At 46.6% G+C, this 105,182-nt stretch overlaps 8 protein-coding genes and 1 long non-coding RNA gene across 9 annotated transcripts; 6 read left to right on the top strand and 3 right to left on the bottom strand.

The window, feature by feature from the left end:
• Positions 1–38,739: 38,739 nt before the first annotated feature.
• COX6A1 (cytochrome c oxidase subunit 6A1) lies at positions 38,740–40,070 on the top strand. The gene is made up of 3 exons (XM_082065935.1): positions 38,740–38,901; positions 39,189–39,328; positions 39,822–40,070. The coding sequence occupies exons 1-3, from the start codon at positions 38,799–38,801 to the stop codon at positions 39,900–39,902; spliced, it is 324 nt and encodes a 107-aa protein (XP_081922061.1). The 5' UTR covers positions 38,740–38,798; the 3' UTR covers positions 39,903–40,070.
• A 1,045-nt stretch (positions 40,071–41,115) lies between these two features.
• TRIAP1 (TP53 regulated inhibitor of apoptosis 1) lies at positions 41,116–42,367 on the bottom strand. The gene is made up of 2 exons (XM_082065936.1): positions 42,158–42,367; positions 41,116–41,755 (listed from the first exon to the last, which is right to left on the bottom strand). Exons 1-2 carry the CDS (start codon positions 42,302–42,304, stop codon positions 41,672–41,674), a joined length of 231 nt encoding a protein of 76 aa, XP_081922062.1. The 5' UTR covers positions 42,305–42,367; the 3' UTR covers positions 41,116–41,671.
• GATC (glutamyl-tRNA amidotransferase subunit C) lies at positions 42,362–44,629 on the top strand. The gene is made up of 4 exons (XM_082065934.1): positions 42,362–42,525; positions 42,815–42,978; positions 43,389–43,492; positions 43,869–44,629. The coding sequence occupies exons 1-4, from the start codon at positions 42,403–42,405 to the stop codon at positions 43,922–43,924; spliced, it is 447 nt and encodes a 148-aa protein (XP_081922060.1). The 5' UTR covers positions 42,362–42,402; the 3' UTR covers positions 43,925–44,629.
• Positions 44,630–48,179: 3,550 nt separating this feature from the next.
• On the top strand, positions 48,180–50,470 carry LOC309446495 (dynein light chain 1, cytoplasmic). Its single transcript, XM_082066300.1, has 3 exons — positions 48,180–48,380; positions 48,663–48,800; positions 50,085–50,470. Exons 2-3 carry the CDS (start codon positions 48,669–48,671, stop codon positions 50,220–50,222), a joined length of 270 nt encoding a protein of 89 aa, XP_081922426.1. The 5' UTR covers positions 48,180–48,380; positions 48,663–48,668; the 3' UTR covers positions 50,223–50,470.
• Positions 50,471–50,945: 475 nt separating this feature from the next.
• COQ5 (coenzyme Q5, methyltransferase) lies at positions 50,946–56,057 on the bottom strand. Its single transcript, XM_082066299.1, has 7 exons — positions 55,848–56,057; positions 55,318–55,467; positions 54,633–54,857; positions 53,907–54,013; positions 52,238–52,326; positions 51,657–51,768; positions 50,946–51,545 (listed from the first exon to the last, which is right to left on the bottom strand). The coding sequence occupies exons 1-7, from the start codon at positions 55,999–56,001 to the stop codon at positions 51,444–51,446; spliced, it is 939 nt and encodes a 312-aa protein (XP_081922425.1). The 5' UTR covers positions 56,002–56,057; the 3' UTR covers positions 50,946–51,443.
• Positions 56,058–57,158: 1,101 nt separating this feature from the next.
• Positions 57,159–60,009, top strand: LOC309446476 (dynein light chain 1, cytoplasmic-like). The gene is made up of 3 exons (XM_082066279.1): positions 57,159–57,300; positions 57,944–58,081; positions 59,398–60,009. The coding sequence occupies exons 2-3, from the start codon at positions 57,950–57,952 to the stop codon at positions 59,533–59,535; spliced, it is 270 nt and encodes an 89-aa protein (XP_081922405.1). The 5' UTR covers positions 57,159–57,300; positions 57,944–57,949; the 3' UTR covers positions 59,536–60,009.
• Positions 60,010–60,257: 248 nt separating this feature from the next.
• Positions 60,258–62,477, top strand: LOC309446455. The gene is made up of 2 exons (XR_014185462.1): positions 60,258–60,440; positions 62,216–62,477. It is a non-coding gene; the product is annotated as an uncharacterized lncRNA (long non-coding RNA).
• Positions 62,478–63,668: 1,191 nt separating this feature from the next.
• RNF10 (ring finger protein 10) lies at positions 63,669–82,694 on the top strand. Its single transcript, XM_082066421.1, has 17 exons — positions 63,669–64,230; positions 68,880–69,082; positions 70,064–70,263; positions 71,253–71,343; positions 72,357–72,541; positions 72,621–72,757; positions 74,149–74,309; positions 74,870–74,998; positions 75,152–75,410; positions 75,638–75,771; positions 76,834–76,951; positions 77,281–77,382; positions 77,887–78,021; positions 78,782–78,879; positions 79,107–79,167; positions 79,326–79,484; positions 80,384–82,694. The coding sequence occupies exons 1-17, from the start codon at positions 64,068–64,070 to the stop codon at positions 80,458–80,460; spliced, it is 2,412 nt and encodes an 803-aa protein (XP_081922547.1). The 5' UTR covers positions 63,669–64,067; the 3' UTR covers positions 80,461–82,694.
• A 340-nt stretch (positions 82,695–83,034) lies between these two features.
• Positions 83,035–84,729, bottom strand: POP5 (POP5 homolog, ribonuclease P/MRP subunit). Its single transcript, XM_082066422.1, has 5 exons — positions 84,552–84,729; positions 84,339–84,481; positions 84,073–84,222; positions 83,479–83,562; positions 83,035–83,302 (listed from the first exon to the last, which is right to left on the bottom strand). Exons 1-5 carry the CDS (start codon positions 84,569–84,571, stop codon positions 83,199–83,201), a joined length of 501 nt encoding a protein of 166 aa, XP_081922548.1. The 5' UTR covers positions 84,572–84,729; the 3' UTR covers positions 83,035–83,198.
• Positions 84,730–105,182: the final 20,453 nt, after the last annotated feature.

The following is a 105,182-nucleotide window of genomic DNA, read 5'->3' as shown; positions in this document are numbered from 1 at the left end:
CAACCCATGTAAAGAGCTTTCCCTGCTGTCAGGAGGCTCTTCCCCAGCTCCTCCTGCCCTTCCCCTCCTCACCTGGGGGCTCTGAGCATCCTGTGGGGTGACACAGAAGGACCCATTTCCCCACCGTCAGAAAAGAGAAATGAGGGATGCAACAGAAACCCACCAGGTGTGCTAGACTGTTTTAAAGAAGACATTGATTAAAGTGTTCCTCATGGTCATTGGGGATAAGGCAATTAGCTCAGTTGGCACAGAAGGAGAAAAAGGTTAGATATTAGGAGAAACTTAACTGTTATGAGGATGGGAGAGGTTGGCCCAGGAAGGCCAAGGAATCCTCATCCATGAAGAGTTTTAAGAACAAGTTAAGCAAATGTCACTTCAGTGATTAAGTTCTATTTTGGCTTTGCCTATTGCAGAGGTTGCCTCTTGACAACATGTTCAGTCTTCAGTTTCTACGGTTTCTTCATCACATGAGTTGCAAGGACAGAAAGAGCTTGGAGTAAAGGAGGCAAAAGCAAGGGCTTGCCTGATGGAAAGGGGAGTTCTGACTGTGTCCCAATGCACAGATGGAGGCTAGAGAAGAGAGGAATAACAGGGAAATTTAAAGGCCATGGTCTGTGGGCACAAGGCAACGCAAGGAACAGCATGGGGCTGGGCTGCACCAAACAGCAGCAGAACTGGAGAGAAGGTCTGGGACTCAGCTGGATGAACAGGAGCCACAGAAAAAGGTCCGGATCAGGTTTGAGAGCATCAGCCAGTGCGATGTCTGCCAGATACCTTAGGCAAAAGGGGCTTCTGTTTTAACAGTTTTTAAAAGTATTAAAGTTCAGAACTGAAAATAAAATCCTGTATCCCAGTGGAGAAGAAAACAAACAAAACAAACCCACCAAATGCATCACCACACCAGACACGGCTTTTCCAGTGTCTCCCTGCAGTGACACTGCTGGTGACCTGCAGCCCAGCTCTGGGCCCCCAGTAACCATCTTCTCAGGCAGGGACCAGTGATGCTGCACTATCAGCTGATCTGCACATCCTCTGCAGGTCTGACGCACGTGTGAATTATTCATCCGGGGCTGAAGTCAGCACCATGTCAAGGACCTCTAAAATCTGCCTTAGAGACAGCGGAGTCCAAGGGAACATGGGAGCAAGGGGAGAGCCGGGCTTGGGGAAGGAGGACTGGATCCTCCGCGGAGATGCTTGCAGGAAGCATAAAATCTGGGTGCTGGCAGCGCTACAGAGCAGCACCAGAAGGAAGAGGCACTTATAGGAGCAGAGAACTTTTGGTTCAACACACGAACAGGAGCTGAGCAAGCAGAAGCTGCTTCTTCATCCTCGCTCTTTCAGGACATAATCGATTTCCTACCTCTGCCACAACACTCACACTGGCTTTTAACTCTCCCATTTCTTCAAGACTTATTTTCTAATCTAAACTGACGGGACCTTTGCTCCACAAATCCCAACAGCACTTCTCAGAAGACAACTTTATAGCATCCTGGCACTACGGTGGTGTAAAGTAACCAGGACTACACTGTTAAACTTAACAGCACAAAATCGAGAAGGTTTACAGATTATTTGGAGGAACGAACAGAAAAAAGCATCTTGAAAATCCAGGGTGCATGCTGGAGCTCCTGAGATGGGAAAGGCTCAGACCAAGGCAACTGTAGGGGACAGAAATACACACTGTAAATCTCCTTAAGCAGCTCAGCCTGTCCTGGTTCCTCAAGGTTTTGCCAAGGTATTTTGTTTGTACTTGTCACATGACTTACATCAGGCAGCACATCCTAATCAAGACGGACACCGGTGTCTTCCCAGGCAAAGCTCCCATCCTCAGGCCGCAGGAGCGGCTTAGCTGCTCCGTACACGTAACCCTGCCCGAGCCTCCCCCTGTGCAACGGGGGAGGCAGGAGAGGCTGCGAGGCTCCTGGGGCACTTGTAGTCATCTCTGCTTGTTCTCCTGTTTTTCCATAAAAGTCTAAGGCAAGGCACAAACTTGCCCAGTGGGTGTTGTACTTAGAAGAAATCCTGGTTTGCTGCAGAAGTGCACCAGGAACAGAGCGGTATCTCCTCCAGAGAGGGAGCGTATCCCCCAGGGCACAGCATCTTCACTCAGGCTTACAGGCTCCCAGTCCTTCCAGGAGAGGGAATGTGAAATGACACAGCTGTTACTAAAGATTCCAGCTGTAGCAATGTACAGTAGCTTTTAAACATGTTGAGTTTGGAACTGGAAAAGGCTCAAGATCCATTCTTTGGTCCCAAGACACAGCGATTCCCCCGTCCACAGACCCACTGAATTACCCTCTCACTGAAGACAAGCTCTGATTCTGCACTGCTCATAGTCTAGTGGGAAATACTTTGTTCCTGCTGCTACTTGTCCATTCTTGCCCTTGTATTTTTTGCTCACTTTTCACAGCCTTTAAGCATTTATCTTTTCACGCCTTTGCCTGCTCTGGATTTCCCTCAAGGCTGATTTTGCTATGTCAGGGTCCTTATGCCTTTTTTCTTTCGCCTTTTTGCTCCCAGGCAGAACTTTCCCACCTGCCTCATGCCCATGCAGTGCACAAGCTGAAGCAAACCCAGTGGCTGACCCTTTTCCCACCAGGCACGGGCTGATTCACAAACCATGTTCCTCGGAGCTCCCAGCTGGCTGGTGGCCAAGCCACTGCAACAGCGCAGGACCAGCTCCCTCCGAAATAGCTGTCCAAGGCATCCTGAAGCGCAAACCTGGGATGTAAACAACGTGGGGATACTCTGTCAAAAGGTGGGGGATGCAGAGGAGCAGCGGGAAACCCCTCAGACAGTGGAGGTACACAGTATTATATTGGAACATCCCTTTACCAGAAGTAGCAATGAAACAGTAACCCCTACAATTCAAAGTTTCTGTGGGATACATGTATCAAACTGTGGAACATTAATTTAAAACAAAACAAAACAAAACAAAACATACCTTCGGGCTCCTCCAAAAATTCAATCTAATGAAATGTTTTAAGATTTCAGTTCCATCTACGTGTCCCAACCCTGACCGATCAACGAGCAGGTTCTGCTCTCCTGTCTGCAGGAATGAGCAGTGCAGATCTGGACACACCAGAAGAGGGGACTCTCATGAGTTACACTGGAAATAGTGGGATCATTCTCAGGCTTGTGACATCCTGACTCACTGGACTTGTAATCTGATTACACGGGTGTTTTTGGAAGCCCTGTTTAGTATGTCCTGCCCGGCTCCAGCATTTCCCCTCTGGGGATCATCAAGTTTGCTGCTTCACAGACACCCCTGGGGTTTGGAAACTGCCCATTTGTGACGGATGGAAACAGTGAGGAGCGTTCTGAAACTTCCCATCCGTTTTGAGTGTCCGAGTCCAAAGCTGGAGATGCAGTACACATTCCTCTTTCCACTCAAGGTCTGGGGAGGCTCTGGGCACACGTCATTTTCTGCAAAACAAGCACATGGTGTCTCAAGGTGCACACTCAAGATCTGTGTTTCTCTATAAGCAATGACATAGCTGACTAGGTCAAAAGCATAACGCTCGGATAACCCATAACTTCTCCATGTTTTTAGCTGCAAAAGCACCCCATCCTCCATTTACTGGCACTCTAATAGACACCAAGAAAACCAGTACAAACATTTTCCTGTCTCAAAAGTTATAATGTTCCTGTGACATAACGTGCATTTAAAACAAATCACATTTCGGAGGCTGAATCTAAAGGAGCCCCTCTGGTGTCTGAAGAGCCCTGGGGACAGCAGAGACGTTTGCTGCAAGGGCCGTGCTGGAGCCAAGCAGGGGCTTGAAGTAGGAAAGCTCCTCTTACACGCTCCTGCTAGTCAGACAAAGTGTTCTCAAGTTCGTTGGTCATTCTGGAGCCTTGAAAGCAAAGCAGCGTCTGGTAAATTCATTCCCAGATGCTGGGGGAACAAGGGATTATGTGAGACAGCTCGAGATGGGGAGGGACTTACTGCAGAACAGAGAAAAAGCAAATCAATTAAAGTTTCTTCAGCCTTACTTCCCTTTTGAGTTTCTTTTTTAGTGAGCCTGCAGTAGGAGAAATTTGGGGATTTTATGCTTGTGTTGCTTTAAGGACAGGAATGCTGGAAACGGAGGTATTTGATACCTTTGCTGCTAATTACAGTGCAAGCTCCCAGTGTCCTGACAATGCCCTTGTCCCTGACCTGGAGGGGCCTCACTGTCTCAGGGTCAGCTGTAATTTAGTTTTAGGTCAGACCTGGGACTCGCCTGCCAAACGAACTGCACTTTGTTTTGAAGTAGAAACCATTTACTAGCAAGTCTGAGACCACCAAACTCATTTCACTAACGAGAAACAGGAACAAAGTGCAGAGCCCCGGAGACAAAGGTCAGTGTTCGACACAAGGAGAGCTCGGCTGCTGGCGAAGGACGGGGCCGCTCTGCCCGCCCAGCCGCCTCAGCTCACATCTCCTGCTCCCTTCAATTACGCGTATTTATTACAAAAACACCTGGGGACCAACTAAGCTGTGCCAGCCCCCACCTTAGAGAGTTCACACCGCGGCGGCTGCACTTTGCGGGAGGCTCGGGAAAGAGGAGCGAGCTCTGCAGTGAAGCGCACAAGTTGTCGGTGCTGCTCCTACCTCTTCTCACAGGTTGGCTGGGTGATTTGGGCCAAGAAACTCCATTTTTCCACTTGAAAACTTGGATTTGTCTTCCTTACCTCAGATAAAGAAATGCTTTGAGATCTTCAGAGAGAACACGCTGCAGAAAGCAGCCCAAAAGCTGCAAAGGGAAATACTCTTTAACTCCCTCCAAATAATCAGCACTCTCTAACTCACAGGCAATGAAGGATTTTTTCAAATCAACACATTTTGATCTGATCTTCTTACCCCCAGCATATTCATGAACAGAGATTATACTGTCATGATACTGCACAGCATTACCTGAAATTAACTTGTCATTTGAAGAACGGTTCTCTACCATTTGGGGGTTAGTCTGAGAGCCCGGCGCATTTTGCATATTTTCAGAGTCCCTGCTCTTCTGCATTTATGCAGATATAGGACTGGATTTGCTAAAGAAAACCTACCCAGAGCACAAATATTTTCAACTCCACATATCAGTGTGACGAGAGGCCAACTTGCACTTACAGGAGAAATGCTATATGAAAAATCTGTGCCAATTTACTGAACTGTAAAAGTCTCTTGACAGCAAAGGAGGGGTTTGTGTCCAAATCTATGAATGCAAGAATGAGACAGACGAGTCTAGACCCAAACATGATCTTTGGGAACACTAAAACATCTTCAGCTTTAGATGCTGCCCACAGTTGGGGTTGGTGATGAGATGCAAGAGACCACAGTTATAGTGAGAACATCTTAAGGGACGTTCAGGTCTTTCTTTCAGAGAAGATGACCAGAAGACTGCAACACACCCTGATGTGCGTTAACACTTATTCGCTGCCACGCTTGACAGCCGCACGGCAGCACGGAGGAAGAATTACCAGTCCTACAGACTTCCAGATGAGTTCAAAACGCAATACTCTCCTTGCCAAACACCACAGGTCCCCACGTACACATAAACCCACGTCTCTCACCATTCCTGCCTCCGCAAATATCAAACCAGCTTCCAAGAGCTCATCTTAATCACCAGAGCTCTTTGTGGGACAGGTCCCAGCTACCCAAGAGCTGGGTACCTCCCCGTGAGTCCCTGAGAAAGCCGCTTGTTTCGGGAGCGAAGCGACTGCCGTGTACCAGGAGAAGGCTCTGGAGCAGAGCAGATAGTTGCCTTGGCAGCTGGCCCACAGAGCTGGAGCTCGCTCCCGGGAGAGATTAGAGCAAGCAAAAACCTCATTGCCATCAGAGCAAAGCACTCAACCTGCTCCTACCAGAGATTTCTCACAAGAGCAAAAAAAATTAAAAAATCCAGAAGTGTTTCTACAAATAGGAGGCTGTGGGAACAGAAAAGATAACCCAGTTAACGTCCTGTGTCCAGCTTTGAGAACGTCGGGTAACGCTGAGCAGCGAAGGACAGGCAGAGGCTCTGGGCAGAGCCTGTTTGACACAGGGAAGATTATCTGACTAACACCTGGACACCGAATTGCCTCCCTTCACCCAAAACCCAAACCTGCAGCTGCAAAGCTTTCAAATGAGGTTTTTAAATTTGGAAGCTGAGTAGCATGAAGTGTATTTTATTTCCCAGATGACCTTATTCAAGTCCCTAGTTTTATTCTCAAGGCATGGTAGAGGACAGAAGCTACCCTCTGGTTCCCAGATAATGCAATTTATACCCCGAGGCTGATGAAAGTACAAAACACTCAGACTCTGTGTGCTTTTGGACTCCCCTGCTACTTCAGGTGTCACCACACCTGCATAACCCCCGCAGCAAAGAGGAAAGGAGAGGGTTTTCACTGCTTTCAGGGCTCTGCCTGTAGACAAGGTAATTTTCTGTCTCCACACCAAGGACTCTGCCCAGATGAGCTGTTTCCAAGGGCACAGCAGAGGCAGCTCCCAAGGCTGGAGCTCATTGCAGCAGGACATGACATGTGTCACCCCCCAGCCCAGCAGGCTCCTGGGGACAGGGACATTTGGCCACAGACTGCCCAGGTAGCTGCAGGGAGGTCATCTCCTGCCCTCCGCTCCACCGCCAAGGTCGGGCTTTACAAGGTGGAGCTCTGGGCAGGGCGGCAGCCCAGCCTGGGAACCCAGGAGCAGCAAGGAAGGAGAGGATGCTGGAGTGGAAGTGATTTGAATTAGAACAAACTGGCTGCTGAATAGAAGCTTTTATTCCAGCATGGAGAAGGCTTTGTTAGTCAAGCACATGTGATGCACAAAAGCCTCCACTTGAATTCATTGAGTTTTAATTGGTTCTCAGGTGGGGGAGGAGATGGGTGTTAGGAATTAGGGATTCCTTAAAGAGGCAATATCATTAATTCTTAACACCTCTTCCCTCTCACCCCCAGCTTCAGCTTAGGAGTCTGGCCTTATTCAGTTGTCTTATGTTAGAGAATCAGAAAAACTGAGGGAGAGAAAGGGTGGGAGGGGAGTCACTAATAAAGCCTAAAGGGAGATCAATGAAGGAGGAGGGTGAGGGGCAGGAGCAAGACTGAAAAAAGAAAGAGGCTGGTTGGGAGAAGAGGGAGGTCACATGCAGGCAGGGAAGGCAGGAGAACCTCAAAGGGATGAGGGAGAGAGAATGATGCCATTCCCGTCCAGCCTTTCTTTTCTCACTGCATTCCTTCTTTTATTGAATACCTAAAACTGCCCTTGGAGATCCTCTAGCTTGGCTCTGTGCTCCAAAATAAGAGTCGACCACTACAAAGCAGGAAGCAAATCCTGGGACGGGCACGGGGGTGCGTGTGCGTGGGGAACGGCAGCAGCGAGAGAAACCTCCTTGGAAGGAGCTGCTGCCTGTTTTGGCAGACACGGCACGTTTCAGACAGAAGTTTTGTTACTGGGAGTCTGCCACAGACGTAGCCGAGTCAAGGTCCCTGTGAGCGAAAATGAAAGGGAGGAACCGGGAGCTGAGATTTCCGTCAGTGCTGCAGGAGGTTCAGCTCACTGCCCCACTCACAGAAGGGACCCCGGGTACCTGCAAGCCAAACCCCGACATAAAACTGCTACGCTGTGATGGGGGACACACATCTCATAGATATGTCAGTCCAGTACATCATAGGAGAATGAATTAATGTTGTTTTACCTATTACATTTGTAATTTAGATAGATGAATGACATACCAGACACGCTGCCAGCAAACACCAACTCAAACACTTTTCTTTTAGATTTCCCAACAGAACACTTCTTCTATATTTAAGCCAGACAGTTTATCCTATATAAAGCCATACACGGCAGATACTCTTTGCAGGAAGCACTGCCTACTGTTTTACTATAATTCTTCATTACAACATTAAACTGCACAATTTCCACTTGCAGACTTCACCGTGACCCTCATCTCCCCTAAAACAGGCACTGCAACCCATCACTGCACAGACTCAATGGGAGGCCACAGAGCTCTGCTTGAGGACAGTGTGGGGTGATGAAAACAGCATTCCCATAGTGGCTTCTCCATAAGAGACGTCTGACCCACGTCACCAGTGTGGTGTGACACCTGAAGGAAACACAAGATCCTCCGCCGACGTGGTGGTACAGGGCAGCTCTCTCATACACGTGGGTTATTCATGTATTTCAGAGCACAGGAAAAAAAAGAGAGATCAGTGAATTCACCCATTGAAAGTGTCAGAGGATCCAGTTTTCCAAACTCCCGCCCTGAAACATGAGCCTAAGCATCATTTAGAAGTGACACAGAGACTGAAGTCTCCTTTGGTCCTTAACTCCAAGGAAAAGCAGACGTGGTCTCCACCTGGCAAAGGCATTGGTGAGCAGTGAGCCACGACAGAGCCTGGCACCAGCTACACAGGGAGCGTTTAACTGCTCTTGGAGAGGAGCTGACACTACTTGCCTTGATTTTTAATACGGCGAAGTCTGCACTCTGACTCTGCCAAGCTATTGTCACCACTTGACCAGTGACAACCCACAAGAGCCCTGCCCTGTGGGAACAGCAGGGCTTTCCCCAGCAAGGGAGTCTGCCCTGGAAGGCTCGTGTAAGAAAAACAAACAAAAAAACCCTGCAAAAATAAGGTTAGAGATGTTTTTTCCCCCTCTAAGCAATGTTTCTTGCTTGCTTGAGTTTCCCTCTTTTCATGCTACCTGTATTACAGGTAGCACACACATTGCAGATAGATTTATTTCATTATTTATGAGTTATTAATTAATATAAAGGCATCACTTCAAATGATATCTGACTCATTTGAAGCAACCGGCTGCTCTTCATCATTGACGGTAACATTTGCGAGTCCATCTTATTGCGCATAGTTCTGAACGCGGTCCCTGCCTCGCTGGAAAGTCACATCGCTCCGCAGAGGACTGAGAGGTTGTGCTGTTTCCCACAACCCTGCATTCAAGGTTAGAGACAGAGCAACTCCTTTGACTGTCTTCCCAGTAACAAAATGCAGAGAAAGGCTGTCGTGGTAAGGATGGGCAAGGTCATGCCTCCGAGATTGTTCCGAGTATGTATCCTAGACTTGTTGCCCTGGATGCATTTGCTCTCCTCCCAGCAGTTTTCTAGTAACAGCCTTTCCTGTAATTGTTCCTTTTTCTTTCAGATACATTCAGTTTATCTTTACACTTCAGTGTTGGAGTATTGGTTTTCCCAACACCACCTTGTTTCTCAACCGTCCCCTGTTCGTAGCTTCCAATAGGATCAGACCAAATGCTGTTTGTGCCTTTGGAAACAGAAGAAAACCCAAACAAACAAAACCCCACAAACAAAAGGCCACACCAAACCTCCCACTATACTCAAGTATCTTGTTGCTTTCCTATGGTTTTCTGTAGCCGCCTTCGGTACTCGGGCTCCTCTCACAACATTTTTCCAAGCAAGTAGCATTTCCACAGCCTTTTGGTATGCGACAGCAAGCACTTCTGAACTGCTTCGCTACACAAGCCACAGATTTGTCTGTCACAAACAGTGTCACTTACCACGGCATCAAATTTGCTGTGTGCAGCAGGTCTCCTTAAGACTGCCATGAACTGAAAATTGTTTTCCTACCTCTTCTCAATGCCTGACGGAACAGGTATCTCAGCAATCACAGTGGCTCTGGGGCAAAGCGTGACTGACACGTTTGTCTCAGCTATCCAGTCAGTTCTATTCCCGGCCTGTTTCGTTGCATTAAACCTCAAGATGCTCACCATATTTCCCACTTCCCAAGCAGGAGAGAAAGCAAAACTATCCTTTTGGCTCCAGAAGAAGTTTAGCTGTGGCTGCTCCACCAGTTAGAACCAAATAGAATCATTTTGATTGGAAGAGACCCTTGAGATTGAGTCCAACCATAACCTAAGTCTGCCACTAACCCACGTCCCTAAGAACCTCATCTCTGCATCTTTGAAACCCCTCCAGGGATGGTGACTCCACCACTGCCCTGGGCAGCCTGTTCCATGTGGCTGCCGACACAGTTTCAAGAGTTAGAACATGCAGACCACCTACAGCACAAGTCTTTACTATGCTCATCCAAATGCTAGTACAGAAACATGCTCTGCTCTTCTGGGAAATCACCTATTTCTTTTCCAGTGGACAAGAGCTTGCAAGGACATTGGGAATACCCATCCTCTGCTCCATCCTGGCCACACCAGCCTCCTACGCATAGCCCAAGGGTTTCCATAGCCCAAGGGTTTCCATAGCCCAAGGGTTTTCTGCCGCTCCCCTGGAGCAGGACAGCGAGCAGCCGAACCCACAGCCCCCGGCACACACCAGAGCCATAGTTGCCACAGGACTGGACAGCAGAGCACTCACAGGTTCTCTGGGCCCAAAGGCCATGTCCGAGTTTGCGCAGGAGGGCAGAGCTGGGCAGGACACGTTACAGAGACAGAATGAGGCTGGGATGACTAATGAGAGCAGCCAGCGCTGCAGAAGCTTTCCAGCCCAGAGCCCTCACAGGTTCCTGTGTGAAATGGTAACACTTTGCACATTTATTGGTGTAGTACTGCACACTTACTGTTCCTTAAACTTGCACAATCCCACAGCTTCATGGCCCTACTAGCCAGCAGACCTTGCTTGGAAAGAGCTTTTCAAATGCACATTGCTGCTGATAAACACCACACAAGTTACCACTGTGAACTTCATGGTACCAGTGAATTCTCTGCTACATCAGCCTGTTTGCCCATTGTACCTAAACATGTTATTTATCTGAATTATATCAGTGCTGTGTTTTGACAGGTAAGTGGACGAGGGGCACTGTGTCTTTAAGAAGGTCATTTCCACTGTCCTGCCGGTGTAATTAGGCTGCTAAAGAAAGGGCAGAGGCTGGAAATTGGATTGAGCAAACCAGGCTTTAGCCGCAGGATGAAGGCAGAGCCCCAGGATTGTTATGTTAATCACCTGAGCTCAGCAGTCCCTGCCCTTCAAACCAGTACAAACCCAGGACCCCTCTGCAGAGCAAACCCAGCTGCGCTCAGGCTCCAGCTGCCCTAGGACATCTCTCTGCCTCTCTGGGGGTGCAGGGGCCACCCATCACCGGGAGGGCAGCCCCTGCCCGGCCGTGGTCACACAGCTCCACTGATCCAGGGCACTGGCCACACTGCCGGCAGGTGAAGACTCAGCAGGGGTCACAGGTGACACCAAGAGCCAACAGGCCAGGGCTGCTTTACACCAGCTGAGGATCCAGCCCCGGCCATGCTGAGTCAATAAGTGCAGATCACTTACTGCTATTTCACTGAGGAAAAAATAGCATTAGAACAATAGGCCAGATTTGTATCGGGTGTAATAATGGCTGCCCAGGTCCCTGGGCAGCCAGCTTGTGCTCAAGTCCAGTGTCTCCAGTGCCAGAACGACCCCAAGTTAATCTCGGGGCAAGTCCTGGGGGCACAGCCACCCCTGCGCTCCCCCATGAAGTGCAGCCGTGCTCTGCACCAGAGCTGTCACCTGCACCAGCATCACCTCCAGCACCAGCTGGTGTGACACCACCAAACCAAGGGGAGCCGGTGGTGATGGCGAGCTTGGCCCAGGGTGCTGTGTTTGCTGGAGGGACACATTTGTGACACAGCCACCAAGAGCTGGCCATAAATGGCTACCAGCCCCAGCCAGCTGCCTTCTGTTGTGTCCTCGCCATCTCTCCCCTCCATGGGAAACAAGGCTGGGGTTCACCTCACTGCGCTTTACTAGCTTGTGTTCCCTGGAAACGTGCCTTTTGTCCCCTCTCTGCTCAGAAACTTTAGGCTTGCAGCCTCCACTGCTGCCACCACCACCCACCTTCTTCTTAAGGCAGCGACCCAGGCTGGCCATTGTCCCCTCCGCGCTGCTCCTATTTTCTGAGGGTGAGCCCGCTCCTCTCCCCCGCGTCGGGCCAGCTGGGGCTCCACGTTCCCTCCCTTGTTCTTTGGTGCATTTTTTCACTGCGCTGCCGGGGAGGGGGAGGGAGAGGAGGAGGACGGGAGGGCCGCGTCTGGCCCCGCATCCCGCACCGGATGGCATGGTTTTGGAGAGGCCTGGCTTAGTGAAGTTATTCAAGCCAACGGCAGCCTGGCAACCGGGCGGCCACAATGGGAGCGCAGGAGGAGGAATGTTTCCACATGCCTGATCAATGGGAGCAAGGGAGACAGCAAAGCAAACAGAAGCTGGGAAAGAGACACAAAGAGAAAGCAGCCTTTTCTCTGCTCAGTTCCTTTCATTTGTCACAGCTCTTTGTGCAGCTGATGACAACGGAGGCCCTTCGGAGGCTAGTTTTAGGGAGTTTGGTTTTTCTAATTAAATAAAACGCCATGTCCTTTTTCTTCACTTGTCACCTTCCCGCTCACTGGAAATACAAAAAGCCCCACAACCCAAGAGCAGCCCCATCCGCAGCCGAGCCCTCCGCTCCGTGCGCCTCCCGGGAGCCCCACGCACGTCTCCTCCCCGGGAAGGTGGGCAGGCACAGCACCCCGCGCTGGCTCAAAGCGGGTCCCGGGCTGGACGTGGCGGGGCCGGCAGCACATGGCACCCGCACCCCCCGGCTGCTCATTACGGGAATAAAGAGCCCAGCGAGGGACAACCTCTCTGGAGGTGGCGCGCTCCCCGCGGCAGCTGCTGACCAGACTAACGGGCAACTTTCTATGGGAACCAGGCAGCGTTCAAAACGGGGTTAGAGGACAGTTGCCTTGGAAACTTGGACTGTTTCTGCTGAGGAGCTTTGATTTCCCTCGATAGGTCCCAGGCAGGATTTACCTGGGGGCCGACTGTGGGTCAGAAGCTCCCACAATGTGCAGAGTGGCTCCGGGGGGATGGAGGTGAAGGAAGGTTCTGGGCAGAGCCACCAGCTTCGGGTGCTGGGCTGCATGGTGACAAGCAGCACCGAACCCAGCCCCATTGCGTAACCAGTGGCCGGAGCCCAAAGTTGTTTTCTCTAATTACTATGCAAGAGTTCACAGCAACAGGCCTCCTCTGTGCAGGAGTTTACAGGAAAGGTCCTCCCCGGCTCTAAGGCAACACCAAGCAAGCCAACAGGAGAGAGAGGTTGGGGGCAGCTTTCCTGCATTGAGGCCAGAGCAGAAATTAGTCTGTCTCTTTAAAAAAAGAATAGAATTCTACCTTGATGCGTGTAGCGCTGAAGAACAGAAAAACCTTCTGGCAGTTGAGGAATAGGAAACAGGGCACCTGCTTCCTCCACACCTCTACCAAAATGCAGTGGCTGGGGCTGCAGCTCAGCTCTAGACCTCTGGGCATCACATGTGCAGGAAGAGGATCAGTAATTCAACCTGCCCCTTAAGAGGAGAGAACTTTGGTTATGAAGATGGTGACATTTGGGATCCCACGGGAAGATTCAGGATGCGAGCAAACTCAAAGGGAGCTCCGGCACCATGAGTCCCATGAATGGCAGTGTGAGCTCAAGGAAACAGAACTAAACTTGGTTCTAATCACAGGTGTAGCACCTGCTCAATGGCACGGGATAATTCCCACCCACTTCCAACAGCCAAAGACACAAACAACATAAATACAGACTTCTCAGTCCTCATGGCCAGGTGCTCTGAGGTGAAGGTGACTTGCAGCCAGGCTCTCCAGGCAGACAGCAAGTTCTTCTTCCAGTACCTGTTTCTATTCCCAGGATTGCTGCTGAACCCTGGGATAATAACTACAATTACTGAAGGGCAGGATTCTACCATATCCCAAAGTCTCCTTAGCACCAAGTTGTTTACTGCCATATAATCAACAAACCTGCTCTTGGGAAGCATCTCCATTTCCCTATCGAGTGTTTCCCTGCCACCCCAGCCCTTCCTGGCTCCTCCACTGCCCCCAGACAGGTGCTGAGTGCCAGCCTGCAGCTTAATGAAGGTCAGGAGCCTTCCCTCCCCAACTTTGGAGTGAAAACTCACTCCACAAGCATGACCTACTGCTTCAAAACTGTTCCAGTGCTCCTCGAGCCTTCTCGTAAGGAAGGAGAAATCCACCCGCGCTCCTGCTCAAAGGATTGCTTTCATTGAGGCCTCTTTAGATTTGTGATGGCAAGTATTTGACCTGCTTCAAAAATATTCATGAGACTCTCACATGCATTCAGTAAGAGCAGATAAGCAAAATCCTCCTCATGTTCTCCCGGGGTCTTGGGGTGCTGATAGCAATATACATCCTAGTTACAATACATACCATATTGAGAGTGAGACCTTGTCAGCTCTGGCAAGACTTATTTGAATCAAAGAAATAATCTGGAAGTGATTGTGATTATTTCACAGTAGATCAGAAGAAAGTCTAACCACGTGTATTTTTAAGTAAGTGTCCTTTTCCCTGGCCTCAGTGAAAAGCTCCCAAGGCTTCCACGGGGAACATTTGAACTGGACAAGAATATTTAGACACTTCCAGAGCTCAGGTTGTACAGAACAGCAAAGTGTGCTGCTCCCGCACCGGGAGAAAACAAAACCACTCCTCAGGTATGAAAACTGCCAAGACGGTGGCATTATGGTATTCACTAAGCTCCAAAACAAAACACCTGCTTCTTTACAAACAGTGAATTTAGAGCATTACAGCATAACATGCACAGGGCAAAACCAGCAGGAAAAGCAGCACTGGCTCACCACAAACAAGCCCCACAGAATGCAAACCAGCTACTGCAGACTCCCCGAAATGCTGCAGAGCAGCGCAAAACACAACCCAAGTGGTCTCTTCGGGGAGCGAAAAGCAGAGTGTACTCCCTTTTAACACGACCCCTGCACGGCAAGCAGCTCTCACATAGCTGTGTGCTCCCTCCACCCCCGCACCTGCGGCGCAGACTCCGTCCCGATGGGCTCCGTGGCTCCCTGGGCTGCCTCGCTCAACAACACCCTTCTGTGCTGCCTATGGATTCATCTCCAGATAACATTCTTCGGCAGAAGGACAACCTGCTGACGGACATGTGCAATTAGTAGCCTGCTGACAGGGGCCCTTTCAGCCTCTCTGTGGCCCCTTTTACTCAGGTAGAGCTGGCAGAGTGATCCAGCCACCCATCCTTTGTTACAGCTCTGTAAAGTGGAGGAAATAACTCAAAAAGTCATAAGGGAACCTTGGGGTGGGAAAAGAAAACGTAATAGGTATTCCATAACTGAGGGAGAAGCAGCGTTTTATCACTGTTGAAGTGGCTTCTGCTAGGGAATCAATAAGTGCTTGAGCTTTTTATGATTCTCCTTAGCACAGGTAACACCACAACAAGGCAAAGAGCTACCACCTGCAAATATATAAGCAGGGAGAAGGGGTGGGCTGGAAAGAGCGCGTTTCTTTCAGGAACTACTGCATTAATCCCAACTGAAAGGGGAATACTTCTTCTAACATCCGTCCTTTCGGGCTCCTGGCAATGTCACCCCAATGCAAACAGTGCACAGGTGATGCAGACAGCACCCAGGGACTGGGACGGTGGTATCACCCCCTGCTTCAAGCCGGTGGTGTTCCGCGAGGTGCAGAGTGCACACGTAACCAGTGACCAGATCTCCAAGCAGCCTAATTAGGTGACCTTGCCACCTGGGTCAGCACCCAGGGCGGGAGGAAAGGAAATCCTTTCGGACGTGTCACGTCAGAGCTTCTTGGGATGCTTCCCACTTATGTCCCAGCCCCACACGTGGGCCACAGCCTCGTACGGCTGCTTTCTGAACAAAACTAGAAGTGATTCCAATCATTTTGGTATGGATCAAGTGAAACAGCATCACATGCTTACAGGACAGACTGCAAATACTTATTATATAACATCCTCTTCCATCCACAGCCATAGAACCCCGATGAAGAATCAGAGAAGCCACCCCCTTGGGTACAGCCAGTCCATGGTCACAGCACGTGCCAGTACCAGAGAAAAGCACAGAGCAGATCCAACCCTGTTCCCTTCACCACTTGAGACCATGACCCCAACCATCCCCTCACAGAGGATGTATATGGTGTTCAGAGATTGCTCCCCCCAGTGTTCAGGCTTTTTTCCCCTTGCTCACAGATACATTACACAAAACACAGCCCAAATTTACCACAAGTGGTACCTAATTGTGAAAGACAGCCATCCTTTTTGTGAAAACCCACCAGCCTCCCCTTGGCCCGCCACAGCCCACTCAGACCCTCCTGCAAAACCAGGGAAACTGGCTTTTCACCTGTTCTCATTTGCAGATCCATACAGGTTTCTCACCAGAAATATGGACCTACATGTAGTGAACTTGGCCTACTAAAAAAATACATTTCTCTTGTCAAAGCACCTAATAAGAATCCTTACAAGCTAGAGAAGCAGAAGTTGGGTCAACCAGGGTAACAAGAAAAAACTTACAATTCGTTATCTTTACCTAGGGGTGAAATGTTCCTTTAGCACAGTGACTTGCAGAGAGCTCAGGCACACCGACCCCTGCAGCACACCCCTCAATCTGCAGCGGTGAGCCAGGCTGGGCAGTACAAGGGAGAAATCTCTTCTGGTTTGCTATCTGACTTCACATGGGGCACCAAAGAGCAGACATCTAAGTGCTGCCCATAACCTCCACCAGAATTAAAAAGCCATCCACACAAAGCCATCAGTGACTCCTACACCCTGCCAAGGTCTCTGCCCAGGCACAGTGCCCTCCTGGCAGCTCTGCAAATCCCCTTTTAGGAAGGCTGCGGCAGCTGATCTCTGTTACACCACTTAGCACCTGATGAGCAGCAACTGGGAAGGGGATGTTCACAGGTGGCCACAGCAACGTGCTTCTCAACGCCAGGGACCCGTCAGTGGCAGAGTCCTGCACAGATCTGGGGGAAAGGGGATTTCATCACCCCGAAATCCCATTGGTGCGGCGGGTCAGCCCTCTTCTGCACCACCACTCTATCCTGCTGGTTGCAGACAGTTGGCTCTAACTCCAGGAGCAGCAGAAGCGACTGTCTCATTTCCTCTGTCATCTGTATTGCCTTAGCACTAAAAGCCATATGAATCCACAGGGGTAAATCCACCCACTGCTGCAATTCCAGAAGTGTGTGCATCCTTCTGTCATAATAAAACTAATGGCACCCAGCAGCAAGTCCTCCATCCTGCCTGTTTGCCATCTGAAAACAGCTCTTAGTGATTCTCTGCCATACTAGAAGGGTTTGTCAGCTTGTCTCACACCCAGTTCTGGGGATATTGGTGTATCCAAAAGGTATCTCACAACAGCCATCACAAAAGCAACCAAACAGCCGCAGGGCTGAGTACCGAAACTGGCCGTGGGACGTCTGCCCTCAGCTCCCAGAAGCTAATTTGAACCAGCCGATCTGTATGGACTCAATCATTAAGAAAGAATGTACCTGAAGCCAGTATATTAAGGGGTGAGAATGCATTTCAGGTCTAGAGAATTAAACCATTGTAATCAGAGAAGGAGAAAAAAAAAAATCGGAGGTAAAATCCTTGCACAGACCTTGACTATTCCCTTAGCAGGACAAACCTGATGACTAGTTGTTGTTTACAACGATAAGGTCAGAGGAAAGGCCATTTCCTCTCAACGATTGTCAGAAGGGATTAAAACCTGCATTCAGGCTTGCTTTGAACTGCAGGTACTCCCTTCCCGATGGTATCAGGATCCATTCCTCCCGGGCATGTCTCCAGAATGCCCCATTGTGGAAATATGCAGGGCTCCATCTTGCCGGAGCTTCACCCCTGTGGCCTGATGCCCAGGCCAGGAAGCAATCCTGCAATCACCGCTTAATTAGTCATTTCCCAAGTCTGCTGCTGCTTGCCGGCTCCTGGAGGAGGTTGGGAATCAGAAACATCCCCACCAGACCAGGAAAAGTTGCTCGCAGGGTTCGAGGCGGTTTGTTCGCAGCTCCACACGCCACGTTCTCCATTCCCACTTATTTTTTCCCCCCTAAGTAGAAGGATTTAAGCGGATGAAGGGGCCATTGCACCTTCTGCAAGTCAAGACAAAAGCTGATTTATAACAACAGCGCTTTCAGTTTTGTCGATTCGTTGTTACGGGCTGAGCTTTGGTTGGCTTGGGTTTGGTTTTGTTTTTTTTCCTTGAGAAATAGCATCTTTGCTGCACAGCACATGGTTCAGAAGGTCTGCTCCAGGAACCCCAGTTGCATCCTTTCCTTTGGGGAAGCTGGTGCTGAGCCCGAGGTTGGATACACGCAGCTCCGGCTTTTCCAAATGAGCTGCAAGAGGCACTTCTTACCGTGCAGGCACCAATTTGATAAGAGAGTTACGCAGTATTAAAATATCTGTCTAGATAATGAGTGTTTGTGTGTGGAGGAATGCTAAAGGAAAAATACATTGGTTGAGACCCAACTGTTTTGAAAAACACGGTGATTTTGCTGTTCGACAAAACAAATGAGGTATTTCAATAATGCCCAAAAGATCTACTTTGGCATTTTCAGTGTATTGGACATTGTTGAGAAAGGTTTTCAAAACAAACACACACACACAAAAATATAAAGAGTTACATAAAGCTTTATAAAATAACATTTTTTCAGTTTAAAGACACTGAAAACAGAGGAACTGCTCTGATCAAAACAAAACAATGTTTCCAGAGTTTCGTTTTGTAAGAAAGTTTGACTTCAAACATGATTCATTCTGGAATGGAAAAGATTTTGAAATCTCAGCATTGTGCAGTAAAATGAGAACTTGTGTCTTTCGCTCGCTCCAGCTTCCTTTGCTGTAATGAAATAATCGGAAAAGTGGTGTCTGTGCTGGTTTCCTTGTGAGAGTGGGACAGCCCTGCTCCTGATAAACCTGTGTGAAGTGGAAATCAGAAGAAAAACCCGAACAGATCAGTAATTCCACTGAGATTTACATATATTTCAAGAAACGATACTGGATACAGAAGACTGATATGGGGAAAACTGACCCCAATGGGGAGTAAAACTGGTGACACGAATTATTGGATCTATCATCTGAGAAATTCCTGCTCTCTCCCTGGGTTGAGCGCGTACCTTCTTATAACCGTGTTCAAATTACATCTGGTACCGCGCTGGGTCAGCCCTGCTGCGCTGGTGCACGGTGCTTCCAGCACCGCAGAGCGCGGGCAGGAAAAACATGTATTTGCTACAAAAGACTGTGCAAGTACGTCCTCAGAAGGGCTTTTTTCCTCTTTCTCCCACTAAGGGTTTACTAACCCTGGCGACAGCCAAATCCACATATAACATCACATGGGCATCCTTTCTCCTCCCTCTTTTTGGTGTCTCGAGGAGACAAGCGGCATCTTCTCCCTGCTCCTTTTGTCTGATTTCCTGCCCCTTTCCCTCTCTGCACCAGCGTATCTGGGGTTGCCCTCCGCTGTCTCCTGTTACGTGATCTCCCTCTCCAGCTGAGGTTTCTTGCAAAGTGCCAATACGCAATAAGAACAATTATTTTTCAGAGAGAAGGGTGCAGAAGGGAGCTGTGAAGAGAGCTCGGGACACCTGTGAGGTTGTCCTCTCCTTCCCCTCACCTGGGGGGACAAAAGCTCAGCATCCAGCATTACCACAGCACCAACAGCCATCAATAAATTGCTCTCGTAAGAAAAGAACAGATGTGACAAAGATCGTTCCAGGGTCTATAACAGACCACAGCCAAAGCACAAGAGTCTGAATGCGCTGGGCTGGGATGGCAAGGGAAGTCACAACTGGGTTCCATCTAGGGGGAATTATTCTTACACTCAATTCATCAATTTATGGGCAAGCGATTCCACAGGCAACATTGACTTGATTAAACAGGGCCATAATGACAGTGAGTGTAGGGAAGCATCCAGCCAAGTATGCAAACTAGCCTTCTCAGCCTGGAATAAAAGCTTCCTAACCAATAATTTCATGCTTTTATCTATACGATCATTAATACAGATACCAAACAATGCCAGCTCGACGTGGTGTCAAAGGCTCTGACAACCTCTAATTGATAATAAATAATTCAATTTCTGTCCCAATCCAAAACTGCTGAATCTTGGGACACGTTCCAAAGAAATGATTAAAAAGAACTTTGAATGTAATTATATCCAACACAATTGGGGATATTGCCCAGATGAAATTTACAGCAACTATTCAGAGCTACAAAATTTCAATGACACTGGCAACTCCTTACGCCTGCTAGAAAATGAAATGCTCTTTGCTGGGGCAATGGCAGGCGCTGTGGTTTCCACGGGCAGCTGTACGGCAGCCCAGCCGCGCTTCCACAGAGCTGCAGCCTTCCCAAAAGCACTCGAGAAGATTCGGGAACGGGGCTTTGCCACAGCCTCTATCGTTCTGTAATCGTTCTGTACACGCAGAACTGGGTCATCTTTCTGATACAGCTGATTCTTCCCCTCCCGCAAAACTGTTTACATGACAATTAACAAAAATTTCTTATGAAATTAACACTCATAGTTCCTGGAATGAAACTGGGGTGACGTGTTTCAGCAAGGACAGCGATGATCAGCACAACCCTGAAGTGGTGAATGCAGCATCCCAAAGGCACGATGCTTGTTCCGGTAATTCCCAAACGCCAAAGCCAGAAGGAACTCCAAACACTTATTAGTGGAAATACAAGACATGTATTTACAAGAGCGTCCTTATACAAGATTTGAGTCCTATTTTCCTCTCACTTGCGTAAATCCCTGCTGAAATCTTAGTTTCTGCATCTGTAAAACAGGATGATTACCTTCACGTTGATTTCTTTGGATGCACAAACGAGCCAAAGATCTCATATCTTCAAAGCCTTGATAATGGAATAGTGGAACAGGCACAAAAATACTGTAACATCAGAAATCACTGTGGAAGTTGATGGGAGGACTGGATTGGGCTCTGTGACCCTATAGCATTTTCAGCACCAGGTCACAGGTGCAGGGGTGTTTGTTCACAAAGTAACTTAACAATCATTAATACTTTGTCGTTAAGCCATGTAATCTATAGGAAATGTTCTCCAAACACTTTGTAATGCAATGTTCACGAAACAGGAGTTTGCAGCAGTTCATTCAGAAATTCCAGGAGGCTGAGTCCTTTTTGAAAGAGGAGAAGCCAGTGGCAATAACAGAGGATTCCAGTTAACATCCTGATTTCTCAGTGCACACCTGTGGGTTGGAAGGGGCGTGGGATGTTGGAACAGCTGTATGCTTCATCTCTGGAAAACCAGGCAACACATCCCTGCCAGCAGCTCTTCTGCTGAACAGAAGGGGCAGCACTGAAGACTTGATCTGCCCTCTCAAACGTTAAAAATAATTTCTCTACTAAAAAGCCCCTAAAAACAAAACATGAAGGAAAAGCTCCAAGAAGGGTCAGGAATAGGAAAAGACAGAAATGCAGAAGGTGTATTAAAAAGATGTCATCACCTCTGTCATGTGTTTTGTCTTGTCAGGTGTAAACATTCGTAGCTCCTCCATTTGTACAGGTGCAGAGGACGGGAAAAGGCCGAGCCTGCAGCACCAGCCGCACTCCGAGGGTGGGCACCCGGCTCCAGACACAGGGCGAGTGCTGCCGAGGTGAACTCAGCTTAACAGGCTGCTACTTACAGGCTTAGACTGATGTACAGGTGTTTGTCCTGAAATATGACCATCCGTGTCATCACTGCTAATCCTCTCCCACCTCAGAAATCCTCCCACTCCGACAGATAGCTATTTTTGGAGGAGAAAAACCACAAACACACCAAAAAGCAACAGTTCCCATTAAATCTCCTCCCACAGGAAGGGCAGCCTGACTATCACACACCCGACAAGTTGTCGAGTGCAGCGCAGCACCAAGCCCTCGGTTGCCTCTGTCACGGCGGGTGTCAGCCATCTGCGTGTGACAGTAATAACAGGGGTGTCACAGGGAGAGCGCGCACAGACCGCGCGTCCTCCTCCCTCGCAGCCTGGCAGAAAACCTCTCGTTGGCAACGCAAACCCTCGCAAGCGCGCTGGGCTGCACCCTGGGGAGCAGCGTTTTCCACTTTTCTCTGCTGAAGGCTTCTCTTCTGCTCACCCTCTCAAGCTTGTGACCCCTTGTCTGCAGCTGAGCTCCCATCCAGCTTGCAGCCGGTTTTGGGTCCCGCCGCAGCGCTGCAGACCCAGCCCCAGGGACCTCGAGCGCTGTGACGCTCTGTACCTGGTGGATCAGTTTTGATTCCCTGCACACGCTGCTCCAGCACTGCGGTAATGATTTGCAGACATACGTGAGGACAAGGTTCACGGTATAGGTAATCTAAACAAAAAAATTATCTTGGGATTGAAAGTAAATTTACAAAAGTAGATAACCTTCTTTTCCTTAAGTAATATATCATATAGGTAGTGACTGCATTGCATTCATCTGTCTCCTAGCTTAGCTTAGAGACAGCTGAGTACAGCTTCTAGAAATATACCACTTGCGGCAAAATACGACTTCTAGGAGCTCAAGGCCATGCCAAGTCTCACATACTGAGCATAAAACCCAATATTCTGGCTGTTATGCTTTGCTCTGTACCCACAGAACCTGCATTTTACCTGTTTTGAAGCATAGCATCTCAGTCCCTCTGTTGCCTTGGGATTTTATCATGGCAGATATGTTGGTTTCGTAGGTCACAGTGAGCTTCGTAGCCCTGTGGGAGAGGGGCCTCCCCCACGAACCACAACCATAAGTGCTGGTAGAAGGAACAGCCAAGTGTTGGGGGCCCTTTTCCATCACACCAGCCTGGTGGGAGACACACAAACCTATCACAGAGCCCAAATGATGACTCTGGGCATCAGGATCTCAGTCAACTCAGTGTATTCCATAACTTAGAGAATCAGATGCAAAGGCACAGATCTCCCATTTTTTTTAACTCTGGAAAAAGTCCAGAAAGCTCCTAGAAATTTTCACAGACTTTGCAAACAGCCAAGCAAACACTAAACACGAAGCCAAACTACAAAAATTAGAGACAGAGATAAAACGGGACGAAAGTCCACAGGGATTGCGAGTTTTGTATCTAAAATCGCAGAGAAAATTAATCTCTGTACTGCTGTAAATAAGTCACATTGGCGCCTACAACACCGCAGAAACAACCCCATCTAGGTCTGCTCGCTGCTTTGCAGTGCTGCAGAACCAACACCTCCATTCAAAGCTGATGGTGACTCCGAGTGCTGACGGTGCAGGGATCCCATTCCCTGCAGCACAGAGTGCAAGGGACTCCTCACACGCTTCAGGTTTCATCTCCACCTCTCCTGTTCTTGGCCTTAAAAGAACAACAATATTTTGAGTTAGCTGGGCACACGCCAACACACTGCAGCATTTGGCTTCTGTGGATGCCACCACGCTCCAAGTCTTCCTTGGGACAGACAGCTGCGTATTTGTATTTTCACCTGTTCAGTTTTCCCAATGGCTTCCTCTTTCTATCTCTTCCTGGCTTTCTGATATATCCTACTTCTGTTGTTCCCCTGCTATGTGTGCAGTTCTCTGTCCTCGCATCTTTTTGCTCTATCTCTGCCCAGCAGTTATTTGTTAGTTACTCAGGATCCCAATAATTTAGGTCAAAAACCCCGGTGAATCTGATGTGGTTTGTTTCGCGTAAAAAGAGTGAAATTGAAAACCACCTTATTCTTCTCAACTGAAATGCTGCATCCCTATTAATTCAGGTGTATAAATAACACTCTCTAACACTGCATCAAGAGCTCTGCTGTGTGATTAAACCTGCCTCCCTGACCTGTAATTAGAAACTTTGCCTCTGAAAGGCAGTTTGCAGAGAGAAAAGGAGAAAGAGAGAGAGAAGGAACCAGCTCTCAGACCCAACAATTTTGTTCTTAATAAATTATTCAGAGTTTTTGAAAGTTGAGCTGGATTTCCATCTGGTAGCATAAAGACCCAAAGGGAAGAATTGAAGGATTCTCACAGCAGAAACACAACAGTACAAGAGCATGGGGCTGGAAACAAGAAGCCAGACGAGAAGTTCACGGTGTCCTCTGCCTGTTCCTGTTCAGCTGCTGCCTTTGCACTCCTGGGCTTCCCACAGGTCCCAGAGCAACACGAGTGACCCTCTACCAGCACCCCACCAAGCTACAGCGTCATGTTTGGGATATAACATTAGAAGAAACCCCCAAAATTGCAGGAATGCTTTACACATGTCAGCAGAATCAGACAATGAACACACAAAATAGCGATAGTCATGAGTACAGAAACAATTTACAGAGCATGTTGCATGGTCCCACACAAGCAATATGATATATAACCTTTTCAAGACAAGTAATTTGAAGATGAATTTGTTAATGATTAAACTGATCTTCTGCTCCAGGGGCAGTTAGACAGTACAGACCATCACACTACTAGTGATGGTAGTCACAAGGGTACACCCGATGTTATAAGGTAACTTCTCACTTGGAAGTGTGGAGACAGTAAATATCTTTTTATCCTGGAGCCATAGTAAGAAAAATTATTGTTCCTTCAGCCAAATGTAGATGCATTTTAACAAAAAGACAAAATATTCCATCTTCTACTATGGGTGTCAGGAATCTTTCCACCTTCCATAAACCGGGACTAAAACAAGCTTTAGGGCACTGGGTAACACAAGAACTGGCCCCAGGATGAAGGTCTCTCAGTATTTGGCAGCTGTTTCCAGGGTTCTGCTTGATTTCAGACCAGAGAGATTTTGTGATGAATTCCTCCTCTGGTTACACCTATAATCTTTGTGGTAAGGGTGTGACTGACATCGGAGTTTCAGTCTTTCATGTTTTCAGACTCAGGTTTGCGAGGCCTCACACCGGAGGAATTGAGCGTCTGGTAATTTTCTGCATAATTGTCTTTTTCCTGGGAACTTCACAAGGTTGATCCAGGTTGTCAGGGAAGCCTTATGAATTGAGACATCAACTTTAAGGGGACTTACATGAGAGAGGAGAAACCCAGCATTTACCTCCCAAGGATCCTTTGGTCAAAATACCAGACCTCACTGAATTCTCCAGTGTTTTATGTGTTCTGCTCTGTTTTAGACATGCACAATTTTAACTCAAATAAGAATTTAAATCTACCAAAATATTAAATTGTCAGTAGTGGAAATGTCTTCATCCCAGGCTGCCTAAATTTGCAAATGTATGAGGTGCAGTGCCATGGAGACCACAACCCTGGTACGGGGTGCAGGACTCCATGAAACAAAAGAGTCCTTCAGATTCAATAACAACAACTTTAAGTAATCTTTTGTGTTTGTAATGTGGTAGAGTCCAAGTTTATCACGGAGCTGCCAGAACATAAATCTGATACAAACTACTTTGGATTAGATAGCACAGCAGCAGGAGCTTTACTGGGGTATTGTGACGAGTTTTATGAACTTCTTAAAGAAACAGAACTTGGAAATACTGCCAGTGCTGTGAAGTTATTGCCTTGCAGGCTTGAACGCTCAGCACTAAGAAGCGAAGAAGGAAAAAAGCTAACAAATTCAGAAAATAGAGCAGTACTTGAAACTTGTATTAAGGCACGTTTTTCAATCAGAGTTTTAAGTCAGTTTACTTAAAGCTGAGTCCTGTGACTCCAGCATGCTCTACCTCCCTCAAATGCAACCGCAGGCTATTCTCCCCTCCTTTCTTCCAAATCCGAGTCCCATATTGCCTCACTTCTCTTTCTTCAGGGTCCTTCTCATGATTTAACATTGGTATGCAAGTACATAAGCCAAAAGAGATAAAAAAAGCTAGGAACTTGCCATACATCAACTACCAGAGACTACCTGGTTCTGCACCGCACTTTCACACACCAGGACCGCCCAGCAGCCCCACGATGCCCCATCTCCGCACCAGCTCGGAGAGGAGCAGCAGGACGGGCAGTGCCAGCTCTGCAGGGACCAAGCTCATAGCCAATGCCGGCGCGGCTCTGCTCGGCGCTCTGCTCAGCCCTGCGCTCCACTCCAGCCTGCCGGAGTTACTAACCAGTTTCTCTGGTTTTCAGCAAGTCAGACATCAGCCAGAACCAGCCCACACGGTTTGAAAGCACCTTTCCCCTCTGCTGCCTTGGCCACCCTTGCTCTCAGCAGAGCTGCTCAGTGCCAGAGGCTGGCCTGCCCTCTAGTTCTCATTTCTCCGGGGCAGTTCACTATCTACAGCTGCCCCTTTGAAGATTTTCCTCTCTCATACAGGGATTTACTCCATAAGCTGTGCTCACCCCTGCACAAACGCCTCATATGCTGCGTTTCCAAACCTCCCAGCTCCCCTTGCAATGCCTGGCACAAGCTGGTGCCCCCAAGCAAACTGTGTATTGGTTGCTGTGATCCCAACATTCTCCTCTTCAGGAGCCCCCTGTTCTCTCCTACAGCAGCAACTTAATGTCCCATCTACCTCCTTTCCCTGAGTAAACAAGTCCTCTAAATGGCACTATCAGGGTTTCTGCACTCACCTACACTATGGCTGTACCAGGGTACCCTCAACTCCCTCATATCGGTGTTGCTGTGTGTCCCCTGTCCTTTTTCCTTCTACCTTTGGATCTTCATTCTCCTCCCGTTCTGCCGAGGTTGCATACAAGCCCTGTAATATTATTTATCTGGTGACAGATCTTGCAGTGTGCTCACATTATAACTTTTCTAGAGTGACAGACAGAGATGAGATAAAGATATTGGTATGCAAGTGCTATCACCCAGTTGCTTCGACTACAAATGCAGCGGTATCTAAATTACTGCTGCTCCCCTATTTTTCCCTTTTTATTTTTCTACTATTTTCACAAATTAGTGGTGTTCTTTTGCTCCCAGTAATAATGTAATAAATGGAGCATTTAGAAGTTGTCCTATCCTATGATGTCACAGAGAAATGATGTCAAGATGAGCATGTAGCCTCACAAGTTTAGACTTAAACATTTTGAAAATCAAAGGGATCCTTTCGTCACTCCAACCCTGAACTGAATGAAGAATACTCGAGAAAAAGAGGGTTTATGTGAGGTTTTCTTGGTGACATCCCAAGTGTCTCCCAAATCTCAGAATAAAAAGAAAGGTGGATCCAATGATTTGTGTTATTCCCAACAACCAGCCTGAAATACGGTACTACACTGAGAAATGACTCTCAAAAAAAGGAGGAATTGTTTTGTACTTATTATTATCCTCCAGTGACTCTGAAGCTCACCTTGTCTGTTCCTCAGTACAAATATTTTTCTAGCTTTCAGAATGCAGAGAGAGTTCTGAAAAATGGAGCCGTGTTTCTGTGCATCCACTGAGTCAGACGGTGCCATTTCTACACAGCAGCTTTGCAAATATGGTCAAAGCCTGAAGCACAATGCTGAGCTCCATGGGACATATCTGACCCACACGCTGCCTTTTCAACTCTGCTTTTTCCAAATCATGTACATTATGAGTGAACAGGAGGAAAATGTGTAAACAAGAACAGAAAAGGTTGTCGTGAGTTCATTAATTCTGATCACTTAATAAGCTGTAAATTGAAGTGCCTGAATTCCATTCTCTTGAACACCAGGATAAATTTGAAGAATCTCTATTGACTTAATTTACACTGATATGCATTAGAATAGTTTCTGGCACATTCAGAATCAAAATAATTATTACAGCAACATTCAAGACCAGAAGGTACCTAGTTCCCATTTAAATGACTAAATGAGGGCCAGACTTACAAAAGTAGAGAATTCGCCACAAATTTAAAAAAAATCTTAATTCTTTTTTACAGGCATTGCAGAGGCACAGCCGTGGGGCTCGGGATATGTAGGGCTGCAGGACTGACAGAAGAAGCAGGGTGATAGTTTGCACCCAACTAATGAGAAGACAGTGCTGTGCAGAAGAGTGACTGCTGTCCTCTGACCTCACAGAAGGCAAAGATGAACTGTATACAAGGAGGCAGAACTGCTTGAAAAACATTGTCAGGCCAACATTCAGAGCGGTACTGATACATTTCAGAGATTCTTTGCTGACAGGTCCCCTCAGAGGTCAGGAGGAATCCAGGAGGATATCGTTCTACGCAAAACAAGCATTGCTTTGGAATTCTTTACTCTGTGGCTAGGATGCTGGACATAAAATCTTACACTAACTTTCTTGGAAGATAAAACACTTGTCCCCTTCCAGGGACCAAAAAGAATCCCTAACATCTTCAGTAACACTCTAAGTTTCTGAAACAATGACAGAGAAAGACATTGTGGTGGGAAAAGGAAGGTGGGAAGTCTCCAGAAAGTAAAAATCACTAGAGCTGCTCAGCTGCAATAACTGCTTAGCTGCACAAAGTTACCTCTGTGTTCTGCTGCTGCTGGTTTGTCTGCAAGTCCCAAGAAAGCAGATCTAGTGATGCCCTTGAAACACGCAGCTATGACCGTCGCAATGTCTAGATGGCTCCTCCTGCCGGCTGTTTCTCAGCAGTCTGAGCTCTTGCCAATAGACCCCATTTTCGGTTTATCTTTTCAGGAAGCTGGAAACGAAGAGAGGCAAAGTTAACACCACATTTTTCTTATTTGTCACAGTAATAAACAAGCATGATCCCACAGCATCTCTTGTAGCAGTGCCCATTTATTCCCCAGCTCCTCAGGCAGGTGGAGATGCTGCGTCCAACAGGCTGCGGGCAGCGCCGGGAGCAGAGCTGAGAGGAGCTTGGGGAACGCGAGCAGCAAAGGCGAGCAGGTCAGGGTCAGGATCAGGAAGGTCCATAACCAGGCAGAGACACCTCTACAGCCGACCCCGGACGAGAGCCAAGGACCAGGGCAGCTCTGTGCTGTGGCTCTCAAGGGAAGCGAGGAGGCCCCAGCAGGATTCTCTCCGCTCTTTGGCACACGACTCTTTCCACAGCACTCTGGTCCCAGGTTACACTCCACTGTATCAGGGCAGACCATGAACACAGGCAGCCAAACCTGCAGGACAGTGGAAAGAGGTTGCAGAGTCAGCTGGTGGACCAGGGCCCTCACAACACACTGCCCAGCACAGCCAGTGAAGAACATAAATATTACTTGAAGTGCTGACAAAAGAACCTGGGTACAAACATGGCACAAGGGCTGGCAGTGTGAAAGATCAACAATCCGTACTCCAGCGGTTTCAGGCTCTGGTCAGGAATGACTTTTGCAGGGCAAGGGATGTGTGCTTTTGTTTTGCCAGTCTGTTGGGAAGCACTTATTTCTAAGCCAGAATAAAACTTCCACTGAGACACAACGACAAAGCCCCTCCAAGTTTTTCACCTATAACTTAAAACAGAAAAAAACAAATGTAAACTAATCTGGGCTTCTCATTAACACACCACATACTCCTCTGTGACATTTCAACTGCTCAGTTCTTTGGTCAAGCTATGTCCCAAAAGAGAAAAGCAAATGAGATGTACTGGCATCCCAGTTCCTGTCTCCGCACTGATGACATTTACCATAACCCTGCACTGTCTACATCTCGCAGGGATGTGCAGTCTGAACTCCCAACCCTGCCTGCACAAGGAGGAGGTAAAACTACCTGAGGCAACAAAGCTCAAGTGGCAGGTGAGAATGATCTTAAAAAAAGAGCTTGTCAAATCAACAGAGGGAAGACCAAGCCTTTGGAAAGGGTGACCACAATTACCTTACTGAGTTACAACAGGAAAAAAACAAAGGCACAAGTGAGCATCCCAATAGTGCTCCCAGCTGGATTGACACTGATACACCGCCTAGATAAAGCTGATCTGACCTGCAAAGGCTGCTTGGCTAGAGCAGAGAGCAATGGCCTACTAGAAAAAGAACATCCTTGATCAATATTGATAAAAACACATCTCCAGATAATATGAGTTATTTTGGAAGAAAGTCACATTTACAACAGGGACCCCTCATTTTGCTGAGATGCCCAGGGATATATGTTGTCTCCTTCTGTATAGGGTACTGAATGTATACAGGACTGTTCCTAAATGTAGTTCCTCTGCCAAGCAATTGTATTCCCATACTTTATATTTCCAGTGTGAAAGCTCCAATGGAACATTTTAAACCAAAGCCGTTTCCTTGGAGCTGCCTCTGACCTTCTTCTCCTCTCTCAGCCGAATCTCCCTGCCAGGATGAATTCAGACCTAACGTCTGCTCCTCCCACCAGGCTTTTGGATATGTGACAACATCCTTGTCACTGGGAGCCGTGCCTGCTGGTGTCCATTGTCCTGTGGCCAGTTTGGAAGAGGGCTTTTAAGGAAAAGCCCAGAATGAAATTTATGAAGAGTCAAATGATTTACAGGAATGGCCAACCACGTAGCTAGTTTCTGCATGCAGCTGTCAGCAACTTGTGAGGCCTTAGCAATTAATTCACAAGGCTCCAGCATGGGAATGCTTCAAGGCTCAAAAAGAGGATTTTAAAAGTTAAAAAAACCAAATGAAATGAGGGATCAATCTCAAAATATTGCAACCCTGTGCACCAGCTAGAGCTGTGGTAGGATACTGGGGGAAGTGTAGGGGACAGCCTAACAACCTGTCAGGCAGAGCCTGTTGCATTCCAGAGTCCGAACAGGAACAAAAGGAGATACACACCGACCATGTGTGGCTGCTGGCTGTGCTCTGTGGAACGCGGCTGCTCCATCAGTCCGGTGACGGGCACAGCGTGGACGTGCAGCCTGATCACAGCCACCGCTGGGCACAGCCAGGCAGCTACAGCATGACACTGAGGTCTCCGTGCAGAGAAGGGAGACAGCGCAAGGCCCAAGAGAGGCACAATGGGTACGGGAGATGCGGAGCAGGGTGCATTGCCCAGGGGAACAGGAGCGGGTCTGTGGGATGGGGTACAGACCATCAGATGCTACAGCAAAGCGCGGCTGGTGTAAGGCCCTGGATAATCCAGCAGCGATGCTCACAGTATGAGGGGTGCTAACAGAAGGAAAGCAAGTTGTAAGTCTTATTTGCAACCACTCATAATCTGTGGGGACATTACATGCCCATAGCCCATAGTGTCATCCATGTCTCATTTTCTGTGATATCACATGTATTGTCTGCCCTATATAGTTCAGGTACATGAACAAATACACACCTTGGTAGAAAGTAAAACCACTTTGTTAAAACCTGTAACCACACTGCAAACAGGGTGCAAAAACCTTTGCAGGTGTCTATCCAATTCCTGCATTAAATCAGTACATTACTTGACAAATGCTTTCATTTAAAGACCAGCTACCTGCTAGGAATTCACAACTAGGCTTGAGCCCTTTGTCTACAAACTCTTAACTTGTCTTCTTCTGCTCCCTGTCCCCCCTTCCATCAGTGTTCTGCAATTTGCCAGCCTCCTTTATGTCTCAGTTATGTCTTCACAATGTGAGGCAGGCAGACCCATGTGCCCACAAACAGAAAAGCTCCTCCAGCTCACAATAACTCAGCAGGCTTCTGTGATTTTCAGAGACTGCATTACCATGTGCCCATGTCTGCTGTCAAATCACCGCCTGGACGCAGGCTCCATGGTTAACCTCAGCCTTACCCCAAACACCAAACTGTCCCCGAGCCCTCAGGAACATCCATCTTCTCTTGCAGCTCTTCTTACAACATGCTGTGAACCTGGCTGATGCTTCTAGGAAATAAAGAACATGCCTAGCCCTCCAAAGACATATGATGATGTTATGTCCTTTTTCTGCAAACTACTGAGAGCGGCTGTGCATTTAAACCACATCAAAACAGATTTGAAGGGTGGACAGTCCTCCTGAGGTTTCCAAAGGAAAACTGAGATAAAAGCCATAAAAAAACAATCCTGCACACATAGCATATTGAAAAATAAAATCTAAACCTAAGTTCATTTTTCTCTTTAGTACAAGCTCTGGCAGTCCCAGGACTGTTCTAACTTCCAGCTGCTTGTCACGGCTGTAACATCACAGCAGTGAGGAAAAACCCTGAGCGCAGTTAGTCCAAGCTTAGCTGCCTTGCCCTTGAATCCCCCACCCTGCCCTGCTCTATCTGAGGCTGGGAAAAGAAAATAACAACAGGAAGCTGTTCCTAGAGCTCCTACAAGGGAAACAGTTATTTCCACGCCCTGCCTTATTTTAAATACCTGTAGATAGGGAAGATGGCATGGACAGATCACACACAAACCTGTAATTGAGGCAAGATTTTCTCAAGTGATAGATGTCATTGACTGTAATTGCTGTTGTCTGTTTCGACCTTCTCCTCGAGGTGTCTCCACCTCCCATTACAATGTCACAGCGAAAGAAGTTCCCTGGTGGTCTGCAAAGAAGCACATGGCAAGACAGAACTGACATTGTTTATATAACATAAAATGAATTCTAAATCAACAGTTCAGAGAAAGTAACATTCTTGCATAAAAAAGTAGACAAAAATAGTTATTTCACTGACAGATGGTGCTACTAACAGCAATATTTTGCGTCTATAAAGCACTCTGTACCCCAAATCCTCAAAATGTTTTGGAAAAAGGAATATACTACTATTCTTCAGTGTTTTAAAGAAAAAGTGAGACACAAGGCATTCACAGGGCTTTGTCAAAGTAATCAACGATTTACCACCAGAACGAAGAAGAGAATCCAGGCTTTTTAATCCCTTGTTACTCAGTTATAGACATTATTTTAATGTAGCCCTTGGATTTATTCATTTTAGTGTAGGGTGGGTAAAAAGGAGCACTAAAGCAGAAAGAAATGTATTCTCCATCTTAAACCAAGATTTTCCTTGTGGAATGGCAATAAGGATACCCTGCAGCCTGCGTTTTCTAAGCAGCCAGAAAGCCTTCATCCTCCGGACTGTGCTGGTAGCCGGGATAACCCCCAATCCATAATCTATGCCCAGTGCGTGCTGCGGGAGGCACAGATAACAAAGGCTGTGACAGAACTCCATCAGGGAAGTCCTTTCGGGCCCCATTTCCATCAGCTCATAAAAGGAACAGCCTGGACCCACATGCTGGGCTCTGCTAAGGCTGCTCCGGGCTGCAGCTCTTCATTTGCAAAAGAAATGACCCATTCATTCCGCTCTGACCTCTGCAGCCACTTCAGACTGCTGACCTCACCACCGATGGCCCCACCGCTACCGCGGCTCCTCAAACAGGTGCTCCCGGGTGAAAACCTCAGCCTTGCCAGGCGAGCTGGACCAACACAGCGTCCGGAGTCCTGTTTCAGGGGTCCCGGGGACTGTTCGTGCACAGGCGGGGAATGTTCAGCCCTCAAAGCATTTATTTCCCGTCCAGAAAAGCAGAGGCCAAATAAAAAAGAAGTGCAGATGAAAGGATGTAATTTTAACTGAGTCAACTGAAGTTAAAAAATATACTGATGTGTGTGTGCACTTGACAACACAGATCTCTTCCCTGCAATGACTGACAGCTGCACTTTGTCTTAGTGTGTGTTTGTCCAAGCAAGTCCTGATGTTCCTGTAGAGAACCGAGTGCCTTTAGACCGGGGTGTTCCCGTCCCTGCAGCAGGTCTCCAGATTCAGTTTTGTGTGGATGGATGGAAGGTGACAATGCTACTTCAGCAGGGGAATCCATGCGCATCCATTGCCTTCCAGGAAAAAGACACATCTCTCCGGCCACGCTCACCACCCACGTTTACCTCGGCATTCGCAGCCTTATTACCAGGAGCATCACGATCCATATTGACTTTTGGTTTTAACAGCCCCATTCTAGAGAGACAATTATGCCGTTTCACAGCCAGGCACAGGGTAGCGAGTCTCTTGTCAAAGGTCACTAAAGCATTTGGTGGCTGAACTGGGAAACTAGTGCTGGCTTTAAGTTGAAGTTCAGAGCCCTGCTCACTGGACTAATCTCCAGACAATAATATTTTTCTACTTGGCAGAGAGCTGGAAGCTTTCAAGTACATCTGGAAGAATACTAAGGCCCTCAGATAGAGTCACAGATATAAGCAGCACAGACTAACATAATTTTTCAATAGAAGTGGCATAAAAATAAAGCAAACTAGGTCAATTCTTCCACTGGTCTCCAAAGAACACCCAATTATCAGCATGAACATAACCATCTTTAATAAGCGAGCCCATTTGGAAGCTGAACTGTTTGTTCCAAGTGCCACATACACACCAGCTCTTGCTACTGGCAGAAGAGGCCTGTGAATCAGAGCCCGAAGTCTGATGCAAGAGAAACTTGGGCGTCTCAAGCTGCTTTCCCCGGCAGAGAACAACCCTATTATAATAGTTTGAGAAAGTCCCCTGCCTGCTTTCTCTCTGAGTAATTAAGAGTGAAATCCTCCTCTCAGTGACCCCAATGCTCTCAGCCTAGGCTGATTTACACATGAAAGGAACCCTCTGAGGGGCCTTCTCCCTTTCACATTCACAACCAGGCAGAACCTATAAATAAAACCTTTCTGAAAACGGGAGCTTTCAAAAAGGTCTGTGTATGTGTGCAAATGTATAGGAGAGAAAGGGAATGGATGTGTGCACTCGAGAGTGCCTGTGTGTTTGCATGCATACGTGAAGAGCGGGCGAGAAGAATGTGCATTCATACACCAGGACGCAAACAAGCTGCTCTACAGGGATGCGGGAGCGTGCACAGGTAGCTGGGAGCACTTACAGGAGCGAGAGAGCTTGTCCAGGCTGGTTTCCAGCTCACACGGTTGCAGGGGACGTTCGCCCAAGTCAGCCGAGTCACCCTAGAGTTACACACGAAAAAAATGAGAGCAGATTTAGGGCCAGTTGTGCACATGAGAGCAAGCTTGTGGTGCGCTTTCACTCCACAAAGCAGTAAAGTACTTGCAGAACAAAACACTTGTGTTTTATGTTGCTTTGAATATAACATGGGAGGCAACAGAATCAGGTCATGTGGCGTGTGTTCCGACAGCTTTGACAGAAAGTGAGGTTTTTAAAAGGTTGCATCTTCTCAGCAGCCAGGACAGAGAGCGAGTGTTGCATTTTCCAGGGCCATCACTGTTCACAAGTAATTTTTACAGTTTGTGGGAACACAAAGCTCCTAAAAGTTTGAAAAACAAACAATGGGACTGATGCCATGAAAATTAAGTTCAGAAAATCAAAAAAGACTATGACTGCCTTTGCAGTAGCTTATAAACATAAAAATGCATAGATATGAACCTGTACTCTCCCGCTGCCCTGTTCACCCCTGTGTCTACGCAGTCAGGACATTTTCCCTTCCAGGAGGCCTAAGAAGAACCAACACAGCTTCCAGGGAGCTGGCAGTCGCTGTGACCCTGCCTAACAGAAAGGAGTTGACAGGGAGCTCTGAGCCCAGCCAGGACAGAGCACAGGGTTCCACAACGCAGGTACCGGTCTGTGAGTCTTTGTCGCTGTAAGAGAAGCCTTTTTAAGACCTGGCTACGATGTGATAATTTGAGAGCTGCAAACTGTTTTACTGCACTGCTCCTGCCCAGCTGCATGGTTTCCTTCCTGAACTGTGCCCGTGCCGAGCGGCAGTGCCAGCGGTCGGGCTGTACATGCGCTGGCAGCGCTGGAGCTGCACTGCTGCTCGGGGGGAGACCCCGCGGTGCAAGGGGTGCTGCTCCCTTCTGACCCGACACTGCTGACCGCAGCTCTTAGATCTCTCCCCTGCCCAATTCTTATGCAAACACGGAGAATAAACAAGCAGAGAAAGGCACAAAGCAGGAGACATAAGGAGTGCAAAGCCTCGCACAACTGCACAAAGCGCAAAACGTCTCTTGTGCCGGTTCAAAACACTCTTCCCAGCTCCTTGCAGCAGGCAGGGGTGTGTGAGCGGGCTGCAGAGCTCCCTCCTACCGAGCCCGCAGCTAAAGCCCTCCCCCAGTTCCCAGGGTCTTCAAATGAAGATTTGCATCGCACTTCCAGACCGTTCCCCAGAGAAGGGACAATGGCGCTCTCAGTGCCCTCTTCCCCCCTCCCTCCTTCACTTACAAAGCTGATAAAGCCCTGGTGAAAAGGGGAACAAAGGATTTACAGATGGCAGAATATTGATTTCTGCAGTTCGAGGACTACAGGGAAAAGATGAAGAACCCCCCAGAAACTCTGTGAAGTTCGAGACACGGGCACTATCTCTGCAGCACGAACTCCGCGTTTGCTAAGGCCGTATCTGATGGAGGAGACATTGCTATTCGAGGGGGACGAGCAGGTCCCTGACAACTTGAAAATGCGCAGAGATGAGATTACAGTCTGAAATCCCACTGAGCGCGTTTGTTGTTCCCAAACCTGCTAAACGAAGAGGCGCGTCAGCGAAAGCAGTTTGCCACCAGGCGGGCTGGCCCGGCATTGCCTTGAGAGCCTTCGGCCTCGGCTGGCGGCATCCACGGCTTTTATCAGCCGCGTCAGTGATCTGTGCTGTTATCCGTGTCCTCGTCTCTCCACCAGCCACCACTGCAGCTGGAAAAATAAGAAAAAGGTGAAAGATGAGTCTTCGGAAAACGGCCTTTGATTCTGGATCGCATTGAAACCTCCTGCTCTCAAAACTCCCCAACTTTTCAGGCCATTACCTGAAGGCTAAAGCTTCCTCCCTCCACAAGCATTTCTGTGCTCAGCACACGTAAATCCAAGCTTTATTCTGTGCTACAAACATTTTTTTCAGCTTAGTGAGTCAACTCTGCCTCTACTGAACAGCAGCTCGCTGAAATAGTTTCAGATTTTGCTGCACTGAACAACGATACGATCCAAAGTGCTCAAATCAGGCGCTGCATGTCACTGCTGCACATCCAACAGGAGACATGGACTGAGAGACCAAGGCAGACCACAGGAGTTCTGGCCTGACCTCCACACTGAAAACAGCCTCTCAAAGGGACTGGCCACCAGCTCTTTGCATTTTCTTTTTATGATCCTTTCTCAGAGCTAATTTGGTAGCATTTCTGCACTCAGAAGCCTCCCAGGGTGCCAGGTCTTTTAGAAAAACATACACTGAAACTTCCTCAAAGTGTTGAATTTAGGACCAGATTTTTAAAGGTGATAAGCTGGTTTCTAAATTAAGCAATAGGCCCTTCAATAGGTCAGCTTTGGAAAAAGCTCACATTAAATCACCTCTGCAAGGCAACAGTGCATACTGGGAGGTGCAAGAGGGGGTTCCCACCCCACAATTCAGTAATCCAGACAGAGCTACTGGGCCAGTGGTAGAGTTAATTCACCAGTATTTTCCCCACACCTTTGTAAAAACACCCACTGTCAGGATGAGTGCAAACATCACAGTGACAATAACCATATCACACAGTTAAACATATTTCATACAACTATATCAAAACATTCTTCACAATACTTTTTAAAATAAATGCGTTTATTCAAATACCTGCCTTATCTCAACAAGAAGTTTTTCACATGGAAACTTTTGTATCTTCCAAGAGTCACTCTCAATTTACACCACCTTTTAAGAACAGATGAATCAGACCCATTAGACTCCTGGCACACCTAATACAGAGATTAATTGCAGCTGTTGGGATGATGAAGCCTAAGAAAGCCCCGTTTTAAATCAGTGTAACTCAGACTAATGAAACTGCTACCATATTCAGGTTCAGGTCAGACCCAAACCAAATTTCAGGAGCACCTTGGAGCTCCACAGGTGGAACAATCACTCACAGGAGCTTCTTTTAACCTGGGGCAGCTGTGCCAAGAGCTGCCACCATTACACACTGCTCTCTATGGGCATTTTCTTCTCTGAAGAGCATTTTCGAGGCTCAGAGTGAAGCTGTTGGGGAGGACGAGGCACAAGCAGACCTTGGCTGCTCTCACCTCCCGCTCAACACTTGCACGTTGTCTTTTGAGGCTACCGCAGCAGCACTGCTCGCAAAATCTTATTGCAGAGAACACCACTTCATGCTTCCCTCACCCTAGACAGGAGTTTGCTGCTTCTTTTGTTGATCCTTTTTTGTTTTCTCTCCTTTGTAAACATCAGTGTCTGTTGTTTACTTACAGTTCTTATTGCTACAAACACAACTGGTTTTGCTTACATAGCTTTCTGCTGTAAACACTGTAATTTGCTTTAGGGTGCTTTCATCACTTAAATATTATAAAAAATAATTCTTGCATCTTCTTTTCCCATGAAAATTCCCATGCAAGTTCCTTTTAAGAAGTCTGATGTTACAGACCTCATAAGCCCGAATCCAAAGGATGCAGGTGGAGAAAGGCAAAATCTACCTCCAGTGTGGCCAAGAACGACATAATACCCCCCCCACTCAGCAAAGCAGGTGCGTGCGTGCACCCCGAGCTGCAGCAGCTTTGGGTGTGTAAGAAATGCACCGTGTCCGTGGGCACCCACGGTGCACCAGGAGGCACCGGTTTCACTGCGGACGTGACGCTGTTCTCTGCTCCTCGCTCTTTCGGTCTCTACATCCGCTACAGGGCTCCTCGCGTCACTGCGGGGTTCAAGGGTTTCAAAACCCGCTCTTCATCTAAACGGCTTCTGCCGAACAGCCAACCATCACGCTCCAATTAAAAATCATAGTGAAATAGGGTCTAGATATTTGTGAATTAATCACGATTTTTTTTTTCCTGGAGATCTTGTGTTTGTTCAAATGACGTTAACAACTCAGCAGAATCATCCCAGGAATCCACATAATTAAAAACACATTAATGGTTACAAAATTGCTTTTCATTAATAACAAATAACATCTTATGATGAAACCTTGTAAAGGGTGAGTGTCAGGAGGATGTCAGGCTGATCTCGGTGACAACCAATGACAGGACAAGGGGTAATGGGTACAAACTGGAACACAAGAGGTTCCACTTAAATTTGAGAAGAAACTTGTTCCCGGTGAGTTTGACAGAGCCTGGCCCAGGCTGCCCAGGGGGGTTGTGGAGTCTCCTTCTCTGCAGACATTCCAACCCGCCTGGACACCTTCCTGTGTAACCTCATCTGGGTGTTCCTGCTCCATGGGGGGATTGCACTGGATGAGCTTTCCAGGGCCCTTCAACCCGTGACGTTCTGGGATTCTGTGATCTTTTTACTGCCGTGATTGAAACAACTTTTATATCCCAGCGATGGAATCGGTCTCTAATGTGAAAAATAAAATCACATTAACAAATCCAACAGCCCTTCCCTGCTGTTGCATAAAAGCACCTCAGCCCGGCTATGCGGACCCCCCGCTCCCAACATGGCGCTTGTTTCCCCCCCCGTGACGTCACTAACGGTTCCTCCCGCCCCCAGATGGCGCACGCGCAGCCGGCGGCCCCGCCGCTCGCAGCTCAAGGTCAGCGTGTCCCCTCCCGGCCGCCGTCGCTCCGGGTTCCGGTTCCGGACGCGGAGCGGACGGGATGGCGGCGCTCGGGAGGGTCTCTCGGCTGCTGCTCGGTGCCGCCGGCCCGCGCTCCCCGCCGGCGCGGGGCATGGCGGCTGCGGCACACGAGGGCGGCGGAGGTAACGGGGCTCTGCAGGGCGAAGGCGCGGCCGGGGCCGCGGGGCGCTGCCCTTGACAGGCGCTGCCCTTGCGGGCCCGGGGCGGCGGCAGCTCCGGGAGCGCTGGGCTTGAACCGGGAGAGAGGGGAGCCCCCGCTTCTCCCGGTTAGGAACGGGGAGGGGGACGCTCGCTGTGGTGAGGGACACGGCGTGATTCCTCATTAATGCACTAATTGCATTTAACGCGCTCTCAGGTCACTAACGCTCGTGGAAGCGGTGACTGTTGTAACTCTAATGCTCTTTACTAGCCCGCTTGTGGAAGACGCTGACGTTTGTGGTGGCGCTGCCCGGGGTCGCGGTTTGCATGCTCAACTGCTACCTGAAGGCCCAGCACGAGCACGAGAGACCCGAGTTTGTCCCGTACGCTCACCTGCGGATCAGGACCAAGGTACGTTTTGCTCTAAAGGCCTCTTGCTTCCTGAGGTTACTGCAGCATCTCTTGCAGCCTCATCCTCTATGTGAGGTCCTGCATATGAAGCTGTGATCGTAACTCATGGCTTTGTTTCTGAGGCATTGGGAGGCTCTCAGCTCAGGTGAAGTACCTGTGGTATTCACAGGCTGTCCCACCCCCAAGGAATCCTGCTAGTGTCTCACTGAAAGTATTTCAGTCCTATTGCTGTTGTACTTAAACTAATATAGAGCTAAAAGGTAACAGAGGTGATCCCAGATTCTCGAAGCTGGGGCCCTCACAGTGTAGCACAGTCGATGTTTAAGGTAAGGGACTGTTTTCCATCCCCTGCTGCCTGTAGCCCAGAAACAGATGCCAGCTTGCTTAATTCATCAGCCTGTCAAGCTGTGTGATGCCGGAGTCCCTGTTGCTGCTCGTGTCCTGTGCTGATCAGTTCATTATCTGCAGCTGCCTTATCTTCTTTTTCCAACAGCCTTTTCCCTGGGGAGACGGGAACAAAACTCTATTCCACAACCCCCATGTTAATGCTCTCCCAACCGGTTATGAAGACTGAGATCCCGACCACAGCCAGAACTTTGGCTCTTCCAGTCTTGGACCAGAATGTTGTGTGGGAACCATCACTTAAAAATCTCCACATTCCTTCTGCGATGAAGCCAAGTGGCGTTGTGGCCTCTGTCTGTGCTTGTGTAGAGGCCCTTTAAATAAACAACTCTGAACTTGACTTGAACATCTGACTTTTTTGTTAACCTGAATCCTTAGAAATTCTTTAGTTTGGTGTTCGATTAAAACATTGAGGCTTCACTGAGGTTACAGTGCAGGAGTTTGGGGGTTTGGCTGTTTGAACGTTAATACCTCCTCCTGTATCTGATAACACCAACAGGAACGCATCCAGCGTAGGATGCTGCGGGGTTTTATGTTCTTCATGTCTGGTTTAACCGATCACTGTAAGCCCAGAGGAAACAGCCACATGAACAGGTATCAAGCTAATACTGCAGATTCAGATTTGATATATGCTAAATCATGTTCTCTATAATCAGCAATGTTTATTAGTAGCCATGAAGGCAATTTTCTCTTAGGCCCTTATTGGCAGCAAAGATGTGTAATTAAGCTGTGTGCCTTCACAATGTTGATCTTCAGCTCCCAAGCTGTCTAGTGTATCAGTATGTGGATTGCTCACAATTCTTTCTCATAACGCTGCAGTCTCGTTGTTCAAAGTCTCTCATACAGGTGTTAGAAATGAAAATTTTTGCTCCACCGCATGTGTCTGTGTAATATGTGTCACTCAGAAGCTTCTTAAACTAGAAGAGCTTAATTACCTTCCATAGTTAGCAAACAATTCTAAAGCCCTGAGCCTGTCAAAGTACAATGTTAATTTTGAAGTTCTTCCTCCCTGCAAGTCACGGAATCACAGAACAGTTGTAGTGAGATACCCCAGCAGCAGCTGGGGCTTTTAACATCAGCTGTCACACTTCTACCCAATGTTCCCCTCATTCAACACGTTTTAACTACCACAGGCAAAAGTCTAACAGCGATCGTGGCCGGCCTGATGCTCTGTGGTAGCGTGGAAAAGGACGGCCAGGGCTGCATTGTGGTTTTACTGCAGGAACATGTAATGCTAAAGGAGAGAACAATCAGCTTTGGGATTGTTTCAGTACCTCAAAAAAGGCTGAAGCAGCAGCCTTTGCATTAAAAGTGTTCTCAGCTTCAGTTGCAGGCCACCTCCATCCCTCCTAGTCATAATCAGATTCTACTGCACAGTTATCTACTTGAACAAAATAGAACCAGGTTATATTTATTTTGGCTGAGTTACTACAGGTCCAATAGAGTGCTTTTATATCACCTCTGTTGCTGATACAAAATAATGCTTTAGCCCGTCAGCATTCAGGAGCGTATAAAACAAATTTCACCAAATTTCAGCAGCATAGAGGCGAGACAAAGTAAACCAACCTCCTTCATACTCTGTTATATAAATAAGCAAGAGAAACTGGTCACAAAGCAGCTACGAACTCAGCCCACTCTAATAAGCGTTCTCCTATTACAGTGCATTCAATCATTCAACAGAAAGTTAGTTCAAACGGCTTTTTGCGCTGATAGATGCTGAACCACCACCACCAAAATTCATTGAAAAGGAAGCAGCAGTTACCACATAATCCACTAGGGTTTTTTTTGGTGGCTGTTTTTACAAGCAGAGAAGATTCTTTACTTCCTCCTGCTAAAAGAGCAGCGTAACAAAGGTCTTATCCAGGCGGCATCCAGTCTTATGCCTGGAGATGTTGCTTAGTCCAAGGGCTCGTATCAGTGACTCCATCCATACAGCTGACGTCAAGAGGAGTTTTCTGTTTTTCCTTTACTTGGGCCCATGAACTCCAGGCCTTCAATGGGTATATCCTTTTCTTTAATTGCTTTCTGAAAACAAAACAAAACAAAACAAAACAAATAAACTTGACATGTCTTTATAGCGCTATGTGGCGTGGGTTTTGGTACAAAACGTTATCTAGAAAAGCAGCCTGAAAGCTGGTTTGGATGAAGCTTCAGTATCAGAGATGCTCACGCAGAACTACGAACACACCACAGCCTTTAGACCAGCCGGCTTAAGAAGTTACATTAACGAGAAAAATACAGTAAGAGACACCTGTAAAATATTATATATCGTGACTGGCAGGAAATGTGGAGCAGCGCGGTGGGCACGGAGCTGCGGGCAGGGGGTGCGGGGGAGCCGGACCGAGAGGAAGCGCGGTCAGGAGCAGCGAGTGACCAGGCGGAGCTCGGAGCTGCTGCCACGGGAGGAGGCGGCGGGGCCGCACGCACCTGCACGCAGAGCTGGTAGCGCTTGAAGAGCTGCCCGCAGGGGTCCCCGTCGCTCTCCCCCTTGAGGAACTTCTCGGCGAACCAGCGGTTGAAGCACTGGTCGTACTCGCGCTTCAGCTCGGTGCACGCCTCGCCCACGCTGTTCATGGCGGCGGCGCCCGCTCCCGTCACCGGCCGGCCCGCGCCGCCGCTCTGACGCGCTTCCGGCGCGGGAGGTGACGTGCAGACGCCGCCGTTAGGGCGCGATGCGGGCGCTGCGGTTGTGGCGGGGGCTGCGGGCGCTGCCGGCCCCTCCCGTTCGGGCCCTGCGGAGCGCGGTGCCCCCGCGGCCGGCCTGGCAGCACGGCGAGCCGCGGCCGGGCCCGCAGGTAGGGCGGCTGGGCCGGAGAACGGGCAGCCCCCGAACGGCTCCGGGCGGGTCCTGCTCCCGGAACGAGCGCCGGCTCCGGTTGGCCCTGGGCGCGGCGGGAGGTTAGAAGGAGGAGGAAAATAAAGAGTTCGGTTCAAGTTAGTTTTCTAAGAAAACGCAAGAAATCACCGTGTCCCGGCAGGTGTAGACTCGGGGTTTTGCCGTGTAACCAGTTTTTGGTTAAAAAAACGGAAATAGCGCCATGTTAAACTTTCTCCCGTTTGCCTTTGTTGGTGTTTGCGCTGCAGACGGTGGCGGCGGAGGTGCTGGGGCGGCTGGAGCACCTGGCCCTGGTTGATTTCCGCGACGCGGAGGGCGTGCAGCGGCTGCAGAGCGCGATCCGGTTCGCTGACCAGCTGCGGGAGGTCAACACCGACGGCGTGGAGCCGATGGACTCGGTCCTGGAGGACAGGTGATGGACCGCAGCAGCCTCCTTTGACTGCTAGAGGATCAAACTACTCACTTTTGTAATTACTTTTTTTCTAGGAATCCCATCCCATCACCCATCCTTCTACAAAAAACATGATAAAAACGCGTTTGACCCCTTTGCTTACAGAAAAGTTTTTATCATGTTTTTTGTAGAAGGATGATGTCCTTGGCCACCGTGGCCTTTACACGTAGTGTAGCAAAGATGTGCTCCCGTTCCTTTGTGACTTGTCATGAACGATCCGCACACGCTGCTTCCCAAATACCTATCGATGCCATTCTTAGTTGCTTCAGAGTGTTCCAATACTTGTCTTACCGCTTGCTGAAGACAACGTTTAGAGATAAGCCATACTTTACAGAATAGCTTAAAACAGACAAGTAATCTTTGTTCTTCAGGTGTCTGTATCTCAGGGAAGATGATGTTACAGAAGGTAACTGCACAAGAGAGCTGCTGAAAAACGCCAGAGAGAAAGTGGAAGAATATTTTGTAGCCCCACCAGGTATTGTCTTGCTTATAAAAACCTCCTAACTTTGCTTGAATTAAACTGAGGAATGTAACTTGCCAGAACTACATTTGGAAATACTAGCTGGTAGTAGGAAAGGACTAAAATAACTACCTGTAGCCATCTGAACATGACAGTTTGCAACCTGTTGGCCCAAACGCAGGACCGAAACTTTAGAGCAAGGGCAGCTACAGCACACATTGCGTGATTATTTACAGGAAGTCAGACAGAACTTGCTTTCCTTACTTGCTCAGAAAACTTAAGTTGCCTGTTCATACTTAGAACGAACTGGAGAAACTTTTCTGCTGAGTTGTACTACCCAGAAGGTACCTTACGGCTGGTCTCACACAACTTTCTTTTTGTTTTCTATCAGGTAACATCCCTTTACCAAAGCTAGAAGACCAAGAGACTTTTCTGCAGGGCTCTTAGCAAAAGCCCAGAACCCAAACACAAAATCAGTGTTTTATTTGAGCAGAAAAAGAGGTTTGTGCAGTTACAGATGAAATACCCTGGTGTGTGTTTTGGTCAAAAGAGCACTTGCAAGACAATTCACAGAAGAAAGAAGGTATAAAATGTTTAGTAGTGCTACTGAAATGCCGATGTTTATGAAGCTGAAAGGCAGCATGACAGATCACTTCAGGGCTTTTATTTAGCAAAGCAAATTTGGTGTTATACTTTTAAGATACTGACTGGTGTAAAGGCAAACAATAGGTAATATAAATTAGAGATTAATAATACACATGTTGTTTCTTAACATTTCAAAGAGCCACCAAGCATATTGGAAACATCATCATTTGAGAAACACAGACAAATACTAAAGAGTGTGAATAATAGTGGCACAAACTTCAGCCATTAGTGACTTGCTCTTTAATACCCTGTGTACAAACTGCTCGGACAAGCTCCCTCTCAGGCCGTTCATTATGTGCCACATATTAAATGGAAAACAGGCTGAGTGAAAAGGAAAGCGGCTGCCTTCGGCCATAGAAGAAATCAGCCACTGGGTAGGATCCACTTTCACTGTACCTGCAAGGCTGCATGTTTGGTAAGCTTTGAACTGTATTTTTTCTGGAACTGATTTTTTTATATATATTTTTCTGCCAGAAAGTAAACACTTGAACACTTGTCCGACTCTTATTTGTGCAGTTACTTTGTTCTTTGTTTAAGCTTCCATAACATATGCTCATACATATACACAGACGCATAAAACATGCAATTATTATGATACTTTAATTCAACACCCTTGAAAGAATTCAAGTCTCTATTTAACCCCACTAATCCAATTCTCTGCAAAGCTACAACACTGTATTAGTGCTTTAGTCCCAGTGATGCTGTATTAGTGCTTTGGTCTCAGGCTTTTCAAGATTCAGACCCTGCAAATGCTCCAAGTTTTACAGATACACAAGCTCAGCCTAAAAGTCATTTACAATTAATATATACATCATGACAAGGAAAGATCTCAAGTCATGCCATACAACAAGTGTGTTAGCAGAAGATTCCAGTTTGAGAAATCCCCATTTATTCTATCCATTTTGGCCTCCTCCTTTGATTATCAGAGAAAATAAAGACTGTTACTTACATAGAAAAAGGAAGAGGAATTTGAGAGTGAACTGCATGGCCTCAGGAGCTTTCAACCCAAAATATCAAGTAACTATTTAAAAGCAACACCCAAACCAACAATTTGGACAAGGATGATTCCACCTTCCCAGTGCAGCACAGGCTAGGCTTAAAAACACCAAGTCCAGGTATCATGCCGGGGGGTCTGGACATGACCACCCTCACCCACACACTCCAATCAGAGAACAGACAGATGCCTGTTCCCTGCACCCCAAACTGCATTTAAAGTGGAAAACACACCTTTCCTTAATGAAGGGGTTTGTTGCAACTTCACCACTAATGAGGGAATTACAGCTGTGATGCAGACACCTGCAGCCACCAAACAGAAAGCCCAGCAAAGACCAGATGAGCTGCCTGTGGGGCAGAACGCATTAGCGCTTCAGCCTGTCCTTGGCATGTCTAAGGTGGTGGGTGCTGTGCCCCATGGGATGGCCTGAAGCCCCATGAGGCCCCGGCTGCACCCTGAAGGGGGGACAAGATGCCCTTCATGGTGCTGGTTCACCTGCTTTCACCGCAGAGCCTCTGGATCTGGGTCACATCTTCATGTGGTTCTACCACAATGCAACTTACAAACCGAGGTATGTGAATAGATACAGTTAAGGAATAGTAATAAAATCACTACCTGTAAATTCCATGTAACTGTGGTTTGGCAAACATAATGTGTATTTGTGAAATAACTCATCTTTTCTCAGTGGTTGATAGAGCAAAAATAATCTTAAAAATACTTGTTTAAAAAGAAAACAACAAAAGGAGACCAGATTCTAAGATGACGTCAATATATCTAGTTTCCCTGGAGACCATGGAGATAACTTGACTTACACCTGCTAAGGTTTTTCCACTACTGTGTAGATCTGTACCATATAAAATTGGATGAGAAGCCCTAGCATACAGATTCCAGGTTTACAAAGAAAATTTCAAGATGGAGATTTCTTCAGCTTTATGGGAAAAAGAAAATAGATGTTTTATTGCTAGTAATGATTATTTTATGTTTTTATAGTAAGTAGGAGCCCCAGAAAAAAAAAAAATCTCGATTAGATATAGTGATACAGTACTGAACACAGAGGAAAAAAAAAAGGCCTCATCTGAAAAGTGCTTACAATCTAATCTGCGTCTGCAGGGGAATCTCATGATATGTCTTATCCATTACCGAATTTTCTTTGACACCTGGTCTGCTCCAGCTATCATCTCCTATGTATATTTGTTCTGCCTTCCCCTGCAGCTCTATCCTGAGGGAAACTATCCTTTTATATTCTAGATTAACAAGTAAGACTCTAATGTTTCTCTTTAAAGCCATGTATCTCAGGCTTTAATGTTTCTCATTAATGACAGGTATCTCACCCACACTGACATTTCCTGCAGTCGTCAGCACATCTGTTCCTTCAGCTAACCATTTCTTAATAAATGCACAGAAATTTGCCTGCAGCTACCAAACACAACCACCTCCTCAGAGATTCACGGGTGTTTCTGAAGTTCACTGTAAGCACTCAGAAGATTGTTAACTGGTTTGGTTCTGTCAGCACAAAACCGTCCAGTACTCAAAAGAACCATTGCTGGTGCTGCAGGTATTACACACAGTTCTGTAAATTAATTGCTTACTGTGGTCCCGAGACTACTCAAAGCTTCAAATTCCTAGCACACAAGGTCTCTTATGCCCTTTCATCTGCTGCATTAAAACAGAAAAATCCCCTTAATTCCATAACTTTCAGAGTTGTCCCTAACACACACGCCTGATGGTAAAGCTGTGAATTGCATCTCTTCTAACCGGAATGCCAAAACCTGGGAGCTAAAGTCAAAAGTTATTTCTGAGATACCCTAGACTGACAAAAGGGCTACCTTATCCTGTTTTGACATTTTGGGCACAGTACATCCTTCTGAGGTTGACTCAGAGCTTCCAAAAGCAAAAGGTTTCTTGCAGTTTTGCTACTTCTGCTATGAGTCACATTTAGCAGGTAACTATACTGTATTAACATGAAAAATATTCCCATTTCAAGTGAGGTGGATGACTGCTTTTGAGTTTTTTATTAGTACAATAAAATGGCAGTCCAACCAATCAGTATTTGAAAACTTTTAAGTCATCCTGTGCTGTTACCTATAGACATGGTTCAGAGTCATGTTATTAACAGATCACCAGCTACAGAAAAATCAACAGCAATTTTCTAGCTGCTGATGACAGTAAAAGCAGAAACAGCCCCAGGCAGAGTGAAACTAACCAAAGGGAGCACTGGGGATCTCCCAAACATCTTGCTTCATTTAAAACAAAACAGAGAAACAAACAAAAGAGAAAATGCAAAAAAGGCATTTTTTGCAGAAATTGTGAGATCCACAGAAGATGCCCTAAATGAGACACAAGAAGTCTGGTGGATTTAGTTGACAGGAGGAACAAAGATTAGAGCTGACTTGATCATATGTGGTAAACATGGATAAAAGATTTCTATCAGAGATCACTGAGTGAAAGACAAATGGAAAACAGACACGTTAATAGGAAAGATGATCAAGTGCCATTTTTAAACTATGAAATTCTTTTGTCTGACATGGGTGGGCTTTCCTGCCAGTAAGGAGCATCTTACTGACAGAGCTATCCCAGTTCAAAGAGAAACAAGAGCCAGTTGCAGAAAATACTGGGTTAAATTCGGTGCCTGTGATCTAGGCTGGGGTGAATAACAAAACGGCCTTTGGGGCTCACATATCAGTTACGGAAAGGTGTTTTACAGAAACTGGTGGGTATTTTAATGTACTGGAGACAGTTTACTCTAAGGAACAGGGGGTCTGGCTCAGAATCACTAGATAATGCCAGCGGCGAGTATCAGAGAGCCAGGCCTGCAGGCTGCCCACACACAGCTGCCATCTGCGTTCACACCCCCGACAGCGTGCGCTCCGCCGGACCCTCACCCGGGCCGCGCCACCACCGCCGCCCGTCGCCATGGGAACGGACGCGGACGCGGGGCATGCCGGGCTGAAAGAAAACGCAAGAGTTAAACCTACGGCAGCGCCCCAGCCTTGACCAATGAACGCTCAGAGGGGGCGGTGGCAGTGACCAATGGCCGGAGGCCGGTGCGGAGGGGGCGTGGCTGCGGGTGCTCGGAGGCGGTCGCTCGGAGGCGGTCGCGGCGCGCACTGAGCATCCCATAGCGCCGTTCCGCCCGGCACAGGGTCAGTCCGCAGCGCCGGACACACGGTGAGGGGAGTGGCTCTCAGGAGACACCGGGACCGGCTGCGGTGCCTCACTCTTCCCGGTGCCCGGGCACACTGGCAGCCGGCACTGCCGGGAGCGGTGAGTGTCCGGCGGCTGCATCCCCTTTCCCGTGTCCCCCCGAGCTGCGGGAGCGCCTGGAGAGCAGGGGCTGAACGGGAGCGGGTCTGAAACCCCCGTTCCTCTGGCTGTGAGCACAGGCTGTGCCTGAGCCTCTGCCACAGCCGGTCAAAGTGCTGCACAGCCCCGGCTGTGGACACAGCGTGGGCCCTGGAACCGGCTGGGCGTGATGGTACCTGTGTGACTGCTGGGCAGGTGGCTGCTCCTGCAACTTTGAATTCTCTTCTTCTTTGCTCAATACAGACAACCATGAGTGATCGAAAGGCAGTGATCAAGAATGCGGACATGTCAGAAGAGATGCAGCAAGACTCTGTGGAGTGTGCTACTCAGGCCCTGGAGAAGTACAACATTGAGAAGGACATTGCTGCTCACATAAAGAAGGTAATTGCTTACTTGTGCTGTCCTTTTGAAATCTCTGTGCACATGAAAAATCAAGCAGGGGGAATGCTGCTGGGCAAGTAGCTCTAGAGAAACAAGTTCTAGAGACACTAGATAATCAAGTTGGACTTTCTCTGCAGGCTGGTGTCCTTATGTTCCTTTCCCCACCCTTTATGTGCACTTTTCCAGGTCCTTCTGTTTTTCTCTTGCAGTACTTTGTACTTGAGCCTTTTCTGCCACTGTCCCCTTGTCAGATGACCAGAGTGGCAGGTGCCTGATGAGCTCGTACAAAACACGGGGGGTCCATGGAGCCTGTTTGAGAAGTGGTGTTTTTCTGACCTTATAATAAGCAGTGGGTTTGTGGCTTTTTTTTTCCTCCCACTAAATGTAAGACAAACTGTTCAGGCTAATGCAGAACAGATGGTTCTCAGCTTCCAATGTGTCACATTTTCTCTCCTACTGGGAGCCAGATTGAGCTGCAATTAGTTCAAGGGTTTGGCTGAGCAGAACACAAGCTCTTGTATGCTCTCACAAAAAGTCTCTTCAGCCAACAGCTGTTATTATAGCTAGTGCAGTGTATAACCACTGACTGCATGGTTTTACTCAGAGTAGACTTGTACACCTGAGTTAGGACCCAAGAGAAGGTCAAGAAGATGTGCCAGGGGAGGTTTAGGTTGGACATTAGGAAAAGGTTCTTCACCCAGAGGGTGCTGGACACTGGAACAGGCTCCCCAGGGAGGTGTCACAGCCCCAAGCCTGACAGTGTTCAAGAAGAGACTGGACAACACCTTCAGACAGATGGTGTGAATTTTGGGGTTGTCACAGCAGGTTCCTGACTACAGTGTGTGGGAAAAACATGGTCTCATGGCAGTGTATCAAAGAAGTGGCAGAGAGTTTTCCATCTATTGTCCTTTCACCATCCTTGAAAACATCTAAGCAAGTCAAAATAATAACTTGGTCTGTATAGATTCAGAACAAGCAGTGAAGTTTTAAAAGTTATCGTTTGAGATCATGGGAATTTGAAGAAAAGTTACTTCCCCAAACATGTTTTAAGGTTATTCTTGCTCAGCTTGGAAGCACTTTTTTTTTTTAGTCTGAGTAAGCAGCAGATGAGTTAAAAAGTGACAGATGATCCTTGCACTTAAGAGCATATGCTGTTCCTTAATTGCCTTCTTCCAAAAGTGATAGTCGCTAACAAGTGACGTATTGAAAAAAAAACCAACCCTGTTGAACTATATTAGTACAATTCTCACGGAAATGCTGAATTCCTAGTTCTGTCTTCTGCAGGAGTTTGACAAGAAATACAATCCCACTTGGCACTGCATCGTGGGAAGGAACTTTGGCAGCTACGTGACTCATGAGACCAAGCACTTCATCTACTTCTACCTTGGCCAAGTCGCTATTCTTCTTTTCAAGTCTGGGTAGGACCACGGACTGTTACTGAAACTTGCACCTGGACTGCAGACCAACTCAAAACAGGCTCCTGCCTTCAGCCTTCCTGAGGAAACAGACCCTGATCTTCAGGTCTTTTGTGGTATTGTTAATGGTCAGGGATTTTGCTGTAGCAGCTGCTATTTTTATTGTGGCTATAAAAAAGGCAAAAGTGTCTTCCGTGTATTTATTTTCTTTCAGAAGATGGCTTCTTTGCTAATAAAACTGTTGGAACAAGTTTATCCTTTAGAGTTTTCTCTACCCTTCTGCCCTCTTAGTGTTTGCATTACCTTCTATTCCACCATGAATGAAGGAGGAACATCCCCACCTCCATTTCACCCCCCCAGTCCACAGCAGCTGAAGCCTGAGCTAATCTAGAAACGCGTCATCATTCAGTAACTGAGAACAACAGGAGATATTTTCCCTGAGATAAAAGAGACTGGTTTTCAGTTCTCGATAAGAATATTTTCAGCATGTACAACCTCCAGTACAAATTCTGGAGTTTAGATCCCGTGTTGCTTTTCCGATTTCAAGTGAGCTGGTGAGCTAAAAGCAACAGTCCTTTCGTCTCCCCGTTTTCAGAAGAGACAATGTAATCCCATGTCATGTCATCGCAGAATACAGTTATGCAGTCACTTTCCTTAGGAAAAAAAAAAATCCTTTCTTAAAAATATACCTTCTTAGAAAGATTAAAATATTGACTTAGATGAAAAAAAGTTGATGCAGAGCTGTTTTATTTCACAAGCCTTCCATGTGCCTTCGAAAGAAGGAATTGTGGGGAAAAATCCCTTAAGAGTCCACATAACAAAGATAATCAGCTTAATAAAAATCTAATAAATCCAAGTTACTTCTCACTGGCATGATATCCTCCTTGAAGCTTAGTAAAAAAAAAAAGGAGGATTCTTATTTGAAGACCAGTCAGTCTATTTCTGGTAACTGAAGTTGCTTCATTTGTTAGCATTGCTCAGTTTCGGCCATGTCCTTTGCACTGCACTTGAAGGATAGTGCAAATGTAAGGAACACGACAGGAGTCACTTCATCTACAGGTTTCATGGGCAATAAAAGGTAGCCGATGTTCTTCCAGGTGACTGCTGAGCAAGAACCTGTTGTGTAAGTTCTTAAAACTCCTCTTCAATCTTGAGAGCATTGAAATTCCACACAGCCTTCATATTCCTCAAGAAAATTACACTTCCTGTGTTTTGCTACATGGTAGACTCACAGTTTGAAACCAGAGTGAATGGCAACAATGCCCGAGTTTAAATTCTGATAATCCACCTTAAGAAACCCAGCATCTTCTATCATTGCCTTCAATTCCTCCTGAAAAATAATAGTTCCATAATTTTAACTATAAGCCTATAAGCCAGCTGACTGCAAGACCATACTGGGACCATGTTGTGTGTTTGTGAATTCAGAAAAATACTGTCTTACCTGAGGGGGAAAACGTCGGATGCTCTCCACAAGATACTGGTAAGACTTCCAGTCACCAGCAATAACCTCACCCAGCACAGGGATAACCTGGAAACTGTACAGATCATAGAGACTGCACAGACAGAAAGTAAATACAGATTAATACAAACAAGTTTAAAACAAACCCTCTCCAAGACAAGTTGATATCTGTACCACAGAATCACAGACTGGTTGGGGTTGGAAGGGACCTCTGGAGATCATCTAGTCCAACACCCATGCTAAAGCAGGTAAAGCTAGAGCAGATCACACAGGAATGTGTCCAGGCAGGTTTGAACGTCTCCACACCCGCTCTGGGCAGCCTGTTCCAGGCTCTGGCACCTCAAAGTAAAGAAGTTTCTCCTCATCTTCATATGGAACCTCTTGTGTTTCAGTCTGTGCCTGTTGCCCGTCATCCTGTTGTTGGGCACCACTATGCTATGCAGTCTGTGTCTGAATTTAGAAGGGCACAATGAGGTGGCCTCAAAGTGTCTCCATCTCCTATTCTGGCTAAGTACAAATAAGAGAGCCCTGTGACATGGCATTAAGTGTCATCATGTTCCTACCTGGAAAGAAGAGGGTTGCTGACGTGACTAAATTCAAGGCAGAGAAATCTTCCTCCTGGTTTCAGCACACGATAAGCCTCCTGAAGGGCCTGAGACAAAGCAGACAGAATAGGTTTGTTTCTGTAAAACAGCACCTGCCTATTATCATGCCAAGTGATGGCAACTCAGTGATGAACTGAAAGAGGTAAGGAGAATCCTGACTGGCAACCTCCAATATTTGCTTGTGGAGAAGCAGCTCGAGGCAAGTGCAAAAAAACCTCCAACCAAACAACAAAGACAAAGTAGAACAACTCTTGCTGCTACATAAATAGATTTATACCAGGCTTTGTGTTGAAACTATGATGTCGGGTTTGCAATTTTTCTTCTTTTTTTCCCTACTCTCAGTTGATGAATGTTTGCCAGCAGAGCTCTTGTAATTACACACCAAACCCAAAAAGGAGGTGACTCAGCTACAAGAAACCGAAAATAAAAAGGAGGCAAGATAGCTTTTCTTTTTTTTTTTTTTAATCAAAAGATTTTACTCCACTGTGAGGCACACCCAAAGCATCAAAGCAGAAGTGATACCGGGTCTTAGATGAGCAATGCGTGAGAACAGGGAGGAAGGAGAGGGAAGAAGAAAACCTTTGGCTACTTTGAAAATTCCATCCTATATGCAAAATAAAACACCCAAGAAGAACCAAGACAAAATTCTGATTACAACTGTATGTATTTTCACAAAAGAGTGCAGCCAAGTTGTATTCAAGAATCACTGGAGGCTGTACATCTGCTTGGCTTCAACTGTCATGTTCCTAAGGAATAAAATATAAACAGCACACATACGTGAAGGGAGCTCTGCAAAACAATTGGAGGTTTGGATGTGTTTTGTATCAAGTCTCCAGGGAGCTATGCTAACAGTCTGCTGCATCCATGAAGGGGTATTAAGACAGACAGCCTGTGCTTCAGAAGGGTGCAAGACAAAGCCCTGTGAAAGGACATCTGCATTAGGAGAAGTTCAAAGGCATATGGCACCAGGTGGTTTGGATCCAAACGCTACACCTTCCACAGAACAGTATTGCCAAGGTTGTAACACTCTTCCAAAACAGACAACTAGTCTAGCTGTTTTTGAAGGACAGATATCGTTTAGAACAAAGGGTACTCCTTACCCTAATTAAAATCACGCTTGTTCTTCACAGGAAACCCTGCTGCTGGCCCATGGAAAGACACTGAGCAGCAGTGGGCTGAATGGGTTTGCGCAGCCGCAGTGGTGGCAGCAGCTGCTTCCCATGCTGCTCTGGGAGCTCTGCGTGCTCAGGCATGGAAAAAGAACCAGGCAGAAGGCGCTGGACCTACTGCAGGTGGGATGCAGATCATATGCTCCAGGAGGATCTGAGACATGCAGAGTGACTGCACTGTGCATGTGTAGATGCAGCCACACCACAGGTCAGGAGAAGTGGGGAATGACTGTAGCGTTCAGCCCTTTTTGTCTTCAGAAGTGATTGTCTTGCTGAGTTGGAAGGATTGGGCACAGCTAGTATAAATCTAACCTTTTATGACAAATGTGGGGCATTTAATTACATTATTCATCCAAACAAGTTGCACACTACATGCCACTTATTGCTTCCTCTGCTAGAATGAAAAACCTCAGGTGAACTGTAAGGACCCCATGTCAGGATACACTACAACAACTTACCAAATCAATACGAGTTACATTTCGGATTCCAAAGGCAATTGTGTAAACATCAAACTTATCATCATCAAAGGGCAACTCTTCAGCATTCCCAAGTACCCAGGACAAGCCTGTAATAAAAACCAAGGACACAGAATTGAACTCAGACTGCTCCTGAAAGTCTAGAACTTATCTATTCCAGAAGGAAATTATTATTAATAAAGCGATATTTAAAACTAATAATTCAATTTTGCAGTTTTGTTGGTGGAAAGACACCTCAGTCTATACTCACAAACCTTTCAAGGCCCTGTATTGTACAGCTGTCTGTCAAGCAAAGTACTTAATTTTGCAGATCAGCCAAAGCATTCTTCTGCATATACATGCACATTGTGCTCAGAATGCCTTAGGGTGCCAAGAAGATTTTACCCAAATCTTGCATCGTAGCAGAAAGCAACTGGCTTTCCAGAAACTGGCTGCCATTTGTTTGTAGTGAAGTTGCAAAAGTAAGAGTCTCTGCTCAAAGTATTAAGTATTGTTTAAGTATTATTCAAGAAGATCACCGTACATCTGAACAACATACTACATATATGCTCACTGAAAAAGTTACTTGACACTGGCAAATACGCAAGCACAGCTCTAGTATACACCCTGGCTATATAATGCGTATTGTAATCCTGAAGTGGTGATTACCTGACAGATACCATATGTTAAATTCTTGCTATCAGGCAAAGGGCACAATGCATGACTTACCTTCAGTGTAGCCAAGATGCTGTGCTTTCTGCTTCCCAACTTTTAACATTTCTTTGTTAATGTCACAGACCACCACTTGGGAATCCCCTAAAGACTTTGATTTGTCTTCCTGGTAACTCTCAGCAATTTCCTGCCACGATAAATTTTGATGGTGCCTAAGCTTCCGTTGGAGCTGACGTTCTCGTACAGAGCGAACATAATTAATAAATCTAAAGGCGATGTCACCTGCATTTGTATTACAAGAAAGATACGTGTTTTGGAATGTTTTCTGACTATAAGAAATTGGAACATAATGCTTTGAACATCAAACTGAGTTTTTATTTAGATATATGTAAATAAAAACCACACACACAGGGTGGGAGCGAAAGAAGGGGGAAAGAAAATAAAACAAAGAAAGGGAATGTATTAAGAGCAAGGAGTCCATGACTTCCTATAAATGGAAAGAGTTTTCCATAACATATAATAGCAGTACTATAACTCTTTCAGAGCCTTGAAGCAAGATATTACAAAACACGTAGCAGTTACCTCTCAACCCTTCTCCTGGAAAATCAAGTAGGTGCTTCACTAGTTTTAAAGACAGGGAACTGAGGGTGAAAAAAAAGCCCAGGCAACTCCATTCTGAGCAGACTGAAAGAGTTCAAATCCAGCATGGCATTGTCATGTGGAACTCACCAAAACTATTTACCTGTTCCTCCAGCAACATCAAGAAGAAGTGTTCCTGGGGAAGGGTTCATTTTATGGACGAGGATATCCTTCCACACTCGATGAATCCCTAGAGTCATTGAATCGTTCATTACATCATATTTCTTGGCCACACTTTCAAAGACTTGGTAAACTGCAAAGAAAAGACATGAGAATTAAACGGAATATTACCTAAAAATGCTCCTGTGGAAGTGAAAAGTGTCATTTATGTCCTCGTGGAAGTCTGCCACCATGTGGAACTGAAAAATACCACTCAAAAACTCTTTATAATTGACAGAATCCTGAGCCTCTTGCCTGACATACATCTCTTTGGAGAAACAGCTTCTTCCCGTAGCGCTTCCGGAGCTGAAGGAATAATCGAGTTGGTGTAACACTGACACTATTCACCGAGATTGCCGGTAACGTCTCAAACCAACGGCCCAGCCCAAAACCCATCTCCAGCCCCCACGGGCACCGGGAGCCCCGTCAGGTTCCAGCCCGGCCCAGCCCGCCCGGCGCCGCCGCCGCTCTCACTTTTCTCCCTCCTCTCCGCCTCCGTCACGGTCTGGAAGCCGAAGTGCATCTCCGGCCCCGCGGCGAGGCCCCGCACGGAGCCGCAGAGCGCCCGCAGCGCCCCGCCGGGCCGGCCCAGCAGCGCCCGCGCCGGCCACAGCCCCGCGGCCGCCATCTTGCAAGGGCACGACCTCCCCCCGGCCCGCCGGCCCCGCCGCAGCACCGCCCGCCGCGCCGGGACCGGCTCCGGCAGCCGCCGCACCGCCGGAGGGCGCGGCCGCGGGCGGGGCGGCCGCGCTCCGTACTCGGCCCCCAGAGCCGCGAGGAATCCCGGGGCTACGAACTGAATCCCGCCCGGCAGAACATACCTGACAGGGGAAAAAATAAACAAACTAACCCAGAAACCCCCAAAGCCCACACAGTGTATTTGAGTAATTTTGCAAATAGTTTTCTCTGACTTCTTCAGATTTTTCGTTTTGCAGAGGGGGGGCTGGTTTGTGGGCACTGATGACCTGAGGGGAAGAGGGAAAGGTTCTGATTCCCGTCAGGAACACTGGCACAAATTAGAGACCTTTTCTATTTTTTTTTTTTTTTTTGCAAAAGCCGTCCTGCTTATGGCATTCTTTGAATAATCCAGAAATTCCTGACAGCTTTGTAGATACAAAGAGGTTACTTAACCCCTTCTTGTGAGGTTTACATCACGTCATTCCCCGAGCACGAGTGGGCCTCCCTCGCCACGATCTTTCCACTTTGGGACTTACTAGTGCCATCCTCAGGCTCTAGCATGATTTTCTCATCTACAGAACTAGGCAAAACCTGAAATACAGATATTTGCTCTATACTCTTTGTGGCAGGATGCCTTAAAGCATCACACGTGCTTTTTAGTTGTTTTGTTTGTTGTTTTCGTGTCTAGCAGAGGAGTTACCAAGAAAGCCTCTCACGCTGCAGTCACAGGCCGCTGTACCAGCCACGTCCAGGCAGCTCAGCCATGAGGAAAGAAATGGGAAGGCCGAGAAGAGGCTGCACACCACTTCAGAGCAACCAACCCAGACATACCCACACACAGGGCGCTGCGGATGGGCCATACACCGGGCTCGCCCCGGCGGAGGCTTTGTGGGATCCACCCCAGAGGCCCCGCTCCCACCGAGGCCGCGGTTCCATCTGCATCTTCGCTGCCGCCCGTCGCTATGGGAACGGGTGCGGGCGCAAAGCATGTCGGTCTGAAAGAAACTGCTGCAGTAAAACGCTATGAGAGCGCCGGTTCCTGGCCAATGAGGACTCGGGGGGGTGGTGGCGGTGACCAATGGCTGGCGGTCACTACAGAGGGGGTGGGGCTGGGGGCGCTTGGAGGCGACGGCGGCGCGCGCGGGTCGGTTAAACCGACGCGGCGGCGGAGCGTGCAGTGTGATCGAGTTCGTCAGTGCCCCGCCCGCTGCGTTCCACACAGGGCTGGTCCCGCGGCACCTGCCAAACGGTGAGGAGAGCGGCGTGAGGGCTTCGAGCGGTGTGGTGGGGCAGCTCCGAGAGGGGCCAGGTCCCGCTCGGGCACCGGGAAGACTGAGGCCGGGCAGCCAGTACCCGGGCGCCGCGGCGGCTCCCCCGTGGCCAGCCCCTTTCCCAGCGGTTGCCGCCCCTTTCCCACATCCCCGCGAGCTGCAGGCAGGAGTCTTCCCTGGAGCCGTACAGGGCTCCGAGCCCTTGGCGGGGGGCGCTGGGCTTCATTCGGTCCCGCTTGCAGGGAGAGACCGGCGGGGCCGGGCGCGGCCGCCCTCTGGCCCGGGGCTCCCGGCCTGCGTCGAGCTGCGCCAAGCTGGACGGGGGCCGGGAGGGCGGCGGCCGGCGGGCTTTGAAACCGCTGCGACGGAGCTTGTACGGCTGCAGGCGGGAGCGCCTGGAGAGCAGGGGCTGAACGGGAGCGGGTCTGAAACCCCCGTTCCTCTGGCTGTGAGCACAGGCTGTGCCTGAGCCTCTGCCATAGCCGGTCAAAGTGCTGCACAGCCCCGGCTGTGGGCACAGCACGGGCCCTGGAACTGGCTGGGAGTGATGGTACCTGTGTGACTGCTGGGCAGGTGGCTGCTCCTGCAACTTTGAATTCTCTTCTTCTTTGCTCAATACAGACAACCATGAGTGATCGAAAGGCAGTGATCAAGAATGCGGACATGTCAGAAGAGATGCAGCAAGATGCTGTGGAGTGTGCTACTCAGGCCTTGGAGAAGTACAACATTGAGAAGGACATTGCTGCTCACATAAAGAAGGTAATTGCTTACTTGTGCTGTCCTTTTGAAATCTCTGTGCACATGAAAAATCAAGCAGGGGGAATGCTGCTGGGCAAGTAGCTCTAGAGAAACAAGTTCTAGAGACACTAGATAATCAAGTTGGACTTTCTCTGCAGGCTGGTGTCCTTATGTTCCTTTCCCCACCCTTTATGTGCACTTTTCCAGGTCCTTCTGTTTTTCTCTTGCAGTACTTTGTACTTGAGCCTTTTCTGCCACTGTCCCATTGTCAGGTGACCAGAGTGGCAGGTGCCTGATGAGCTCATACAAAACACAGGGGCTCTATTGAGCTCCTACAGTTTTCCTCTGAGAGAAAGCCTGTTTTACATAGTCCTTGATTTCAGTTTTATTGAACTTAATCTTAAGGATCTGTTCGCAGTTCTGTCCAGCTGGGTCAAAATTTGCAAGGAAAGATAGTTTTCTATAAGTCTACTGTAATCACAGCTCTACTTAAGTAGTGACATAAGCAAAAAGAAAAAAAAAACAACAGAAACCAAACCAAAACCGTTCTGGTGGCACTGATTATCTGTTGTTTGCAAAGTCTGTGTCATCCTTTATGTAGGATTAACAATTCTGAACATGGGAAAAATCTAGTTCTGAATATATTTCCTGCTTCGTCAACTCGGGAGAATGGAGAAATCCGAGTGTCAATGGAAGTTAAACTAAAGTGCAATAACTATTTAAAAATAATTCAACTAAGCAGAATGATTGCTTCCACTAGAGAAATCTTGGTTTGCTATGCTCACAATAGAGAAGGGCATTTTTTTCCCCAGATGCAGGGGCTATCTATGACAATGAAGGAGTTTAGTCTAATATTTTTCAGGTGTTCTTTGTAGCAACTACTGGGAATTTGTAGATGATTTGTTTGAAATGTGTAGAACACAAGTTCTTAGAGTTCTTGATGGCACTAGAGTTACAGAGCATGTGGCAGAGAATTTTCTAGCGAGTCCGTTTGGCACCCGTATTGCAGATAACCAATGCAATAACCAACGGCTGAATCTCTGTGAGTATAAAACTAGTGATGAAGCTTTTTCTTAAGGGCTGTAGTTTCAGATGAATTTGGGGGGAGAAAGACTACTTTTCCTGAACAAGGGTGATGTTTTAAACTTACTGCTGCTCAGACTGGAAGAACGATGGCTTTTCTTTGTGGATTTTTTTGCCTAAGCAGCAGGTGAACAATAACATGCAAATAAGATAATCTTGGTACTTAAAAGCATCTGCTCTTCCTCTAATTGCTTTGGTCAGAAAATGAGTATCTGTTTAGAAGAGTTCTTAACTTCTAGTTATCTGTTTTGCAGGAGTTTGACAAGAAATACAATCCCACTTGGCACTGCATCGTGGGAAGGAACTTTGGCAGCTACGTGACTCATGAGACCAAGCACTTCATCTACTTCTACCTCGGCCAAGTCGCTATTCTTCTTTTCAAGTCTGGGTAGAAGCACGGACTGTTACTGAAACTTGCATCCAGTTACAGGACTGTGTGCTGACGGCTCCGACTAGTCACTGCAGCCTTCCTGAGGACGCAGGCCTTGATCTTCAAGGGCAATGGCAGGGATTATGCTATAGCAGATGATGTTACATAGTGGATATAAAAAGAAAAAGTACAAAAGAGTCTTCCTTGTATTTATTTTTTTTCAGAGGCTGCTTCTTTGCTAGTAGAGCTCTTGGAGCAGTTTTTCCTTTGAGAGTTTTATAGCCATCTACAGTATTGCCCAATTACTGCTTGTGCTATGTAAGTACTGACTGTTAGTTCTTTCTGTTTGAAACCTCTCTTCTCATATGTTTTTTTAAAATATTTTTCCCCTCTTGTTTTGCTGGATGTACTACCCCAAAGTCTGAGCTTTCTTTTTCTGCTGATGCCTGTTGGAGAAGTGCTTTGGAAAATAAATGACAATACCTATCCCAGCCGACAGGTTGTTACTTGTGGCTGCTTGGTGCGGTCTGGGCGGCGGCAGTGGGTGACTCGGCCCGGCCCGGCTGTGCCGAGGAGCGCTGCAGGAGGAGGCCGCGGGGCCGGAGGCGGGAGCGGAGAGCAGGCGCTCGGGGCGGTGGCCGAGGACCGGGCTGGTGCCCGCGCCCCCGGACTACAGCTCCCGGCGTGCTCCGCGGCGGGCGGGGAACCGCTCCATCCGGGTCCCCGCCACTGCTGTGGGCCACTTGTCGCCGTGACGGGGCACTGTTCGGCTGCTAGTGGCGTCGTTGGTGCCGCAGCGCTCGGCCCGTGTGACCTCCGCCGTGGACAAGAGCTGCCCCTGCGGCTCCGGTGCGCCCGGCAGCCGAAGGGAGCAGCCGAGACCCGCCTTGGCCGGGCCCACCGTGGCGGAGAGTGAGCCCGAAGGCGGTAAGAGCGGGACGAGCGGCCGGGGGTCGCGCTGCGGGCGGGGCGGGGGCGCTGGCCGCCTTCTGAGGCGGGTGCGGGGCCGTTAAACCGCCGCTGAGGGGGAGCGCGCGCCCCCTCCGCATAGGGCCGGTCCCGCAGCGCCCGCCAGGCGGTCAGGGGCGGGGGGAGCGGGAGGCTGAGGCCGGGGAGCGGCCGCCTCCCCTTGTACGGAAGGACCGCGCTCTGGCCCGGGGCTCCCGGCCTGCGTCTCCAAGCTGGACGGGGGCCGGGAGGGCGGCGGCCGGCGGGCTTTGAAACCGCTGCGACGGAGCTTGTACGGCTGCAGGCGGGAGCGCCTGGAGAGCAGGGGCTGAACGGGAGCGGGTCTGAAACCCCCGTTCCTCTGGCTGTGAGCACAGGCTGTGCCTGAGCCTCTGCCACAGCCGGTCAAAGTGCTGCACAGCCCCGGCTGTGGGCACAGCGTGGGCCCTGGAACCGGCTGGGAGTGATGGTACCTGTGTGACTGCTGGGCAGGCGGCTGCGCCTGCAACTTTGAATGTTTTTTGCTGTTGGATACCGACATCCAGTGGTGATCAGACAGCTGTGATAAAGGATATAAAAATGTAAGAAGAGATGCAGCAAAATCCTGTGGAGTGTGATGTTTTGGCCATAGAGAAATATAAGGGCTGCAATATTTCTTTCAACATTATAAATAGGGTAGATGTTGTAATATCCTTTTGTTGAACACTGTTCACAGCAGAAGTCAAGCAGGGTGGGTGTTGGTACACTTTTTGGAAAAACAAGTTCTGTGGACATGAGATTTCTCTTTTTCCTTAGTGTTGCTCATGCTCCTCATTTCCCTGTGAACAACCACCTTCCAAAGAAATCTCAAATCCAGAATATCTGAATGCTGAGCTAAATGCACGATTAAGTCAGTAACCCAGAGCTACACAGAGGAGCCCTGCGGTGTCAGGGACAAGCAGAGTCACAGCTGGCCCTAGGCCTGGCTGGGCGGCAGCCCGGCTGCCCAGTGGCTGAATCCCAGTGACCTGGTGTGGTTAAGGGCTGTGCTGGTAGACGTGTGGAGCCTTGAAGATAAGCTCGATGCCCTGCATGTGTTTTCAGAAAGTTCCTGCTGATCGCAGCTTGTTGAGAAGAATCTCAGAAGCTGCTTCCCTGTGTGCACCCAAAGCTTTTGTCTGGTTGGAGGTACGGGGAGCGCTCAGCCGGGCTCGGTTTGGCAGTAAATCCAACTACCGGAGAGCACTGGGGCGCCTTTTAGCCATGTCTCCTTCCTATTCCCTTGCGGCATCCTCAGTATTACAATAGTTTTGTGAGGCGTTCAGGCTGTAGCCGGTTTCCGGCAGTGTCCCCTCTTACCGTGGACAGCCGCGGCGGCGGGGCCGTTGCGTGGGGGGCGCCAGGAGAGGGCGCTGCGGGCGCGGCCCCGCCGGAGCGAAGCGGCTGCTGCGGCACCGCGCGTCCCCGTCGCTATGGGAACGGGCGCAGGCGCGAAGCATGCTGGTCCCAGCGGGAACACACCCCCAAGCGGGCCGCGTCCTGGCCAATGAGCGCTCGGGGGGCTGGTGGCGGTGACCAATGGCGGGCGGGCGGTGCGCAGGGGGCGGGGCTGGGGATGTTGAACCGCCGCTGAGCTTCGTTCCTCCCGTCGGCTGGAGGGGCTGGTGCGGGCCCTGGAACTGGCTCTGAGTGGTGGTACCTGTGGGGTGCTTGGCAGGTTATCCTGGCGGGTGGGTACTCCAGCAGCTTTGAATGCTTGTCTTTGTTTATTACAGGTAACCATGGGTGATCAGAGGCTGTGATAAAGGACACAGACGTGTCAGAAGAGATGTAGCAAGACTCTGCGGAGTGTGCCATTCAGTCTCTGGAGCGATGCAACATTGAGCATGGCATTACAGCTCATATGAAGTGGTTAAGTGTTTAATTGTAATGTCTTCCTATTGAATGGTATATAGACTTCAAAAATCAAGCTAAAAGGTTAGTTCTATAGAAGCAAGTTCTGTGCACACTAGATAATCCAGTCAGACTTTCTCTGCAGACTGGTGTCCTGATGTTCCTTTTTATGTACCCCTTACATGCATTTTTCCGGTTCTTCCTCTTTCACAAGTCCTTTGATTTAAGTCCTTTCCTTCACTCTCCAAAGACAGCGCTTGAATAGTAATGCTGAGTTCTGATGATCTCTTCTGCAGGAGTTTGACAGAAAATATAATCCTACCTGGCAGTGCCCTATGGGAAGGAATTTAGTGATTCACTAGACCGCTTCATCCTGGTCTGCCTGGGTCCTGTTACTTTTGTACCCTCGAGGGTGCTTAGAGCCATGGACTGTTTTGCAGATTCTGATCTCGTTAGTCAGTTGTGTCTAACAGCACAAAGCCTGGTGCCTTCAGCCTTCCTGAGGGAGCAGACCTTGGCCTTCAAGGGCAGTGGCAGGGTTTTTGCTGGGATGGTTGGTGTTTTTAGTTAAGGATTTTTTTCTGCTGTTTTTCCCCTAAGTTTCTTTCCACAGCCAGCTTCTTTGCTCGTAAAAGTACTGTGTTCTGCCTTTAAAAGTTCTGTGGCTATCTACCCTCTTTTTCTAGTATTGCCTATGCTATTTCTTAGTTCCCTGTGAATGTGGACGACTAACTTTGGTGGAAAGTTTCTTTTCTCAAATCCAAAACATCTGAACACTTTGTTAACCATCCTTATAATTTGGTCAGTAATTCTAAGAGTAATAGACCTAAATGGGGAGTGAACAGGAGTTAAAAGAAGGCCTTTTATGAGGCTTCTCCTAAAATACTATTGATTTGCTCTGCCCTTTCGCATTCCACCCCTACTTTTCTTGTAGGAAACCTGGGAACTGATTTCCCAATGAACTTGGAAGCTCTCATCCCTAAAATAATGGGAAAGGGATCAGCAGATACACTTAAGATCTTTGAATGTTATTTTAACGGTTAATTAAAATGCCTTTAGAATCTCTGCCTGTGTTTTGTTTTTGCTGGTGGTGTTTTTTTTCCCTTTTGCTTTGAAGGAGGAGTTTAAAGTATCGCTTAGATTAGGCGGTAGAGCCCTGGCTGCGGGAGGCCGGGCTGGGTGCGGGGGGGGCCCGGGGCCGGCCGGGCCCGTGACCGAGCGCCCCCGGACTACAGCTCCCGGCGTGCCCCGCGGCGGGCGGGACTACAGCTCCCGGCGTGCCCCGCGGCCGCGGGCGGGACTACGAGTCCCGGCGTGCCCGCCGCCCCGCCCGGGACCGGCTCCATCCGGGTCCCCGCCACTGCTGTGGGCGACTCGTCGCCATTACGGGGCAGCGGCGGCCGAGCCGGGGCCGGGGCGGCGCCGAGGAGCCGGTGGGTGCCTGGGTGGTCCCGACCACTCGGGCGACAGGCAGTGCCGGGCCCCGCGGGGCTCCGTGAGCAGCTTCTTCCTTCGTTCAGCCCGGAGCCCCGCAGGCCCGGCCCGGCCTCCCGCGGCCTTCCCCGGTTCGAGCGGAGCAGCGAGAAGATGTCGCCATGAAGGAGGCCGAGTCCGCGCTGCGCCGCCCCCGCCGGTCGCCCCCGCGGGCCATGAGCCTGGGCCCCCGCCGGCTCCGCCAGCGCCCGTCGTCCCCCCCCGCTCAGGGCCGCCTCTCGCCCGCCGGGGCGCCCGTTGATGCTGCAGAGCCCGCCCGGCGCGCCCCCCGCCTCAGCCCCCGCCATGGACAGGAGCAGCCCCTGCGGCCCCGGCACGCCCGGCTCCTCGGCCGGCAGCAAAGGGCAGCAGCCGCGATCCGCCTCGGCCGGGCCCGCCGCGGGGGAGTCTAAGCCCAAAGGCGGTAAGAGCCGGGGAGGGGGGTGTCGGGCCGTTAGCGGCGGCCGCTCGGCGGCTTCTGGCTCCCGGCGGTGGGTCGGGAGCGGGGGAGCTCGGGCGGGAAGAACGGGGTCACCGTGAGGCCGGTGGGCCCGCGCTGGGGTGGCTGTGTGGTGAAGCCGAGCTTCTTGTGGGGTTGTTTGTCTGGATTTTAACAGTCTTCGTTTCAGGTCACTACTTGTTTTTGCTTGCTTTTTCCTTCCTCTTCCGGCTTCGGTCACTGTTCGCTGAGCTGTGGCTTCTGCTCTCCTCTTCCTCTAAGGATTAGTGCTCCATTAGCATTGGAGTCATCAACTTGAGAGCCAAAACTTTGGTTTTATTATAAGAATATATGTTTCCCTGTGGTTATTAAGAGAAACCTTAACTCTGTACTTAAGCTTTGTGTGCTTTTATATCTTGCTTAAGGAGGTCTTGTATTGATACACACAGGCTGTGTTTCAGTAACATACTTTGGAGGAGCTTAAAGTTAGTTACGTATTGTTTGTTCCTCTGGCATTTAACCCAAAGCGTGATGTCTGTCATAGCAAACAGCTGGTTTTGCTGACATGACAGTTCATGAAGAGCCATTATGGCTCCTGTCATCTGTCTTATCAAGGTAAGACCTGAGCCACCTCCAGTTCTCTGCAGCTGTTTGGGAGCAGAGTGTACCTGCCAACCTGCCTTACCCCCCAAAAAAACCCCCTATAAATGGGGCAGTAGTGATTAAAATTAGTGGTTTTAGTCCTGGAAGTACATCTGAGAGTGTCAACAGGTTGCTACAACACCATCGCTGTACTCATTTCCTTCCTCCTGGGCTGTTTTTTTCAGCTGTATTACTTCAGGTCTCTGAGGGAGCAGCAGTGTGTTCCCAAGGGTTAACAAAATGAGTATCTTGAAAGCTTTGACTTGTTTTTGGACCTTCTAAATGCACTTGGATCTTGAGTAACCACGTATTACCTGCTTTTCACCTGTATTAACTGATCTTCCAGGGGTAGGCTGAAGTGAGTGACGTGGGAGGTCACAGCTCCCCAGGTTGTGGCGTAACTGTGCGATTGTAGTGAAGCATTAACTTCAAACACATGAAAGTCTTCTTAGAAAGAACTTCTTAGCCAGTAATTTCTGGAAGAACTCCTACCTGATTTGCAAAGTTTTTTGCGTCAGCAACAGATTTGATGTGAGGGTCTTACTGTCCGTAGCTACTGCTGTTATTGTTCAGTCTCTTATTTTTCCCCCTCTAAGGGATGGGTCAATGGAAGTAGGGGATATCACATGCTAGGTGTGCAATAAGAGTTTTAGAACCAGACCTTTGGCTTCTGGTGGAATAACAAAGTATATAAACTCTGCATGTATTGTGAGAGGCAGTGTGAGGGGCTAGTTTCTCCATGTTTCTCTTGCAGCACAGTTGAAAAGGGCTCAAGAGGAAACTGTAAGCTCTTGTACTCGTGGAAGTTGGGTTCCAGCTATCTTGCAAACTTGGCTTTAGAAACTAAAACTAGGACGCTTCCATCAGAAAAGTTTTCGATTATATTAGTGCGCCAACAGGAGTCACGTCCCTTTAGGATGGACTAAAGTAGCTAAGGGAAAATCGGCGTTTTGGGTATCTCTGTAGTCCTTGAGACCTGATGGATGACATTAGTTTTCACAAATGTTCCTGGGCCTTATTATGAAGGTGTGAGCGTGCTTAGCTGGGGTGTGTGACTGCTCAGTCACCTCTTGGTCATTGGGATGTTTGCTGTAGCAGCAGGAACAGCTTCAGTGTGTTTTTATGAACCCACCCTGTGTCTTAAGTGTGATCCGCCACCGAAATCCCTTTTGCAATGTGATTGGTTTCAACACGGCTCAGCTGAAACTGAGAAGAAAGCAAACAAAGATGGGAAGAAACTGGAGTTTGCTACCCCAGTAGCAAACCAGTACTGCAGCTCCAGCACTGAAGTGGTCACCTAGAGCTGCTTTTGGTCCTGTGAATTTGGTCTTCTCTCTCTGGATCTTTGGAGACGGGGTCCTCCAACAGAACGTGGCATCCAGCAGGAGAAACCGCAGATGTCAGGCCTTGCTCCAAAAGGCAAGAATGGCTTTGTTGCTGGTTTTATAAAATTACATAGACAGTATTTTTTATAAGTCTGTGTTCTCTTGGTGTGTGGATGGGCAGATACATTTATTATAGGCTAGATCTTGTGAGAGTGGCAAAAGGACTAACTGAGGACCTGAGTGAAGAGTAAGTACCTCACCAGCACTATTGCTGATGCTCACTCCTAATTTGCAAAAAAAAAGAAGGAAAAAAGAAACTCCCAAATCCAAACCTATGCTACTTAAAACTGGGATTTAACAAGTCTAAAGGACTTTCCTACAAAGTAGGAGAATCATTGTAGTGACTCCCAAAGGCTCTAGGAGTTGATATGAAAGGACCGGTAGTATGACAGGAATGTGTGTAACCCAGCTGACTGACAAATTTGATGGTGACTAACTTGATTGAAATGGTAAGTGGTAGGAAATTCTTCTGTCAGCTGCAGGTACAAGCTGTTCCTTGTTCCTGGGCCTTGTAAGACCCAGTTTAGACTGAACTTCTCTGGAGTTGTTTGTTTTCCCCAGTTGATTGCAGGGAAACTGTGAAGTTGCTATAGAAACAATAGGCATGTGCCTCTCCAGCGCGTTCACTGAAATTGCAAATTTAAGCGAGTGTTTGAGCTCTAAAACAACAAGCTCTGCTTCTGAACAACCCAAGTGGTTGTCCAAACCTCTTCAAAATTACTTGATTTTTGACCAGAGACTCGGTGCTGTTGATTAGAGCCTCTTCCCTACAAACACTCTAAAAAAAAAGTCTGTCTAAATAATCATTGAGCCAGACCTGGTCACACCCTCGGTACTTGGCAACGTCTGGTATGTTTTTTCCCCGATAATGCTCAGCCCGTATCTTTGTAGCCTGATGTGCGTTGTAGCCCTGCAAGCTGTGCAAGCGTGTGTTTGAGTCACACAGCTGTGGTTCCAATGGAGTTGGGTTTAATTCTGAATTATAGGATCAGCCTTTTGACTAACAGAGTAAGTGACCAGTTCTGGTGACAAAGTTTGTCTGCAAAATGGCTCTGTCACATCGTGTGAAAGTAGCGATAGTGACCATTTACCGCTATAGCTGTAGTTTAAGGTGAAGACTGAAGTCTGTGCAAGAAACAGCAGATCACCCCAAAACCCAGTCAGACCACTTCTATAACTTATTCTTAAGAAGTCAGATCCTCAGTAATATACAATAACACGCAGCCTTTCTAGTCTGCTGCCCCATCTTTTTGGGGGTGCAGGTGGGAGAGAAAACTAAAAATAACAAAAAAGTGAGACTTTGTGTGTATAATCCCATTCCAGCTGTTTTAAATGCTTGGGTAGATCGCCAACGGTGCCGGGGAAGGGGGAAACTGGAGACACTGGTGATGAAAAGTCAGAGCAACGCAATCTGGAATCACAGTGGTGTGTTTGCCTACCCTGCAAGATTTACATTAAGGGATGGGGAGGACGCCGAAGTGGGAAAAGGGAACCAGTGGGCTTTTATAACATGGATCTAGATATTGTCCGAGGCATTATGGTTTGTGTAACGCTGAGTGTCCCGAGTGACTGTGGGGCTGGCTGGTGTGGACAGACGTCTTGCTGGGCCTGCAGCGTTTCGTTTCCAAGCTTTTCAACATAACCCTTCTACACATAAAGCTTAGAGAAGCTGGTGGAAGTTGATGGACAGGTCAGCAGTCTGCTGTGTCCTTGAGGCAACTCTGATCTTACATTAAGACTATTAGAAGTATCTTAATAGTATTAATTTTCTGTTCTGGCAGTCTCGTGAAGCAGCTGTTTAGGCACAGGAAACCTCTCAAGAGCCTGACTGATTTTTTGGCTCTTGAGAGCTTCATTCCTGCGGCATTTTGCTTTGTGCTTCACCGCTGTGCCCTGCGTTAGGGTCAGTGATGCGCTCAGCCTGCGTTCACGCAAATAGTCCATGTCGTGTAAGCTGGTGGACTTAGTACTTAAATAATAGGTATTAGGTATGTGCCCTGCTTCAGGATCGATTAGCATTTGTTTGCCTTGTGAAAGAAAAGGGTATTTTTAAAACTGGATAAAGCTTGTTGGAGTCTTTTAAGTGTAAGGGGCAGAACAGTGTGAAAACAGGGAACGGGGTCTTGCAAGGTGGGAAACCTCGAGGCAAACACAGGCAGCAATAGATTTATATTAGGCAACAATATATGATAAATTGTCTGTTTTCAGAAAATAGAATGAAAAATTAACTGGTTGGTGTCAGTTTTTGTAAAGGGGTTTGAAGATGTAGTGTTGGTGTTTATCACTTTACGTACCAGGCAACACACTGATGGCTGGTGGTGGCAATTCCAAGTCTGGATAAAGAAAAATTCAGCCATTCTAATAAAACATAAAGCACAGCAAATACATCCTTCTTTTGTGCTCTTTGACCAGTTCTTTAGGCAGCGATAGGAATGGAGCAGTTTGGGTTGCTGGGGGGATTTGATGTCCTGATACACACAAGCCTTTCCAGCAGGGCAGCAGTGAGCACGGTGCTGTCAGAGGCCAAGCTGACGGAGGTGCAGTGTGTGTCAACAGCTCTGAGCCTGCTCGTCTGATTCTTGTTTTTTTCCTTTTTTTTTCTTTCAGATGGAAAGAATGCGAGTGGATCCAAACAGCGTTATAACCGTAAAAGAGAAACTTCATATTCCAAAAATGAGAACTTTTCTAGTCAGTCCCGTCGCTCCAGTTCACAGAAAAGCAAAGCTTTTAACAAGATGCCCCCTCAAAGGGGAGGTAGCGGTGGAAGTGGCAAACTTTTTAGCTCTTGTAATGGTGGAAGACGAGATGAGGTGAGAATTGTAATGCCGTGCCTCCGAGGCCTTCTTGCTTGGGACGAGAGGATCACTCTGACCTGCCTAGATAGGTCTGCTGTGTTCAGCTCCTGGGCTGGGAAGGGAAGGAGCGATAAGAGGTGCTGACACCTTTGAGGTGCCAGAGTGTGAGCAGAACAACTTTGCAACATCAGGAGTTCTCTCTGCTCTGAGAGACTTGAAATAAAAAATACTCTCTGAGGAGTTGGTACCTAGATGGGGCATGTATATATCTCATGAAACAGAGGTTCTTCAGGAAAATATCCAGTGATACAATTTCTAGCTGAGGTGATTGTGTCTAACTGCTTCAGTGTACAAATTTACGTGGAATAGCAGTATTGGGAAAGGAATTTTATTAACTTGGTGACATCAAAACAGTAAAACCTGACTAAGGCTTTTAGGCTGATGTGGGTTTAAATACTGTAGATTATTGGTGGGTTTTCATTGACACAGAGAACTCTGATTATTTCTTTTTTCAGTTTTAGTGGGTGAGCAACACTGCTCACCTAAATTGCTGACTCTGTTAAAACTCACCTGCTGTCTCTGAATTCTCATTCTTTGCTTCATTGTTTGAAAACTGACTAAAGCAAGTACAACCTGTGCAAATAGTGATGAGACTGCTGTTATTCACCATCTAAAAGAATGTTAGGATTCAAACAACTTTCTTCTGTTGTTAACCTTGACTACTAGGTTTTGCCAGCTTTTACATGTCCTCATGTGGGATCTTTTTTGCTTTCCTCCTTTTCATCAGTGTGGGGTAAGACCACTCAGTTCTAACTTCCAGGTTCTCATGCACTTCTAACGCTGCACTGCTTGATTTACAGAACTGGAATGGGAGAAGGTGAGTGAGTGGATGCTGCCTATTCTGTACGTAATCGCTGCTGGGGCCTGGGTATCAACTTGTATTGGTGCTTTTGCAGTAAATTCTAGCAAATTCTAACAAATGCTGTTGTCTCTTAGGTAGCAGAGGCTCAGCGGGCAGAGTTCAGCCCTGCCCAGTTCTCTGGTCCCAAGAAGATTAATCTGAACCACTTATTGAACTTCACTTTTGAACCCCGTGGCCAAGCAGCCCATTTTGATGGGAATGGACATGGCAACTGGGGGAAAAGGAACAAGTGGGGACATAAGCCTTTCAACAAGGAGCTCTTCCTCCAGGCCAAGTGAGTGGAAGCCTAGTAGGGCTCTGAGACTTGTGCAGAGACTCTGAGCTGTAAGGGGTGGTCAGCCAGGGAACTGTGTTTGACCTTGACTACTCATATTCACTTTTTTAGGGTGGAGTTACTTCTCCACAGCATTTTTATTGGTAATGGCTATACTTGAAAGGATTAAAAACATGAAATTGGCTTTACCTATTTAGAAGGTGTCTGATGGTGTGAGTCCTTTAGATACCAACCAGTTAGTCTTCTGCTCTAATTTTCTAGCATCGTCTGTGGAATATGACACTCCATTTGGGAAGACCCTATGTAGTTCCCTTGCAGAAGATAATAGTTGTTTTTTTTTCCCAAAAATTAGTATGTTGAGCTGGTAGGGGTAGCAGTTGCTGGAACAAACCTAATCTGAATTTGTAAGTCTCAGAAGCTGATTATTTCACAGGCCCCTAGGTATGTAGCATAATCCAAATAAATTATCAATATATTAATCCAGCAGCAAAATTGCTTGTGACTGGAAATAATGGCCACTTTTCACTGGAATTTGGAGGATGTTCAGGACTTCCTGTATCTGATCACGTCAAAGATAAAAAAAGCTATTTTCAGCATTGATGCTTCTGATTTGTGGCTTAATGTAGTGAAGCCTTTTTGCAGGAACTCCAGGAGTTCTAGTTTTCGTGAGCATATTTTTCCCACTTGTGGGTTCCTGTTTTTTAACAGATCCCTGAGGGAGCTGGCTGTCTCTTACATGTTTCTGGAACACCGTTCTGCCTGGCTCATTCTGTAGCTACTATGTGATGTTGCATCTGTCTGAAATTAGATGCCTCTGTATTCTGGAAATCTGATTGTGAATGGAACTCTTTTGGGTATTGTTGGTAGAAGTTACTGTGACTGCATCCGGCGGTTTTCTGCTGGACAAAGAAGAATAATCCTATAGGATAGTTCTCGAAGAATTTTTAGAAACAACTGAGTGGATCATCTGTCTCTTTGCCTTTCCCCAGCTGCCAGTTTGTTGTCTCTGAAGAACAGGACTACACAGTCCACTTTGCTGATCCAGATACCTTGGTCAACTGGGACTTTGTGGAGCAAGTGGTCAGTTGTGATGGGCTAGATTTTTTTCTTCTCTAATTAAGAAGCTCAACCTGTCTTTAACTGCCTCTTTATCTCTTTGATGTTACGTAAAACTCAGCTGTTTTTGAGTTGAGGCCTCTTCTGTCACTCCCACAATACTGGGAAAGATCTGTCATGGAATATATTATGAAATACTTTCATGACAGGAAAAGAGAAGTGCTAAAATCTATTAGGAAAATTAGCAGCTTCTTGCTTTCGCAGATGGGAGCTCATCAAAAATAGTATCTGACATTCTGTAGACAGAGTCCTTGTGATCGAGATATTAACAGAAAACTTGGGCATGAGTCCATGGAAGAGGACTAGAGTGTAGAGTTTTGAATAATTATTCTGTGCATAGGTTGCCCATCTTGCCTAGCAACAAAATGGAAAATCTCTTGAGAACTGTGGTCAGAACTTTCAGTTGACTCAAGCTGAAACTTCGTATCTGCCAAGACTAGTCTTGCTGTATGGTGTAGCTGGAGAGAAGGTAGTTTTACTGTTACCTGACACTGAGAGAGCTGAAAAACCCAGGTGCTTGCTTGGCATTTACGTCTCTGCAACATACAGATGCTAACAAAGCATTTGACTAAACTGGCATGTTCAGAGAAATAGGTAAGTTCAGTCTCAGGGCTGCATATGTCTGCTTGTATGAGAAGACACAGCTCACTTGCTGTCTTCTCAGTGCCTGAATTTGGATGATGAAGATGCTGCTAACTCCTAGATATGATGAATACATGAGGGGATGTGTGAGAAGAGTCACTTTCAGTATTTCTACTTTAACGGCATTTAAAATGGGTGGCTTTGAAGGTTATTCCATGTGAAATCTGAAGGTGTTACTGAGTTCACAGTGTACTCAGTCTCTTGGTAAATAAGCAGAGCTTAAAGAGCTGGAAGATTAGTATGTTAGAGTAGATTTTACAGGTGGCTTAGTCTGTAGCAGAGGAACTGATTTCTGACTCTAAAACTTGCACCATTCTTCTCATGTGCCGTTTCAGCGAATTTGTAGCCATGAGGTGCCCTCTTGCCCAATATGTCTGTACCCACCTACCGCAGCAAAGATCACCCGCTGCGGGCACATCTTTTGTTGGGCGTGCATCCTGCACTATCTCTCCTTGAGTGAAAAGGCCTGGAGTAAGTGCCCTATTTGTTATGGCTCTGTTCACAAGAAGGACCTCAAGAGGTAAGACTTGATATTTATTAAATGATATATCTTTTTGAAATGTTACTTTTACCCTGCTGACTTCCTCCTTATGTTGCAGTGTTGTCGCTATGGAAACACGTCAATATGCAATCGGTGATGTCATTACGATGCAACTTATGAGAAGAGAGAAAGGTGTTCTGATAGCACTGCCCAAATCTCAGTGGATGAACGTGGTGCAGCCCGTTTACGTCAGAGGTGAGTGTGTCTGAGTGCTGGTGGTTGGGATCCTGCTCCTAACTACAAGTAGGACTTGTGTAGAGAGGGTTTGCCATAGCAATGCTGTGCTGTCACCTCAGAATAGACCAGGCTACCAAACATGGGGTTTAGCACTGAAAAACTTAATGAGCACATGTTAATAATAAGCTTTCTACCCACGCTTTAGCTTGTGTGCTGTTTCCCTTCAGGTTACTGCACTGCAGACTCCTGCCTTCTCAGTTGTTAGTTGGACATGTGTTTTGTACCGTACAGTTGTTGGTGTGACTCTTGATGCTCTTGTTGGCTCTTCAGTGTCCTTAACTTTTTCTTCCTGGCTCCTTGTTACACAGTTTAGCAAAAATAACTGTCTCTGTGTCTAAGCTATTTCAAGGATGTAATCTTGAACAGGGTTTTCATCACCTTATCAACTAAAATCTGTGAATGGTACGGGGAAAATAATCAAAATTATTGCAAACCTATTCCAAACATCTGTTGCCTGACTTCTTCAGTTTTCTCCAGTCGAGTAATGTGATTTAACACATCATCATCTTATCTGTTAGTATCTCGAAATTTTGTGACTAAAGAAATAATTTTACTGAACGTTGCTGTTTTGTGGGCTGTCTTGGCTCACTCCATTTTGCAGTCACATTTGCAAAAGGCTGCTTGCATTTCAGCTCTCTGTAAAAAGTCAACTCTCTTAACGCATGATGGGTATCCAGCGTGCAGGGTCTGTGCATACATGTTCCTCAGTATTTGGGAGTAAAGGGGTTTAAATCCCTTTCATGAAACTAACAAAAGAACAAATGTGAGGTTTGAGATCATTCTAAACCCAGGAAATTCAGCGTTCACTTGGTGTTCTGTAGACGAGGTTGGACCCTTGGGGAGCAGTGGGCGTGTGGACTGTACTGGCATGTGATGCTGTGGTTGCTGTGAAGTTTATAGTTAAGATAAGCTCTGCAGTAACGAAGGTGACTACCTTTTGCTAAACTTGCAGTTCTTTAGTGTACTATTTCAGCTGTGCTTCTTGTATAAAACTTGTAGTAATGTTTTGTACAGATTTTGAATACAAGTGGTTTTATGAACTAATTTGAGATCAAACAGAGGTCACTTTTGCACCACTTTCCAGTTGCAGTATTTTGAGTATATAGAGAAAAGGAACCAGCTGCTGTGTGGGGGAGATGTGCGTAGCAGAGGGGTATGTGGCACCAGCTTGTGGCACCAGTGATATAACGGTAATACACAGAGTCTGTATCAAACCCTTGCAAAGTATTGTCCACCCTGGAGTAGATTAACTCACTAAATTGAGCAGGAACAAAACTTCAGAAGAAACAGCAGTTCAAACTGGTGCCTCTGCATGTGGATGTTAATGATTTGGTGCTTCCTCTGTTCAGATGACCAGCAGAGTCACTATTCAAAGCTGCTTCTGGCATCCAGGGAGCAGGTCTTGCAGCTGGTGATTCTGGAGGAGAAAGCAGCGTTACTAAAACAGTACGAGGAAGAAAAACACACCCCGGAGGCTTGCTTTATTGAGGCAGCTATCGAAGAACTGAAGGTGAGAACCTTTTGGGAGGCTTTTAGTAACTACTTTTAACAGCGTGCTGAGTGCTCCATGTTCTGCTTCATAAGTGGTTGTGTGTGGTTATTCTGGTCTCCATGATGCCTGTACTAGCAAGGTGCTGATGTTTGCTGCTTGAATAGCATTTTAAATCTTGGAGGAGACTGTAGCCTTTGGACCCCAGGTATTTGGCATGACATTCAAGATAGAACAGAGTGCTTTTTACTGAATGGTATTCCTTCCATAAATGTAAAGGAGTTCTGCTTTTGAAGGAAGCTGTATTTCCTTTTCAGATCCAGCAATTTCTGGAATAACTTCTATCAGACAAACATGAGTAAACTTGTAGATTATTAGTTTTCAAAGCCTTTAGGCATCCTACAATGGGTGTACTTTCCACTAATAAGGAGAGGACCTCTCTTCAAGGATCACCCTTTGTCACAGATGAATTATAGATTTATGAAAACCTGAAGTATAAGGGCAAGGCTGAAAATAACTATGGCGATAGTCTCCTGGCTTAAATAGGAAATTGGAACTTGTTCTCTTTGAATGACCTGTAGGAGCGAGAAACAGCACTCTCTGCTGACCAGGATAAAAACCATGGCATTGCTGGAATCAGCGCAGCTGTGGAAGAACTGGCCCTAGAAAGCTCCAAGGCTGTGGAGGCTGCAGTTTCCCAAGAGAAAAAGGTGGGTGACAGCTCTGCTCTGGCAGATCTCGTTAGTCCTTGATTCTGCCACTTCACACTGCAGTGTATGGTGAACTGGTGCCAAAGATTTTTGCAGAGATGATAATCTTTTGGAGGTGATGTGGTACTAACTGTGTGCTCTCCACGGTGATAGTGTGGTGTGGAATATCTCTCTGCGTTTGATGAGGAGCTTGTGGAGCCTTGCTCAGATCTGGCAAGTTCCTTTTCGCCTCCTGTGGAAGCAGAAGAGGCAGTGCTGGATGAAGAGGAGGTACCTGAGGTGGACACCATAGCGGAACCTGATCTGAACACTACAGAAGAACCAAATCCAGCTGAAACAAGCTACCAAGAATCTAAAGATACAAGTAGCAGTGGACATCTTAACAGCTCTCCTTTTTACTATTTCTATCAAGGTCAGTACAATGAAATTGTGGAATCATGGTGTCAGAGATGCCTCCTTTGGGATCCTTCTTGAGGAAGATGTTGGTCACTTCATTAGATGCAGCTAAACCCTGTGAGATAACCTCCCACAGAAACTCAGAAAGGAGCTTTAATTTTATTACTGGAGAATGTACTGAGGTGGGGAGAAGGGTATTGAAAATTATGGGCAAAGAACAAGTGATGGTGTCTTATCTTACAGCGGAGGATGGACAGTGTATGTATCTGCATCCCGTGAATGTTCGATGTCTTGTTCGTGAATATGGCAGCTTGGAGAAGAGTCCAGAGAAGATAACTGCAGCTGTAGTGGAGATAACTGGCTACTCAATGACAGAGGTAGTTATTTTATCTCCTTATTAATTCAGGACTCTTGTTTTGGCAGATCGATCATTGTGGCTGACAGGTGAGACTTGTTTCTCTTCAGTAATAAGAAATAATAACTATGAATGGGTAGGCATGTTAATCTGCGTGATTAAGAGCACCTGGTTAAGATGCAGTACCTTAAGTTAGTTGTGATAAGTAGACTCCAGTCTAGTGTGCTTTTTTCTGAGAAGGTAGGAAGTTCTATGAGTAAGAGAATTGCAAACTGAAGGTTGGTTTGTTTTTAAAGCTGTCTTAAAAAAAAGTCAATTATTTTCTCACCCAAGACAGTAGCTTTAACAGGACAGGTTATCATCTTAACCTGAAGAAGCGTTCTGCCTCTGTCTTGAACAAACAGTTGTTTCTGAGCATCAAGGGCAGAGGTAGGATGCTATGAAAATAAAGAGGATGGAAAGAAACTTTGGTGTTTGAGATGGAGTGAGAAGGCACTGAGGTTCTGGAAGACGTGATGGGCCTTGAATTCCTTTATGGCAGATAAAGACAACTGTAAGAATTGACATGTGCAGTAACAACTATACGTGATTCTTATTTCATCTTTAACAAAGGATATGCTCAAGAAAGAATGGATGCAGAGGTAATAGGGAATTGTCTTCAAGTTTTTTGGCTCTGTGAGGAAAGATACAAAGCTAGACTGAAAAAAGCTGAGTAAAGTGGTGGTTGTGGGTCAGAGTGTAAAAGGCACACTTGGTCCAGTGCAAAAATAAATGCAGTAGAGGACTGGTATTGTAGAATTTTATTCCAGTGGTGTGAATGAGAAGGGAGGAATAACAAGAATATCAGTAACTGAACTGGAGTAACTGCATCCAAATCTGCTTATGATGTGGTTGGTGGAGATCTTGGGAGCATTTGGTTCTGACCCAGGGCATCCTTCACGTGTTTGTAGTTTATAAAGCAATTATTGTGTCACTGCTGCTATTTTTTCTTTTTTTTTTCCATAAGCTGTTCATCACTATGGACCTCTGGACCTTGTTGCAGTCATATATGTGTGTATATATATATCTGCTCTTTTTTAATCAGGATATAAGACAGCGTCATCGTTACCTGTGTCACTTGCCTCTCACCTGTGAGTTCAGCATTTGTGAGCTGGCTCTGAAGCCGCCCATCGTTTCTAAGGAGACTTTAGAGTTGTTTTCAGGTTGGTACTGCCTTTCTAGTAGGTCTGTCATGTATCTGTGAGGGTGAAGGGGAAGTAGTTCTTATCCCTTAATGGCAGAAAAAAGAACATACATAGCGGCTTTACTCCTCTTGCGGCAACTAGACAGAACAACCCCAGTTCACTGTTTTATAGACAAGAATTGCACAAATAATAAAGAAGCGTGACTGCCTGGAAGAGCATATGTTGTTTGTAAGCATATTTTTTACTAGTGTGTTATAACTGAATGCATTGCTCTCAAAGCTAGAGAAAACATTGCCAAAGTATTGGCGTAGGGTTTTTTGATATCCAATGCTATGTGTTGCTCTTAGATGACCTTGAAAAGAGGAAACGTCTGAGGCAGAAAAAAGCTCGTGATGAACGACGACGTGAACGCAGAATTGAGATGGAAGAAAACAAGAAACAGGGCAAATGTAAGTCGTGATTGAGCATAAGTGGTGGATTTCTAGTCCTCTTTAGTTGCTGGGCTGATTTCTTGAGCTACAGGATGAACTCTAAGGCCTTTAGTTTGTACTGTGCTCTTGGAACAAGATTACAAGGTATTAGAAACCATGTCTTTAGAGTGAAAGATATAAGCTGTTTTAGTCAGGGTGTTAAATGTTGTTATGCAATTCCTGTGTGGTTGCACATTATGGGCAAGACAGAGGGTTTTTGAGGGCACAGCTATTTCCATGGTCTATATAGCCCTTGGGATTCTTAATTTCTATTTTTGTAGTAATCACAATAAAGAGTGAAAAATAAAGAAGGAAAAATAAAAGCCTAGGAACTGCTTCCATCCAGTAGCAGGGCTGTACTGGTCTCTAAAATAGAGGGTGGAAAGAAAACTGAGTTGGCACCTTCTAGACTCCTGAAACAACTTGCATATTGACAGTCTTCCCCCACATTGTGTAGTGCTTTAATTTAAAACCTCTTTCTAGATCCAGAGGTCCATATTGCTTTAGAGAATCTGCAGCAGTTCCCTGCTTTTACCTCTTGCCCTGGAGAAACTACCAGAATTGATCATCAGAGCTTCTGTCTGTCTCCTCTTGGCAGAAGCCCTGTGTTTCAGACAGGTGAGCATCTGGAAAAACACATCACATCCAGCTCTTGATCATTCTTTTGGGATCTACTGCTCAGGTCATCACGCTAAACTTTCTCAATACCAATCAAAGACTGCTACTTTCCTAGATAACCGTGTTATCGTTTTGTGTGTGATCACACGGGCAAAGAAACGTTCCGGTCCTTTGTCTGCTTTTTACTACCTCTACTTTAGTGACAATATGAGATCTACACTGTAGTAACCCCATCTTTGTAAGTCTTAGCTGAGGCAAAAGAAAGAAGAAAAAGAATCTCCCAAAAAAGAAAAGAGCGTATGCTAGGAAAACGTTACTGGCATTCTTTCTTCCTACCCCCTCCATCTTCCCCACCACATTATACTACAATAAAATGTAGTTGATGAGCACTCAGGTTGTTGTCCAGCGATGCTTTAACAAACATTTTATCTTGCAGTTAATAAAAAGTATGAAATAGAAACTATCCTTAGATGTTTTTTCTCAAAAAAACCCAAAACATCAAAAACCCACAACACCCCAAAATAAGCAAACAGAACGCCCAAAACAAACAAAAAATCACCTGAAACTTAAATGCCCCTTAAAAAAAGATGGAGGAAATTCGAGAGGTCCCACTGTGTGACTAACAGATGGAACTGATGAGATAGAAATGGTTAATTACATAAGATAATAAAACTTTATTTCTGTTTCATCCCGCTGAGCAATATAATGAGTGCTTTTGCCAAATGCGACTGGCTTTAATTATCTGCTGCTTTCTCCATAGAGTCTATTGCAGCTCCACTGTCACCTGCTGCCAGCCAGGTCAGCCCGCTGCTCTGTGGGAGTTTGGAAGAAGAGTCTCCCTTCCCTTCCTTTGCCCAGGTAAGCTGTGTAGCACAGTCAATCTTGTCAGAATTACTAGTGTCCTAGTTGGGGATCAATCTGAGAACACAGTTGCTTCCCCCACAAAAACAACATGGGGTGAATCTTAGGGAGACAACATAGGGTTGAGCGTTTGAAGGGGTTCTTAAATTTTCTTGCCACTTAAGGGATACGCAGGATTGTTCCAGTATGTGAGATTTAATCATATCTTACAACTTTTTTGATAGATGTTGAGAGTTGGAAAGGCAAAACCAGAAACATGGCCCAAACCTGCTCCAAAGACAAGAGGTAAGAAAATGTGGTATTACTACTTCAAGTTCTTTCCCATACATCCAAATGTTAGAAATCTTGTAACTTCACAAGGAGCATCTGGAGTGTGCAGGGACGTTTGCACTGTGAAGATTTTAGACAACCTTCTGCCTCTCAGGGCCCTTTCCTTCTTTCAGATGAGAACACTCTGGCACTGCCCGTGCCAGCAGATAGTGATGGAGAAAGTGACAGCTCTGACCGCATCCCTGTGCCCAGCTTCCAGAATTCCTTCAGCCAAGCTATTGAGGCAGCCCTCCTGAAACTGGACAAACCGTCCACCGCTGATCATTTATCAGGTAAAAGGCAGGGGGGAAGGCATGAAAAATTTCTGAAGTGAAAAAACATTTGTATTTCCCATTCTTCCTCTGGGAGAAGTGAGAGCAGCAGTTTTGGGGACCAAAAATTGGCCACAGCAGTTCTGAAAATTATCGGGTTGTGGTTTCTGAACAGCTTGACTAGGGCTCCTGTTAGCTTAAAGCTCTTAGTGGGAGCCGAGATCTCCAACCAGCAAAGAGTCCTGTTAGGACAAGGAATGGCTTTTGACAATCATGTGTGCCATGTCTGTACTGGAACTTAAATTAAGCTTTATCTCAAGGAAGTTCAGATTATGCACTTTTAAACTAACAATACCTGAGCTGCTGAACTGCCACTTAAATTTGACAGAAACGTCAAGGTAGCTGCTAGCTAGGATTTCAGAGGAGGGGTTCTGAAACAAATTGAGATGAACTTAAACCTTTAAGTTTGGTGCTGGCTGATAAAACTCATGTATAATGCCCAGTTGTGAGGTTTAGCTTTGGCTGCTGTTTGGAGACTGCACTGAATGATGGAGACTTGGACAGGAGGGGCTGGGAGTTTCTGTGAAATGGATATCGGCTCCAGTTGTAGTGGGGTTTGGATGCGGATGAAAGCGATACCTGTCTGAAAGGTGGACTGCTGCACATTTGCAGTCCTGGGATCTGCTGTCAACAGCAGCTGTAGACCCAGGTGTGTTTGGAACTGTTTTAGGTGTGATGGAGTCTCCCTTAGTGGGTCTGCAGTAATTTTTTTCTAAGATTAAACTAGCTGGTGCTCAGTGAGTTGACAGAAAGTACCATGGTCCTGTAGAAGTCATGAGGGTAGGGAAGACCATTTATAATTTCTGTGTGAAATTCCTGTTCCATGAGGAAGATGACGGTATCGTTTTAATCCTTCACAGAGGAAAAGGGAGGCAAGAAAAGAAAGAAACAGAAGCAGAAGCTACTGTTCAGCACCTCTGTTGTTCACACAAAGTGATTCTGCTATTCAAGAGAAGTTTCCTCTCCTGGTTTTCTTTTAATTTTGCTTTGTTTTGCTGCTATAGTTTAAGTATTTAAATTTGAACAGACTAAACTTGTGTTTCTAGGGGGTTCAGGAGGAAGCCATGACAGTATATGTTGAAGTAAGGTCTTCTCATTCCAGCTGCTTAATCAGTTCATACTGAAACAAAGTTTTGAAAGAAACAACACAGAGACAAATCAGCCAAGGCTTCTAGTCTGTGCCGAGACAGTTCTTTTGGCCTAATAAGCAGCATGAAAGTCTTCACAGCCGTGTGGCACTGCCAGAACACTGCAGTGTCACCAAGTGAAGAGGCAGAGAGCCTTTATTTCCCTACAAGTATTAATTGCAGTAGTCCATCTGACTGACAGCCGTGCTGTCTCGGTAATGCTGTCTAACTGCTCTCTTGAGAAACTCCTTTCTGCTGCACTAGAAATGGGCAAAAGAGCTTCCTGGCTTTAGAGTGTTAGCTGCTCTCTCTGTTCTTTTACTAAAGAGCAAGAATTCCTCCTGTTCTCCTGGCTTGGAAAGATTTAAAGCTGAGGTGAGTGTAAAGCAGAAGTTGGGTACTTGGTTTTGAAGTGACTCTTGATGAATTTGTGTATTTCAAAATGTGTACTGGCACTAGGGATAGAAGGAACCTCCTGGCTTCTCTCAGTTCTTCAATTCTGTTTTAATGTGGGTGAGTGAGGCTGCTAGGTTGTTTTGGTTTTGTTTTTTTTGCCAACCATGGGCTACACATTCTTTGTAACCTGATCATCTAGAATAAACACTCCACCCTAGGGCTCTTGGTAACTACCTGAATGGTGTTTTGGCACTGGCTGCTCTTGAATTGGAGGAACAACTGATAGCCAGAGTCTGTAGGTAATTGTTATCCCCCAGCAAGAAACTGTGGGGTCTCTTGTACTGGGAGAAGAGCCTGTATCTGCTTGGTTCTGGGATGTAAGCTGATCCACATGAAGCACCTCGGGCTGTAAACATGTCTCTTTTGGACCCCCCCCCCGCTCTTTGGGTGGCCACATTCTGCACTGCTTGCGGTTTGATTTGAACTAATGAGTTAAGTGGTGTGGATTTTGTTGAATAAAATGAACTGTAGGTGTAATGTACCAGTCAAGGCCAACAGTTGCAATAAATCATACGCACACGCGCTTACAGTCCTGCACCCTTCCTGAGCTGTAACGGTCACATCAGCGTGGAGCAGGCCACTTAGCTGCACGGATTCAAATCTTCCCAACAGATTTTTGTGTTGGGGAGCTGGTGTATAGTTTTATACCACCCAACTGCCAGGTGCCTTCAGTTCTCTACAGCCCCACGTGCACCAGTGTCCTGTCTGCATTTGCACACGCTTTAGAGAAGGGATGTGCTCTCTGAGCAAGGCAGCATGTGGTTGAGACCCCTGGAGTCAGATATTCTACCACTGCTGGAAAATTCCTTGGTTGTGTCCCTATTTAAAAAGTTGATGTCAATACACTGACGCTTGATTTCAAAGCAGGAGGCTCCACATTATACAAGCGCTTCCTTGAGGTGCTTAAGTGTGTGCACGTGGGAATCTAGTAGCAAAGAGTGTACTTCACAAAACCGTGTGCGGCTATAAACCAGAACGAAGGGGGAGAGCAGGGATATAAAGAATACTTCTATGGCTACAGGAGGGTAGAGGAAACACTTGCAAAACATTATTTGAAAGCTGCTTGACTTCACGCTTGGTCACAATTAACTATACTCGATGGAAAGACAGTACAGCTTGTCAAGAGAGTGCAAAGAAATGTAAGGTGTCTGCAGGTAGTAACATATCTTGGTGTCAACGCTTTATATGCACATTGGAAAACTATTGGTGAGGGTAGATAAAGTAACTAGGTAAGAAAGATTCAAGTATGCAGTTAACTGTTCACAGTACTATTGTTTCCTATTTGCAATAGACATTTTAAGCCATGGAACAGGAGTAACTACTTAATGTCTAACCAGTATCTGTTGTGTTCTATTATCTCTACACATTTATAGTCAACTTTTCTTTGCATTGGGAAGAGAGGCAGAATAGCTGGAGCTGGTGTAACTCACCTCTGCGTCTCACAGGCACTAGGACAAGGGGAGTGACTGTCCCTTCCGCAGGGACAGTCGCTTCTCGTTTTCCTATGGATTCCAGAGAGAATACCAGCAATGCTGCTTTCCTGTAACTGATGGGTGTAAACTTAATAAATATCTAAGCAGTCCTTGTAGCTATGAGTTTTATAATGGGTCAGTTGGAGATGAGCCTTACAGCTCTGCCTTGCGTTCCCTGTAATCTCAGCTCCTGTGTATACAACTGGTGCTTTTGCAACTCAACAGGCAGCCCTATGGGTAACAGGTGCGCTTGAAGATAAGGTAAAAAACAGTACACTGTTAATGCTTTTTCTGTACTGGAAGAGAATAACTACATTCCTTGTCCATGCTGACTGCCTAAAGCTCACTTCTACCTCAACACAAAGATCACATTGAGCTGCTACATTCCTTAAGAGTGCAGGTGATTTTTTACTCCTGGTGTGAAACAGGCAAGTAACCTATTTACATATATATATATATACTTTTTAAAAATTTATTTAAGAACATTTAGAATGGGGGGGATGAAGTGTAAATATGAACAGATGCTTTTTTTTGTCCCCTGCTTTGCTTAACACTGAAGATAACTGGTAACACCTTGATTACACAAGTACAGGACAGAGGTGAGCAGTAAAATGTAACGTTCAGTCTGTCTCTGTGCCATCATCATCATCTTCATCTCCACTTCGAGACTGCTCTTCTGTGAGGGAACAACTCAACAATGACTTCTGTATACACTGCCTTTCCTCTGCAATAGAGAGAGCAACAGAGGCTCATTACTTGATCTCTTCACATATGCTGGAATATCCTCAACTTCTTCTAAAGAACATTTCTCAGTTCAAGAATTCAGAACTAGCCCAGCATAACCTACAAAACCCCCAGGAACTGAGGCCACTTTTTAGGAAAGCAGCTGGAGGAACTCACCTTCATTCGTACAGTTTTGCAACAACACCAGTAGCTGTCTTCTGTTATACTGAATTAGAAATTTCTGACATGTTCTTATGGTACCTGTATGAGTCACAAGAACAATATGTAACAATATACAAAACTGAGCATTTCTGAGCTGCTAGTATATTTTCTAAGGATGATTTTATGAAGTGACAAATACCCCAGGCAACAACTTTATTCTGCAAGTGCTAAGAAGGGGCTGTAGACTTCACTTCCTCACTGTTAAGTGGTGGAATAGTAATTTTGAACATGTAGTGCCTGTTTTTTGCCCCAACTGGTTAGTTTTCAGGACATTATGATACTTTAAAAATATATTTTAAGAAGAAAACAATGCAATACAGTATTTGCTGCTTTGGTTTTGTGTTAAATATTGATTCAAGCAGAATTAATGAGGGCCTCAACAACGAGCTGCTGCTGCCAGTTTCTTACTTAGATCCACCAAGTCAGTGACACAGAAGGTGGTCTGTCACAACGCAGCAGTAAGAGGGGGTTTTTCCCTCTCCAGCGGGCCGGGAAGGTCCGATGAAGCTCCGAGGCCTCCCCCCAGGCAGCCGAGGTGCTGGGACTGACCTCCGACGTGCAGGGTGCGCAGGCAGCAGGGGTAGCGCTGGCCCCGGCTCTCCAGCTGCCGCACGAAGGGCAGCGCCGAGCAGAGCAGCCGGTACGAGTCCTTGCGGCAGCGCAGCAGCACGGTCCCGGTGTACGCGTTCAGGTACTTCACTGCGGGGAACGCACCGGTGAGCCCGGACCCCCGCCCCGGCCCTGCCCGGAGGAGCCGCCTGCGCCCCCCGCCCCGAGCGGCCCGGGGAAGCGGGGGCAGCGCGTCCCGCCCGCACCTGTGAAGGAGATGGAGCAGCAGGCCAGGCCGTAGTCCCCGTGCACCCGCCCGATGGCGTCCCTGACGGCGAGGCCCACGGCGCGGTCCTCGATGCACTGCCGGCACCGCGGCTCCTCCGACAGCACCTCGCACAGCACGTACCTGCGGGGAGCGCGGCGTCAGGGGCTGGCGCGGGACGGGCCCGGCCCCGCGGCGCCGCCGCCCGCCTTACCTGTTCTTGAAGCGAACCATGGCGGCGGCGGCGCCCCGGACGGACGGACGCCGCTCCTAGCCAATGGGCGAGGCGCCTCCGCGCACCGCAGCCAATCGCCGTCGCGCAGAGGCGGGGGCAGAGGACGGACTTCCCGGCCGCCAGAGCCAGCGCGGTCTCGCCTTTTCCTCCGCCGGCTGCCCGCGGAGCGCGTGCGCATGCGCGCTGCTTCCCTCGCCCCCGCGCGCGGCAGCGCGTCTGTCCGGGCGGCTCGAGCGGCGACCCCGCCGCTGTCCGCACCCTCCGCGCGGGGGCGCTCGCGCCTCGCGGCTGCCCGGGCCGGGCTGAGGGCGGCGGGGCCGGGGCCCGGCCCTTCCCGCTCTGCCGCTCCCGCCCGCCTTGCGCGGTGGAGACGGGACATCCCCCCGCAGCCGCGGGAAGGTGCGGGCGGGCCCGGTGCTGCGCGCACCCCCGGCTGAGGGCTGCAGCTGAGTGCCCGGCGCCAGCCCTGCGCTCCTGGCCCTGCCCCGCAGAGCCGCACTTGAGCAGTTACAGCTCCTCAGGCTGCGGTGCGGGGCGGGTTGGGACACGTACCGACTGTCTGATCCAGACATGCGAACGGCTGAGGGAGTTGCACAGCAGAGTTAGTTCTCATAATGATTTCTGCAGTGGTTTTCCAAGCTGTTATCTCTGCCAGGTTCCCTGGGGGAGCCAGGAGCGCTGCTGGCAGCAGGAGAAGCCGGGGCGGCGGGACGGGGAGAGGTGCGGGGTGGGCAGCGGAGGGGGGGGAAGAGCCGGGTGGGGGTCGAGAAGCGCTTTGTGTCACTGAGGTCCCTGGAACCGAGTCACACGGGAGCGCTGGGGCGCTACAAATGAAGGGGGAGCTCATTGCTAATTCAGAGTGGAAACATCTTCTTTAATGACCTTAATTCTAGACACAGAAAACAATGATAAACCCAGTGGAAATCCTGTCCTGGGTGATAAACTTTTGCCCTCTGAAATAGATGCCTGTTCTGCTCCTCTCTCCTTTTGTCTCTTAACTCCTCTCTCGTTCACCTGTGATCACATTTTTGAGTCATGTTTTTCTGAGAACTACAGAATATGAGTTGCCTGGGGAGAAAATAAAATGCAAGGTCCAGCATGGACTTGCCAAGAGACCTTTTCTTTTGGGCTACGATCAAAGGGACTGGAGGAAGCTTGTCAGCTTCTGAAGCTGATGCAGACAGGAGCATTTTCTTGATGGGAGAGACGGCATTGTGTTGAACTTTGCTGTATTACTTTATGTTTTAATAGCCAAACTGGGCTATAACTGTCATCTGTTCCACTTAATGCAGTGAGCTCCTGGTTGATAAGCTATTCTAGCATTTTTGAGTGATATCACACGCATTCCCATGTGTGCTCTTTGTGCAGCCAGGTGCCGGCTCAGCCTCTCAGCGTTGCCCGCCAAGGTCTATTTGCTGCTGCCCCCATCTTTCTGGCGGCATCCCCCCGATGCCTGCGCTGGGCTGCTCGGGTCGCTTTTGTTCCTGCCCTCCCTCGTGTCCTCCTGGTGTCAGAGGCACGGCTGGGTCTCTGACAGCACAGCACGAGTGCACTCTGCCCTGTAATGCGACAGGACATGTGCGCTGTGCACGCTACAGGCTGGGCCCTGTGCAGAGCGGAGCCCCGTGTTTTCGGTCCAGGAGGCTGATTAGGAGAGACACGACGCAAAGAGAGAGCAGTGTTGTGAGAGAGCCCTGTCCTGCTTCATTTCACGTGAAATATTCCCTTCTGTGCCGCGTTGTTGGTTTGGAGGATGCACAAAGCAGCCCTGAGCCACCGCAGCTCCCTGCGCGGTCACCGCCTGTGTTGGTACAAGCCGTGTGAGCCCGGTCAGGCGTCACGGTGTGCCGAGCTGACAGCACAGACTGAAAGGCTACAACATCTTCACATGTGTTTTCCCACCTCCTCACCCCTGCCCTCCTGCCAGCTTTGCTGTATTGATCCCAGCGTCAGTGATTCAAGAAACCGTCGCAAGGGATGGTGAGTTATGCAGTCAAGGTGGGAAAGAGCCGTCTCCTAAGAAAAGATCTGAGAGAGAAAATGTCAGAAAACGCTATGTAGATTGAAGAGTGGGTCAAGAGACCTGCCAGGAGAGAGGATGGATGTTTCTCCTGCAGACTTGGAGAGACAACGTGGCCTCGGGATAGCTCATCAAACTGAAATTATGGAGGACAGAATACACGAGGACAGGGGGAAACAATGTGCGCTGTCTATACACATTAGAAACAATCTGTAAAGCAGTTTGAGAACCCTGGATAGAAGATTCTTTATCAGTGTTCATTAGTGGTGCCCAATAAAGTGGTGATGCTGGAGAGACACAGGAAGAATACTAAGGTCTCGTTTTCCCAGCCTGTGTTTGTTACAGGTGTGTGGAGGGGTTATTCCCAATCAGTCCAGGCTGGTTTTATAACCACTTCAGTTCATTATTTGATATTTTACTACAGATTTTAAGATCTAGACCTTTATTTTGTATTTATATGGGATTTGTAATCTCCAGATTATGGGTTAGTTCGCATTTGTCTTGTGCTAATAAGCTGCAATAGACATTGTGATTAATGCATACATTTTATTCTATGCAGTCAGCTCTTAGAGTTTGTGTGTATTTGCTGCAATTACAATTGACAGCAAATGTGTTCTCTGAAAAAACATAGATCAGTTAGTGAATCTTTGCACTCTTTGTAGGTATGATGTTTCCATTTTATAGATGAGGAAACTCAGGTATAGGGGGATTAAATGATTTGTTCACATTAAATAGCTGTCAGTCTGAAGACACAGAGCAAGGACTTGATGTGATTAGAGGGAACCAGTATATTAGTGCATGTTGTGTTGGAGTATGTCTTGTGTGTTTCTCATGCATAAGGTAACCAATTGATTACATTCTGGAGTAAAATTAGGATGCACTGATGTTCCATCCTTGTGATACCACAATTTCATCTTCCCTGCATATCCAAAACAACAATTTCACTTCCTCCTGGAAGCACCGAACTGAATTTGCCATCAGGTGCGGTATCGGAGTTGAGATGACAACTCTATTTTGTTTTATTGTAGGCACATTGCGTCCCCAGATAACCCGGCAACTGAAAACACAAAACAATCTGGCTAAAATTAAAACTGCTTCTTAAATCCTCTGTCTGATGTTGCCTGAAGCTTTTTGTTCAGTTTATCTTCACAAGGTCACTGAGACAGAAGAGCGCATTCCCCGAGCACATTGGCCTGGAGCCCTCCATGTGGATGCTGTCATTTAATATTTGGGACACCCTGCTCTTCCCACGGTCTCTTCCCTTTTACTCCCCCATTGTCTCTCTCTGCTCCCCGCTTTTGAGCTGAGGATGCCTCAGATCCATAAGTGTAGGAATAGAAGCTTTTTGGTGTGTAACCCCTAATCTCGAGCTGTCCGTGCGGCTGGGCGGTCGTGAGTCTGTCTGCCCGCAGCGCTGCCCTTGTCCCTGCTCATCCTGCCACCCCGAACATCTGTCTTGCAAAACCGCCCATTTGAAGCAAATTCTGCTTCTGCCTCTTTCAGTGGCTTGTGGTGCGATCTCTGACAGCTTCAGATCAAAATAGTAAGTTCATTTATTTTTTTTAATAGTAAAGAACAGGAAGTGGCTGTTCAGATTAATAGTGACCGTGTGCTCTGAGAGACACCCCAAGTGAGCTTCCATTAAGATATCGAAAATTGGAAGCCACTTTGGAAGATTGAAGTCAAAGTTTAAGATCTGATAAAGGGCGTAAGTGTCCACGAGTTTGGCACGTGCTGCCTGAGCACAGAACTGAATTTCTGAGCTTCGTTTAACCCGGCTCTGCTATGGGAACAGTCGCAAATACTTTATTCATAGATACATGTTAAAAATTAGTCAAATTTCCACTCAAGTGTTGTTAATTATCAAATATATATGAGAGATCTGTTGGCAGCATGCTTTTCATTTGCAGCAAGCTGCTGCAAGAAGCAAATAGCTGTTTCCAGACTAGTTAATTAAGGCAAAAAACTACAATGTTTGGCCAGTTAGTTCTGGATTCTCATTCCTCTTCCTTTCTGCATTAGGGAACACAGACTGAACAGTAGCCCACATAAGTTACTACGTAATCTACTTTGTAAAAAACCCCGTATTTAATACCTCCTTAACAGGGACATTAAGATGGATTAATTATTCTTTGTTCTGGTCTCTGAAGATAAAGGGTAATTACTATTAATAATGTGTAACTGAAAAATTGCTCCTTCACAAAAAAATCCAATAGCATTAGTGGGGTTTTACCTTCTTGCTACCTATAGGAAGGCGTACAACTTTCCATAATGTTATGGCAAAGACTGCCATCAATGTACAAATGGCCCCAGAGAGTCTTACTCAGCCTCCAGCCCACACCTGAGACCAGTATTTCCAGAGATAACAGATCCCGCTGGTAAGACAGGACTCGGTGTTTGGTTCTGTGCTGAGCAGCACTTAAATAGCGATGCAGTTTGTAGGGCTGGTTGTCACCGATGGTGCTGCAAGACTTTTCTGCGGTAAATTTCCAGAAACCTGTAGAAAGACCAAAGGTAAACCAAAGGGAAAGTGTTAGAAATAAAGGAACAACAATAACAATGGAAACAAACCCTTGAGCTTGCCTGTCTGGGAAGGAAGCTTTTGAAAGAATGAAAAAACAAGCTATGATGCTTTAGTAACCCCAACATCCCGTGTGGGTCAGCACAGACAGCGGAGCAGAGGCCACGTTGAGATATTTGAATTAAGGTGGGAAAGGAAAGGAAAGGAAAGGGAAAAGAGAAAAGAAAGAAAAGAAAAGAAAGAAAAGAAAAGAAAAAAAGAAAGAAAAGAAAAGAAAAGAAAAGAAAAGAAAAGAAAAGAAAAGAAAAGAAAAGAAAAGAAAAGAAAAGAAAAGAAAAGAAAAGAAAAGGAAAGGAAAGGAAAGGAAAGGGAAAGGAAAAGAAAGGAAAAGAGAAAAGACAGGAAAAGAAAAGAGAAAATAAAGGAAAAGAAAGGAAAAGAGAAAAGAAAAGAGAAAAGACAGGAAAAGAAAAGACAAGAAAAGACAAGAAAAGCGAAAAGAACAGAAAGAAAAGAAAAGAAAAGAAAGAAAAGAAAAGAAAAGAAAAGAAAAGAAAAGAAAAGAAAAGAAAAGAAAAGAAAAGAAAAGAAAAGAAAAGAAAAGAAAAGAAAAAAAAGAAAAGAAAAGAAAGAAAAGAAAAAAAAGAAAAGAAAATAAAAGAAAAAAAAGAAAAGAAAAGAAAGAAAAGAAAAAAAAGAAAAGAAAATAAAAGAAAAAAAAGAAAAGAAAAGAAAGAAAAGAAAAAAGAAAAGAAAAGAAAAGAAAAGAAAAGAAAAGAAAAGAAAAGAAAAGAAAAGAAAAGAAAAGAAAAGAAAAGAAAAGAAAAGAAAAAAAAGAAAAGAAAAGAAAAGAAAGAAAAGAAAAAAAGAAAAGAAAATAAAAGAAAAAAAAGAAAAGAAAAGAAAGAAAAGAAAAAAAGAAAAGAAAAGAAAAGAAAAGAAAAGAAAAGAAAAGAAAAGAAAAGAAAAGAAAAGAAAAGAAAAGAAAAGAAAAGAAAAGAAACGAGACGAGACAAGACTTTTTACAAGGGCAGGGCATTTTCAGTCATATATGATTAGTGGATTGGCTCGTCCGAGACCTGAAATGCCTCACTGCCATACTGATTTCTGTTGATAATTATATATTTTCAAAATACTTATGTGCATAACTTCCTTTGATTTCAGGGGGAGTTAGGCACCTTCATATGCATAATAGTCTGGCCTTTAAGCTCTCTAAGCCTCAGTTTCATTTGGCAAAATGAGGATAATAACATTTTTCTACTTCAGGGAGTGTTACAAATAAATTATTGAGTTATTATGCACTTAAATAATACAATAATTGAGATAATAGAAGCTCTTATGGCATAAACACAGCCTGCCCTGAGCCACCTTCTTTGCATAGGAGTTGGTGTAGATGCTACTCTGAAACAACAATGATGTGTCTGGTGTTGCTCATCTTGCAGATCTTTGCTCTCTGCTTTTTCCTTCCCCTGAATTCCCATGTGCGGATTACGCCAGGGTCCTATTTTGCAGTAAGATGTATCTGCTTATGTTGCCATACGCCGAACAATCCTTTTCCAACGTGTCTTTATGTTTGAACTCCAGCAGCCTGGAGCAGCGCAGCGTGAGAGATGTCTCCCCAGTGAGGGAGGCAATGGAAAACATTTCGCAGCACATCCATCACTCAGTGGGAGGACGAGCATCCCGCGGTGACCGCACGGATCCCTGCGTGGCCCCGCAGGAGGAGGGGGCTGCTCGGTGGGTACGGTCAGCGCTCCCCGTGGCATCTGCAGGGTCTGGGCTCGTCCTGGTGTCAGCTCGGTGCAAAGAGTGTGTCAGTCACTGCCTGGCTGGGGCACATGGGGCTCCACTCCCTGCCCGACCCGCTCCAACACAAACCTCCCCACCTGTCCGTTCTTGCCCGGATCCAGTTCTATCTGCAGCATCCCCCTGCTCGGCACAGGGAAAACCCCCCAAAAGCAGAGCAGGGTGCCGTGTATGAGCACAGATTTGGGTGGGGGAATCAACAGCGACTCTTTGTATTTCTGCCGTGCTGACTGTGGGTGCTCACGAAGACCAATAGTGCAAACTCATTTCCAGAGGCAACGGTTGTTATAGATTGAAGAAGACAAAAAGCTCTGGAAGCATCTGACCTATTTTGGGAAGCTTGCTGGGGCTCTTTTGCTTTTATTTTGTTGAATTTAATATTTTTTTTTTAAAGATGTGCTTGAGTCAAAGAGACTGTCAATATTTGCCGCTTTTCCCAACTATGCGCACCATGAAGACAGAAGCAGACTGAAACCATCTCTTGCAGTGTTTGCTAGGCTGACTCCACCAGCTGCCCTGAGGGCGTGGGGGTTGCAGCTGGCACTGCAGGTGACTTCTGCTGCTGCTGGTTGGTCCCAGGCTAGAGCTCCTGGTGATGCACGTAGCAACCTTCTTGCAGCGCTTGGTGGCATCTGCCACAGTGAGATGATCTGGGGGCATTTGACCCAGGGCATGTCCCTCAGGCCACCTCAGTAAAATTCCATTGTTCATATGCTGGAACTGAAGCAGTTGTTGCTATGTGACCTTCTCCGTCGCTGTTTCATACCTGTGATGCTTAAAAGATCATGTTCATCCTCTGTAACATTAGTGACTTAATTAGAGCTGAATTTGGTCCTACTGCCTCTGAACACAAGCAGCTTCCATCAAGTCATCTAAAGGATCAGATCTGGTTTCTTCTCTCTCTCGGTACTGGTGGCGTCTGGTTTCATTTTCCACCTTTCCTGAGGGAGCTCACTTTTCCCCACATTTCAGCATATGCCTGTTGTACATCAGCACGCGGGGCTGCCCGTGCCAAGCCCAGCACCGCTCTCCAGCCAGCAACGTACGAGGTGCTGTAGAGACAGGACACGGGGCGCATCGAGAGCTGGGGTTGTGGACTGTGCGTAGCTTAAAACCAGTACCTGCTGACGAGTCAAGGAATTAAGCTGGAGCCAGTTAAGTGTGGGGGTTTTGTGATCTCCCAGCATTGTAATTTAATGTCCAGCGCTGCCTGCAGGACATTTCTGTTTATTTCTGAATGTGCTGAGATGGGAGATTTTCTACATGCCGTGTTTTGTCTCTAGATGATGGGTTGATTCTTTTAACTTGTTCCACCTCTTCTTCTCCTTCCCCGTCCCCACCCCAACCACCTGGCCAAAACAAAACTCCCTCAGCTTTTTTTGTGGCACACAGAGGATCAGCTATTTAAGCAATAATTATTAAGTTCTTTTTGGTAAGAGATAAGATTTTTTAAAAGCATAAGACGATGATTTTGAGTGTTTTTAGGTTCCCCTAAAACATACTTTCAACTTTAGCTCTCCCCATTTTTATGTATATTACTACATAGATAAACCTATTGCTTGAAAAAACACGTATACTCTCTATTATTTCTCTGTTATTGTACTACCCAGTATTGTAAGCTCAGCATCTGTGAGTCAGATCACAGACATTAACAAAATAATTTTATTTAATTAATTTACTTAAATCCTACATACTGAGCTCTTTTATTTTGGGGGCTTGCAGGGTGCAGGTGTTTCTCTGTAAGCGCGGGGGCAAGCAACTTCATTAGTCTTTTAATAGTCTCAGTATCAGAGATTGATGGTGTCACCTTATATTGAAGCTCGTTTTCCAATAAAACTGCAGCAGTGGATAACACGGATACGGAGCTCCTGCTCCCATTCATGTTCCCTCCTACTCTACCCTGTGTTCTCTGACAGAAAGACACCACAGCGACAAACACAGAAGATTGAAGGACACATACTGAATCTTAAGTTCAGCTCTTTAGTGTCTTTCACACATTATAGCTTGATAGAGGTGATGTTTGGAGGACAGGGTATAAGTAACTTCAGATTAAGTAATGGACTTAAGGACTCCATCCCCAAGCGAACTGTTTTTCTGGCTGTCAGCGGCACGTAACCGTGTCACCGATATCCAGTCTGATGTTTTCCTTTATTATTATTCATAAGCTCCCATGCCAAACGGCAATCAAACTCTTCAGGCAGTGCCGTCTTGGGATTACCGCATTCGTGGGGCGGTTAAAGTCACTTAGCCTCGAGTCTTCTGCCTCCGAAAAGTGCCCAAGGCTAATCGCTGGGAGATGTGACGCCTGTCATGTCTTCTTGTTCAAGTATGTGCGGCAGGCCTGTCATTCACTAAAAGCCCGAACATCTGTTATTACACGGTAATCCTCGCGCATCAGCCTTCCAAATAAGAAAGCGGTGCAGCCCGGCGAGGTATGGCTCAGCCTTCGTTTGCATAATTCCCAGAATGCAAGGCAGCTCGCTCTCCCTTCTGAAATCATTAATAAGCAATAAGAATATTATATAAGCTGGCATCTTTTTTTAAACCATGATAATTTCAAATGTTATTATAATTAGGACAAAGAAGAGAGTTTGAGCTGGGGGAGGGAACAGACAAAGGCTTAAGCTGATCTCTACCATGACGTTAGAAGGTGGCTTTGTCTGTTATATCCTACTTTGGACAATAATGGACACACTTTAGGCACATGAAGAGGCAAATAGACAATTTATTTAAAAGTATTAATCTTTTTTACCCTGAAATGGTATCTCTTGCTGTAAATAGCATCACAGCTTTTCTGTCCACTTATATTCTGACTAACTGACCCTGTAGAAAAAGCCTGAAAAGCAATATATATTGTATATATAATGTGTTGCATTCTGATGACTGTCAACTTCATGGTGGGTCAGATAAAGTGGCCAGAAATGTTCTGTTGCTGAGAATACCTTTGCTTAAGCCAGAGTGACTGCTAGCTGATGTGACTATGGTGCTGTCACATCACGAGAGACGTGGCTTTTTGGGTAGTGGGTCCCAAGGCATGACAGATCCGATGCGATATTTTCGTAAAGTTTAGTGTCTGTATTGAGCCAGCAGGATTTGCTGGAGAAGGAAAACCAGGTGGAAGTGTGGTTTCTATAGATGTAACTAATAGGGATGCTTTCTTTGGAACAGGGAAGATTTAAAAAGTCACTTGTCAAAGCCGTTTTCCTGTAGCGCTGCAGCAGCCCTGGGCTCCGAGCGTGTTCCCGATGTTCCCCCTCGCTCACATGTGCGAACACGGGCAGGCAGGCGGGGGGAGGCAGCTGCACTGACACACTATGGGGTTTGCAGGAACACGATGGCAATTTAGCAGAACGATTAAAAGATTGCAAACATTTATTAATAGCTTTGCTGCTGCAGCAGCTCTGCCGGAGAAGCCTCGAGTCCTCAGGGATGCTCTTACCTCCTGCCCTTCCCTTCCAGAGCTCTGGAAATGGAGGAGTCGGGTTTGGACTCAGTCCTGCAGATCATTTATCCCACTGCCCAGGGAAGAGGACAGGGGGGAACTTGAGCGTGAGAAAGAAATGAGAAGGTACGCAGAGCAAAAAGAAAGGGTTTTTTACTTTCAGCTATTGCTTGGCCTTTCTCCTCCTCCCTGTGCTCCTCTCCCTTTCATTGCCCTTCTTTGCCCACTCCTTTTCCTCTCCCTTGGGATGGATGGACCTTTTGTTCACTGCGTTGGCACTGGATTCAAACGTGAGTCTACAGTGTCTTTTTGATACTGCAGAACAAAATCAGTGACAGACAGGTATAAAAGCAGCATTGGAGAAGATCTGCTGAAAGTTCTGCAGAGCAATTCGGTTTCCTAACATGAGCACAATCAGTTCTTTTGCAATTCTCATTACTATGTTGCAGTCTCTTCAGATTTTTTTACCTTTTTTTTTTTTTTTAGAAAAAAAGGGCGATTGGCTGAACAAGAAATCACCTTATACTTCATGGCTGATCCTGCTGCACAGCAGCAAACACTGTAAATGAGATGGGCAATTCTGATGGTTGAGTGCGCAGCATCTGAGACATTTTTATCCCACAGACCAGATGATGGTGACTGACTGATGTAAGTTTGCAACAGGAGGATATTTATCCTACACATATGGTGACCTCCTCCATATTCCTATCCACAGCAGAATAATCAGTTGATTTCACTTTTTTTTTTTTTTAAACTGGATCCTAAGAGAAGCTGAAATGTCTGGACAGCCTCAAAGGAATACATTTTTTCTGCTAAGCAACGATGACAGCAGATTTGAATACTTGTGTCCCTGGAGTTATCTAAAATGGTGCTTGTAACTGGGTGGGTTGACAGTGCAGCTCAGCCATGGCTTTTCCCATGCAGCATGGCCAAGCGGCTGGACATGGACATCAGCAGCTGACTGTCTGTGCTTGACTTTTTAGTTCCACTGGGAGAATTTTTCTTCTATTCATACACACAATTTAATTATGCCACTTGGCAATTTAAGAAAATTCTCATTGCATAATCACTACATCTCCACTGCATCCAGTAGAATGTGCAGAAAGGAATTCAAAGTGGGTCCAGTGGGTCAGAAAGGAGAAAAAATATGATGGTGAAAGGATGCAGAAAAGAAAATAGAGTTGAATTATGAGCCCTGCATTATTCTTACCTGAACCTGCCTTGGGTTGATTTGGCTTTTTTGAACTGTTTCCCCTATTCCTTGAAGTTTTCAGTTAAAATTCAATCCTTTGCCAGTTTTCAAGTGTGGTGTCCAATTTGGAACTTGACTACTGTGAGTTTTTGTCTCTTGCAATGGATGTTGCTTATGACAAACATCCGGTTATCTCTGTTCATTTCTGTGCGGGGTGACCTTGGAAACTGCACAACCCCAGAGGTCAGTGCAAGCGCCACAGAAAACTTGCTCCCTTGGGACATTTAAATAAAGTCTGTATGAATTCCTGGAGAGCTTGGCAGGCAACCTGTAAGGCCTTAAAAAGCTCTGCTTTTCTGGGGAATGGGTGTAATACTTTGAGTAATCCTGGTCTAACAGACAGAGGACCCATATGCAGTTGTACTTGATACCATGAATGAGTTTGGACTGATTGCTTCTTCACTTTTTGTCTTTAGGAGCTGTGATTGCCCATGCTTGGAGTAGCCAAAGAATGCTTGAGGTAGCCAGACATGAGGATGAAACAGACCTGGAGGCTGGAGAGGCCCCGATCTCAGGTGAGAAAGGCTATAGATAGGATTCTGAAAACACCAGTTCGACAGAGGCAACTACTTCCAGAGATACTATCGGTCTTTCATTTCTTGTTTGACGATTGCGAACGGCAGGCGTTTCCACGCAGTAGCAGCTTCAGCTGCTCTGCCAAAGTTCTCGTCCTTTCCTGGCAGTAGCTGTTTCATTTGCATTGGTTTCAGTATCTCTAGTTCCCGGTTTTACCTTGTGCCATAACAAGAGGATGCGTTACAGTCTTGGGACAATTAGGACACCTGTTGGTGGCGTTGTTTTGTTTCATTTTTGGTTTTTCATGTCCTGAAAGGCTGTTCTGGGATGTGTTTTCCTTTCTCAGTGCCAGGTACTAGTAAATAACTTTGTAAGTGCTGAAAAGGTAGAAAGCAGAACAGGGGTGTTTTCAAGGTTTGGGTTGTTCTGTAGAGCAAGATCCTTTTGCTTAGAAAAAAAAATCATCAATGACAAAATATTCCCAGACAACGTAAATATAGAAATGATGAGGCTGCACATGCTGAACTTAAAATTCTAAAATAGGTTGGTTTTATAACTCTATCAGAACAAAGTCTCTAACTTTTAACAGAATGTACTTTGTTGATTTGATGATGAATTACGAACTGGAGGGAAAATGAAAAGGCAGCTCATGTAAAGCTGCATCATCTTCTGCCTCTGTTGAGACAACACTGCATCACCTTTGCTGGCAGCAAAAAATCTGTCAGGCTTTGTCATCGTTTTGCATCACAGTGTGACCCAAAAGCAGACGTACCCTCAGCCGTCACACAGCACCGTGCCAGGGATCGCCTGCACAACTACAGCGGCCATATAACTGGGGAACATTGCTTTTGTCAGCTCTGCGGAACTCTGACAAACTGAGGGAACTGAAATATATTGCTCTTTTTACTCTATTTGTGTGGATCTTCATCAGCCTTACCGGTTTTCAGTTCCAATAATAGCTATGTATGAATTGTATTTTTCAGCATTCTACTTGCAAAGGTTTGGCTTCCACGGAGCCGTCCGGTGTTCCTGGTGGCCTGCCCTGCTGTCCTGAGCTTGCTCTCCTACACGCTGCTTGAGCGAGACACAGGTCACAGCCATCACACTTAGTTTATGGAAAACATATCAGAATCGCTTTGATCACATCATCCTGACTTCTCCATTTGAAAGAAATGTAGCAGTAGGAGATTTCCTCGCTTCCTATCTCCAAACCTTTTTTTTTTTTTGTAACAGTAATACTGGCTTCCAGACCCTGCTTGTGTTCTTTGACATCCACTTTGTATTATCCTCCCTCCTTCATATTATTTACCTTCCTTTTAACCCATTATTGGTTTAAATTATTTCCCCTACCATAAGTACTCACTCCCAACACCTCCAATCTCTGCCAGTCCCAGTAGATTTGGTATGTTTATCTTGGCTAGTACTTGTGCTTTACTTACTTACATAGTTGTTTATCCTAAAGCTCGCAAAACATTTACATTGTCTTAGGCTTGAGAAAGGACGTGTTTCGGGAGAGTTCCATTTGCCTCTGAATAAGGCCCACATGAAAAAAGAAAATAATAGCTAGAATTCCTTTTCTCTGAGTGCCCGATGTCCAATGTGAATTCAGGAATTCAGGGGATCGCTCTGCTTTCCTGCGGTAGGATCAGACGAGATACAGCATCTATCAGCTCTGTGCATTGCCTTGGTTAGGAGAGGATGCGGGTCCTGGGTGAGTTTCTCTCATAACAGAATGAGCAAATCGAAGCCTGACTTTTCCTGTTAAAATTCTCATCTTCTTTCCTCACAGGGAACAGAGGTGTCCCTGGTGTCACGACTGGCCTTGTTGCTGTGCCCATTCACTGAGCAATGTCACCAAGTCTTGGTAAGGAGAAGTTCTTTGTGAGTGGAATGAGACGTTCACTTTCAGAGATGTGCTCGATCATTTCCATAACAAACCCATCAGCGGGTTGGAAGGTCCAGTTGAGAACCAGGTCGGCGTGGGTAATGGTGTGGACAGAGGGGGCTGAGGTGCCGGGGTCGGTTTCTAAGCACTTTTGATGGATTTCACATTATTCTCATTCACAAAGTGATGCGGCTTTTGGGTGCTTATGAGTAATGAGCAGAGCTGGTTTGTTTAGCATCCCTGTCCCCCAAGGCCACTGCCCTTTGAGAGGGAACAGCGCGTACCACTGCTGTTGGCAGCCGTGCTCCCAACCTGACGCAGTCGGTTTGGGGGGGCCACGAAGCCGGCAGAGATGACTCATTCCGCCTCAGTGGCTCATTGAGGAGCTGCAGGGAGAAGCTATTTATAACCAGACCTTTCAGGTTCAGCACAGCAGCATCGGGAGGAGGGGGACAGAATGGGGATGGCACATAAGATCTTTCACATACAGATCAACCCCCACCCCAATATTGTGGGCCCCAGCTGGCTTCAGCCAGCCCATTTTCCCAAGCTCAGCTGTCTGGGCGCACTGGCCCTGGTGTAAGATCCTGCTGATAACTCATCAGCTCCTCAAAGAACAGGGAGACAACTGTGAGTATCGTCAGTGTGAACACAACACAAACTCTTTCTGCTGTCGCTGCTAAGCTGGCTCTTGCTGATTCTTTCTGACCCATGGCCATAGCATTGTCACCTTATCTCTCTTTGTCTCTCTCCATGTTTATCCCTGGCTTGCCACTAAGATGAGCTCTTTGCATGGGTGTTTTCAAGCAGTCTTTATGCTGCCAGCAAATCCTATTTAAACCTCCTGAGGTTTCTCTTATATACAAGCTAACACTATAATTTATGGAACTGTAGTTGTTTTTTCAATCTTGCCATGGACTTGTTTCATCTTTAGGTGCTTCCGTGACTCCATATGTGAAACAGAGATAATGACACCCCCTGGGTTAAGCACGGTGTGATCTATAGCTATGAAACACCACCTAAGTGGTAGTATTATTACCAGGGAGAGTCACAGAACAATAGGAAAGCATATTACACAACAGTCAAGGACAGCATGTGTTAAAGAAAATATTTACTATGAACACATACGTCTTTGTATCTAGGTAACTGTGGCCTTTATCTTGAAGCATATTAGCATACATTAAAATTATTGAATTTTATGTTAAACTAAACTTCTTCAAGTCTTCTGTTCCCTTAACTGGCTTTTGAATTCAAAGCCACATGGCACCAGGGCTCCTGCAGTGTGAATATTTACCTTGTTTTGGTCCTACCTCTGCCCTGTTGTTAAACCAATTTACGTGTCTGCAACTGGACTGCGGTTAGAAGGCTCCTTGGCTCCTGTCATTCTATACGCTTCTTCCCATAGTTTAAATGCTTTGTATTTGGCCCTTCATCTTCATTTTCTTCTCTCTACTTCTTCCTTCATACCTGTTTTTGCTGAGTAGACGACTCGCTTTGCGGCGTACCACTGGTATACAGTTTGAGTACAAAGCCTGTGTAGGTTGTTAAGGCCATTTGGTAGATCCTGGGATCTTTGGTGTTCTCTCTTTTGGCTGCATTATGGACACAGAGGTGTACAGGCCTTTTATACAGCGTTTATTATCTTCATGCAGAATCTGTACTTTAATAATTCTCGCCTTCAGTTTTGGCAACCAACTAAAGGGGAAGCCCACCCTGCATAAAACCAAAGAGCGCTGTGATGATCATTTATTTCTCAAAGCCCAGTTATAAGACTGCAGAGATTTGTGGATGTGAGACATACCTTATGTGCTTCAGCTCATAATCTGGACTGAAGGCAGCCTCTGCACAGTAGCTCCAACTCTCCCCATGTTATTTTCCCAAATCTCAGTTTGATTTTGGAAGAAGCAGACCTCTGGCTCTTTTGGTTCCAAAGAAGCCTCTGGAACATTATCAAAATGTAGCTGGTGCAGAGATAGTTGTATTTGTATTGAGAGAGACTGTATTTCAGGGGTGTGGACTGCTGTGGTTGGGGGGGTTTTTGAGTGGTAAACTAAGATATGCAGTGATTATAACTTTAATGGCAACTTTGCTCCTCGCCTCTTTCTTCAGCAAATTTTGCACGGTAGATAAAATGGTTCTTAGAGTTGTTGGTGTATCATTTCAGCAGCCGCCTTGTCTTCCCTTTGGCACCCGAGTCCAGTGTATGTGGTGCCCGGCTCCCTGCGTGTCTCACCACCTCCCTCTGCCCAAGGGGACACTCTTGTGACGCTCTTGAGCAAACCCCTGGAAGGGGATCCCAAGGACGGGCGCTACGGCCAGAGCGCGCACAGGGAGAGGTGTCCAGGTTCGGCTCCACGAACCCAGAGCCAGGAGGGCCAGGAGGGGGAACCAGGAGTGTGCCTACCTCTGAGACTGAAAGGATTTACCTCCCTGCATTTCCAATTGTTTTCTATCTGGGGAAAATCCCTTTTGACAGCCCAGGCGGTGAGCTTCTAATTCCTGTCTCCGGCTCATTTTTCACTTCAATCCCTCAGCGAACGGATTTTAATGCTTGATGGATTCAAACGAAATTATTTCCGTTCCTGTGGCTTTGCAAAAGCCTCTAGGGTGTGTGTGTGTGTGAGCACAGAGGAGGAGGGATGGGACTCGCTTTCGTTACACTCCAGTAAGCCTCCTCTCCAAGGGAAATGTATTTCATTTCTTCATTTCGGGCTTTCTTGCTGATGATTCCTCCCATGCTGTCCTCCTGGCTCCTGGGTCACAGGAGAGCCTGTAAAATATGTGCTGTTCCAAGGGGTACAGGATGCAGTGGTCCAGATCAGTGTTTCTGCTGCAAGTGGGGACTCAAATAATATAACCAGGCTGTGCTTCCAGGAATAGCACTGGGTTGGGAAAACGTTCATATTCCCCAGGTCTAGCTGGGAGGGAGACAGCACCACAGACCCAGAGATGGGGTCAGTGGCTGAAGTGTTGTCTGGGGAATCAGCAGACTTTACCATAAACGTCTTGTTTGAACACGCGTACAGTTCACCATACTGCTATTGTAATGGAGAAGTGTTGCCTTTTATTACAATTTCCAGCCTCTCCTTCCAGCAGAAATCACTGCAGGGAACTGTGCGAGGGCTCTGCTGGCACAGTATTCAGTAATCAGTCAGAATTTCAGTTGCTCAGCCACTGTGTGTTTCTGCTGGGCCTCTTCCACAGAGTTCCTGTGTCTGGGAGGCTAAACTCTTATATTTAAATGCTTGATACCTCACCACCCTTCTATCCAAGCCAAATCTTCATCTTAAATGAAAATTAACAAAGCAATTGCTTATAATACATTGCTCTAATAAATACCATGAGCATGCTAAAGATCCTCATTCTCTGAGGGATTTGGAGAGTTGCATGAAGTCGACAACACCTCTCAGTGTATAAAATTATGGTTGTTAGGGTGCGCTAAGCCCACTTGGTGATACCATATCTAGATTAAGTTGTTTCATGTTATTATAACTGCTACCAAGCTGTCACTTGCTCAGGGGAGGTAAAAACCTTGTTCCTGGAGTTAGAAATGTGTTGTGTTCCTCTCCAGTGTATGTCTGTCTTCTAGGACAACCTCCTATGTCCACAGCCTCCTGTGAATGCTTGTTTAGAGCTATTGATTTTCACAATAATGTGTATTGTGTCATGCTGATAAAGCAGATGGATTCAGGGACGACAAGGTGTAGCTTGTGAGTTTGTTCCGGTTTATCTGTCTCTTTATATTATTGCAAACCCCCACTTCCTCTAACTTTTTTCAGTATAAATATTCTAATTCTCATCCTTTGTTGTGTTAAATCCATTGTCTACAGGTGAGAAACCCTATTTTATCAGTGTGGCTTTCTATTATCTTGTGTCAGAGACGATTAGCTTGCATTATAAATACCCAAAAATATACATAAAGCATATGTTGAAGTTTTAGCTGTAAATACAGTAATGGGATTATTCACTTATTCTTGATTGTAATTGTATATTTATTACAACTTTGTCAATAGTCCACAAGATTTTGAGCCAGGGGCAGTAAATTGAATGTTAATGAAATTTGGAACTTCATTAATAAAATCATGCTAAGTCTGTTAGGTAGAAGAGGACACTAATTTATGGAGTAGTAGATACTGTCTGGCCTGAAAGCTTCTGCTACTTATTGCAGCAACAGTATAGGCAATGCCTTTTTTACATATCTTTAGATTGTAAAAAAATACATCTAATTGACATTCTCTGGGGCATCGATAAGAAATTGAATTAAATGTGAGTAAAAATTGAATTCTTAAATTTCTTTCTTTGTGCTGGAAAACATGGAGATTTTACTGCAGAAGTAAATGGTTCATTAACCTTGTGCTTTGTCACCACAGAAAGGAAGTAGAAAAATATCTGGAAAATGTGTTTTTTAAATACTCTCGTTTCAGCCCATGTTCTGGATTGCTTGTGTGTTATTAATAATGTTTATTAATATTTTGGTTGAACATTTTCTTAAGTCACCAGTGTTCCTTTTGACAAAGGCGAGGTGTGAATCCAGCTGGATACCCATTGGATTTCCTTGCTGTAGATCAAATTATCTAATATTAAATACATATTAGCATCTGACTGTATTTGCCAATAACTGGATAACTTATTTTAATACTGGTTTCCACCACATTTCTGGAGTGAGGATAACATGGACTAGCAGTTACCGATAGTGACAGAACGTGGTGTCAGTACCCCAGGAAAGCATCGTGTTGGGTGTTTTGTTTCACTTACTGTCTCCTTTACTTAGTTGTCGACTCTGAGACCAATAAATCTTTCTGCACTGGAAAGGCTCAGAGATACGGCTGGAAAATCATTATCAAGCTTTTCTTTCCGATCCACGTTGCCCTGACCTCCCCCTTGCTGGAGCCCAGGGCTTGCTGCGCCTTTGGCACCATAAACAGTGCTCTTGGCCACTACCCTTAAATGTTTTCCTAATCTCCTATTTGCTCATATATCTAGTTTCTATAATCCTTTAATGTTGACAGGCTTATCGGTGTAATGTCTGAATTTTACCTGGATATCCCTTGCTCTCTGTGGGGTTGTTTTGTTTTGTTGGGGTATTTTGGGTTTGCGTTTTGTTTGTTTAGTTTTGTTTTAATTGGACATAAGACTGTTTCTAGCATCATACTCACTTGTATGCCGTTGTCCAATTTAATAAGTGTTTCATTTCCTTTCAGGCCGATAGCATATTTGTTTGTCACTGAAACACTGAACTTTCCTCCTATGGACAGTTTACCTGAGGCAGCAACGCTCTGCTGCTGCTTCCAAAATTTGTGAAGCTGTCCGATCCACGACATTTCTTGCATCTTCTTCCATATGCCAAATATTGTCTTGCTCCGTCCTGGTTGTCTTAGCACCTGTGTGATTCTACATGATTTTATCTTTGAGCTTAATGTGCTTCTCTCTCTCAGATCTCCTGCTTTGTGTATTTTGTGTTTTCATTGTGTTTCAGTCTGACTCGCACTTAATTCTGGACTGGATGATCACCATAGATTTAATGATCTTCTATCAGTCTTGAAAATTTTGAGGGAAAACCAATTCCCTAATGAGAAGCCAGAGCATAATCTGAATTTTTAGCAAAATCTCAGTTGAGACACCCCTTAGTAACCTTTGCAAAGGTAAGAATCGGCTAAGCACATGCATTTCTTCAGTTTCACTTTCCTCTTTTATATTTGCCTTTAAAAAATCCTTTACACTTCATTTTTACGTGAAGTGCAATATCACAAAATGTATTAGGATATGTAAGGGGTTTTCACTGCCAGAATATACTGGAACCTTTTAAACGTTTCACATGCATCAAAACTGAGTATTAAGAAAAATGAAGCTTTTGATTGTCTTGCCTTTTACTGACATATATGGCGTTTAGATAAAGAAGGATTTCTAGCACATGCACATGCAATTTAGTATTTCCCACTCGCTTTCTGTATTCCAGACTTCAGCTCTTCTGGGCATCTTGGTAGCTGCTTCTGTTCCATTCAAGTTACACTCTTTGGCATCTTTTTACTCCTGATACCATATGGCATTCCTTAATCCTTCTGCACCCAAACTGCTTTAGAAGTTATTCTTTATTAATGACACTTTTCCAGCTGTCTCCAGTCAGCATGAAGGCTTTTGCCACGTCCCTGTTCCTGAGCCTGGGTGACTAAACCACTTTTAGATAGAGCTGCCAGGGCTGGGGGGATCCCAGTCCAGGCAGCGCAAGGGATGGTGTGGCAATGGCACCTTTGCAGAGCGGTCAGTCCTCGTTCTTTTCCAAAAAGAGGATACCTGATAAGGAGTATATTCAGAATGCAGTCAATATTATTTGCCTGATTACAGTATATTACAAAAATATATTTCTGTAGAACACGATGAAACTATCAGAGTAATTATTCCCACAAGAATCACAGGGAAATGGCCATGGCTCTTAAGGGAAATACCCTTCAGGGCAATTCCTTGAAGAGATTATTTTTGAAAAAAAAAAAGAATAAATCTGCAGAAAATAAATCCAATAAAGCCCAGCCTGTTACAGAGCACTAAGGCCTGTGAGCGTTGGTGCTGCACCCTTAGTTTCCTGTATTCTGCTGCTGTGGGCTGCAGTCTCTGCACAAGTTGTTGCTGCTGCGATTATTATTATCAATTATTATTACGTGACGCTGCATATCTGTTCGCCTCCCTCCAAGATGCTGTTTCTGCCAGAGCCTTTTCTGCCTTTGATCACTGCCAAGAAGACGGCTTTGACATTGTGTATATTCCCCTAGCCCACTGCAAAGTCCTAATCCTTCTAATAGCTGGAGGTTTTCAGTTTAAGTCTTTTATTAATATTCCATCTTAATTGTAAAGCACTTCAGTGATATCTGAAAGCCTGTCTTACATAACAGCGTTATCCACACTTGAGTCCTTCAGAGCTGGAGTGTCAGGAAAAACCTCTGTTTGATCTGCCTAGTCTGTCATTAGTCCTCATGCCTTTAATGCAAAAACCCATTAGAAATTAACAATACGTTTCAAATGTCAAAGCTCAGTCAATGTATATTTTTAAATATTTGATATTATTAGAAAGAGTATGAGTTGCTGTCATGTACGGATTTCAATGATGTAGTTAGCAAAGTCTCTATAAAGTCTTCTAGGAGCCTTGTTTGCAGCTGTAAATCATCTGGAAAGTGAA

Source organism: Streptopelia decaocto (genome assembly GCF_964273445.1).
Source record: "Streptopelia decaocto genome assembly, chromosome: 15".
NCBI lineage: Eukaryota > Metazoa > Chordata > Aves > Columbiformes > Columbidae > Streptopelia > Streptopelia decaocto.
The sequence above is the reverse complement of the archived record's forward strand: the minus strand, read 5'-3'. Positions and strand labels throughout refer to the sequence as shown.

Coding starts and splice junctions, on each gene's coding strand:
- LOC309446495 (XM_082066300.1), top strand. CDS start 48,669: ATGAGTGATCGAAAGGCAGTGATCAAGAATGCGGACATGTCAGAAGAG. Junction 48,801..50,084: donor TTGCTGCTCACATAAAGAAG/GTAATTGCTTAC, acceptor TGTCTTCTGCAG/GAGTTTGACAAGAAATACAA.
- RNF10 (XM_082066421.1), top strand. CDS start 64,068: ATGCTGCAGAGCCCGCCCGGCGCGCCCCCCGCCTCAGCCCCCGCCATG. Junction 75,411..75,637: donor TTTTTACTATTTCTATCAAG/GTCAGTACAATG, acceptor CTTATCTTACAG/CGGAGGATGGACAGTGTATG. Junction 78,880..79,106: donor CCTTCCCTTCCTTTGCCCAG/GTAAGCTGTGTA, acceptor CTTTTTTGATAG/ATGTTGAGAGTTGGAAAGGC.
- LOC309446476 (XM_082066279.1), top strand. CDS start 57,950: ATGAGTGATCGAAAGGCAGTGATCAAGAATGCGGACATGTCAGAAGAG. Junction 58,082..59,397: donor TTGCTGCTCACATAAAGAAG/GTAATTGCTTAC, acceptor TCTGTTTTGCAG/GAGTTTGACAAGAAATACAA.
- COX6A1 (XM_082065935.1), top strand. CDS start 38,799: ATGGCGGCGCTCGGGAGGGTCTCTCGGCTGCTGCTCGGTGCCGCCGGC. Junction 38,902..39,188: donor GGCACACGAGGGCGGCGGAG/GTAACGGGGCTC, acceptor GCTCTTTACTAG/CCCGCTTGTGGAAGACGCTG. Junction 39,329..39,821: donor ACCTGCGGATCAGGACCAAG/GTACGTTTTGCT, acceptor TTTTTCCAACAG/CCTTTTCCCTGGGGAGACGG.
- COQ5 (XM_082066299.1), bottom strand. CDS start 56,001: ATGGCGGCCGCGGGGCTGTGGCCGGCGCGGGCGCTGCTGGGCCGGCCC. Junction 55,468..55,847: donor GGCGGAGAGGAGGGAGAAAA/GTGAGAGCGGCG, acceptor TTTTCTTTGCAG/TTTACCAAGTCTTTGAAAGT. Junction 51,546..51,656: donor TCCGACGTTTTCCCCCTCAG/GTAAGACAGTAT, acceptor ATTATTTTTCAG/GAGGAATTGAAGGCAATGAT.
- TRIAP1 (XM_082065936.1), bottom strand. CDS start 42,304: ATGAACAGCGTGGGCGAGGCGTGCACCGAGCTGAAGCGCGAGTACGAC. Junction 41,756..42,157: donor GCTACCAGCTCTGCGTGCAG/GTGCGTGCGGCC, acceptor TTTTGTTTTCAG/AAAGCAATTAAAGAAAAGGA.
- GATC (XM_082065934.1), top strand. CDS start 42,403: ATGCGGGCGCTGCGGTTGTGGCGGGGGCTGCGGGCGCTGCCGGCCCCT. Junction 42,979..43,388: donor GACTCGGTCCTGGAGGACAG/GTGATGGACCGC, acceptor TTTGTTCTTCAG/GTGTCTGTATCTCAGGGAAG. Junction 43,493..43,868: donor ATATTTTGTAGCCCCACCAG/GTATTGTCTTGC, acceptor GTTTTCTATCAG/GTAACATCCCTTTACCAAAG.
- POP5 (XM_082066422.1), bottom strand. CDS start 84,571: ATGGTTCGCTTCAAGAACAG. Junction 84,482..84,551: donor ATGGTTCGCTTCAAGAACAG/GTAAGGCGGGCG, acceptor CGCTCCCCGCAG/GTACGTGCTGTGCGAGGTGC. Junction 83,563..84,072: donor GCGCACCCTGCACGTCGGAG/GTCAGTCCCAGC, acceptor TGACTCATACAG/GTACCATAAGAACATGTCAG.